The 142,627-nt window shown below is 42.5% G+C and overlaps 6 protein-coding genes, 1 long non-coding RNA gene and 1 pseudogene across 38 annotated transcripts; 5 read left to right on the top strand and 3 right to left on the bottom strand.

Moving 5' to 3' along the window:
* Positions 1-17,820: 17,820 nt before the first annotated feature.
* Positions 17,821-41,358, top strand: LOC118362609 (exocyst complex component 3-like protein 4). 4 transcript variants are annotated; one of them, XM_035743088.2, is made up of 17 exons: positions 17,859-17,980; positions 23,572-23,731; positions 28,897-29,237; positions 29,721-29,849; positions 30,319-30,528; positions 33,499-33,627; positions 33,830-34,042; positions 34,462-35,089; positions 35,211-35,328; positions 35,490-35,618; positions 35,760-35,860; positions 36,071-36,169; positions 37,519-37,642; positions 37,938-38,060; positions 39,047-39,199; positions 39,433-39,551; positions 40,440-41,358. In XM_035743088.2, the coding sequence occupies exons 3-17, from the start codon at positions 28,913-28,915 to the stop codon at positions 40,660-40,662; spliced, it is 2,823 nt and encodes a 940-aa protein (XP_035598981.1). In that variant the 5' UTR covers positions 17,859-17,980; positions 23,572-23,731; positions 28,897-28,912; the 3' UTR covers positions 40,663-41,358. The 4 variants fall into 4 exon arrangements, with proteins under 4 accessions (XP_035598980.1, XP_035598981.1, XP_052342293.1 ...); XM_035743087.2 differs by lacking the exon at positions 23,572-23,731 and having other exon boundaries at positions 17,821-17,980; XM_052486333.1 differs by lacking the exons at positions 29,721-29,849; positions 30,319-30,528.
* Positions 41,359-46,481: 5,123 nt separating this feature from the next.
* On the top strand, positions 46,482-57,266 carry tnfaip2b (tumor necrosis factor, alpha-induced protein 2b). 3 transcript variants are annotated; one of them, XM_035743085.2, is made up of 12 exons: positions 46,482-46,679; positions 51,663-51,878; positions 52,133-52,784; positions 52,883-52,994; positions 53,382-53,504; positions 53,633-53,727; positions 53,863-53,958; positions 54,054-54,180; positions 54,321-54,446; positions 54,580-54,735; positions 54,823-54,944; positions 55,187-57,266. In XM_035743085.2, the coding sequence occupies exons 1-12, from the start codon at positions 46,646-46,648 to the stop codon at positions 55,332-55,334; spliced, it is 2,007 nt and encodes a 668-aa protein (XP_035598978.1). In that variant the 5' UTR covers positions 46,482-46,645; the 3' UTR covers positions 55,335-57,266. The 3 variants fall into 3 exon arrangements, with proteins under 3 accessions (XP_035598978.1, XP_035598977.1, XP_035598979.1); XM_035743084.2 differs by lacking the exon at positions 46,482-46,679 and adding an exon at positions 47,426-47,759; XM_035743086.2 differs by lacking the exon at positions 46,482-46,679 and adding an exon at positions 50,850-51,160.
* A 182-nt stretch (positions 57,267-57,448) lies between these two features.
* Positions 57,449-69,525, bottom strand: si:dkey-196h17.9 (exocyst complex component 3-like protein). 2 transcript variants are annotated; one of them, XR_008086245.1, is made up of 13 exons: positions 68,985-69,525; positions 68,171-68,708; positions 67,945-68,059; positions 67,669-67,779; positions 67,467-67,567; positions 67,255-67,356; positions 67,034-67,160; positions 66,747-66,854; positions 65,990-66,142; positions 65,727-65,848; positions 65,303-65,585; positions 60,207-60,491; positions 57,449-58,449 (listed from the first exon to the last, which is right to left on the bottom strand). XR_008086245.1 is itself a non-coding variant. In XM_035743083.2 (11 exons), the coding sequence occupies exons 1-11, from the start codon at positions 69,076-69,078 to the stop codon at positions 65,432-65,434; spliced, it is 1,725 nt and encodes a 574-aa protein (XP_035598976.2). In that variant the 5' UTR covers positions 69,079-69,525; the 3' UTR covers positions 65,213-65,431. The 2 variants fall into 2 exon arrangements, 1 of the variants encoding a protein (XP_035598976.2); XM_035743083.2 differs by lacking the exons at positions 57,449-58,449; positions 60,207-60,491 and having other exon boundaries at positions 65,213-65,585.
* Positions 69,526-74,331: 4,806 nt separating this feature from the next.
* On the bottom strand, positions 74,332-79,364 carry LOC127913629 (uncharacterized). Its single transcript, XR_008086244.1, has 2 exons — positions 79,241-79,364; positions 74,332-75,136 (listed from the first exon to the last, which is right to left on the bottom strand). It is a non-coding gene; the product is annotated as an uncharacterized LOC127913629 (long non-coding RNA).
* On the top strand, positions 78,386-85,149 carry LOC118362604 (eukaryotic translation initiation factor 5-like). 5 transcript variants are annotated; one of them, XM_035743079.2, is made up of 12 exons: positions 78,386-78,670; positions 78,868-79,023; positions 80,105-80,381; positions 80,568-80,649; positions 80,800-80,972; positions 81,480-81,591; positions 81,698-81,819; positions 81,996-82,154; positions 83,912-84,073; positions 84,214-84,378; positions 84,523-84,663; positions 84,803-85,149. In XM_035743079.2, exons 3-12 carry the CDS (start codon positions 80,310-80,312, stop codon positions 84,899-84,901), a joined length of 1,287 nt encoding a protein of 428 aa, XP_035598972.1. In that variant the 5' UTR covers positions 78,386-78,670; positions 78,868-79,023; positions 80,105-80,309; the 3' UTR covers positions 84,902-85,149. The 5 variants fall into 5 exon arrangements, with proteins under 5 accessions (XP_035598972.1, XP_035598970.1, XP_035598974.1 ...); XM_035743077.2 differs by having other exon boundaries at positions 78,868-79,053; XM_035743081.2 differs by lacking the exon at positions 78,868-79,023.
* A 1,164-nt stretch (positions 85,150-86,313) lies between these two features.
* Positions 86,314-119,128, top strand: LOC118362598 (MAP/microtubule affinity-regulating kinase 3-like). 21 transcript variants are annotated; one of them, XR_004821245.2, is made up of 19 exons: positions 87,485-87,623; positions 89,024-89,206; positions 91,349-91,402; positions 94,544-94,592; positions 95,605-95,670; positions 96,347-96,417; positions 96,962-97,018; positions 97,690-97,926; positions 98,100-98,240; positions 98,918-99,017; positions 104,189-104,301; positions 104,406-104,553; positions 104,710-104,927; positions 105,032-105,156; positions 107,564-107,830; positions 108,612-108,638; positions 117,979-118,023; positions 118,145-118,248; positions 118,399-118,547. XR_004821245.2 is itself a non-coding variant. In XM_035743063.2 (19 exons), the coding sequence occupies exons 1-19, from the start codon at positions 87,516-87,518 to the stop codon at positions 118,473-118,475; spliced, it is 2,166 nt and encodes a 721-aa protein (XP_035598956.1). In that variant the 5' UTR covers positions 87,485-87,515; the 3' UTR covers positions 118,476-118,611. The 21 variants fall into 21 exon arrangements, 20 of the variants coding, with proteins under 20 accessions (XP_035598949.1, XP_035598947.1, XP_035598952.1 ...); XM_035743063.2 differs by lacking the exon at positions 118,145-118,248 and adding an exon at positions 116,269-116,348 and having other exon boundaries at positions 118,399-118,611; XM_035743056.2 differs by lacking the exons at positions 87,485-87,623; positions 118,145-118,248 and adding an exon at positions 86,314-87,089 and having other exon boundaries at positions 98,100-98,219; positions 118,399-119,128.
* A 68-nt stretch (positions 119,129-119,196) lies between these two features.
* Positions 119,197-130,208, bottom strand: ckba (creatine kinase, brain a). 2 transcript variants are annotated; one of them, XM_035743074.2, is made up of 8 exons: positions 130,183-130,208; positions 122,726-122,913; positions 122,432-122,586; positions 122,160-122,292; positions 120,450-120,621; positions 120,025-120,148; positions 119,670-119,859; positions 119,197-119,509 (listed from the first exon to the last, which is right to left on the bottom strand). In XM_035743074.2, exons 1-8 carry the CDS (start codon positions 130,191-130,193, stop codon positions 119,331-119,333), a joined length of 1,152 nt encoding a protein of 383 aa, XP_035598967.1. In that variant the 5' UTR covers positions 130,194-130,208; the 3' UTR covers positions 119,197-119,330. The 2 variants fall into 2 exon arrangements, with proteins under 2 accessions (XP_035598967.1, XP_035598968.1); XM_035743075.2 differs by lacking the exons at positions 122,726-122,913; positions 130,183-130,208 and adding exons at positions 124,180-124,381; positions 125,024-125,150.
* Positions 130,209-130,492: 284 nt separating this feature from the next.
* Positions 130,493-133,557, top strand: LOC118362177 (tRNA (adenine(58)-N(1))-methyltransferase catalytic subunit TRMT61A-like; annotated as a pseudogene).
* Positions 133,558-142,627: the final 9,070 nt, after the last annotated feature.

Below are 142,627 nucleotides of genomic sequence, written 5' to 3'. Positions count from 1 at the left end.
TATAGGTCTAGAAGGATGAGAGCAGAGGAGAGAGAGTTAGCTTTAGCAGTGCGGAGCGCCTCCGTGATGCAGAGAAGAGCAGTCTCAGTTGAATGACTAGTCTTGAAACCTGACTGATTTGGATCAAGAAGGTCATTCTGAGAGAGATAGCGGTAGAGCTGGCCAAGGACGGCACATTCAAGAGTTTTGGAGAGAAAAGAAAGAAGGGATACTGGTCTGTAGCTGTTGACATCGGAGGGATCGAGTGTAGGTTTTTTCAGAAGGGGTGCAACTCTCGCTCTCTTGAGGACGGAAGGGACGTAGCCAGCGGTCAGGGATGAGTTGATGAGCGAGGTGAGGTAAGGGAGAAGGTCTCCGGAAATGGTCTGGAGAAGAGAGGAGGGGATAGGGTCAAGCGGGCAGGTTGTTGGGCGGCCGGCCGTCACAAGACGCGAGATTTCATCTGGAGAGAGAGGGGAGAAAGAGGTCAGAGCACAGGGTAGGGCAGTGTGAGCAGAACCAGCGGTGTCGTTTGACTTAGCAAACGAGGATCGGATGTCGTCGACCTTCTTTTCAAAATGGTTGACGAAGTCATCTGCAGAGAGGGAGGAGGGGGGAGGGGGAGGAGGATTCAGGAGGGAGGAGAAGGTGGCAAAGAGCTTCCTAGGGTTAGAGGCAGATGCTTGGAATTTAGAGTGGTAGAAAGTGGCTTTAGCAGCAGAGACAGAGGAGGAAAATGTAGAGAGGAGGGAGTGAAAGGATGCCAGGTCCGCAGGGAGGCGAGTTTTCCTCCATTTCCGCTCGGCTGCCCGGAGCCCTGTTCTGTGAGCTCGCAATGAGTCGTCGAGCCACGGTGCGGGAGGGGAGGACCGAGCCGGCCTGGAGGATAAGGGACATAGAGAGTCAAAGGATGCAGAAAGGGAGGAGAGGAGGGTTGAGGAGGTAGAATCAGGAGATAGGTTGGAGAAGGTTTGAGCAGAGGGAAGAGATGATAGGATGGAAGAGGAGAGAGTAGCGGGGGAGAGAGAGCGAAGGTTGGGACGGCGCGATACCATCCGAGTAGGGGCAGTGTGGGAAGTGTTGGATGAGAGCGAGAGGGAAAAGGACACAAGGTAGTGGTCGGAGACTTGGAGGGGAGTTGCAATGGGGTTAGTGGAAGAACAGCATCTAGTAAAGATGAGGTCGAGCGTATTGCCTGCCTTGTGAGTAGGGGGGGAAGGTGAGAGGGTGAGGTCAAAAGAGGAGAGGAGTGGAAAGAAGGAGGCAGAGAGGAATGAGTCAAAGGTAAACGTGGGGAGGTTAAAGTCACCCAGAACTGTGAGAGGTGAGCCGTCCTCAGGAAAGGAGCTTATCAAGGCATCAAGCTCATTGATGAACTCTCCGAGGGAACCTGGTCCTTCTGTGGCTCAGTTGGTAGAGCATGGCGCTTGTAACGCCAGGGTAGTGGGGATTCCCGGGACCACCCATACGTAGAATGTATGCACACACGAAAGTCGCTTTGACTGTAAGTCGCTTTGGATGTCAGCTAAATGGCATATATTATTTATTATTATTAAATGATAAGGATGGCTTGAAAGGGCTGGTAACTGTGACAGCATGGAATTCAAAGGAGGCGATAGACAGATGGGTAAGGGAGAAAGAGAGAATGACCACTTGGGAGAGATGAGGATCCCGGTGCCACCACCCCGCTGACCAGAAGCTCTCGGGGTGTGCGAGAACACGTGGGCGGACGAAGAGAGAGCAGTAGGAGTAGCAGTGTTATCTGTGGTGATCCATGTTTCCGTCAGTCGAGGGACTGGAGGGAGGCATAGGCTGAGATGAACTCTGCCTCGTTGGCCGCAGATCGGCAGTTCCAGAGGCTACCGGAGACCTGGAACTCCACGTGGGTCGTGCGCGCTGGGACCACCAGATTAGGGTGGCCGCGGCCACGCGGTGTGGAGCGTTTGTATGGTCTGTGCAGAGAGGAGAGAACAGGGATAGACAGACACATAGTTGACAGGCTACAGAAGAGGCTACGCTAATGCAAGGAGATTGGAATGACAAGTGGACTACACGTCTCGAATGTTCAGAAAGTTAAGCTTACGTAGCAAGAATCTTATTGACTAAAATGATTAAAATGATACAGTACTGCTGAAGTAGGCTAGCTGGCAGTGGCTGCGTTGTTGACACTATCATAGGTCAGGGAGTTTTTTGGTAGCGTTTTCATTTTCTTTTCACTGGAAAATGTAAATGGTACCTGGCATGCCCTATTACAGGCACAGTCATCTCCTTTGTCCTGTAGTCCTTTCCACAGTTCTTGAAAATATGGACAGTCGCACCGGATATGGTAGGTTTTCAATCAACCCTAGGTTACCTCTGAACTGCCCTCTGGTGTTGTTAATCTCTACATCTGCGGTTGGGTTAGTTTTGGTGTCCCCATTGTTATGACTGTCCTGTGAGGATCCGAATGGGTCAGATCAGCTTGGCAATGGATGACAGTAACCAGACCCTCTCTCACCCACAGAGGGAGGAGGGAGCTGCTGGGGGGGTTGACAGTTCACACCCTGTTGTAAATCAAGGAGAGAGAACATCCCTCTTCAAATTTCACAGAGTAATGTGCTTTATCTACACTGAGGTTTCCTGCCGAAACTCTATCACGTTATAAAGCAAATACTGGAAAAATATTCCTAACAGAGAATGTGGGGAACGGTAAATAAATTAACATTTAGACCAGAAAAGCATGAAGCAGTAGCTACACGTTTGAAATGGTTGGAACTTTGAACCTCAATACGAGGTGAAAAAAATAAACTCACCTCCCAGACCAGAACATCGCCATGGCTGCAGCTGCGCGTGTTAAGTGGTTTGAACCCTGAATGCCAACACGTGGTGGAAAAGAGAAGCTCACCTCCCAGACAATCACTGATAAAGCTGAATAGTTGTCCTAAGAAAAGTATCTAGAAAAGCACATTTAAGTGGGACCACTCTACTACTCTTCTCAAATCACTGTAGTATGTTACCTTCATCACCCAATGGGAACCATCGACATGGCTGGCTAGCATATCTTCAAAGGAGCATCCTCCAGAGTGAACAACAGTAGAAGAGACGGGTCCAAACCCATTTCGGACAATCAGAGCCTTACAAGCGTGCTGCTGAAAGGCCCATCACCCTTCCTAAGGAGGGCTGGTTCCGACAGAGATAAACGGCAAACATAGGCAGTCACACTTAAATGTATTCATGATTTTTTACTCCAAAGTGGCGGCGGTTTGTGTGCAAATTATATGATTACTGTGAGAATTGTTTCTAACATGTATCAACGATAAGTGTCTCTTTTTCTCTCTCTCTCCCTCCCCCATGTCCTTTTGTAAAAAGCAACCATATTGTGTCAGTCCGCTAGGGACATTTTCCTAATGTATTAAGTGGGTATGTTATCCTGTGCTATCATTTATTTAGCTAGTGAATAAATAATTAAACCAATTTTTGTAGTACTGAATCATAAGTAAGACTGGGGTTTTTGCAGATGCAAGAGGTTACGACTGTTCAGAATGATGGTATGAGACGAGGTTATGATTAATATGTTGACTGTTTTATGATGGTGATAGGTAAAGACCATTAGAGTATAATTCGGGAGATGGTAACTCTTTAAACAACTGTTTCCATGATGCCCCAAATTCCTACTGAGTTAATTGTTATGTGATTAATTTCATCGGGTAACAATTAAACACAGTTAGTTTGTTCGATAAGTCATCAGATTAAGGAAGTAAAGTCACGGCACCATGTACACAGGTGATGTCCATGGTTGGAGCGGCAGTCCTCTGCTGGTGGGTTAGTTGTCACGCCCTGGCCATAGAGAGGCTTTTATTCTTTATTTTGGTTAGGCCAGGGTGTGACTAGGGTGGGCATTCTAGTTTGTTTATTTCTATGTTTTCTATTTCTTTGTTTTTGGCCGAATGTGGTTCTCAATCAGAGGCAGCTGTCTATCGTTGTCTCTGATTGGGAATCATACTTAGGCAGCCTTTTTCCCACCTGTGTTTTGTGGGTAGTTGTTTTCTGTATAGTTTATTTGCCTTACAGAACTGTTCGTTTTTCACTTTGTTATTTTGTTTGAGTGTTTTGATAAATAAAAATCATGAACACTTACCACGCTGCGCTTTGGTCCAATCCTCATTCCGACGAGAGACGTGACATTAGTACTGAAGGCGTGATGTGGAAGATCATGCTCCCGGAGTCTAGAAGAGCATCTACTTATTTCCCTTGGACCTGCACCCGATTGAGGTGCGGTGGATGGCGGTGGGCTTGGACATGGGCAGAAACATGGCAGTGGTGTAGATTGGAAATATCGACCTGCATGGGTTCCTCCTTCTTGGGACAGTTCCATGCGATGTGTCCTATTTCTCCACAGTGGTAGCACTCCTGGGTGTCAGTATCAACCTCTCTATTCATTGCCTTTGGTTCAGGTTGGAAAACATGATCCTGGCGCCCACGTTCCCCATCCGCCCTTTGAATTATTTATTTCCAAACCCGGGGTCTCTCCAGTTGGGATGGCTGTCTTCCTCCTTCTTTGAGGCCTCCCTTTTCCTGGTTGGTTCTGTCCAGATGGCTAGGTTTGAGCAGTTTTTCTGTTGCTTGACATCTCTCAACGAGCTCCACCAATCTGTCCTCTGTGGTGGGACTGCCCTGGCTGACAACCTTCTTTAGCTTGTAAGGTAAGCCCCGGATGTAGTGGTCATTCACTATTCTTTCCATGATGGCCCCAGTATTGAGGGTCTCGGGCTCTAGCTATATTTTTGCCAGGTGGAGCAGGTCAAACATCTGTGATCTGTGTGCCTTCTCGGGTGGATACGTCCAAGTATGGAACCAATGTGCCCTCAAAGAGACAGTTCTCCCAACCGTGCTAATATTTCCTTCTTCGGTGCGTGAAGAAGTGTGGCCATGCCTCTCGTTCTGCCAATACACTCAAATGTCTTTAGAAAAGCCTCAACATCATCATTCAGCAGCATTTTCTGCAGATACCGAGTGGCCACGATGGGTAGACCCGTGGTCTGTTGAGCAATTTTCACTGCAGTGATTTCCGCAGTTAACTTTTGCATGTTCATATTCATCTGCAGTTGACACTTCCTTTGTTCCCCAATAACAAGCGATTGGTTTCCGGTTGCTGCCGATTTGCTTCTTGTTGCGTGTTATTGGAAGTGACTAATTGCTTCAACAGATCTTCCATGATTGTCTGTCCTTAAAACCGTTTTTATACACATATATATATATATATATATATATATATATATATATATATATATATATATATATATATATGGATGGATAAGTAACAAGTAAAGAGCAGCAGTAAATTATATATATAAATCAAACAAATGTAATTTGTCACATACACATGGTTAGCAGATGTTAATGCGAGTGTAGCGAAATGCGTGTGCTTCTAGTTCTGACAATGCAGTAATAACCAACGAGTAATCTAACCTAACAATTTCACAATAACTACCTTATACACACAAATGTAAAGGGATGAAGAATATGTACATAAAGATATATGAATGTGTGATGGTACAGAACGGCATAGGCAAGATGCAGTATATGGTATCGAGTACAGTATATACATATGAGATTAGTAATGTAGGGTATGTAAACATTATATTAAGTGGAATTGTTTAAAGTGGCTAGTGATACATTTTTTACATCAATTTTTGATTTATTAAAGTGGCTGGAGTTGAGTCAGTATGTTGGCAGCAGTCACTCAGTGGTGGCTGTTTAACAGTCTGATGGCTGTTAATAGAAGCTGTTTTTCAGTCTCTCTGTCCCTGCTTTGATGCACCTGTACTGACCTCGCCTTCTGGATGATAGCGGGGTGAACAGGCAGTGGCTCGGGTGGTTGTTGTCCTTGATGATCTTTATGGCGTTCCTGTGACATTGGTTGGTGTAGGTGATGCGTTGTGCAGACCTCACTACCCTCTGGAGTACCTTACGGTTGTGGACGGAGCAGTTGCCGTACCAGGCGGTGATACAGCCCAACATGATGCTCTCGATTGTGCATCTGTAGCCTTGCGAGGGTTAACACGTTTAAATGTTTTACTCGAGTCGGCTGGAGTGAAGGAGAGTCCGCAGGTTTTGGTAGCGGACCATGTCAGTGGCACTGTATTGTCCTCAAAGTGAGCAAAGAAGTTGTTTAGTATGTCTGGGAGCAAGACATCCTGGTCCACGATGGGGCTGGTTTTCTTTTTGTAATCCGTGATTGACTGTAGACCCTGCCACATACCTCTTGTGTCTGAGCCGTTGAATTGCGACTCTACTTTGTCTCTATACTGATGCTTAGCTTGTTTGATTGCCTTGTGGAGGGAATAGCAACACTGTTTGTATTCGGTCATGTTTCCGGTCTCCTTGCCCTGGTTAAAGCAGTGGTTCGCAATTTCAGTTTCCCGCGAATGCTGCCATCAATCCACATACCCCCCGCCCTTCTTCTTACCAGAAAGATGCTTGTTTCTGTCGGCGCGATGCGTGAAGAAACCAACTCTGATAGCGTGTCTCGAGTGAGCCATGTTTCTGTGAAGCAAAGAACGTTACAGTCTCTGATGTCTCTCTGGAATGCTACCCTTGCTCGGATTTCATCAACCTTGTTGTCAAGAGACTGGACATTGGCAAGTAGTATGCTTGTGAGCGATGTGCCCTTCTCCGTAGCCTGACCAGAAGACCGCTTCGTCTGCTCCTTTTACGGCGCCGTTGTTTTGGTTCGCCGGCTGGGATCCGATCCATTGTCCTGGGTGGTGGGCAAAACAGAGGATCCGCTTCGGGAAAGTCGTATTCCTGGTCGTAATAATGGTGAGTTGACGTTGCTCTTATATCCAGTAGTCCCTCCCGACTGTATGTAATAAAACCTAAGATTACCTGGGGTACCAATGTAAGAAATAACACGTAAAGAAAGAAAATACTGCATAGTTTCCTAGGAACACGACGTGAGGCGGCCATCTCTGTCGGCGCCAGAAGTGGATATACACACAGTTGAAGTCGGAAGTTTAAATACACCTAGGTTGGAGTCATTAAAATTGTTTTTTCAACCACTCCACAAATTTCTTGTTAACAAACTATAGTTTTGGTAAGTCGATCAGGACATCTACTTTGTGCATGACACAAGTCATTTTTCCAATATTTTATTTTTTACAGACAGATTGTTTCACTTCTAATTCATTGCATCACAATTCCAGTGGGTCAGAAGTTTACATACACTAAGTTGACTGTGCCTTTAAACAGCTTGTAAAATTCCAGAAAATGATGTCATGACTTTAGAAGCTTCTGATTGACTCAAATCATGTCAATTAGCCTATTGGAGGTGTACCTGTGGATATATTTCAAGGCCAACCTTCAAACTCAGTGCCTCTTTGCTTGACATAATGGGAAAATCAAAATAAATCAGCCAAGACCTCAGTAAAATAATTGTAGACCTCCACAAGTCTGGTTCATCCCTGGGAGCCATTTCCAAATGCTTGAAGGCACCACGTTCATCTGTACAAACAATAGTACGCAAGTATTATTATTAAGTATAAACACCATGGGACCATGCAGCCGCCATACCGCTCAGGAAGGAGACGCATTCTGTCTCCTAGAGATGAACATACTTTGGTGCGAAAAGTGCAAATCAATCCCAGAACAGCAGCAAAGGGCCTTGTGAAGATGCTGGAGAAAACAGGTACAAAAGTATCTATATCCACAGTAAAACGAGTCTTATATCGACACAACCTGAAAGGCCGCTCAGCAAGGAAGAAGCCACTGCTCCAAAACCGCCATAAAAAAGCCAGACTACGGTTTGCCACTGCACATGGGGACAAGGATCATACTTTTTGGAGAAATGTCCTCTGGTCTGATGAAACAAAAATAGAACTGTTGGCCATAATGACCATTGTTATGTCTGGAGGAAAAAAGGGGAGGCTTGCAAGCCGAAGAACACCATCCCAACCATGAAGCCCGGTGGTGGCAGCATCATGTTGTGGGAGTGCTTTTCTGCAGGAGGGACTGGTGCACTTCACAAAATAGATGGCATCATGAGGTAGGAAAATTATGTGGATACATTGAAGCAACATCTCAAGACATCAGCCAGGAAGTTAAAGCTTGGTCACAAATGGGTCTTCCAAATGGACAATGACCTCACGCACACTTCCAAAGTTGTGGCAAAATGGCTTAAGGGCAACAAAGTCAAGGTATTGGAGTGGCCATCACAAAGCCCTGACCTCAATCCTAAAGAAAATTTGTGGACAGAACTGAAACAGCATGTGCGATCAAGGAGGCTTACAAACCTGACTCAGTTACACCAGCTCTGTCAGGAGGAATGGGACACAATTCACCCAACTTATTGTGGGAAGCTTGTGGAAGGCTTCCCAAAACATTTGACCCAAGTTAAACAATTTGAAGGCAGTGCGACCAAATACTAATTGAGTGTATGTAAACTTCTGACCCACTGGGAATGTGATGAAAGAGGACTGGCCAACCCTCTTAAGCCTGGTTCCTCTCTAGGTTTCTTCCTAGGTTCTGGCCGTTCTAGGGAGTTTTTCCTAGCCACAGTGCTTCTCCACCTGCATTGCTTGCTGTTTGGGATTTTAGGCTGGGTTTCTGTACAATACTTTGAGATTTCAGCTGATGTAAGATGGGCTTTATAAATACATTTGATTTGATGAATGAAATAAAAGCTGAAATAAATAATTCTCTCTACTATTATTCTGACATTTCACATTCTTAAAATAAAGTGGTGATCCTAACTGACCTAAAACAGGGATTTTTTCTAGGATAAATGTCAGGAATTGTGACAAATGAGTTGAAATGTATTTGGCTAAGGTGGATGTAAACTTCCGACTTCAACTTCAACATATACAGGGGGTACCGGTACAGAGTCAATGTCCAGAGGCACCGGTTAGTTGAGGTAGTATGTACACGTTAGTAGAGTTCATTAAAGTGGCTATGAACTGCTGCCGTCTAGAAGTTTCCTCTGAGCTGTCCGTGGTCCTACCTCTGATTTGGGATGAGTTGGACCGCAGAGTGAAGGAAAAACAACCAACATGTGCTCACCATATGTGGGAACCCCTTAAAGACTGTTGGAAAAGCATTCCTCATGAAGCTGGTTCCATATGTGTTATTTCCTATTTTTGATGTCTTCACTATTATTAAACAATTTAGAAAATAGTACAAATAAAGAAAGGCCCTGGAATGACTAGGTGTGACCAAACTTCTGACTGGGACTGTATACTTTAATCTTTTTTTTATTGGACTGGGCATAAGGTAAGCGAACTATAATAAAACGCAGTTAATATAAATATGCATGTGGGCATCATAGTTGAACTCAGTCTTCATATTTTGTGTATTCTTAATATTTGCCTTGAAATACCTTCATTAATGATGGCGATGACTTATCTCCACGTATCCTGCCACTTATACTGTGTTTTCAAAATACCCCTCCATATACCCATCAAGAGGCATTAAAAGTTATGTAAAACTTTGTAGAATTGCAGGAAATGTGGCTATTTTCCTCCCAAAATATCTAAACCACAATTTCGCTCTTGTTTGAACATAAACACCAGACCTAATTATTCTCTTTGTTCACAATAATAGTATATTGCGCCCTCAAGTAAAAAGTTATTTTACATACAGCTACTGTACATATAACACGTATTTTATATATTTAAGCACATTTCTCATGTCATGGCAACAGTCTTCTGACACGGCTGCAGCATCACCATGGCAAGCACATTTCCATATAATTTCAAAAGCAACACTTGACCCAGTTGTACAAAACCTGCATGTTGATTCTCTCTCTGCATGTTGATACAATCACCATCATCATCAGTGTTCCCTTGTTCATGGTGATTATCATTACAAATATATTTATACTCTTCTGTGTTTGTGTTTTTTCCCTCCTCATTGATTTGTATTTTGTTGGACAAAGAGTGACCCACGCCAGATGGTGCCCACTCTGTGTTCCCACTTTCATCTTTCTCTCCCGCTGGCTTCAAACAGGTCCTTTAAAGCGGGGCATAATGGGTCAAGTTAGATACCCTAACATATCCCTTCACACACCAACCACTCAGTATCCTCAGCCTTCACACATCACTTTCAGCCTCATCTCACCGAGCAGGAACTTGATGGGGATGTTGTCTCCCCATCATCAGGGCAGCAGGCCAGAGAACTCTCATGGCAGGGTCGTTATGTCCCATAGGGCGGCTCACAATTGGCCCAGCGTCGTCTGGGTTTGGCTGGGGTAGGCCGTCATTGTAAATAAGAATTTGTTCTTAACTGACTTGCCTAGTTAAATAAAAGGTAAAAAATAATAATGTTGTCAGGGAGATAGAACAGCAGCCTCACTAGAGAATTGTAAACGAACATGCAGTTTCTGAATGCTTTATAGAATATCAATCAGTGTAGCATAACCACTTCATTATGTACAGGGCTCTTCACTGAATGGCTCAAAGCTACTTCTCTCCTCCTGTTGGTGATGCGGTGTTCATATTTACCACAGCCGAGGGTCACGCCTTTAGCCTTCCCAGCAAACATTAAATGTCACTTTAATCAATTGTAGATAAGAGGCACTACACATGGCAGAGCCGAGGAGAGCTAGGGATTCTGTGACAAGCATAAAATGGCACTTAAACAGTACATAGTGTGTCTTTGTCACGATCATGATTGGTTGATTTTATGTCAGTAAAGAAAAAATACATAGTGAGCTCCAAAAGTTTTGGGACAATGGCATTTCTTTGTTTGTTTTGGCTCTGTACTCCAGCACTGATGATATAATGACTGTGGGGTTAAAGTGCAGACTATTGTTATGGTTTTCTTCCGGTGAAGGAGAGCAGGACCAAAATGCAGTGTGGTTATTTGTATACATCTTTAATAAAGATGAAAATACAACACACCAAACAAACTGTGAAAACCTAACCAGCTTATCTGGTGAAAAACAAACACAGAGACAGGACCAATCACCCACAAAACACTCAATGAATATGGCTGCCTAAATATGGTTCCCAATCAGAGACAACGATAAACACCTGCCTCTGATTGAGAACCACTTCAGGCAACCATAGACTTTTCTAGATAACCCCACTATACCACAATCCCAATACCTACAAAAAAAAACAAGACAAAACACACCACATAATTAACCCATGTCACACCCTGGCCTGACCAAAATAATAAAGAAAACACAAAATACTAAGACCAGGGCGTGACAACTATCATCTTTAATGTGAGGGTATGTTCATCTATTTCTGGTGAATCGTTTAGAAATTACCGCACTGTGTATGTAATCCACCCATTTTAGGAGACCAAATTCACTTATGTGCATTAAAGTAGTAAAAAGTTTAGTATTTAGTTCCATATTCATAGCATGCAATGATTACATCAAGCTTGTGACTCTACACATTTGTTGGATGCATGTTTTGTTTGTTTTGGAGTCACTTTTATTGGTGTGGATGCTACATGTACCATGATTATGGATAGTCCTGAATCGTGAATAACAATGAGTGAGAAAGTTAAAAACGCACAAATATCATACCCTTCTCCAGGGTATGATATTTATGCTTCTAACTTTTTAAAATTTTCGTCAAGACCAGTATGTAGGGGATCTATACTGAACAAAAATATAAACGCAACATGTAAAGTGTTGGTCCCATGTTTCATGAGCTGAAATAAAAGATCCCAGAAATGTTCCATATGCACAAAAATCTTATTTCTTTCAAATGTTGTGCACAAATTTGATTACATCCCTGTTAGTGAGCATTTCTCCTTTTCCAAGATAATCCATCCACCTGACAGGTGTGGCATATCAAGAAGCAAATTAAACAGCATGGGCTCCCGAGTGACGCAGCGGTCTAAGACACTGCATCTCAGTGTTAGAGGCGTCACTTCAGATTCTGGTTTGATCCCAGGCTGTATCACAACTGGCCATGATTGGCCGGTGTCGTTAGGGGAGGGGTTGTCCGGGCTATGCCATCATTGTAAAATAAGAATTTGTTCTTAACTGACTTGCCTAGTTAAAAAAATTATCATTATACAGGTGCACCTTGTACTGGGGAGAATAAAATGCTACACTAAAATGTGTAGTTTTGTCATGCCACAGATGTCTCAAGTTTTGAGGGAGTGTGCAATTGGCATGCTGATGGCAGGAATGTCCACCAGAGCTCTACCATAAGCCGCCTCCAACATCCTTTTAGAGAATTTGACAGTACGTCCAACTGGCCTCACAACCACAGACCACATGTAACCACAACAGCTCAGGACCTCCACATCCAGCTTCTTCACCTGCGGGATCATCTGAGACCAGCCACCCAGACAGCTGATTAAACTGAGGAGTATTTCTGTCTGTAATAAAGACCTTTTGTGCGGAAAAACTCATTCTGATTGGCTGGGCCTAGCTCCCCAGTGGGTGGGCCTATGCCCTCCCAGGCCTACTACTTTTATCAGTACACTCGTAACAACATAAGAATTAAGAAATATATATTCAATCAAGTAAACCTCACATAGAAAATAAGTCATTACATTTTTTTGTTGACCAAATTCGTCAGTTTCATTGACCTCCATACAAAAACTTCTCACATAAGTGAGTGAACAAATGGGGAAAGAACACCACCTGCTGGAGAAGGCAGGTTCGAGCTCAGTTATCCCTCTCGCTTCGAGTCTTCCTCTGATTTTGGTCTATCAGGTGCAGCCAACACATCTGAACTCACTTAACAAGATAGAGGATTGAGAGAGTCTTGTTGACGCTGAGAACAGGACTATATGTTTTTAAATAACAGTCTTAGAACATTCTTTGAATGTTACTAATGTTTTGTGGTTTTATGGAAAGTTTTCTTAATCTTCTTTTGAACATGACTTCAAATAAAACCATGAGGAAATGTAATGCTGAAGTACTGAAATTCACATTGAAGAATGTCGTTTCTTAATGTTCTCTGAACTATTTGAGAGCATTCCCACTGTCAAACCAGTTAGAGAAAGGTCCTAGAACATGAAACCCGAAAACACAAATAACTTCCTCTGTTAGTAAATCCATTTGCTGCTCCTCCTCTCTGTCACTCGCTTTGCTAATGGCGGTTCTAAGTCTGCGAGTATCCATAGCAACGGTCCTGGTTGGGCTGCTCTGCTCAATGAAGAGATGAGAGAGCAGTTAGCTACTTTTCGTAGCTCTAAACTCGGACAAAACTCAAGGAACTTTATTATTTTCTGTGAAATCTCTCCTGTCTTCTATTTGACAAGGTTGAAGCACTTCGGATTGACACTATGTTATAGTCTTAGTCAGATATGACTGTACTGCGCAGCAGAGCACGCGCAAATTGCTTGGCTTCAAATGTTACTGGTAGTGATCAATTTAGTGATGCCCGTGCCCTGCTGGTACCCTAGTTATTGATTAAAAACCAGGCCCTACCGGCCCTAACCCAATGTATAATGTCGGGGCCGACGGGCTCAGGTCTTGTAGCAGAGCTTCCAGATTGACTGACCTTCATTTCTTAAAGTAATGATGGACTGTCATTTGTCTTTGCTTATTTCAGCTGTTCTTGACAAAACATGGACTTGGTCTTTTAACAAATAGGGCTACCTTCTGTATATCACCCCTACCTTGACACAACACAACTGATTGGCTCAAACGCATTAAGAAGGAAATAAATTCCCCAAATTAACTTTTAACAAGGCACACCTGTTGATTGAAATGCATGAAGTTGGTTGAGAAAATGCCAAGAGTGTGCATAGCTATCATCAAGGCAAAGGGTGACTACTTTGAAGAATATAAAATATATTTTGATTTGTTTACACTTTTCCATATATGTTATTTCATAGTTTTGATGTCTTCACTATTTTTCTACAATGTAGAAAATAGTAAAACATTTAGAAAAACTCTTGAATGAGTAGGTGTGTCCAAACGTTTGACTGGCACTGTACATCCAACATGGTTAATTCTGTCAACCATCAAACCACTAGTGTTGGTGAGTATGTGTTGGTGTTATCATACTGGAGAGGGAATGCAAAACAACGACGCTGGACAGAGTGGATTTCAGTTGTAACAAAAGGCAGTTTATTTAGTCAAAAGATATCTTGTCCTGCATTTTTACGTGCTCGGAAGGAGTCAGCTGAAAAGGGTCCCTAAACAGAGTGTGCAGTGGATTTTGTACATAGAATGACGTAGGTTGATTCTTGTAGTTCTGTCTTCTGACTGGTTGGTGAAGGTTGGAGGAGGGTCCTGACCGAGCCTGTGCAGGAGCCTCATTGGTGCCCCGTGAAGGCGTCCGATCCTGTCTCCTGCCCAGTTGAGGGGGTGGAGTGTGTGTGTGTGCTTATGCAAGAAGGTATTTGTGTGTCAGGGGATCGTGAGACAAGGGGAACTGAGAGGGGCAGTTTATGGCTGGGTGTGTGTGTTGTGCGAGCTTTAATTATAGGGTTGTAGACAGGCTCTAAAGCGGCCTGAGAATACTAAAGTCATGGTTATGAAAAAGCTACTGTTTCAATCAGCTAGGCTATGGGTGATTAATATATTAGGGATATACTACATATGTTAGCTAAGTAGATAGCTGGTACTAGCTGTCTAGTAGATATTTTTGGTTATACAACATATAATGCTAGCAGGCCAGGCTAGCTATGATAGCATGATGGAAGGGAAATGATACTGCAGCTAGCTAAATATATCAAGCTAATGTCTAATGTGATGTAGCAACAGAGGAAGATGTGCATAGCTCACGTTAGCTAGTTACCTTGTGTCCTGACTTGACTTCCACATTCATCTGAAGACTGTTATTTATCTAATTAACTGTTTCATTTTTACACAATTAAATTAATAATGTAACAATTAACTCATTAGGATCTCGGGGGACCACGAGAGCAGTTCTTTAAAGAGTTACCATCTCCCGAATTAAAATCCAAAAGGTCTTTATCCGACATCTATAAAACAGTCAACTTATTAATCATAACTTCGTATCATATCATCATTCTGAACAGTCGTAACCTCCTTGCATCTGCAAAAACCTGAGCCTTACTTATGATTTAGTAGTACACATGGTTTAATTATTTATTTACTAGCTAATTAAATGGGAACATAGGATAAACATACACACTTTGCACCGGTTATTGATTGGAGATTTAATGTGCTGAAAACAGATCCCTAGCGGAATGACAACAACATGGCTGCTTGTTAAAGAAGAGATGGCGAGGGAGAGAGAGGGGGACAGACACTTAACATTGGTACATTCAGAAACTACTCTAACCTACAGTAACCATATAATTTGCCCACGAACTGCCACCCGCTTTGAGTAAGAAATCATGAATGTATTTATGTGAAATGCCTGGATTTGCCAGGAATCTCTTTTGGTGAATAGGGCAGCCTTGGAAAGGTGGTTGGGCCCTTTCGCAGCACGCTTGTAAGGCTCTGATTGACTTGCTCTCTGACCTCACTTCGGGATGGTGACTGCTCACTGTGCAAAGTTAGGGAAAGCATTTCTCTTATAGCTTCTCAAATCACATCCCTCTCTTAACAAAAACACTTTCCTCATTTTTCATATTACATCCACAACGCAGAGTATGGAAACTTAATATATGTAGTGGGTATACTTTCCAAGTTACAGTATTTCCTTTATAAAAACATTTAATGTCATCATAAGATAAAACAAAATGACAGTGTTCTATAGATCACCTCTGACCATTCCCCACGTTCTATGTTAGAAATATTGTTCCAGTATTTGCTTATGAACATGTTTCAGTGGGAAAAAGTTTGTTGAAACAAAGAAAAATCCTTTGGTGACTCTTGAGAGTGCAGGCCTGAATCTTCTCCCTTGATTTACAACAGGGTGTGAGTCGTTAACCCCGACTAGTTCTTTCCTTCCAACTCTAAGGTGAGAGGGGGTCCGATTGAAGTTATTCATTGCTCACCTGATCTGACCTATTTGGATTCTCGTGGACAGTTATGACACTTGCTAACAGATAACTGTAGCCCATTGGCATTTATGGTCAATACAGGGCAGGCACTTGGATACTAGCTTGCTACCTAATCATAGGATGTAGCCAGCTTGCTTTCAATGTTTAAACTAACTGGCTCAGTTCAACTCAGATAATAGATTTAACTAAATAGGATTTGCATGTTAGGTAAATAGCATTTGGCGACTTCTTCTTTGGTTAGGTTTAACGGCGGTTGGCATCCAATATGTTGCATTACCTACCAACAAAACCTATACTCATTAAAACCCATCACCTTTTTCTACTACTTTAACTCTATCTGATCCTATCCCAGGCCAACGACCTGAGAGGGTGAGACACTACCACTCAACACATGCTGTAATTCTTAAAATCTCGTATCCCCAAGTACTTCTCTGCAGCTGCCACCACATCTATTTTCTGTGAATTATGTTCCATTTCTGCAGTACAGTTGATAACCATTGCTATGAACGCTAAGAAGCCAACCTTACTGAAGCATATATCATTCATTGGCCTATCCCTCTGTGCTGGCCCCCTTTCAGGATCCTTCACCCTTGACCCATCCTCTACTTTCTTCACTGCCCCAGCATACGACTCCTTCGGCTCTACACAACTCCAGTGGAAGCTGCTGAGGGGTGGACGGCACATAATAATGTCTGGAATGGAGTGGTATCGACCACATTTGATGTGTCTGACTCTGGGCACCTCAACCTGCCTCTCTCGCAATGGACACTTCTGATCCCCAGGAACATGTGCACCCTTACAGATGAAGCACAACGTTATCCACAAACTACACAATCCTCTATCCCACGCCCTCCTGCACACCTCTCAGAATCTCCCTCCTACACACTGCTGCGACATAACCATAAACATTGCACCTGAAAAAGTGCAGTAGATTTTCCACAAACACTCAAACAGGATATATGATATGTCCTAACATGACATTGGCAGGTAAAAACTCATACTCAAAATGACTGACAGTGACTCTGTTTTGCCACGCTCACCACCGGGTCTGCGTCACAAAACGCCAGGTGTCACAAAAAAACGGAATCTTCAACTTCAATTGCTAACCCATAGATCATTCAATGAAATGGTGCCCTGTTCCTGAGAGCAAAGCAAGAAACAGATCCTGACCCAAGTTGCTTTGCACGGAGTGCCTGCTCCCTCTGATCTGAACAAACATCTCAAGTCCACTTAGGGTTACATTCACAAACCATCTTCTCCACCCAACCTGAACCCATCCATGGATCAGCCAAAAGGCTGATGGTTCCATCCACTTCAAAAAGATTCTCACTCCCACTGGACCAAAGTTATCTTTACCATAACCATGTCCATCATTGCAAGGCTCGGGCTCCAAGCTCCTCACAACATTGTGTTACCCCTTCCATTTCACCTCCAGAACTCGAACTGGCGTGCTGCTCACTCAGTTGGAACTTGACACCAATCTTCCGACATACCTTGTTATTGCTAGCTTCAACAGATTCAAACCCATCCTCTGCCTTTTCAACCTCCTCACTTTCACCTCATTAAAATTATCAACATTTCCAAGGCAAAATCTACTTTTAGCCTCTTCGAGAGACGAGAAGTACAGGGAGTAAATATTTAATAGATAACCAACATGAAACAAAACAAGGATAGCATCTGGACAGGGGGAACAAAACAACACTGCAGACACGGGGAAGAAACTCAGGAAGTGACAAATATAGGGGAGGCAATCAATAAAGTAATAGAGTCCAGGTGAGTACCATGAAGCGCTGATGCGGGTAATGATGGTGACATGTGTGCGTAATGATGGGCTGCCTGACACCCTCGAGCACCAGAGAGGGGAAGCGGGAGCAGGTGTGACAAAGCCTTGTACTCCCTCCATTTCAAACACACTACTCTATAATCTCATTCATTTGGGGGCTTCACTGCCCAAGTAGTGAAGGGAGCACAGGAATGTCACCCCAGCTTGTCCTCCCAAGACACAGTGCACACCGGATCAACTGTGGAGTCGTGGACGACTAGACTGGGAGAGAAAGACACTGCAAGATTAGTACAGAGGATTTTAGTCAACAATCTGAGCAGCGCTGTTAATTCGAGCATAGAAAAGGTAAACAATTCAATCACATCTAACAATGTTTCTGTGTATATGAATATTCTAAAGGAAACAGTGATTGGTACATGTTTTGCAAGCACTGTACATGCGCCTGGACTGGCTCCCTTTCCACTGTCCCTCCTTTTGGACTTCAGTTACCATACCAGTTAAGGGCTGAGTCCAGCCGTGTCCTGGATTGGCTGATTCCCTGGCATACAAATGACTGCAGAGCTCCACACACACACACAACAGTAGCACAGTATCTCTCAAAGTAAAGCAGAAATGCCTTTCAAATTCTCCACACTGCCCACTCACACCTGTATGCAATTAGGTCTAATTGGTCTTCGGTGTCTTCTATAGGTCCACTACTGTGTGGGAACAGTAGGTGTCAGCCAGGCAAAGACTCATCCTGGACTGGGCTTGGACACCACATTATACAAGTTTATTTTGTATTTTCAAGGGCAAAAATAAATGAAGGATCACTTTTCTAATAGAAATATAGCTATGGCTCTGGCAGCAAATAGCAAAACGGTACGATCAATAGCATGTCAGGGAACTGCTATCTTATACGGGACACCATACTTAACGGTTTCCCAAAGTCGGTCCTGCCATACAGGAAGGGATAATGTTTGCAAATTGTTATATTAGCAGAACACTGTTTCTACAGTATTATATGAAGTATGGTTTATTCTACATGGAACTGTTCCACTTGAAAGTTATCTACATAAGTTCAGCAATTCCACTCTTCTCATATTACTCTGCAGGCTACTGACCGATGACAAATTGTTATAAATTGGTCAGTAGCCTACAGAGTGGTATAAGAAGAGTACCATCTTCCAACTACCTGTAGTTATTGAACTCATGGGTCATGCATTCCACCCTTCCTGCCACCTGACTCCACCTCTCCATAATCTGTAATACGTTACATAGATGGAAGGGACTTCATCACCCACTGGAGACTTGAAGAAAGAACCTCACCCAGAGAGCTGTGCATGTCTGTGTGTGGTTAGATAGACAATTAGAATGCTGTTCTGGTCAGGCAGCTGAAGTTGTACTCTACACACTTATTTTTATTATTTATTTTTATTTTTATTTGCTAGGTAAGTGTAGGCATACTGTCTTTATAAGCACATCAATATGACATTTACAGCATAAAATATTGTAACGTGAGCACACTCAATGTTTACTATATAAATGTATCTACAGTCAAGATGGGCGATGTTTGTGCAATGTCCACATGTAGCTTACTGTTGTAGGGATATTAGATCTAACAATGGACAGACGAGACGAGACAAAACTAGCCAGTTATAGAATATTGTGTTATAGGACAGCTGAGCTGACTCAAGACCGGGCATTCAACTCGCAGGTAAGATGTATTTACATGACATGACGAAACGTTGGAACTAAAGTGAAAGCTACTTTCATAGCAAGGTGTTATGAAACACATCTTGCTATCTTACCATAACTGATTTGACAGAGAAATATTAGGTAGATAAGATAGCTTAGCTTGGGGATAGCTGCAGCTGGCTAACTTTGCTATGGAGAGAATTTGAAGTTTTGAATTTGAGGACTTCTCCCCTCCTGACTGACTTGCCATCTCAAGATGGTCAGCTACTTCAGTTCTATGTGTAAGCTAAAGCCTACACTGACCTTGTGTTTAGCCAAGCTGTCAGCTAGCTAACGTAATGGGAACCAGGTGTGTACAATCAAGACAAAACAAATGGAAAAGAAAACGTAGATCGGTGGCAGCTAGAAAGCCGGTGACGACGACCGCCAAACGCCGCCCGAACAAGGAGAGGCACCAACTTCGGCGGTAGTCGTGACAATGGCACAGAGATTGGAGGAATTAAACAGACACATTTGTTGCAGAATTATTATCTACTGCCTGGGTTTTTAATGAGCAGATAGCTACGAAATGTCCCATAGCTCCACGATATAGACAGCTCTGGGTGTGAGTCGTGTAAGTGTAAATGGTGCGTGTTGGTGGCAGGAAAGTCAGGCGCAGGAGAACGATTCCCTCTCCCTTCTACGTTCTCGAAGCCGCCCATCGATCTGGATGATTAAGTCTATGAGAAATCAATGTCCATGGGCAGCGAGCTCATCTTTGATCACGTCCAATAATCCGTGAAGGAACATGTCGAACAATGCTTCCGGGTTCCAGGCACTCTCAGCTCACAACGTGCAAAAATCCACAGCGTAGTCTGCCACATTTCGGGAGTCTTGACGTAGCTGGAGCAGGTTACGAGCAGCCTCTCTCCCAGACAGAGAATCAAACACCTTCTGAACTTCCTCCACAAACTCCTCCAGACTGAGGCAGACGGCAGACTGTTGCTCCCACACCGCCGTAGCCCGTAGCGGTTCGAGGGGAACGAAGAAGGCTGCAGCTTGAAAATGAGGGAGCACTGGAGAGAAGGTCCCCGGCAGGTTCCGAAATCGGGAATCTCCAGCGTAGCGGTCCGGAGGAGATAAGCTGGGTTCTTGGGATACTGGGGTGGGCTGGGAGATTACGGGTGTGACCTGCTGCCCAGTGGGGAATCCGTGGAATTGCTCCAGCAATGTATCGAACACCTGGTCGTGGCTTTCTGCCAGAGCATGGAGTCCCTCCATAAGACATTGCAGTAACTCTTGTGTTTTCCAATGGTAGCTCCCTGCAGAAAGACAGAATTGTGGAGCTGGTCTGAGTCTGCTGGGTCAGTCATGTCCATTTTGTACTATCAGAACTCAGGATAAGACTCAGATGCAGACAGCTAGAATCACAGATGTTTGTTGACCCAAACAGGGGGCAGGCAAAAGACCGGTCAAAGGCAGGCAGAGGTCCGTAATCCAGGGCAGAGTCAGTAAGGTACAGAACAGCAAGCAGGCTTGGGGTCAGGACAGGCAGAGGTTAGTAAACGCATCAGAGTCAAGCAGGTACAGAATGGCAGACAGGCTCGGGGTCAGGGCAGACAGAATGGTCAGAACCGGGGGAAACTAGGAAACAGAACTTGAGAAAGCAGTGAGATGGGAAAACACGCTGGTAAGACCTGATAAGACAAGCACAAAGACAGGTGAAACAGATCAGGGTGTGACAATTGTTAGACATCGGGGATCCTATGGGGAGGAGTGAGGAATTTGGGGCCGAGGTCAGGTCAGATGAAGTGAGGAAGAACAGATATCACTAGAGTTCTGTCTAGCAACAGAGATGTATTGGCTGTTCAGAGATGCAAGGAGGATGTGCAGCATAAGAGAAAGGGTTAAATACCAGTACTTGTGTGAATATGTTCCTTGTCTGTTCAGCTGCCTGAGCCTTTACGTGAATAAACTTGGTTTGAGCTTTTATAGTTGCCCATCAGCTTTTACCCTGTTATTTAGCACACTCTGTTCTGGGAAGTTTTCTTGACCTCATTCCAGGTTCCTGCCTTCTTCATTGCTTCCTCATTTGTCCTTCTCCATGGCTTCTTTGGCAATGTAGACAGAATGACAGATTGAAAAGCGTTTTACTTATCCTGACAGGTGAATCACACATTTTTCTTTTACAATAAATTACTTCACCAAGTGGTGATCAAAATGAAGTGTAGAACTTTAACTCAGGGAACCTAAAATTGTAACAGGCGATTCAGGTTTCAGTGTCAACAGATGAAAGCATTAATGTCATACAACACTGTAAAGACCTCTGACAGAGAGCACTGACTAAACTATTTATAGCTCTTACACTATGTATACAAAAGTATGTGGACAACCCTTCAAATAGCTGGATTCGGCTATTTCAGCCACACACGTTGCTGACATGTATAAAAACTGTAAATGCTGTTATTGTGGAGTTGAAATGTCTAGGAGCCACAACGGCTCAGCTGCAAAGTGGTAGGCCACACAAGCTCACAGAATGGGACCACCAAGTGCTGACGCATGTAGCGCATAGAAATCGTCTGTCGTCGGTAGCAACACTTACTACTGAGTTCCAAACTGCCTCTGAAAGCAACGTCAGCACAAGAACTGTTCCTTCGGGAGATTCATGAAATAGGTTTCCATGGCCAAGCAGCTGCATACAAGCCTAAGAAAACCATGTGCAATGCCAAGCATCGGCCGGAGTGGTGTAAAGCTCGCCGCCATTGGACTCCGTAGGAATGGAAATGCGTTCTTCGGCGAGACTGAAGAGTAAAGGGCGTTTTCCAGCAGTAGGTTCGACGCCGAACGCCTGAGCTGGACAGGAGGAGGGGGAGCCAAAGCGAAGGCTGGTGTGACACCCATCCTTTCCAACTAAGGTTTCACCAACCTCCTGTGACCTCCAAACCTCTATTCTACCACTGTCTGCAGGAAGTCAACTTCTCTCATCCTCTCTCCCTGCCTCCTCATGAAAATCTCCCACCAGGCTTTTGAATAACTGCTGTGGTACACAGAGGCACTCCTCTGGTAGAGGAGATGGAGTAGTATGTGGAAGATAAGATGTCAGAGGAAGTGTTGTCAGAGCTCTGCATCAGCCATCAAAGCTGCATTGGCATGACACAGCAAGTATAGCCAAATCATCATACTAACTAATCATATGATACCTTGTGGTCATGCCCAAACCCCAAGCCCTTGACCTGTAGTCCAGTAACACATTGGCTCCAAAATGTAATCCAAGGGACATCTGGTCTGTGGGCACACAACTCTCTCACGCATGTAGGTCTATACACAGACACAAACATGAACATAACAATGCTCACATATGCACACACATTCACATACACACACAGCTGAGTGATGACATTGTTTGTCCACGGACACACAGTTATTAATTCCACATCTTGGCCGGAAATATAATGTGTGTGAGTGACTATTATATAAAGCCTATAATAATTTACGATATGAAACTGTTGATATGGAGACTGTTGTCTTCCAAACCATAGAATAGGTTATACACCACCCTATCGGAGAAAATACTATGGCTACACAATACTTTGGCTACAAAAATAGGTGCTATCTAGAACCTATAAGGATTTTTCAGCTGTCCCCATAGAACCCTTTTTGGTTCTAGGTAGAACTAGTTTGGGTTCCATGTAGAAGCCTTTCCACGGAGGCTTCTACATGAAACCCAAAAGGGTTCTACCTGGAACAATTAAGGGTTCTACCTGGAACCAGAAAGGGTTATCCTATGGGGACAGACAAACAACCCTTTTTTTATGTTTATGTGTGTGTTTGTCTTCATGCATTTTGTAATTTTGTGTATTGTATATTTTAAGTGCTTGATGTGTTTATGCAGGGCTCATCTGTAAAAGACACCATAGTCTCAGTATGACTTCACCATCAAAATATGTTAGCAGGTGTTATGGCAGGTGCAATCAATGCAGTAAAAGCCAACCAAGCACAAAATAACCAACCATTCAAAAATAATCCAAAAGTTGTTTTTCTGAGCAGTTGTTTGCTATTTACAGATAGACCTGTAGCGTATCTAGTCTACTGTAGAACTCCACTTTGTGATATCTCAAAACTAAGCCTGTATGAAAGTTCAGTCTGGTTTAAAAGCATCGTCGTTCGATATCGTGTGTAATTGTTTTGCCACGGATTTAGGCCTAGCTTCAACAAATATTAATGGTAATGTAATGATTAACTTTCTAACAATATTTAATCTTTGCTTCTGTCATGCGCAGGTTATCTCGAGCCCGCATTTTTGCTGCGATATTGTTGGTTATACAAGACTTCTGTAGCTACCTGTCACTACTGGTCGAGGTGAACATGAAAGTGAAAGCAGTGAAATCCCCAGATTGTTAGGCCTAGTCACCGCTCCAGACGGTAAAAGGTGTTGCTCAGGTGAGTGAGGCTATATTATTTTGACATTTGAAAGGGTTTATGATTATGAGAAAAATGTATCTGTATGTCTGTAATGCTTACCCCTATAGAAAATAAGAGCAGAGGATTTTGCTGAGGCAGATTGTTTTTACAGACTAGGTTTCATGCAAATTGGGGCATTTGTCATACAATTCAACTCTTTAGCCTCTGCATGCTAAGTATTGCTTCGAAAATGTTGACGAATGTACTATAAGGCTATGCAGAGACATACTTCAATAGATACCAAGCGTCTCTTTCCATTTTTACAGGCACGTTTTAACATGTCACTGCAGCTATCAACAAATAAGCTGTCTCCCTCATGGAAACTTAAGTGGGGAGGATGTTTATTCATCAACAGTGTTGGGGAGTAGTGAACTACTGTACATTTCAACTAGTAATGTAATTACATTTTGCAATAGCTTGGCGGTAGTTGTACTAACTTCAAATCTTGGCAGCGTTTTCAGTAGTATCTTGCTAGTGTACATTTTTGCCATGTAGTGATAACTACTGGAACTACACTACTTTTATTTGCAAAAATAATAATAAAATATGGGTGAAGTAGGCAAGAATGTCCTTTCTTTTTCATCATCAAACTTGCCTAATTCTCACTTGAAACACCTTTTTGTGTGTGCCTAATTCTCACTTTGGTTTTTAATAGGCTTAATTACACATTCTGTTAACATCTGACTCAAGAGTGAACTGTTCTTGCAATTCGTAGTCTATGACATTTCATATTTAGATATGGTCATTTTTCACGAAGTAGTTTGGATGTAGTTAACTACTTTTTCTAAGTAACTTAATTTAAGTAAGCTGTATTTTTCTTAAGGGTAACTTTGGACACTCTTACTGACAGTTGTGGCTGTTTCGCTTGATGTATTGTTGCCCTTTGTGCTCTTGTCTGTACCCAATAATGTTTGTACCATGTTTTGCGCTGCTGCCATGTTGTGTTGCTACCATGCTATGTTTTCATGGCAGATGATTACAAGGGCTGCTTTATATAATTAACATTTCATTATGATTTATTTTTCCATATTTTCTCCTTGTTTCTGTGATCAAAAAAAAAAGCTTGTGGATGGATCCTCCCGAGTGGCGCAGCGGTCTAAGACACTGTATCGCAGTGCACGCTGCGTTGCTGCAGATGCTGGTTCGATACCCGTCTGTGTCGCAGCTGGCCACGACCGGGAAACCAATGAGGCGTCACACAGTTGGCCCAGAGTCGTCCGGTTTAGGGGGGGTTTGGCTGGCCCGGATGTCCTTGTCCCTTCGTGCTATTGCGACTTCTGTGGTGGGCCAAGCGCATGCACGCTGACATGTCGCCAGGTTTACTGTGTTTCCTTCGACACATTGGTGCGGCTGGCTTCCGGGTTAAGCTTGCATTGTGTCAAGAAGCAGTGCTGCTTGGCGGGGTTGTGTTTTGGAGGACGCACGGCTCTCGACCTTCGCCTCTCCTGAGGCCGTACGGGATTTTCAGCGATAGGACAAGACTGGATATGACGAAAATGGGTAAAATTACTAAATTGGGTAATTTTGTATACATTTATTTAAATTTGCATTGGGCCGCTCCTGGGGGGATTCTGGTAAGATGCCGGCAAAATCAACTGAATTCCGGTAGAGTAGACGGAAACGGCCCGATGTACAGTCATTCATTTTGATTCCGGGCCAATTCTGACACCCGATTCCGGGCCGATTCAATCAGTTCTGGGCCCCGGGAAGAGGGCCGCTTCTGGGCCAGTTCGTCATTGCTAGCTGGGAAGAATTTGTTCATAACTGACTTTCCTAGTTAAATAAAGGTTAAATAAAATAAGAAAGCTTTAGTGTAGCTTAACATCTTCCAGTGTGAAGTAATTGGTAGCTTGGTAAACTATATTTTCAGAGTAGCTTCCCCAACACTGCAAATTAATTAGGGGGTACCTTGGTTAAATGACCACACTCGTACCTTAAAAAGTGAACGTAGAAAAGCTGAACATAAATGGAAGGCCTGCGAACTTCAAGTATTCTATGAGATAATGAAGGATCTGATGAGAAATGACAATGTTGCTGTTAAAGATGCAAGAGCGAAAGTTGTTTTCGAGCAATTGGTGGCTTATTTGAGTATGAACAATTTCAGTCAGGTTTCCGCTCACTTCACAATACGGAAACTGCTTTATTGAAAGTCAGTAATGTTAGGTTCTAATTATTAGAGTAAGAACAAGACGGACACTGAAAGCTTAAACCAAGTTTTTTTCTTCCCAAAGGATTGAACAGCTGACTCGACAAAACATGTTTACAATAGTGGTGATATATGTACCCCACTTTGGGTGGAGTCTCCTCCTTCTCGCTAAACATTGCATCTTTATTGCTAGGCAGGAAACTAAGTGATACGGGTAATAAACTTTTCCTTCTCCCTTAACGTGACCTGACCTGACCTCGACCCCCATCGTCACTAATTCATGACTCTCTCCCCTTATCAATGCCTGCCACATATGATCGTTTCCCCTACACTCAGTACATTCCAAGCTTAATTGCACCCACCGTAGACTTTCCCCCTACAGATAACCATTCACGTCTGGTGTAGACCCTCTAAACCTAAGCGCTCAACATTTCAATAGGGTACCTGATAATTAACCCTATCCCAAGTTTAGGAGTTAGAACCCAGAATCCATCAGTAATAACCTTCTGTTGGCTGCCGGTGAATGCTCTATCCTAGTTCTTTTGGATCTCAGTGCCGCCTTTGATACTATCAATCATAACATTCTTGTCTACCGGCTGGAGAGGTGGGTGGGAATCTACGGTATTGCTCTCGATTGGTTCAGTCATATTTCTGTAACTTACATTTCTCAGTGAGCATGGGTGGGTGAGTATCGTCCCCAGCAACTATTCACTATGTTGTCCCTCAGGGGTCAATTCTAAGCCCCATCCTTTTTTCCCTGTACATGTGTCCCCTTGACGACATCATTCGCGATCACAAAATTCAGTTTCACTGCTATGTGGATGACACACAGCTTTATATACCAATCAGATCCAGTGATCAAGCTAGTGTAGCTACCCTTCACAAGTGTCTTGTTGATATCATATGTTGGATGTCTGACAACTTCTTCCAGCTCAATGACAAGAAATCAGGTTGTTTTATTTGTCCCTCACCTTGCTAGAACCCAGACTGAGAATAACCTTGGTCCTTTGTCCACCAATGTAAAGCCTAGGGCCAGAAACCTTTGTCTTCTTTGACCCTAATCTAAATCTCGAGTTGCATGTAAAGAAGATTGTCCAGTCCTGCATTTATCATCTTAGAAATATAGACAAAGTATTTTATTTCAGTCACTGATCAGGACAAAGTTAATCATGATTTTATTTCCTCACTCCTAGCTTACGTTAACTCTTTATATACATTTATTAGTCAGAAATAACTCCGTACAAATATATTTCAAAATGCTGCAGCTTGGCTTTAACAGGCACCAGAAAATGTACCATGTCACACCTATTTTAGCTTCTTTACACTGGCTGTCACGTTCATCGTATAGAGGAGACCAAGGCGCAGCGTGATATGAATACATCTTCTTTTAATAAACAAAGAACACTTAACAAACTATACAAAACAACAAAACTAATGTGAAGCTAATACAACGAGTGCTGACATGCAACTACACATAGACAATAACACACAGATAAACCAAGGAATATGGCTATGTAAATATGGTTCCCAATCGCACATAAGCAGCTGCCTCTGATTGAGAACCAATCCAGGCAACCATAGACATATAAACACCTAGACTAGGGAAAAAACCCTAGACATACAAAAAACCCTAGAAAACACAAAAACCCACATACCACCCTCGTCACACCCTGACCTAACCAAAATAATAAAGAAAACAACGATAACTAAGGTCAGGGCATTACAGTACCCCCACAAAGGTGCGGACTCCCGGGCCGCAAACCTAAACCTATATGGGAGGGTCTGGGTGGGCATCTAACCTTGGTGGCGGCTTAGGTTCTGGACGTCGCCCCCCTTCTTTACACTGAGGGCTGTGGCCCGTCGTGGGAGACCCTGGTCTGTGGCCCGTCGCGGGAGACCCCGGTCTGTGGCCCGTCGCGGGAGACCCCGGTCTGTGGCCCGTCGCGGGAGACCCCGGTCTGTGGCCCGTCGCGGGAGACCCCGGTCTGTGGCCCGTCGCGGGAGGTTTCCGGACTGTGGCCCGTCGCGGGAGGTTTCCGGACTGTGGCCCGTCGCGGGAGGTTTCCGGACTGTGGCCCGTCGCGGGAGGTTTCCGGACTGTGGCCCGTCGCGGGAGGTTTCCGGACTGTGGCCCGTCGCGGGAGGTTTCCGGACTGTGGCCCGTCGCGGGAGGTTTCCGTTCTGTGGCCCGTCGCTGGAGGTTTCCGTTCTGTGGCCCGTCGCTGGAGGTTTCCGTTCTGTGGCCCGTCGCTGGAGGTTTCCGTTCTGTGGCCCGTCGCTGGAGGTTTCCGTTCTGTGGCCCGTCGCTGGAGGTTTCCGTTCTGTGGCCCGTCGCTGGAGGTTTCCGTTCTGTGGCCCGTCGCCGGACGCTCTGGACTGGGGACTGTCGCCGGACGCTCTGGACTGGGTACTGTCGCCGGACGCTCTGGACTGGGTACTGTCGCCGGACGCTCTGGACTGGGTACTAGAGCTGTGCATCGGGGAGGGGGTACTGTCACATACACTCCCTCTCCGGCATTCGAGGTCGTCAGGCTGCTCATTATTACGCACACCTGTCACCTCCATTACGCACATCAGCGCTTCATCAGACTCACCTGGACTCACTCACCTGCCTGATGACCTTCCCTATATATGTCACTCCCTTTGGTTCTTTCCCGAGGCGTTATTGTTTCTGTTCCTGTTCCTCTGTTTGTGGTCCATGTATGTACACTGCTCAGGTTTCTTGTTTTGTTCCATGTTCATTTATTAATTAAATTATTCACTCCCTGTCATTGCTTCCCGACTCCCAGTGTACACGTTATACTGTCCCTGTCCCTCTTACCTTCAAGAGAAAATAGCATGTTGTCTGTAAACAGAAGCTGTTCCTGCTGACTGCTGAGACAGTCACCAAAAGCTACAGGCACTTTTAACAACACATTCCACAGACACGGCCTTACCTGACTCAAGAGATTTATTTTTTAGAGACATTTTTCTTCTTTCCCCTACATTTTTATTTTAGTAACCAGGGACATTCAATGGCAAGCGGTGATCAGATGGCAGAGATTGGGGAACCTGGGGACATGGAGGAGGTCAATGAAGCTCAGGGTCTAGAGGACGGCCCCTCCCTCAAATCCACCATGGAGAGGAATGGGAAGACCCAACCCGACGGCCCGGTGAAGGAGAAGAAACTGGGGATGATAAAGCAATTCAGGGAGAGCATGAAGCGGGTTGGAGAGAGGAGTCCTCTGGCCTCAAACAGCAAAGGGTCAAAGGACAGACCCTATTCAGACCAGGGGGGGGACAGTATTGACCCTGAAGTGACATCTCTGACCCATCAGCTGCCGCCCACTCACTCACCAAGTAAGTTTTACTCGGGTTTATCCCTCTGTCAAATTAAGTGAGTTATGAAATATCCTCTTTCGTCAAGAAATGGCTTCTCAAGGTCATGGGAAGAGGAAGTATCAGGAGACATAGGATGACAGTATAAATTACAGGAAGGACTCTCCTATGCACTGTATTGGGTATTTCTTTTCAGCCTGACATAGGCCAGTCTGAGCAGGGGTTTTTCCTCATTACATTCCTATCTTAATCAGAAAACAGCTCCCAACCAAGCAGGATATACACTAACATATCTAACCTTCGTAAAATAACAAATCTGACAGAAGCTGCTTAACCAGTTGCCAACGTAGTATCTTTTTCTGTTTGTGCGTGTGTGTGACTGTACGACTTTCCGTTTGTTCGCACACACACAAACAGTCAGCACACCCACTATTACACTGAAAAAGTAGTTACATTTCTACCGGTATTCATTGTCAAAGAGATCAGCAACTCTCTCTCTCTCAGGTTTGAGTGCTGGGTCTCCTGTGGCCTCTCCCCTGAAGAGTCCAGGTGAGTTTTTTCAAAGGAAGGAGGGAGAAGAGAGTGCAGAAGATTCACCACCATCGCAGAAAAAACACTCCAGAACACACTCAGGTACACTGCTGTTAACCCAACCGACCAGAACTTGTTCTTGTCAATGGTTGTTTTTAAAGGCTGTTTGCACTAGGTATAGATGCTGTTCAAAGACAAGCACAAATACATATCTTTCACTGAGAGAATTCTAGAGAGCTTTGTTGGGATACCCTTCTGTAATACAGGCGTTCCTAAACCTTTACTGCACTTGACCCCAAATTGACACCAGAAAATACAGAGGACCCCATTTGGGAAAATTATATTCCCCTAGTTAACGCTGTATGTTCATATTTACAACATGTTAGGTCCCGCAGGCTGTTCCAACACATAATAATGACATGAAAGTGCGTTCCAATAGTGTAAGAGGTCCTTAGTTGACACTAAAAGGTTGTATTCGTATATCTATTTGAAGATAAATGTTATTATTTTGTTTGATAAGATTAAGTTTGGGAACCACTGTCAATCTGTTTTCTATATTGGCCATCTATAGACCCATCAACCATTGGGGACTCTCTTCTGAAGAAGGGGGCTTCCATTCGACGGAGTTTGCGACTTGCGGGGAATAAGAAGGACAAGACCCTCAAACAGGAGCCGCTCCAGTCTGTCACTGAGATCACAGTGGAGGAGAAGAGGGAGAAGAAGAAAGAAGAGATCAATGAGTCATACATACTCCCAGAGATACCCCTCATACCACCCTCAGGTAAGGCTCTGTCTGTCTCTCTCTCTTTCAATATCAAAGTCAAAGAGATCACCCAGCTAGAACATTTGGTTACTTGGAAGTTGTGGGAATGTAGGATTTTCCATTGATTCTTCAAAAAAAGCGATACGTTTCCTAACCGGTAAAACATTTTTTTTTTATGTTCTGAGAACGGAAGTGATAATTTTGACTGTTCTTGGAATGTACATTTTTAGGGTGCAGGAAGGTTATTAGAACATTTTACAATGGTTCCCTGAATGTTTTCTTGGGAGGTTTTTATTAACGTTCCGAGAACAGAAATTATAGGTTATTTGAAGGGAATTAAAACGACTATGTAACTTTTTGGGCGACCCAACCAAATTCACATAGAAACGTGAGTTATAGATTTCTCATTGAACGCAAGTCTAAGAAGCGGTAGATCTGTTCTATGTGCACTATTTCTATGCTTCCCTTAAATTTCATTTTTGTCTTTTCCTTTTGGTTTTGTACACCAACTGAAAATTTAAATGCAAGATTTTCTAGGGATTTAGATGGTATAATGTATAATTCTCTACACTATACTTGCTTGTTTTGTCACATTAACTGAAAGTAGGCAAACTATTATACAGTGGGGCAAAAAAGTATTTAGTCAGCCCCCAATTGTGCCATTTCTCCCACTTAAAAAGATGAGAGGCCTGTAATTTTCATCATAGGTACACTTCAACTATGACAGACAAAATGAGAAGAAAAAAAATCCAGAAAATCACATTGTAGGATTTTAATTAATTAATTTGCAAATTATGGTGGAAAATAAGTATTTGGTCAATAACAAAAGTTTCTCAATACTTTGTTATATACCCTTTGTTGGCAATGACAGAGGTCAAACGTTTTCTGTAAGTCTTCACAAGGTTTTCACACACTGTTGCTGGTATTTTGGCCCATTCCTCCATGCATATCTCCTCTAGAGCAGTGATGTTTTGGGGCTGTTGCTGGGCTACACGGACTTTCAACTCCCTCCAAAGATTTTCTATGGGGGTTGAGATCTGGAGACTGGCTAGGCCACTCCAGGACCTTGAAATGCTTCTTAGGAAGCCACTCCTTCGTTGCCCGGGCGGTGTGTTTGGGATCATTGCCATGATGAAAGACCCAGCCACGTTTAATCTTCAATGCCCTTGCTGATGGAAGGTTTTCACTCGAAATCTCATGATACATGGCCCCATTCATTCTTTCCTTTACACGGATCAGTCATCCTGGTCCCTTTGCAGAAAAACAGCCCCAAAGCACAATGTTTCCACCCCCATGCTTCACAGTAGGTATGGTGTTCTTTGGATGCAACTCAGCATTCTTTGTCCTCCAAACACAACTAGTTGAGTTTTTACCAAAAAGTTATATTTTGGTTTCATCTGACCTATGACATTCTCCCAATCTTCTTCTGGATCATCCAAATGCTCTCTAACAAACTTCAGACGGGCCTGGACATGTGTCCCCCTGCTTAAGCCAGTACGTCTGGCACTGCAGGATTTGAGTCAATGGCGGCATAGTGTGTTACTGATGGTAGGCTTTGTTACTTTGGTCCCAGCTCTCTGCAGGTCATTCACTAGGTCCCCCCGTGTGGTTCTGAGATTTTTGCTCTCCGTTCTTGTGATAATTTTGACCCCACAGGGTGAGATCTTGCGTGGAGCCCCAGATCGAGGGAGATTATCAGTGGTCTTGTATGTCTTCCATTTCCTAATAATTGCTCCCACAGTTGATTTCTTCAAACCAAGCTGCTTACCTATTGCAGATTCAGTCTTCCCAGCCTGGTGCAGGTCTACAATTTTGTTTCTGGTGGCTCTTTGGTCTTGGCCATAGTGGAGTTTGGAGTGTGACTGTTTGAGGTTGTGGACAGGTGTCTTTTATACTGATAACAAGTTCAAACAGCTGCCATTAATACAGGTAACGAGTGGAGGACAGAGGAGCCTCTTAAAGAATAAGTTACAGGTCTGTGAGAGCCAGAAATCCTGCTTGTTTGTAGGTGACCACATACTTCTTTTCCACCATAATTTGCAAATAAATTCATTAAAAATCCTACAATGATTTTCTGGATTTTTTTTTCCTTCTCATTTTGTCTGTCATAGTTGAAGTGTACCTATGATGAAAATTACAGGCCTCTCTCATCTTTTTAAGTGGGAGAACTTGCACAATTGGTGGCTGACTAAATACTTTTTTGCCCCACTGTAATTTTTGCCAGAAAATGGCAGTGAAATCTGCATAGTGCACCTTTAAAAATTGTTCTGAGAACATGTTTCAGTAATACTGTTAATAGTACTGCTAGTTTAGTTTGGGTTAACTGTTTTGAACTCCAAGCACAGATGGGACACACAGAAATTCATTTGCTTCGGCATTAATCATGCAAAAACATTTGTTATTTATTGTGGCATGGCGTCAGTGAGATTCTAACCTCTGATCTTCTGTCTTCTATCCAAGGAATTAGTCCACTGCGCCACCAGGATGGAGCTAGCGTGTCATTTTTTAAACTCATATAAAACTGTTCATTTTACTCTATTCAAACAGACCCCATTTCAAAGGAAACAAGCACTCATTAAGATCAGGTGTGGCCAATTAGTGGAACACTTAAACACACTTAACAAGAGAGGATAGAGAGAGTTTTGTTGAAGCTGAGAGTGGAATGTATATGTTTTTAAGTAGCGTTCTTTCCATTAGTGTTTTCTTGTGGTTTTATGGAAAGTTTTGTTAATGTTCTGAGAACATGATTTTAAGTAGAACCATGTAGGAACCTGTAGGAAACGTTATGCTGAAATTCCCACCTAAGAAACATATGGTTTTCAGAACGTTATGTGCTACCTGGCTATCCTGCACCCTTCCCAGATCATTGTGGGTAGGTTGTATGTAAAATAACCATAGGACAACCATGCTCTCACCAAACTCTAAGAAACATATGATTCTCCTGGCATTAGATGCTAGCTGGGCAGCAACTCTCTCTCTCTCACTCAGGTTTGAGTGCTGGGTCTCCTGTGGGCTCTCCCCTGAAGAGTCCGGTTGGGTTCTTCCAAATAAAGGAGGGAGGAGAGATTGCAGAAGATTCACCATCATCCCAGAAAAAACACTCCAGAACACACTCAGGTACACCACTGTTTACCCAACCAACCATAACTTGTTTTTGTCAATGGATGTTTTTAGAGGCTGTTTGCAGTAGGCATAAATGCTGTTCAAAGATGAGCACAAATACATATTTTTGACTGACAGAATTCTAGAGAGCTCCGTTGTGATATCCTGAGGCTTTTTAAGGTCTTCATAATCTGATCTCTGTATTGGCCATCTATAGACCCATCAACCATTGGGGATTCTCTTCTGAAGAAGGGGGCTTCCATTCGACGGAGTTTTCGACTTGCGGGGAATAAAAAGGACAGGACCGTCAAACAGGAGCAGCTCCAGTCTGTCACTGAGATCACAGTGGAGGAGAAGAGAGCGGGGGAGGAGAGCGTAGAGATCAAAGAGTCATACATACTCCCAGAGATACCCCTCACACCCCTCTCAGGTGAGGCTCACCCCCCCCCCTCTCACTCCCCCTCTTTCTCACTCACACTCTCTTTCTCTCTGTTTGATTTGTCTCGTCCATCTTTCTTTGTTTTAGCAACAGAGATCACGAGAGATCTTATCTGTGATGTAAATCACTACGCTTGTGTGTGCAGTATGTGTGTATTAGGTAAAACAGCCTGAACTTTCCGGAGACACCTGAAACCCCACCTCTTTAAGGAATACCTAGGATAGGATAAGTAATCCTTCTCACCCCCCTTTAAGATTTAGATGCACTATTGTAAAGTGACTGTAAGTCGCTCTGGATAAGAGCGTCTGCTAAATGACTTAAATGTAAATGTAAATGAACTTCCACAGACGGATAACAAAGTCGTCTCTCTATGCACTAAGGCCTTCACTCTGTCTGCTCTTGATTTCCAGTGATGCAGATCAACGAGCTGATTAAGACTGAGGTGCTGGAGGAGGCCCACCTGAACCTCCTCTCCCTACGCCAGGAGTTCCAGCGGGAGAGGGATGAGTGCACGGAGGAGGCCTCCCCCATGGAGCTGGCAAAGAAGGAGAAGGACCTGAGCATCCTTTACAGAGCCATGCAGGAAAAGGTGAAGGAGATAGTGCGCAACTCCAACAGCCTTCCCTCCCTCAACAAGGAGCTCCTGATGCATGTGGCCCGCGTCATCCAGGAGGAGGAGAAGAGGGAGGCAGAGCCTGGGGGCGTGGTTGGGCCAGGGGACTGGCGGGGTGCCTGGAGGGAGGCTGTGAGCGAGGGGGTCGAGGCAACGTTGAAGAGAGTTCCTCTGGACAGGCCCGAGCAGAATGCCTCCTGGCTGGCTATCCACCTGGGTCTGCTGGGCAAGGCCATCTTAAAAGACTTGGAGAAGGTGAAGAGAGAGCTGCAGGGCTCTTACCCACCCAGCTTCAACGTGTTCAGCACCTACATGAGATGTTACCATGGTGCTGTCAGCCAGCACCTGAACACGCTTCAGCAGCAGGTGACAGATCTGAAGGACTACTACGCCCTGCTGGACTGGATCATCAATCGCTATGAGAGGTGAGGAAGACTAAAAGTCATTGTCTTGACTAAGAATTACAGTGTATATACACAAAATGTTTTCTAAGACTCAAAATGGTGAGTATTATTGTATCTGAGAGACACCATCCCTGTTGAACAGTGAGAATATAATGAGCAGTCCTTCATTGAGACCAGAGATGGAGGCTGAGAAAACAGGCCTCTCACTGGAGGAGGGCTTCCTGGACCAGCTCAAGGGGAAGTACTGCATGCGGGCTAAGGTAAGGGATCGAACACTCCTAAGAGACAGATGGAAAGATGTTTAGGAGGAATTTAGATTGAAAGCAGGTGCACTAGAAGAGTTTACAAAACTTTTTGTTATTTTTTTGCTCATCAGTCCTTTAGCCTTTTATTATTCTTTTGCTTTCCATGTCTTTTCCAGGAGGACATGCGAGCTTCGCTGGATAAAATATTAGAGCTTGAAAATGAGGACATTTGGATAAAGAAACAGGCACCAGAGACCGATGATGAACACTTCTTGAACTCTGACATACACATGGATATTTGGACGGTATTGTTTTGTCATGATTTCACATGTTGCAATACTGTCATATCTCCATTAGAGGGCAACATTGCCTACTTAGTTACATTTTGATTGTAGTGACAGGCTACAACTTTGTAAGAGTTGAAACTGATGTTGCTTTCTTTGTAGAATGTTAAGAGCAATGCTGTTAACTCCAAGAGGATTGATGTGAACCTGGAAATGAGAGTAGTCTGTTCCTGCCTAGAAGAGTTACAGCAGTTTCCCAAACGGTATGCTCTGCAACAGACCTGCAACAGCATTTCGCTACACTCGCAATAACATCTGCTAATCATGTGTATGTGACCAATAAAATTTGATTTGAGTCTGCTTTTTCTATCTCTATCCTAACCATTATTCACTGGAAAAACAAAACCGGGCCTTCTCATTTGCTTGTTAATAACCCCATGTCTTATATATGTTTTATCTCACCATCTCCATAGATTTGAGACTAAATTAAGGTACTGCTGTAACAGTGTGGAAAACCCTTCACTTTGGGCTGACTATCAGATAACCTACATCAACAGCTTTACAGCTCTTATGTAAGTCTGACTCCTCTTCACTACATCTGGTAAACAACACTACCCCTGAATGTGGAAGAGACATTTCAGTTGAATACATTCAGTTGGACAAATGACTAGGTTTCCGCCACCCACAATGTAGACTAGAATGTCCTAGACAACAGTTGCTAGGCAGTCAGTTCAGCTTGCCAGACACTTTGGGGTACATTCACCAAAGGAAGGTGTGAATAAACGAAACATTTGACTGCTGCCTAAAAGGTTGACCTAAGAACAGAATTCTTGGATCAGAAGAACAGTGTCAGTATTAAACTAATTGTTACGATCTCAGTGATTTGATGCACATTTTTTTGTTTGCAACCATATTTTAGTGGTATGTCATGCATTTAGGTACAAGTTTAACTTCACTATGTCTGATTATTTGAAGTTGCCACTTATGCAACAGAAGTGTGATGGAAAACTGGGACGATTTGAACAACTATAAGAGAGCAGTTATTTCATGTGCATTTTCTGTGGAACCAAAATATGGTAATTTAGCCTGCCTGCAAGATGCTGTTCAAGATAAACATAAAAAATACACAAGTCATGTTGAATTATGGATAAATATGTACAGTCTTACAATCTTATCTTACAAACCAACTCAAACATACTCAAACACACTAACATGCAGGCTCAGTGGCACACTATATCATATTATTGTACAAGTGAAAGTGTATTGAAGAGCAAAGCTGTTTCCAGGTATTTCTGAAGTATATCACTGCCAGTCTAAAGAGAGCAACACCACGTGGTTTCGGGGAAACGAAGCTGCAAAAAATAACTGCCTAGGGGTTTAAGCTGTAGAAAGAGAAAGACCTCTCTCCATGCTCAAAGAGCTGGTAATGCCACTGAATCAATCCACAGCATGCCTATGTCAGTCAAAAAAGAGGAACATAGTATTAGAAATGGGCAGAAAAAGTCAGAATTCTCTCCTGCAGATTTAGTTATTCATGTTCAAGGAGACAGGACACTCAGATGGCCAGATATAACTTTATACTGTTTAGCCATATTTTCTACTATTGGCATAATGTTTGTTTGGATAATCTCATCACGCAGCTCTATCAAGACAGCATAGCCCTTCTTCCCCAGATTACCAAATCCATCTGTCACAAATGTTTCCAAACAGACTCTGAAACCCCCCCCCCCAGTTTCACAAGAAACATCACATAGTTACACAAACAAAACATAATTCTGACAACCCCTGTTGAAACCCTCATGCCATTCCCCCTCCACCCCTCCCCCCTTCCCCGACGTAGTGTTCTGATGAATTGAACATAGGTGTGTATGAATGACAACCTGACCTGACCTCTTTCATTTCCCTCTTTCTCTTCCTCTAGGGAGCATATGGAGGGCTACAGGGAGAGCTGCCCAACACAGGTGGACCATCTCAGCAGAGAGGTGGATGGCCTGGTCCATAGACTGGTCCAGAGCCTGGAGGACCAGTTTAAAAATGATGTCAGGGTAGGTTAGGGAGGGAATTTTGATTGACCTTTGACCTTGTCCTCATTCTACAAATGCCCTGATAGCCTGAGTTGATCAGAGTGTGTTGAGGTGATTGATCTGTCTTTGCTACTTGTCTCGGGTGACCTGGAAGTTACTTAGTTTGGTAGCCTACTGATTTCCTCCTTGCACATGTTTTTGTAAAGGCTTTTAAACTAAGCTCTCAATTGCTCCTGCTGTCAATGTTATAGATGGGTGATCAAACAAACAAAAAAATGAGTGAGGGAATGGGTGGGTTAATATGCGTTTCTTCCAGCCCTACCTCAGGAGAATGATGACGAGGAAGTGGCTCTCCACAGATGAGGACTTCCAACAGCTGTATAGAAGGACAGAGAAGCTGACCCATCGCTGTTCACAAATGAGACCTCCATATGTACAGGTAAGGAATCGGGAAGTGCTGTTCATATTGTTTTAAATGAAGCATATAACACTCAATTAAGCAAATACTCAGAATTTTACTTGGTGATATGGTGCTGCTAGTGATAAACAACATTTAGAGACAGAATACAGACACCGGAGTTTAAACAAAGTTTACATACATTATATAATACAACTAGGTAGAGTGAGCATAGAGCTATAAAATAATTAGCAGTTTTTTCAGCTGCCGTAAGTAGTACATCCGCTGGTGTTCCTTCTTGGTGACCATTGTGATGTCCTTCCACTTGCGGGAGTTCAGGAATTCAGTGATCCAATGACAGATGGAGCTGGACACATTCAGCTGGGAGAGTTTGTCTTGTAGCAGTTCTGAGATGATGGTATTGAATGCAGAACTGATGATGGTATTGAAGTCCACAAACAGTATCCTTGCATATGTCTTTGGGTTCTCCAGATGTTTGAGGATGTAGTGTAGGCCCATGTTGACAGCATCATCCACAGACCAGTTAGCTCTGTAGGCAAACTGCAGTGCGTCGAGGAAAGCATCATTGATGTTTGTGAGATGGAACCGTACCAGACACTCGTTGGTTTTCATGATGACCAAGGTGAGTGCTACAGGTCTGTAGTCATTCAGACAGGAACAGTGCATTGCTCTAGTGACTGTTTGAATATGTCCGTGAAAACGGGAGAGCTGGTCAGCGCAGTGCTTAAGTATGGCTGGAGAGACCCTGCTATTCTCTTTCCTAAAGAGTCTGTTGCTGGAAGGTGACCATGCATAGAATGGAAAATGGATTAAAGTAGCTTCTTGAGTTGATGTGGAAATGTCGGTGAACTGTCGGTGAAAGCAGTAAAAGGGAGAGGAGGATGGATGTCACTTGGGTTGATTAGGATGATGTCAGTCATGTGAAAGAGAATGTAAACCGTGAAAACAGCAGACTTTCATTTCTCTTTTTAATTATTTTCTCTTGCCCCTGTGTTCCTCTGCATCAGACCTTTTTGAGCTGCTTGCACTACTACGTGGTGAAAGAGTATGTCTCCCAGCTGATGAAAAACAACTACTCCTGTAAGAACAGGAAGCATGACAAAGCCGCCACCAAGATGAGGGCGCAGTGGGATAAACTCAAGGATCTTTTTGAGGAAATGGTAGCTAACACTTCTTCAATTTACATTCACACACATTCCACTTTTCATGTTCATTCAACATTGTTTAAAATGTAGAATACTACAGTACATAGATTTGTTTCATCGTTATGTCTTTTGTGTTTTGAGGAATGTTACTTTGTATATTCAGAAAGGACCCTCAGTGCTGTCATAAACAAATTACGTGTTATAACCATTCAAGACTACAAGACACGCATTCTTTCCTCTTCTATAAGACAACCCATGACTGGCTCCACCCAGTAGGAGACCACCTGAGTAACATCATTGGGGAAACAAACAAGAGGGACATAAAGAAGCACCTGAAACTTTTAGTTGCTGACTACCCAGACATCAGGTAATACCATGCATCTTCCTGTGGTCATCTTGTATCTGTTGATTTTGGTAATCAACAGAGTATACCGGTGTAATATGCACAGTATAAATGACAGAAAAAGAGCAAGTTAAAAAAAACATAATGAATTCTACTCTGACTCTGTTATGACTCTTGTCATGGCCCTGTTGCTGTGAAGAGAGAACAGCAGTGGAAGATAAAGTAGGCCAGTGGTTAGCAGTGTTCATCAGACAGGGGAAGCATGTTGACAGTAGCAGATTGAGATGGAGCAGAAAGCATTGTTGATTCCTGAGAGCAGTAAATGCATGATGTACATAGGAGGGGCAAGACCCGCCTGAGCCTGGTGAGTGATACTTACCCTCAGATTACACAGACCCACAAAGATTTAGAAAACAGATCAAATTTTGAACAACTCCCATATCCATTGGGTGAAATTCCACAATGTGCCATAACAGCAGCAAGATTTGTGACAAGTTGCAACAAGAAAAGGGCAACCAGTGAAGCATTGTAAATACAACCCATATATGTTTATTTTCCCTATTTGTAACACTGTCCATAATGACATTTGGAAAGTCTTTATTGCTTTGAAACATTTGTGAGTGTAATGTTTACTGTTCATTTTTTGTTTATTTCACTTTTGTTTATTATCTATTTCACTTGATTTGGCAATGTTTCCCCATGTGAAAAAAGCCCATTGAATTGACTACAAAGCAGGGTTGACAGTGGGGGGGTGTTCCCCGATGAGGCATGACCCCTTGTATGTTGTGCTGTACTATCCCAGAACATTGTCCTGTTCTGGGTTTTTGTTAACCTCTCTGACATGTCATTTGTTGTTTTGAACTTTAGTAAACTACATATCAAGATTCACTTAATTTTTTGTCTTTTTGTCAGTAAGAAGCACCTGTCGGCTGTGCTGTACTTCAGGGGCTTGATGCGGGGCAGGGAGAGACAGGTGATCCTGCAGCGTCTCACTGAGCTGAAGAGGGAACTGGGAACCGCAGGGAACATTGGAGATAATAGAAGAGCCCTCTTCAGTGATATGCAGGTCACTGTCACCAATACAGACTGTCTGGCTGACATTCCGTTATTCTGCTTCCTCCTCCCAGACAGCTAATAAACGGACCTAGATACAGGAGCCTACGACAGAGATGATAACCTAACCAAACTGTCTGAGAAAAATAACATACTGTATCACAAGTAGGAGCACCTCACACAAATCAAACTGAGAATAATGATTAATGTAATCAAAGGGATGCTTTAAGACACCTCGTTTGTTTCCTATCATGCATGTATTGTTACTACAGCCCACTGTCGCAAAAAGAAGCTTAGGACACAAATAATAATGGGGCTGATTTGCTAAATGAAAGAACAGCTTTAATGTAGCAGATTGTGGGCTTCCCTCAATGTAATTGTCTGCACTTCCAATCCCCCACATCTTTATTTGTAAATATGTCTATTAAAATATATATATATATTTTCCTTGATTATTTTCCCCTAACCCTACCATCCCTCCCCTAATTGGCATAAACTAATGGACAACAACACTTAGGCTTCTACTTCCAGCTTATACATGCTATATACATTTTATGGACACAGTATATTTTACAATAGTTGTCTTTTTGTTTTTAGTCCCATCCTTCAGCTCCACTCAACCCTTCCCATCGATCTCTGAACACTATCCAGTTTTGCCATATATTGAACACCATTTCATTTACCATATTTTTGAACTGTGCTGTGATGTTTCACAAAACTTCTGAACCTTTCTATTCTCATAGATTCTACATATTGTAAATAAATAAATACTCATTTGTCTAAGAGTATTATTATAGTATTGATCGATTGACTATGACTTTTTGAATCACCCAGCAGTGCTATTTGCAGAGGGGGACATAACTTGGTCGGAGATCTCGGGGCCCTCCCATTTTGGGGGACATCTAAAGCACATTTCCTGCATTTCTACACAATCTAATATGACCCATGGCACTTCTAGCCATCTCTCTTTAGAACAACAAAAAGTAAGCAAAAATGCCCACAGTCATCAAGCTAGATGAGAGATTATTAAATATGCTTAAGTGATTGATAAGACTGAACTAGATCCATGATAATTCAATAATCAATGTTGTGTTGCACCTTTTAACCAATAGCCTAACAAATAAACAACGTTTAAAACGTTTGATTTTCTTTAAGACATCCTCTATATAAAATTTCAGGCAGACCACCCAGCCGACCCAAGCTGCCCACATGCCCGACCCCCACCAGTCTATTCAATAACTCAACTCTCCCCAACACAACATTCTTCCGACCTTTTTTTTGTCTCAAGGAAAAGCTTTGGAAAACAAAAGTTGAATGAAAACACACATACACCTACACATAACAGTATATCCTCCATATAATTCATATCATAGGCCTAATAGTTCTGTAGAGCTCTTTTTACTTGCACACAATATAGCTGGGTCACCCTGTCCTGCCCCAAGGGATCCAATCAAATTGTCGGAAGTTTACATACACCTCAGCCAAATACATTTAAACTCAGGTTTTCACAATAACTGACATTTAATCCTAGCAAAAATGTCCTGTCTTAGGTCAGTTAGGATCACCACTTTATTTTAAGAATGTGAAATGTTAGAATAATAGTAGAGTGATTTTATTTATTTCATCACATTCCCAGTGGGTTAGAAGTTTACATACACTTATTAGTATTTGGTAGCATTGCCTTTAAATTGTTTAACTGGGGTCAAACATTTTGGGTAGCCTTCCACATGCTTCCCACAATACGTTTGGTGAATTTTGGCCCATTCCTCCTGTAATTGAGTCAGGTTTGTAGGCCTCCTTGCTCGCACATGCTTTTTCAGGCTTTGTGGTGGCCACTCCAATACCTTGACTTTGTTGTCCTTAAGCAATTTTTCCACAACTTTGGAAGTATGCTCGGGGTCATTGTCCATTTGGAAGACCCATTTGCGACCAAGCATTAACTTTCTGACTGATGTCTTGAGATGTTGCTTCAATATATACACATAATTTCCCTTCCTCACGATGCCATCTATTCTGTGAAGTGCACCAGTCCCTCCTGCAGAAAAGCACCCCCACAACATGATGCTGCCACCCCAATGCTTCACGGTTGGAATGGTGTTCTTCGGCTTGCAAGCCTCCCACCTTTTTCCTCCAAACAGAATGATGGTCATTATGGCCAAACAGTTCTATTTTAGTTTCATCAGACCAGAGGAAATTTCTCCAAAAAGTACGATCTTTGTCCCCATGTGCAGTTGCAAACCATAGTTTGCCTTTTTTATGATGGTTTTGGAGCAGTGGCTTCTTCCTTGCTGAGCGGCCTTTCAAGTTATGTCGATATAGGACTCGTTTTCCTGTGGATATAGATACTTTTGTACCTGTTTCTTCCAGCATCTTCACAAGGTCATTTGCTGTTCTGGGATCGATTTCCACTTTTCGCACCAAAGTACGTTCATCTCTAGGAGACAGAACACATCTCCTTCCTGAGCGGTATGGTGTTTATACTTGCATACTATTGTTTGTACAGATGAAAGTGGTACCTTCAGGCGTTTGGAAATTGCTCCCAAGGATGAACTAGACTTGTGGAGGTCTTGGCTGATTTTTTTTTTCTGATTTTCTCATGATGTCAAGCAAAGAGGCACTGAGTTTGAAGGTTGGCCTTGAAATACATCCACAGGTACACCTCCAATAGGCTAATTGACATGATTTGAGTCAATCAGAAGCTTCTAAAGCCATGCCATCATTTTCTGGAATTTTCCAAGCTGTTTAAAGGCACAGTCAACTTAGTGTACGTAAACTTCTGACCCACTGGAATTGTGATACAGTGAAATAATCTGTAAACAATTGTTGGAAAAATTACTTGTGTCAGGCACAAAGTAGATGTCCTAACCGACCTGCCAAAACTATAGTTTTTTAACAATACATTTGTGGAGTGGTTGAAAAATAAGTCTGAGGACCCATGCCAAATCTTTTCAGTCTCCTGAGGGGGAATAGGTTTTGTCGTGGCCTCTTCACGAGAAAATACGTTTTGAACGGTCATCCAACTCGGAATTGCAAGTCGGGAACTCAGGCCTCTTTCTAGAGCTCCGACCTGAAGTTTACTGAGTTCCCAGTTGTCTCGGAAGCACCATAAATTCAGAGATTTTGCCCACGAATTTGCCCACGAAGGACAGCCGCGCCACCTTCCTGTTCAAGTGAGCACAGCACAACAAGGTGAGTCCAAAAATGTATTGTATGCTGCTGCATAAATTATGTAAAATGCCAGGAAGATATGTATACTGTAGCTAAGAAAGTAATACATAAGTGTATGTTGTGTAGTAAGCTGTTAGTAGCCCACGTGCCTCATCCTAATCATTTGGTCCCTTTTCCCTTCATAATTTAGCCTACTGTTCTGACTTGGTGATGCACATGTAGCCTATAGCCTGTTTTAGAGAAATGTAATCATTGAATATTGTAAGAGCTTTCATTGTCTGCTTTTATGCCCCCTTTATTTATCCTACAGTTCTGACTTGGTGCCCAGGGAGAATCGTGTATGAACGGTCTATGTAATGAATTCTGTTGCTGTACATTTCAAAAGTGCTGAACAATTAGTTATATTGACTCGGTCCATCCTAGCTCGCTCATTAATGTCTTAATCGAAATGACAGATTGCCTCTTATCCGCTCGTCATCCCCTTATGCCATAATGTAGTTTGTACATCTCAATTTTCAGTAGAAACCACATTTGTTTAAGCAAGTCAGCCATATCAGCTATGTTTTTTTAAGGCAGTAACTGAGGCTGAATGAACTGTTTCGCTGCCAGACAAGGCTCCGCTAATAGCCAGGTGTAGCAGTGGTAAGGTGTTGGGACTCTTCTGTTGGGACAGCTTTATGTAGGCCCTAACAGTCTGTGGGCACAGTTTGTCACAGTTATAGTGCAATTAATGTGTTGTGTAGTGGTTTTTCTGGTATGCATTTAAGAGAATGGGCAGAGAAGCACGGGACAGTTATCTTTCCAAGGAAATGTACTTTCTAAATAGGCCTATGATTAGGCTATAGTTTACTACATTGCCTAGAAAAGCCTGAATATTGATCAGCTATATTTCTCCACCTGAAATTCTTCCCACTCCTAAAAGGTAGGCAATAAAAATACAGTGCCTTGCGAAAGTAAATACTTTCGCAAGGCACTGTAGCTCAAGAATTAGTGCAAGTCTTTCCAACTCTGCTCTCTTCAAACTACATCTAGCACATTGGCTGATAAGGGCCATGTGAGAATCTCTGGTAATTTAACCTTTTTCTTAAATTATTTTTTGCGCATTTGAAATTGCCTATAGGGTGCAAAATTGCTGAGATCATGGCTGGCAAGTGAACTGCATCACATACGCCTAAAATAACATTGCAGGACAGAGGTTGGGTTTGGGACCAGTTCTTGCGGTAGCGGGTGGGAGTCGGACAGAAAGCCAGCTGGTGCAGGCCAGAGCTGGAGGAAGAAATTGGTCTGGTGCAAACCTCTACCTTGCACCATGATAGTAAAGCCTGTAACGTTAGAGCTGTTTATTTCTGTTAGTGTGAAAATAAGGGCATTAGCTAGGGAAACAGACAGATCAATAACGTTACATTGACATACTGACTAATACAACCCACATTGCACTGAAAAAACATCAGAATATCAATCTTCAATCATTTGGCCGATGGTTTCATTGTTTGAGTCAGGTCTAGTTAGATTGAGGCAAAAATATTAGCTAATGTAAGCCAACTTTTGGCCAGCTATCTCTCTATCAATTGGCAAAAGCTTGCCAAGTTAATTTACTTCTGAAACATGACAAAACAAAGGCTACAAAACATGTCCATACAAACAACTGCTGTTTAATGTAGTAATAATAGCCACCTCATATCACTATCTGACAGATAACTAAAGGCTCGAGCTGACCTGGCTGTGGTAGCTACTCACTAGCGTAGCTTATTCATTCACCTCAGTCAAGAGGGGATGAAACATTAGCTAACGTCACATGTCAGTTACAATACTAGCTCAGCACTGTGAATAAACACAAGTTTCATTTTTTCCTGTTAAGTTAAACAGCAGTTACCTTGCCAGCTACATCAGTCAACTAAAAAGTAGCCAGTTTCTGTTCCTTTCACAACTCAGGGAAAGAGCGTAACACGTAATCATCACGTAACTATGCTCAACTCTCCCATGTTGGTCCAGCCAACCTTCCAGAAGCTTTGCCTTCACACAGCCTGTCAGCCCGCTCTGTGGTGTCCGAGTGGTCCTAAATCCAGTCGGATAAACACTCCAAACAGCTTACCCGACCACTTGGAGGTGTCCATATGGTCCTGAAGCACACCGTTACCTCTTTCATGATAAAACTGGGGGTAAAAATGCAATTTCAGAATGTGGGGGGGACATGCTCCCCCCGTCCCCAGTGAAAGTTGCACCCCTGATGTTCAGTGTTGAAAAACTTTACCATTGACGAAAGTGAAAGTACAGCTATTTCCGGGCTACTTAGATGCATTTCGTTGCAGATATCATCTAGCCTATCGTTTTTTTTTAGGGGGGACAGTCCTGTTTTTGTGTAGTGAGGTTTTGAAATATAACATTTTGAGAATTAAACCACAAAACAAATGCAGTCTTATCCATTTATTAGTTAAGTGAAAACTTTAGTTTCCTTCCTTTGTACTCATGTGTGTCAGCTTATTAATTATATTGTAGCTATAATGACAAGCAAATGTGTCATGAAGGTAATCATTATGTTGTACATAAAGTTTTATTTGAAGTCAATACATATTTGCCTGTTTATCATGCGAGATACATGCAGGTCAACCCAGCACATGGTAGGATTGGGAAATATGTTTGAGACTGTTGAGACATGCTCTATGAAAACAAATCCCAAAGCATCAGATCACAGAAGCCAGATACACCTACAGGAAAACCCATATCGTCATATGAGGAAGGAAGCAATGTTGCTAAAGAACAGCTCAACCGTCTTATAAAAGACAGCTCAGTATCCTCCCGAGGTGTCTATTTCTAAGCAACATTCAGTTCAACTGGACCACATGCAGGGGAGGTAGAACACTTGACCCATCATTAATATCAGCGCACACTGTGGAAGAATGAAGTTATTTCGAGGGTTGAGGGATGAAGCAGGTAAGGAATGATCATTTCTCAAGTCTAGAACTCAATGACATTGCATAGCGGAAAAATACATCTAACAATTAAGCTTTCACTTCTTTAGTAGTTATTATTGACATAGCTATGCAATAGTCTATCTGTTTAAAACAGGTGATAAATTACATAGCCTCAAAGTGTTTTATGGCCGATTTAATCAAATCCGCTTTAGCCAACATCCACATAGCTGATGTTTAACTGTGTTGGAGGTGAAACTGCGTTAAGGCAGTCAAATCCACAAGCTCTCCCCGCATTATCCCTAAAATCGAAATTGCCATTGGCTGCACGGAATTGGATTAAGAGAAATCCCATGCAGCCTTGTTTACAAGTACGAAAACTGAAATGTGAGATGTCATCTCACCTCGATTAGGCTGATATAAATCCTCATTATTTTGTTTAATAATTTTTAATTTGAGCATAATTACTGTATTTCTATATAACCTACACTTTCTCATTCTGGACTTCTACAAAAGTGGGATAGGTGTCACATTCTGACCTTTATTTCCTTTGTTTTGTCCTTATTTAGTATGGTCAGGGCGTGAGTTGGGGTGGGCAGTCTAAGTTTGTTTTTCTATGATTTGGGGATTTCTATGTTTCGGCCTAGTATGGTTCTCAATCAGAGGCAGGTGTCATTAGTTGTCTCTGATTGAGAATCATACTTAGGTAGCCTGGGTTTCACTGTTTGTTTATGGGTGATTTGTCTATGTTAGTTGCTTGTGTCAGCACAGTTCTCATTATAGCTTCACGGTCGTTATTCGTTTATTGTTTTGTATAGTTTGTATTCAGTGCTTTCTTTAATTCAAAAATCATCATGAACACATACCACGCTGCATTTTGGTCCGCTCCTTACGACGATCGTGACAATAGGTGTGACTTTGTGAGATATTTTTTAGGTGGTTTGACACTTTATTCAGGCAGTAATGAAATAAGGAGACAGGCAAAAGCTAGAAACAGTGGGAAGGTTGGAAGCAGGCAATGATCCCTGTTCTCAGGTGGAAGGTTGCATGCACCACGTGCCTGGGAATGTTACCACTACACCAAGGCTCTACACAGGAAATGGTAATAATGGTTGATGGCAGTGGCTAACCAAATCATAGTTTGCAAATTGCAAACATTTTGTATATTGTAATTTGGGTGAACTCTTTAAAATAGGGCTGGAAGAAAATCCTGCTTGCTCTCCAGTAGGGTTGGGAACCGCTGATCTATGTTTCCCAAGAGTTGAGTGTTTGAAAATGTTCTTGTTATAATAATACATTTCTCAAAATCACCAAACCTTCAGGACGAATGCAATGAATATCAATATTCAGGTGGTTTAGGCCTACTAGTTGAAGATCCTTGCCATCCTTTTACTCTACATAGACAAAATATGTGTTTATGAGTTGAGTGTTCCATGCCTAGCATGTGCACAATACTAAAATGTCAGAAATTATATTTGATTCCTGGAGAAATGCTTATTTGTATGACTTATTCAAAACTGTCCATGAATGGCTGCAAAAATACATAGCCTCATATTATTCATTTTCAAAGACAAGTAGAAATATGAGATTTTAAACATTACACTGGCACACTGATTACACTGGCATAATTGGGAAGAAGTGGAATAACAAAGTAAGTGTGGGAATAACAGTAGGGTTCTTTCTGACAAGCACAATAATTACCCTATATTTTAGCCAATTGTTAAGAATGACAATTGTTCCATGGACCAGACTAATTAAAGTAAATAGATAAAATATCCTGAAAACAAGTTGTCATCTAAAACAGGCTATAGGCTACATGTGCACCACCAAGTCAGAAAAATAGGCTAAATAGGCACATTTTGTCATCAAAAGTTGTCATCAAATTCTGGTATTCACTGGATTTATGGTGTTTTCAAGACAGCTGGGAAAAAAAGTTGAATCGTGGTAACGTCACATATCAATGCAAAAATAACATGCAAAACAGGTGGGGCTCAAAACCCCAACCTGCCCTGAATGACGGGCTGCCACAGCGTCTTTTTACAGTTTTATAAACTCAGCAGAGAACGTACTCTGGCAAAACTCAGCAGAGAACGTACTCTGGCTACGTTTCAAACTCATAAAAGACACACCCTCGTCTACTTACCCTCGTCTACTTACCCTCGCCTTATGCCCTTGGGGGAATCCCCGCGGCCATATTTGTCGTCGTTTCAAATGATTGGCCAAGCAAGGTTAAGTTTGCAACGTAAATTCCTCAGCCCTCGTTTTTAATTGTTAATCCACTAAGAAGAGTCAGACAATTTAAAACCTCAACGTCAATATGGTGGAGTCAACAACCAGCGTAAATCAAAACGAATATAAATCAGTTAGAAATTGTGCTACTAATGCACGTAAAGGTCATTGTTTTTGTTTGGTTAGTTTTTGAAAAATGTAGAAAACATTAAACATTTTCCTTCTTCAGAAGTTCCAGCTAGGCAGGCTAATGTTAGCTAACTTAATAATTTGTTAGCTATCATACTGTAGGCGTATAATTATTAATATATAACTTTAGTTAATATAAGTAGACATGCAATCATAATTGACAGATTTTTGTTGTGTTTTTTTCATATTTCTTTTGTCATTTGTATATTTTTAAAATTATTATTCTTGTTTTTTATTGCAAAAAAACCCCAGTATACATACAATAAGTATACAAACAGACAATTTTAACATATGCTAGGGGCTACAAACAATTACAGATTATAGAAAGACTTTAAAAGATATACACATTGTTTTAATAGCTTTCTTATTAGAAGAATGTAGAATGGTCTTAATGTACTGCTCGAATTCCTTATAGACAACACAGAATTATGTTTTTTTTATTCGTGAATTTACATTTGTGAATATGACATTTTATACCATCCGCACAATTAGATTCATGAGGTAAAAATGTTTCTTTATCCTTATTATAGTTAAGGAAACTGAGCAGCACATTCTCCCATAAAACAACAAGACATCAAGAATATTAACAATTATAAATACTATGAATATATTTCCATAATTTCTTTACATGTAGACAATGCCAAAATGAATGCAAAACTGTTTCTGGGTGCTTAACACAAAAAGTACAGTTAATGTTAATGTATTTTTTGTTTCTTCAGGTAATGATTTGCAGGGTAATATTTATGGATCATTCTGAAAGAGACCTCTTTGACCTTGTTATTAACAAGCAGGTATTTGTGTGGTAATAACTAGACTTTTTTTCCAACAGATATTATTGACAAATGTATTCCAGTAAGTTGTGACATAAGGAATGGACAAAATATCCCTTTGAAATAAAGCACGTATAGATCTGTTGTTCTGAGGGAGCAAGGAGAAACACAGTTGTCCTATTGGAGAGTCAACTGGGTTAAGCAAGGGTAGGTCAAGAAGGTGATGTCTGGTTACATCTTTAAACAACAGAGTTCCAAATAGAATAGCATCAAAGACTATGGCAAACTCTCTAGGTGTAACGGGGATATTGTAACGAGATAACAAATTCCTCATAATTGAGTAACAATCCTTCTGCATTGAAAAGTTGACTCACCAGCAGGATATGGTTATTGAACCAGTTCTTAAAAAATAAAGACTTGTTTCTATACCAAATATCCTTATTGTTCAAAATGAAATAACTATGTGGGGAAAAGTATGTTTATATATTTACGACCACTCTAAGGATACTTGCCTATGAAAAGCAGAACATTTTGTAGGAATCTTATGAATGTTATAGTTACAAAGTTACATACAATTGAAGCCACCTAAATGGGAGAAGATTTAATGAGGGATGAAATTCCAAATTGAATTTGGATTCTTTAAGAAATGTTTAGCCCAATTTATCTTAAAAGTAATATTCAGATTATTCAACAAATTGAGATTTTTTTTGTGGAATCCCTCTGGCTGTTCTGCTTTTTGTGTTTCACATGTTACTGTTTAATACAAATAAAAGTGTAAACTCGTCAGACGTCAGGATCAGAAGTGTTCACTTAATTTGACGCTTGAGGGGAAGAGGGTGTGTTTTAAGTTTTTGGAATGCCGCCTTTCTCTCCATTCAGCGCCACTCTAATCTTGAGGGGCGTTTCTTTAAAACATGCAACCAATTATCTTGATCCCTTAGATATTTAGACCAATCATATTCTTCAATGTGTGGCGGTTGACAGTGGGTGGCAGGGCAGGACCATTATAGATGTTCCGCTCGTGATGTTAAATTGCAGGCGCATATATGCTCCGATTTCAGAACGAGTTGGAGCACAGTTGAAAAGTTAAGGCGCTGACTATATAATCGACTAATTACAAAAATAAATTCAGTACTTTTCAATGTGTAAGACGTGTGCGGTGCGAGCGTGAGAAGAGGGTCAATGCGTGTATTTCACGACCAAAGCGTGAGAGTTGGCAACTCTGGTTCTACGCTATACAAGTAAAGTGGTTAGTCCTGTCGGGAGAGTAGAGCTATTCCTTTCGGTTCACACTTATTTTTCTATCAGGCTTAAGGTATGTCTATACTGAATGCTTTCTTTTACACATACTGAACGTTTGCTTATGATCTCAAATTCTAATTAACAAAATATACATAGCAATGATATCTGCAGAATATATATCTTATCTTTTACCCACTTTTTTAGGGTAACGTTAGATAAAGATATTGCCAGATAAAAAGGCCTTACATTTTTAAATATTGTAGCGAATTTGGGGGTTAGCCACGACCAGGACCCAATCCTGTTCAGCGACTGTCAAACTAACACCTTAATCAAATCAAATAGTATTGGTCACATACACATTTTTAGCAGTAGCGAAATGCTTAACCGTTATACTAAACGGTCCAAACTGATGAGTTCGCTATGTGTTGTGTTAATGTCGCTGCCATATTTAACAGCGCCGCAGATTGAATACCATCAGTTTATTGCACATTGTGTCTGTAAAACACCCCCATCGGCATGCCACCTCTGATGATAATGCAGTAAGTGTCCATCTGTCTCTGACTGTCTCTCTATAGTGATGAGGACCCTAAGGACTAGAAACACAGTCTTGGGAACAGGATCCACTGAGCCAAACTCTTCAGTGGAACACAGTGGAAAGATAACATCAGCTGGAAGAAAGTTTAAACCTTTAACATTGCCCCGGATCCTAAGACGGAATTCCAAGAGTAACACCGACATCACGGCTCCAGATGTCCCCAACACATCCAGTGTTATTACTGCCCCTCTCGAGGGTGAGTAAACACTGCAATGAGTTCTACCTTTTATCTGTCATTGCATCGTATTTTCAAATGATTCCTTTCTTGTCAAAGGTTATCAAAATCCCTGTGGAATTTACATTTCCCTTATGACTGATTCATTTGTTTATATAACATCTGTAGATGGTTAGTATCACCGATATCATACAGTACATTCATATGCAAATGTTTTATGGCATATAGTTTAGACACTGTATACACTACACAGTCTTTGTTGTCTTTCCCCTCAGAGTTGTTGACGTTTGAGCAGAACCTTGAGAGAAATTGCCTGTCTGCTGCTGGCCAACAGCTGATTGAGAGAGAGGAGCGTCTATATGGACAGATCTCAGAAGAGGTGGTTCAGTCGACCACCGAGTGGGAGAAGGAGGAAGAGCAGTTCACCAGAGATCACAAAGCCCTCCTCAGCCAAATAGACCTGGTTGTAAAGAGTTCTCTCAGTCCAGATGAAGACAGTCTTGAGGCTCTGAAGTCTGCAGTGAAAGCTATCCTACAGGAGGAGGAGCAGGATAGGCGATGGCTGAAGCAGGTGGGTAAACAGCCTGCCTGGAGGCCCAGTGAGTGTAGACGTCACCACAACACTGTCCTCCAGAGCCTGGTGGAGGAGCGTATGGACAATGCCGAATTGCCTCCTGAAGAGAGCAACAAGCTACGCTCCTCCCTGCAGAGGGATATCTGTGGGAAGGGCAGGCGGCTGCAGGAGGACCTGCTGAGGGTGGTGAAGGATGTGAAGGACTGCTACCCAGAGGACATGGATATCTGCAACTTCTATGGAAAGATGTATCACCAAGCCTTCAGCGCAGGGATGAGGAATATTGAAGAGTATGGGCTGGGCATGGATGACTGCTCTTACCTCCTGTATTGGGTGAATGTTGCCTACCCAGAGTGAGTGATGTCTTGTTTGTGTTTGGTTATTAAAAGACTATATAATGAGGTTAGGAAATGTGACTGACTAGCATAGTAACTCCTGGTTTTTCTCTTAGAATTCTACAAAATCCGGAACTGACCAAGGTGATTAACCCTGAAATGTTAGGAAAGCTGTTGACTGAGGAGTTGACAACACCATTGGAGAATCAATGTCTTACTCACAAAGAGGTAAATATGATTTCAATTCAAATGTGTCCTGCAAACTGGACCACAGCTTTCTGACCCATGTGTTTATGTTTTTGTACAGCAAAAGATTTAGGGGCTCTATTCAGTCTGTATCGCTGAAGCATTACAGATTGTGCGATAGAAATGTGAAGGTAATATCTGATTGAGCCGACATACGCAGCGTTTATCGTGAATAAAGTCTTCACTAAACGCGAGAACATTGCCTTTAAATTTCAATCACGCTGAAACGCTGAACTTCCGCAATATGGTTTAAATAGAGCCCTTTTTTATGTTCTATTTTAGGTTATAGATAGCACTGTTTTTTCTAAGAGTGCAGAGATAAATGTTTCCCTTGTTAGATGCATCGTTTTGTTGATGCCTTGTTTTCAGACAGAGGTGCAGACATTGATCAACAAAGTGCTGATGGTGGAGGAGCAAGCCTGGATGGAGGGGTCTGTGCCTGAGCTCAGAGACGACTGTTACTTTAGCCCCTTGGCCATCGACGTAATTCAGGTAGACTTTGGGACATGTTTGGCATCCTCATGCCTTTATTGCTCTAACTATTCAGTTAGTCACAAATGAGGTTGTTGATTTTAACAGGGATTAATTTAATACATTTTTTTATTTCACTGTCCCTTTAGTTTGTTAATGCTGCAGTGAAATCGATAGAGACAGTTTTGGGAGCCATGTCCAAAGTCCAGATAATTGTGTGCCTATTGAAGGACTTCTTGAATAGGTACTACAGTATACACTTTTTTTTGCAGGAAATAATTGCATGACCTGAAGTTACAATGCATTGTATTGTATTCTACTCCAAATACTATCAAATTATGATTATCTATTACTAATATACCAAATTACACACTTGCAGCTATAAGAAATTCCAGGAGAAAGTTCTCAAGGGAAGCAACAATGGAAACAGCAGAACTGTGATTATGGCCAATCTTGCCTGTGTTGAACAATTTAGGTATGTTTTACTTTTCTTTTCAGTTTTTTATATCCAAATTGATTGGACCACGATGACATCTAGTCATCTAATTTGATGTCTATGATTCCACACAGGGACTATATTGTAAACAAAGCCGATATCTTCCCGGTGGATGTAAAGGAATGCTGTCTGTCCATAGTAGCTGAAATGAAAAACATTGGCTACACATTTTTAACAAGCTCTATACACAAGGATCTCAAGGTATAGCTGACTTACACAATTCATCTCTTTGATTTTGAGTCTGAGTGAAGTAATATAAAGTGTAATGTACCAACTAGCCTGTCCTTGCTCTTAATTCAGTACTGATCTATTGTCTATCTGCCCTCGCCACACACACACAGTCTCAGTACAGAGATCTGGGGACGCCTGTCTGGTTGGAGAAGAAGAAACAGGTGTTTGAGATGCTGTTTGAAGGAATTCACAAACACACCCAGGATCTTAAGGGCTTGACTGACTCCTGTCATCAGGTAAATTTATTAACAGATTGATTGAGAGATGGAATGGCCAATTTCCTGGTTGAGTGGTAGGTTGGTTAATTGATAGATTGAGAAATCAAATGGTTGGTTGGTTGATTGATTAATCGGTCGAATGGTTATACAGGAGCTGCTGAGCCAGCTGCACTTGGAGGTGACAGTGGAGTATGTGAGGAGGCTACTGAAGAGGAAGATTAAGCTGAGAGACAAAGAGATGCAGGATCAGGCAGCCAGGTCGGTGTGTGAGGATGGCCAGAGACTACACAAACTGTTCACTGAAGCGGTGAGAATACACTTACACACACACACACACACACACACACACACACACACACACACAGGAGATCATATTGTGTTTGTGTTGTCACAGGGTTCCAAGGAGGAGTGGCTAAGTGACATCCTTCCCAAGATTGCTGAAGTGCTGAAACTCCAAGACATTTCCTCCATACAGCTGGAGATAGTGACTCTGAGTCAAGCTTACCCTGATCTCAGGTTAAACTTTCATACTTGTTATTCACAGAACTGTTGTTAGACAATACTGTAGCTATGGGATTTTGTATGTCCTTTGCATATTCTAATACAGTGATTGCTTATATTGATACAGCTGAAACAGTTCCTTTTATAATGCTAAATTCAGTTACAGTGCCTTGCACAAAGCCAATAACACACGGCAGATGATGCTGTGTTTGCGTTGAACACCCAGTGAGCTCAACCTTTTCCACTTTGACCCACAGTGAATTCCAGGTGTCCGCCCTGCTTAGCCTCAAATCCAACCTTTCTGCCTCTGCCGTGAGGAGGGTAAAGAAGACCCTCCTGGACAACCAGGACACCACCAGCTCCCAGGATGTCCCATCTTTTTTCTCCAAGGTACAGGTCAAATGAGTGTTGAATACTCTTAATGGGTCACGTCTGCAATGCTCTTGTAAGGAAAGTACCCTAAAGAGGGAACTAGCGTGGTTCCGGTTCTGACTGAAATGTTCGCTTATAAATTGTTCTGTGGACACCATAGATTGAAATAGCATGCATTCAGCGATAGCCCTAGATTTCACGGACTCTGGACTATATATCTTCCACCTGTATACCTCAGGCTGTGAAATCTGACATCACTTGAAGCTGGGATGTCCTGCCTACCATTTCATTGACTCTTCCAACTCTCCATCAACTCCTGGCTGAATGCTACGTCACTGCCGTTGACAAAGCACATGCCTGCAATCCTTAGATCCTAGCGTAGCAGGAGAGAATGGTTTCATCAAAGTCATCAACAATAATTCAGAGATTTTAAATAAATCTTTTTTCTGTTTGCCATAGACATAGACAGACAAGATTAATATGAGAAGAATGGCCAGTTCATAATGAGTAGAGAATATGCAAATTTTCTCTAACATGAAACGTGTATTTTACAGTTATAAGGAAGTTGACATTTTATAGTTAGTCGTTTTAGAATTTGATTGTACTATATTTAGAAAGCATATCCGTCATTTCAAGCCTCATTCATACATTGGTGTAGAATAGCAAATGCATCATAAAATATTTAATATGGGTATCATATTTGTACTGTGTACTTTGAGCGTGTGTCCTCGAAAGTGACTACACCTCAGCAATATATTTTTTTAAATACCAGAAAGGTGGGATTTTAATCTTTCTTGGAGTATTCTGCATTACAAATGATTGTTTATTGCCATCTCATTATAAATAATTACTTGTGGGTACATAGATTATAATTTAGATGACATTTTCCTTTGAACCACATTAACAGTCTTGTCGTTTACAGGATAGGCATGCCAATTCTTCCAGGTTAATGTCCCTATATCCCCTGGAAGACTGTCAGTTTTGATAATATAGGTTGTGATAAGGATTTAAGGGAAACACCATTCTTTGATATCCCCTGGGATACCATTGAGGAAGCATGTTGTGTATGGGACTGTCCAATGAAAAATATCAAATAAATACCATCCTAGGTCTCTAATGGGGCCATCCAAAACGCATTCAAATTGACTTGCTGATTACTGTATGTGTTGTGAATTACTGTACATTTTGGAATTTCCAATATCCGAGTACTACTCTCACAACCCAAAAAGACTGTTAGGGGATTTCCCTTCTCAGCGGAAGCACAATCACTGATAGCCTTACTGCCGTTGTCTCCATCTACAGGGCACTATTGGTTCTAAGTCTTTCCATTAGGCATTTCTGATGAGGATTAAAACACTTGACCTGAAAATGAAAAACTTTGGGCAGTTTTAATTCCAATTTCTCTTAAGAGTAAATAATAACTTGCCATATAGTACCTTTTTAAAAAGTTGACAAAGACATGTAAACAGAGCTCCAAATATTGTGCAGTAGAGTGAGAACTTGATGGTCATGTTGTTTCGAATGGGGGTTGTTATTGTCCTCTACATGAGACTTCCCAGTTCCCACACTCAGCAGCAAAAAAAGGCAGCCATACCAGGCTGCAGACCTGGTTTGGGACAGGAAATGGAGTACACTTCCTGGCTTGCCTCCAGAACTTCCCAGGTCTGTCTCTGTGACAGTCCTCCCTTCCAATGTAGCAGGGTAGGCAGGTGCTCCATAGTACTACAACAGAGGTAAACATGTATCATTACATAATATTGGAGATATCAAGCCTGTACTCAAGCTATTCCCTATGGAGTAAATTAGTCAGTGCTGTGGCTCATACAAACTTTGGACACCCTGTGGCATACTCATCTGTGTGAAGTGGGGCTGTTTAACTTTGTACTTTTGCTTCTTAACGATTTTTATGTTGTATTTTGCATGTTGAATTATTTATGTAATAAAAAGAGCAATTCATTACATGTATGTGAGGCACCTCAGTGTAGTTGATATTTCTCAATTTCTCCTTTCATGGATTCAACAATTATGTGGTTATTTAGTATTTTCTGCCTTACTCAAGGATTTCCCTTCAATTGGTTAGTCAATGATTCCAAGTCATTGTTACCAGTCTGTCAATTAAAATGGAAAGTATACACTAAGCACCTGTCTAGCCGACCATTATTTATTTTGTGTATCAGTTCCAGGTAAACACTCACTTTACCAGTAAGTTACACTACCGGTCCAAAGTTTTAGAACACCTACTCATTCAAGGGTTTTTCTTTATTTTTGCTATTTTCCACATTGTAGAATAATAGGCCAGTTCATCTGATGCAGCACTCCATCACTCTCCTTGGTAAAATAGCCCTTATACAGCCTGGAGGTGTGTTGGGTCATTGTCCTGTTGAAAAACAAATTCTAGTCCCACTAAGCCCAAACCAGATGGGATGGCGTATCACTGCAGCATGCTGTGGTAGCCATGCTGGTTAAGTGTGCCTTGAATTCTAAATACATCACAGACCGTGTCACCAGCAAAGCACCATAACACCTCCTCCTCCATGCTTTACGGTTGGAAATACACATGCGAAGATCATCAGTTTACCCACACCGCATCTCATAAGGACACGGCAGTTGGAACCAAAAACCTCAAATTTGGACTCCAGACCAAAGGACACATTTCCACCGGTCCAAGCAAGTCTCTTATTATTGTTATCCTTTAGTAGTGGTTTCATTGCAGCAATTCAACCATGAAGGCCTGATTCACACAGTCTCCTCTGAACAAAATCAAATCAAATTTATTTATATAGCCCTTCGTACATCAGCTGATATCTCAAAGTGCTGTACAGAAACCCAGCCTAAAACCCCAAACAGCAAGCATTGCAGGTGTAGAAGCACGGTGGCTAGGAAAAACTCCCTAGAAAGGCCAAAACCTAGGAAGAAACCTAGAGAGGAACCAGGCTATGTGGGGTGGCCAGTCCTCTTCTGGCTGTGCCGGGTGGAGATTATAACAGAACATGGCCAAGATGTTAAAATGTTCATAAATGACCAGCATGGTCGAATAATAACAAGGCAGAACAGTTGAAACTGGAGCAGCAGCATGGCCAGGTGGACTGGGGACAGCAAGGAGTCATCATGTCAGGTAGTCCTGGGGCACGGTCCTAGGGCTCAGGTCCTCCGAGAGAGAGAAAGAAAGAAAGAGAGAATTAGAGAGAGCATATGTGGGGTGGCCCGTCCTCTTCTGGCTGTGCCGGGTGGAGATTATAACAGAACATGGCCAAGATGTTAAAATGTTCATAAATGTCCAGCATGGTCGAATAATAGTAAGGCAGAACAGTTGAAACTGGAGCAGCAGCATGGCCAGGTGGACTGGGGACAGCAAGGAGTCATCATGTCAGGTAGTCCTGGGGCACGGTCCTAGGGCTCAGGTCAGTTGAAACTGGAGCAGCAGCATGGCCAGGTGGACTGGGGACAGCAAGGAGTCATCATGTCAGGTAGTCCTGGGGCACGGTCCTAGGGCTCAGGTCCTCCGAGAGAGAGAAAGAAAGAAGGAGAGAATTAGAGAACGCACACTTAGATTCACACAGGACACCGAATTAGGACAGGAGGGGAACTCCAGATATAACAAACTGACCCTAGCTCCCCGACACAAACTACTGCAGCATAAATACTGGAGGCTGAGACAGGAGGGGACAGGAGACACTGTGGCCCCATCCGACAGTTGATGTTGAGATGTGTCTGTTACTTGAACTCTGTAAAGCATTTATTTGTCCTGCAATTTCTAAGGCTGATAATTCTAACGAACTTATCCTCTGCAGCATCCATCCTTCCATTCCTCTGGCGGTCTTCATGAGAGCCAGTTTCATCATAGCGCTTGATTGTTTTTGCGACTGCACTTGAAGAAACTTCCAATGTTCTTGAAATTTTCCGTATTGACTGACCTTCATGTCTTAAAGTAATGATGGACTGTCATTTCTCTTTGCTTATTTGAGCTGTTCTTGCCATCATATGGAATTTATATTTTACCAAATAGGGCTATCTTCTGTATACCACCCTTACCCTGTCACAACACAACTGATTGTATCAAATGCGTTAAGGAAAGAAATTCCACAAATTAACTTTTAAGATGGCACACCTGTTAATTGAAATGCATTCCAGGTGACTATCTCATGAAGCTGGTTGGGAGAATGCCAAGAGTGTGCAAAGCTGTCATCAAGGAAAAGGACAGCTATTTGAAGAATATCAAATAAATTATTTGTTCTTTTTGTTTACTCCATGTTTCCATATGTGTTATTTTATAGTTTTGACATCTTCACCATGATTCTACAATGTAGAAACTGGTAAAAATAAAGAAAAACCTTTGAATGACTCGACGTTCTAAAACTTTTGACCGGTAGTGTACCTATGACTTTGGAAGGAGGAAGGAAACCACATTAACAGCCTTGTTGTTAACAGGATAGATGTTTCAAGTGAATCATGCTGCCAATTCTTCCAGGTTAATGTCTTTATCTCCACTGGAAGACTGTCAGTGATTTGAAAGTAGTTTGTGATAAGGATATAAAGGGAAACACCATACTGTCCATTGAAAAAGATAAGCTAAATACCATCCTACCTCTCCAATGGAGCCATCCAAAATGCTTTCAAATTGACTTACTGATTACTGTATGTGTACATTTTGGAATTTCCAATATTCGAGTACTACTCTCACAAGCCCAGAAGACTGTCAGGGGATTTCCTTTCTCAGGGGAAGCACAATTACCGATAGCCTTACTGCCTTTGTCTCCATCTACAGGGCATGACTCACTACACATGAAGTCTTTCCATTAGGCATTTTTGATGAGGATTAAAACCACTTGACCTGAAAATGAAAAACTTTGGGCAGTTTTAATTCCAATTTCTCTTAAGAGTAAATAATAACTTGCCATATAGTACCTTTTTAAAAAGTTGACAAAGACATGTAAACAGAGCTCCAAATATTGTGCAGTAGAGTGAGAACTTGATGGTCATGTTGTTTCGAATGGGGGTTGTTATTGTCCTCTACATGAGACTTCCCAGTTCCCACACTCGGCAGCAAAAAAAGCAGCCATACCAGGCTGCAGACCTGGTTTGGGACAGGAAATGGAGTACACTTCCTGGCTTGCCTCCAGAACTTCCCAGGTCTGTCTCTGTGACAGTCCTCCCTTCCAATGTAGCAGGGTAGGCAGGTGCTCCATAGTACTACAACAGAGGTAAACATGTATCATTACATAATATTGGAGATATCAAGCCTGTACTCAAGCTATTCCCTATGGAGTAAATTAGTCAGTGCTGTGGCTCATACAAACTTTGGACACCCTGTGGCATACTCATCTGTGTGAAGTGGGGCTGTTTAACTTTGTACTTTTGCTTCTTAACGATTTTTATGTTGTATTTTGCATGTTGAATTATTTATGTAATAAGAGCAATTCATTACATGTATGTGAGGCACCTCAGTGTAGTTGACATTTCTCAATTTCTCCTTTCATGGATTCAACAATTATGTGGTTATTTAGTATTTTCTGCCTTACTCAAGGATTTCCCTTCAATTGGTTAGTCAATGATTCCAAGTCATTGTTACCAGTCTGTCAATTAAAATGGAAAGTATACACTCTAAGCACCTGTCTAGCCGACCATTATTTATTTTGTGTATCAGTTCCAGGTAAACACTCACTTTACCAGTAAGTTACACTACCGGTCCAAAGTTTTAGAACACCTACTCATTCAAGGGTTTTTCTTTATTTTTGCTATTTTCCACATTGTAGAATAATAGGCCAGTTCATCTGATGCAGCACTCCATCACTCTCCTTCTTGGTAAAATAGCCCTTATACAGCCTGGAGGTGTGTTGGGTCATTGTCCTGTTGAAAAACAAATTCTAGTCCCACTAAGCCCAAACCAGATGGGATGGCGTATCACTGCAGCATGCTGTGGTAGCCATGCTGGTTAAGTGTGCCTTGAATTCTAAATACATCACAGACCGTGTCACCAGCAAAGCACCAACACACCATAACACCTCCTCCTCCATGCTTTACGGTTGGAAATACACATGCGAAGATCATCCGTTTACCCACACCGCATCTCATAAGGACACGGCAGTTGGAACCAAAAACCTCAAATTTGGACTCCAGACCAAAGGACACATTTCCACCGGTCCAAGCAAGTCTCTTATTATTGGTATCCTTTAGTAGTGGTTTCATTGCAGCAATTCAACCATGAAGGCCTGATTCACACAGTCTCCTCTGAACAGTTGATGTTGAGATGTGTCTGTTACTTGAACTCTGTAAAGCATTTATTTGTCCTGCAATTTCTAAGGCTGATAATTCTAATGAATTTATCCTCTGCAGCATCCATCCTTCCATTCCTCTGGCGGTCTTCATGAGAGCCAGTTTCATCATAGCGCTTGATTGTTTTTGCGACTGCACTTGAAGAAACTTCCAATGTTCTTGAAATTTTCCGTATTGACTGACCTTCATGTCTTAAAGTAATGATGGACTGTCATTTCTCTTTGCTTATTTGAGCTGTTCTTGCCATAATATGGACTTGATATTTTACCAAATAGGGCTATCTTCTGTATACCACCCTTACCCTGTCACAACTGATTGTCTCAAATGCGTTAAGGAAAGAAATTCCACAAATTAACTTTTAAGAAGGCACACCTGTTAATTGAAATGCATTCCAGGTGACTACCTCATGAAGCTGGTTGGGAGAATGCCAAGAGTGTGCAAAGCTGTCATCAAGGAAAAGGATAGCTATTTGAAGAATATCAAATAAATTATTTGTTCTTTTTGTTTACTCCATGTTTCCATATGTGTTATTTTATAGTTTTGACATCTTCACCATGATTCTACAATGTAGAAACTGGTAAAAATAAAGAAAACCTTTGAATGACTCGACGTTCTAAAACTTTTGACCGGTAGTGTACCTATGACTTTGGAAGGAGGAAGGAAACCACATTAACAGCCTTGTTGTTAACAGGATAGATGTTTCAAGTGAATCATGCTGCCAATTCTTCCAGGTTAATGTCTTTATCTCCACTGGAAGACTGTCAGTGATTTGATAATAGTTTGTGATAATGATATAAAGGGAAACACCATACTGTCCATTGAAAAAGATAAGCTAAATACCATCCTACCTCTCCAATGGAGCCATCCAAAATGCTTTCAAATTGACTTACTGATTACTGTATGTGTACATTTTGGAATTTCCAATATTCGAGTACTACTCTCACAAGCCCAGAAGACTGTCAGGGGATTTCCTTTCTCAGGGGAAGCACAATTACCGATAGCCTTACTGCCTTTGTCTCCATCTACAGGGCATGACTCACTACACATGAAGTCTTTCCATTAGGCATTTTTGATGAGGATTAAAACCACTTGACCTGAAAATGAAAAACTTTGGGCAGTTTTAATTCCAATTTCTCTTAAGAGTAAATAATAACTTGCCATATAGTACCTTTTTAAAAAGTTGACAAAGACATGTAAACAGAGCTCCAAATATTGTGCAGTAGAGTGAGAACTTGATGGTCATGTTGTTTCGAATGGGGGTTGTTATTGTCCTCTACATGAGACTTCCCAGTTCCCACACTCGGCAGCAAAAAAAGCAGCCATACCAGGCTGCAGACCTGGTTTGGGACAGGAAATGGAGTACACTTCCTGGCTTGCCTCCAGAACTTCCCAGGTCTGTCTCTGTGACAGTCCTCCCTTCCAATGTAGCAGGGTAGGCAGGTGCTCCATAGTACTACAACAGAGGTAAACATGTATCATTACATAATATTGGAGATATCAAGCCTGTACTCAAGCTATTCCCTATGGAGTAAATTAGTCAGTGCTGTGGCTCATACAAACTTTGGACACCCTGTGGCATACTCATCTGTGTGAAGTGGGGCTGTTTAACTTTGTACTTTTGCTTCTTAACGATTTTTATGTTGTATTTTGCATGTTGAATTATTTATGTAATAAGAGCAATTCATTACATGTATGTGAGGCACCTCAGTGTAGTTGACATTTCTCAATTTCTCCTTTCATGGATTCAACAATTATGTGGTTATTTAGTATTTTCTGCCTTACTCAAGGATTTCCCTTCAATTGGTTAGTCAATGATTCCAAGTCATTGTTACCAGTCTGTCAATTAAAATGGAAAGTATACACTCTAAGCACCTGTCTAGCCGACCATTATTTATTTTGTGTATCAGTTCCAGGTAAACACTCACTTTACCAGTAAGTTACACTACCGGTCCAAAGTTTTAGAACACCTACTCATTCAAGGGTTTTTCTTTATTTTTGCTATTTTCCACATTGTAGAATAATAGGCCAGTTCATCTGATGCAGCACTCCATCACTCTCCTTCTTGGTAAAATAGCCCTTATACAGCCTGGAGGTGTGTTGGGTCATTGTCCTGTTGAAAAACAAATTCTAGTCCCACTAAGCCCAAACCAGATGGGATGGCGTATCACTGCAGCATGCTGTGGTAGCCATGCTGGTTAAGTGTGCCTTGAATTCTAAATACATCACAGACCGTGTCACCAGCAAAGCACCAACACACCATAACACCTCCTCCTCCATGCTTTACGGTTGGAAATACACATGCGAAGATCATCCGTTTACCCACACCGCATCTCATAAGGACACGGCAGTTGGAACCAAAAACCTCAAATTTGGACTCCAGACCAAAGGACACATTTCCACCGGTCCAAGCAAGTCTCTTATTATTGGTATCCTTTAGTAGTGGTTTCATTGCAGCAATTCAACCATGAAGGCCTGATTCACACAGTCTCCTCTGAACAGTTGATGTTGAGATGTGTCTGTTACTTGAACTCTGTAAAGCATTTATTTGTCCTGCAATTTCTAAGGCTGATAATTCTAATGAATTTATCCTCTGCAGCATCCATCCTTCCATTCCTCTGGCGGTCTTCATGAGAGCCAGTTTCATCATAGCGCTTGATTGTTTTTGCGACTGCACTTGAAGAAACTTCCAATGTTCTTGAAATTTTCCGTATTGACTGACCTTCATGTCTTAAAGTAATGATGGACTGTCATTTCTCTTTGCTTATTTGAGCTGTTCTTGCCATAATATGGACTTGATATTTTACCAAATAGGGCTATCTTCTGTATACCACCCTTACCCTGTCACAACTGATTGTCTCAAATGCGTTAAGGAAAGAAATTCCACAAATTAACTTTTAAGAAGGCACACCTGTTAATTGAAATGCATTCCAGGTGACTACCTCATGAAGCTGGTTGGGAGAATGCCAAGAGTGTGCAAAGCTGTCATCAAGGAAAAGGATAGCTATTTGAAGAATATCAAATAAATTATTTGTTCTTTTTGTTTACTCCATGTTTCCATATGTGTTATTTTATAGTTTTGACATCTTCACCATGATTCTACAATGTAGAAACTGGTAAAAATAAAGAAAAACCTTTGAATGACTCGACGTTCTAAAACTTTTGACCGGTAGTGTACCTATGACTTTGGAAGGAGGAAGGAAACCACATTAACAGCCTTGTTGTTAACAGGATAGATGTTTCAAGTGAATCATGCTGCCAATTCTTCCAGGTTAATGTCTTTATCTCCACTGGAAGACTGTCAGTGATTTGATAATAGTTTGTGATAATGATATAAAGGGAAACACCATACTGTCCATTGAAAAAGATAAGCTAAATACCATCCTACCTCTCCAATGGAGCCATCCAAAATGCTTTCAAATTGACTTACTGATTACTGTATGTGTACATTTTGGAATTTCCAATATTCGAGTACTACTCTCACAAGCCCAGAAGACTGTCAGGGGATTTCCTTTCTCAGGGGAAGCACAATTACCGATAGCCTTACTGCCTTTGTCTCCATCTACAGGGCATGACTCACTACACATGAAGTCTTTCCACAAGGCATTTTTGATAAGGATTAAAATCACTTGACCTCAAAATGAAAAACATTAGGCAGTTTTAATTCCAATTTCAGATATGTATTTTTTCTTCTTCTTTAAGACATTAAATAATAACTTGCCATAGAATACCTTTAAAATAGTTGACAAAGACATGTAAACATAGTTCCAAATATTGTGTTGTCGGTTGAGAACTTGAGGGTCATGTTGTCAGAGTGGGGTCGTTAATGTCCTTTGCCTAAAACGTCCCAGTTCACACACTCAGCAGCAAAGAAGGCAGTCAAACCAGGGTGCAGACCTGGTTTGGGAGAGGTCAATGGAGTACACTTCATGGCTTGCCTCCAGAACCTCCCGGGTCAGTCTCCATGACAGGCCTCCCTTCCAGCGCAGCAGGGCTGGAAGGTGCTCAGCAGCACTACAACAGAGATAAACATTTATCAATACATAATATTGGAGATATCAAGCCTGTTCTCAAGCTAATCCATATGTAATAAAATTACATTCAGTGCTGTGGACCATGCAGACTTTTGAAACTCTGTGGTATACTCTGTTTTACCTTGTATTGGTGTTGTCCCTCAGTATCTCACTGACTATTATCTTGAGACTTTCAATGTCGCTGCACTCCAGCACTTCCCTCACTTTAATCAGTATGATGTTCCACTGTTTAACATCAGGATTCTGATAAAAAATAACTAATGTCAGTAGAAGAATGTTGACCTTTTAAAGTAATTACACATTCTGAGAAGAACCAGCTGCATCTTATCGGGTAGAAAGGAGGCATTTATAGTAATTGGTGTACAACAGGACTAGCTTTTTCACCAGGACTGAGAAGATGGAGTGAAGGAGCTCGGCATCATGCATCACTCTTTTGTTCACATAATCCCATCTCTTCACCAGCTTCCCATGGTTACTCTGCACCAGGTGTTGGAGGTACAGAAGGGTGATGCACTGATAGGCTTTGTTAATCACAGTCTGCAGAGAGAAAGGACAGAGATGTATAAAATTATATACTGGAAAGAACAAGAGAGAAGTGTTGAGTATTTCACATTACAGTTTCGTTATAAGAATGTAATAGGTGGGGCCTCCCGGGTGGCGCAGTGGTCTGTGCCACCAGAGACTCTGGGTTCTAGTCCAGGCTCTGTCGCAGCTGGCCGCGACCGGGAGGCCCATGGGGCGGCGCACAATTGGCCCAGCATTGTCCGGGTTAGGGAGGGTTTGGCAAGCAGGGATATCCTTGTCTCATCGCGCACCAGCAACTCCTGTGGCAGGCCGGGCGCAGTGCACGCTGACCAGGTCGCCAGGTGTACGGTGTTTCCTCCGACACATTGGTGCGGCTGGATTCCGGGTTGGATGGGCATTGTGTCAAGAAGCAGTGCGGCTTGGTTGGGTTGTGTTTCGGAGGACGCATGGCTCTCGACCTTCGCCTCTCCCGAGTCCGTACGGGTGTTGCAGCGATGAGACAATACTGTAACTACTACAAATTGGATACCACCAACGTGGGGAGAAAAAGGGGGTACAAAAAAGAAGATGAATGTAATAGGAATGCTCTCACACCAGATGTGAACAGTGAACACACCTTTTGCGTATCCTTGTCTTTGGGAAGGTCTTGGAAAATAAATGTAATCTCTTTCATTAGATTTTCCATTTGTTCATCCTCTCTTTTGAAATACTTCTTCAAGGACATCTGGGGATCACAAAACTTTCTAACACAGTTTCCCTTAATTGTTTCAATATAATTTCATAGAAATGAAGATGACAAAATGAATGTGTTTCTAGGATGAAGTTCATATTGGAAGTGGGAACTTGTGGATTTTGAACAGATAGGCTTGTCTTGCTATAGTATTTCTATTGGGGGGGATTAACCTGTGCAAGTTGAATTGGTTTTTCCAGGAGAAGCTTCCAAGAAAGAGCTTCCAACCCCTTAAGTGTTGATATGGTTTTAACACAGTCTAAGCTTGTGTCATCTTTGGCAATCCTTGAAATATACAACCTGCATCAGATACATAATCATAATGATAATCATGAGTCAACAACAAATCATGAGATTTGATTTCATAGCATAAATATAAACGTATAAAACTTACTTGAGTTCAATGCAGGTGTTGAACGTCTTAAAGAAGTGCATTGTGCCTGACGTTCCCATTCCTGCTAGTTTCTGAAGGTGCTTCTTTTCAACATTGACATACCTGCACAATAAGCACATTCATTCAACATTTTGCCTGGTCTCAGTGTATTACCAGACAAACAGCAAGACAATGAAACAGTAGAGTGGTTACTAGGAAAAGGTGACAACTACCTTTCCACAAAGTCCTGTAGTTCTTGCCAACAGACTATTTGGACCTTGCGCATCAGAGTTTGGCTCATCATCTTTGCTTTCTGGAGAACAGCATTGATGCTCTATGTGGAGGAGGAAGAGTCACTGGGAGAGAAAGGGCTTCGCATAGATTTACAGTGATGCACTTTATTATCTCTTTACACATCACTGCTGGTTGAAGTACCTGGATGACATCCAGATGCAGTTTGATAAAGGCCTCCTCTCCAGAGACACACACCTCTCTACCCGACTCCTCGTTCTGAAGGATCCTCCTCAGTGATGTGGAGATGTCCTCCTACAATGGGTCAGACAGAGAGACTGAAATACGTCAAATCTTCACAGGAACTTCATGGGTTATTATCAAATAAAATAGGTTTAAAAATCAATACATGATAGAAATCTAGCCCTCAAGAAGTATGCTTGTTTTGAGATGACATCACATCACCTATAGGTGATTCACCTGCACAGTGGCCAAGAGTTTCTTCTCAGCTTGTGGGATCCAGTCTGTCAGAAGGAGAAGGTCAACTGCATGTAGAGCCTCATCCCAGATGTTGGGGTGTCCTAGCAGCTCCTCACTAGAAAAACAACCCAGAAAAGGTATGCCATTACTGCTTTAGTATCAGAATCAGTACTACACCATCATAGTGAGAGTGAATGAGAGAGAGAGTGCAAGTGGGACAGAGTACCTCAAGTATGTGTGTAGTACCCAGTCAAGAACTGTGAAGGCCTCTTTTTTTGTGTTGACATGCTGAAGGATCTGCTGTAGACAGTCAAACATACGCTGATGATAGCAAGCAATCAAATGCTTCCGCAACTGAGCCTCTTTGAGCAGGGGTGCCAACCTCAGAAGCTCCCCTTGCACAGTTATTTGCACTTTTATCAGGTAGCCCTCCAGCTGATTCACAGTGTTCCCTGCTGGCAGTTTGGGAAAGTGTTTGTCCACAGATGCTTCAATAAGATGAAAGTACCTCTGGAGCAAGACTTCTGGGTGTGTATCGTCCTTCTTTTGAGCCTCATGGCACATAATCTCTTCTGGTGGCCCCTCCAAATTAGCTTCAAGTCTCTCTTGAGGGCCAACATGGCTGACCCTCAAAGCTTCTGCAAGTACACTGAGTAATGACTGTCCCTTCTCCTGACCCCCCTGATTGCCCAACTCCTGATGATTGTTAAAGCCATTCTCCAAGTAGGGATTCCCATACCCCACATTCCCGGTTTGTTCCTCTTCTGTGAATATACCAATAATGCAATGCATTTGAATGAGTACAGTGCTAAAAACAATATGCAAAATACCATTATAAAACCATTCATGTATTCTTAGTTAATTAATTATAAATTGAATACTGTTTGTTTTGGTCATGCTATTATTACATTAAAATAACAAATTTATCCCAACAAATGTAGACATATCTTCTTGCTTATGGAACAAACATGACGAATGACTAAAACTCAAGACAAACAATAGATAGACCATAATAATAATAATAATAATCTGGACCTCACCATCTGTAGGCAGTGTACTGTTCTTAATCAGAGGACTCCCGTCCTCTATCCCCAATGGCCTACTCTTTCTGCTCATGAAGTTGAATTTCTTCATGGTTTTCTTCTGGGTTGATTGCCTGACACACTGATTGCCACAAAAGGGACCACTGCTGAACTCAACTGGTCCTTAGACAGAATCCAAGTAGGTGGATATGATGATGGAATATCTTGAGAGGATGTAGCAAGTACATGTACAGTAGTCCAAATGAGGAATACTGTAAGTCACAGTTTGTCAACCAACCACCAATATCCATACAATTGTCCGTTTACCAAACTATATAGAGTGGTGCTGGAGCAGGGAATTTCCCGTTTTCTGATTGGAGACACCACAGTCAGTGTTGCTTTCAGTATCTGTGGCCGCATTGTATTGTCCTGCACACCTATATACCATTTACATGTTGAACAATACACTCATTGTGTCACGAGTCCGACCGAGGGTGTTTCCCCTTCCCGGGCGGGTGGAGCTCGGCGGTCGTCGTCACCGGCCTATTAGCTGCCACTGATTGTTTTTCCTCCCCCTCCTTGTATGTTTAGTGGTAGCACCTGTTCATGTGAATTAGTTTGTCTTTATTAGACAGCCTGTTTGTTGTGCGGGATTATTTCATTGTAAACTTCGACTCTGTTGTAAAGGTACGTGGTTGTGCCTGGTCGTGATTTTTCCATTGTATTTTTTGATTCCCTGTGTTTGGGAACGTAACTTTTGTGAGCACCCTGTGGTGCGTTGGTGCAATTTGTAAGTCGCTCTGGATAAGAGCGTCTGCTAAATGACTTAAATGTAAATGTATTAAAAGACGCACAGCATTGAACTCTGTCTCCTGCATTTGACACTCCACACCCGGAGCATTACACATTGTGAATACTTTTTTTATGAGAATCCTGTTAATATACCAACTGATCTGTTAAATGGACTAACTGATGACAGGAAACAATACATTTTAAGGTAAACATGCTGGAGGTTATAGTCTGAACAAATTTGCATTATGCAGCACTTGCCTATCTGGGTGATGGTATGAATCAACTGTTTTGAATTCCCCAAAACTTTCCCAGGTCGGGAACATTTTCAAAGTGTGGGGGAATGTTTGGTATATTCCTTAATAACAACTGATCTACCTGGTTGTTTTATTCAACGTTTACATAATCAAATTCCCCAACCATGCCTCCTGGAAGGGGCTCTGGATAAACGTGATTGCTAATCCACTCATAACAGGCCCATAACAAGCTGTTGGTCTGGTTTCATAGGAAAAAAAATATGAAAAAGTACTGTAGGCCTATTTGTGTCTGCCACAGTAGACATAATTATGGTTGACTGAGAAATATAATTTATTGAAGTATGAAACCAAAGGCTGTTTGTTTTATAACAGGTAACCAGAGATGTGGGTGGGGCAGTGGGTATGGTAGTGCTTGTGTATCAGAATAAAGGGAATTTTCCCAGGTGAATGCTAAACTTCCCCTTATTGTTGACATGACAATCATGATTATTCAAAGATGAGATAATGACGCAATCATTTTATCAGTACCAAAGAGGAAGAGGCAAAGCCATAGACCACCTTTGTCAGTACTAATCACACGGGGACATGCTGTTGTGGGCACTGAGCTATACATCTACAGTGTCTTCAGAAAGTAATCACACCTCTTGACTTTTTCCACATTTTGTTGTGTACAGCTTGAATTTAAAATGGATTCAATTGAGATTTGTGTAACTGGCCTACACACAATACTCCATAATGTCAAAGAGGATTAATAATAAATAATAATACAAAAAAAGTCTAAGTATTCAACCCCTTTGTTATGGCAAGCATAAATAAGTAAAATAATGTGCTCATTAAGTCACAATAAGTTTCATGGACTACACTGGGCAATAATAGTGTTTTACATATTCGCCTCCCTACCACTGAGGAAGTACAGTTCCCACTCAGCCCAGTCAAAACTGTTCGCTGCTCTGGCTCCCCAATGGTGGAACACACTCCCTCACGACGCCAGGACAGCGGAGTCAATCACCACCTTCCGGAGACACCTGAAACCCCACCTCTTTAAGGAATACCTAGGATAGGATAAAGTAATCCTTCTCACCCCCCCTTAAAAGATTTAGATGCACTATTGTAAAGTGGCTGTTCCACTGGATGTCATAAGGTGAATGCACCAATTTGTAAGTCGCTCTGGATAAGAGCGTCTGCTAAATGACTTAAATGTAAATGTAAATGTACATGTTTTATGAATGACTACCTCATCTCTGTACCCCACACATACAATTATCTGTAAGGTACCTCAGTCAAGCAGTGAATTTCAAGCACAGATTCAACTAAAAAGACCAGGCAGATTTCTCAATGCCTCTCAACAAAGGGCACCTGTTGGTAGATGGGTAAAAAATAAAAAAGCAGACATTGAATATCCCTTTGAGCATGGTGAAGTTATTTTTTACACTTTGAATGGTGTATCAATACACCCAGTCACTTCAAAGATACAGGCGTCCTTCCTAACTCAGTTGCCGGAGAGGAAGGAAACCGCTCAGGGATTTCACAGAGGCCAATGATGACTAAAACAGTTTAAAAGAGTTTAATGAATGTGATAGGAGAAAACTGAGGATGGATCAACAACATTGTGGTTACTCCACAATACTAACCCAATTGACAGAGTGAAAAGAAGGAAACCTGTACAGAATAAATATACAGTTGAAGTCAACTGGGTTAGGTTGGAGTCATTAAAACTTGTTTTTCAACCTCTCCACAAATTTCAACCTCTCCACAAATTTCAAAAGAAATCAGCCAAGACCCCAGAAAAAAATTGTAGACCTCCACAAGTCTGGTTCATCCTTGGGAGCAATTTTCAAATGCCTGAAAGTACCACGTTCATCTGTACAAACAATAGTACGCAAGTATAAACACCTTTGGACCATGCAGCCTTCACCCCGCTAAGGAAGGAGACGCGTTCTGTCTCCTATAAATGAATGTACCTTGCTGTGAAAAGTGCAAATCAATCCCAGAACAACAGCAAAGGACCTTGTGAAGATGCTGCAGGAAACAGGTACAAAAGTATCTATATCCACAGTAAAACAGGTCCTATATCGACAACCTAAAAGGCCGCTCAGCAAGGAAGAAGCCACTGCTCCAAAACCGCCATAAAAAAAAGCCAGACTATGGTTTGCTACTGCACATGCTGACAAAGATCGTACTTTTGGAGAAATGTCCTCTGGTCTGATGAAACAAAAATATTACTGTTTGGCCATGATGACCATCGTTATGTTTGGAGTAATAAGTGGAATGTTTGCAAGCTGAAGGACATCCCAACCGTGAAGCATGGGGGTGGCAGCATCATGTTGCGGGGGTGCTTTGCTGCAGGAGGGACTGGTTCCTCCCCATCATGAGGGAGGAAAATTATGTGGATATATTGAAGCAACATCTCAAGACATCAGTCAGGAAGTTAAAACTTGGTCGCAAACGGGTCTTCCAAATGAACAATGACCCCAAGCACACTTCCAAAGTTGTTGCAAAATGGCTTAAGGACAACAAAGTCAAGGTATTGGAGTGGCCACCACAAAGCCCTGACCTCAATCCTTTAGAAAATTTGTGGGCAGAACAGAAAAAGCGTGTGCGAGCAAGGAGGCCTACAAACCTGACTCAGTTACACCAGCTCTGTCAGGAGGAATGGGCCAAAACTCCCCCAACTTATTGTGGGAAGCTTGTGGAAGGCTACCCAAAATGTTTGACCCAAGTTAAACAATTTAAAGGCAATGCTACCAAATACTAATTGAGTGTATGTAAACTTCTGACCCACTGGGAATATTATGAAAGAAACAAAAGCTGAAATAAATCATTCTCTCTAATTTTATTCTGACATTTCACATTCTTTAAATAAAGTGGTGATCCTAACTGACCTAAGACAGGGAATTTTTACTTGGATTAAATGTCAGGAATTGTGAAAAACTGAGTTTAAATGTATTTGGCGAAGGTGTATGTAAACTTCCGACTTCATCTGTATTCCAGAACATGCACATGTTTGCAATAAGGCACTAAAGGAAAACTGCAACAAATATGACAAAGAAATTAGCTTTATGTCCTGATTACAAAGCTTTGTTTGGGGCAATTCCAACAACAAATCACTGACTACCACTCTTCGTATTTTCAAGCATGGTGGTGGCTGCATCATGTTATGGGTATGCTTGTCATCGGCAAGGACTAGGGAGTTTCTTGGGTTAAAAATAAACATAATACCTGGTTCAGTCTGCTTTCCAACAGACACTGGGAGACAAATTCACCTTTCAGCAAGACAATAACCTAAAACACAAGTCCAAATATACACTGGAATTGCTTACCAAGATGACATTGAATGTTCCTGAGTGGCCTAGTTACAGTTTGAAAATCTATGGCAAGACCTGAACATTTTTGTCTAGCAATGATCAACAACCAGTTTGACAGACCTTGAAGAATGTTAAAACGAATAATGGGCAAATATTGCCCAATCCAGGTGTGGAAAACTCTTAGAGACTCACAGCTGTAATCGCTACCAAAGGTGATTCTAACATGTGTTGACTCAGGGGGTTGAATACTTATCTAATCAAGATATACTGGTGTTATTTTTCATGATGATTTGTTTTTACAAATGTTAGACTTTTTCTTCCACCTTTTGAGTATTTTTGTAGATCTTTGACAAGAAATTACAATTAAATCCATTTAAATCTCACTTTGTAACACAACAAAATGTGGAAAAATTCAGGGGGTTTGAATACCTTCTGAAGGCACTATATTTTGGCGTTGGGGGACTGCAGGGGAGTGATATGAGGGAGTGTCCTTAACCAAATACATTTGAATTGAAACTGCATAGAGAAAGTTGTTTTTGTTTGTGTAAACTAACTTCCAGTATTCTCAACATCAGTACTATTCCATTGAATAGTTTAACATGTGTGTTGTTTTTTTATTTGCTTGATATGGTCATTGTGTGTAAATAGAGAGAACTCTAGTGAAGGATTAGACAGGGAGGATTAATTACTTCCTCCCTGTCTCCGACGCACACTCCACTACATCAACCCCATCGATGAAGAAGGATTTCTCCAATGGATGAAAGGGGAGGGCGGGGATAACAAGTTGTGCAGACAGTTCACATTTTGGCTAAAGAGGAATTTATCCCGTCAGGCATAGGTCTAGCATTGAAAGAGAAGAATGAGGAGGCATTTGCAACATTTCCATGGAAACTTACTCCCACACCAGTGTGTCGCCAGTGTTTTACATTAATGTAAATTCAAGTGTAATTGTGTTTTCAATAGGAGTGTGAAACTAAAAACTTGGGGAGAGCAAAATCAACAACCACTGCATCATCAAAATTAAATAACATTTTATTTGTCACATACACATGTTTAGCAGATGTTATTGCAGATGTAGCAAAATACTTGTGTTTCTAGCTCCAACAGTGCAGTGATATCTAACAATTTCACAACAATACACACATTACACACAAATCTAAAGTAAAGGAATGGAATTAAGGAAATACAAATATTTGAATGAGCAATGTCAGAGCGGCATAGACTAAGATGGTTATTTTGTGCAAAGGTGTTCAAATTCACAGTGAGCCATTGTTATGTAGATGAGGGCTGAAAAGTACCAGTGGCCTGGCTTTGGCCCCAGGTGAAAGTGGATCCACCGGAGCCATGGCCCAGTGAGACACGGGTGCTGGCCCGCGTAGATGGAAACAGAAAAGTCTGCCTTTTGGGTAAAACACTGGGGTAAATCCTGTATGAAAATTAGCCATCTGGGAGAATCTCAATAGCATACTCCTCGAGTCTTCTCTTCTTGCCATCTTCTCAAATCCCATTGGATGAGAAAGTCAGAAGTCCATCCCCTCTGACCTTTTCCAATGGGTTTTGAGAAGGAGGCGAGGAGAAAGGACGCAAGAGCCTTTTGTCATTTGGGCAAAAGCTCGTCCTCCAGCCTCTATCTTCAGTGACCTAGAAACCAATAAGTTGTCGGTGGTTGAGAAGTCAATATGTTAGTAGTCGAACAGAAGATTGTCCTCCCCTCCTTGATAGCCATCTTTCATCGAGGATGGTCATGTGTATCCTACCGGAGTCCTTCGCGGAAGAGTTTTGATATCTGCCACGCCCCCTTTGAAGCAGTTGTTGTTTTCTGGAAGGAGAAATATGATATGTATCCTTTTATCTATAAAATGTCTTGCACCACTAGCTATTTAAAAAAAATCAATATACACATTTATTTGGGGATTTCAACCCTGTAAATGTAATTTCATACAAGTGGATTTTCGTCAATGTTCCTTCTACCTGCCGCCTATCCTCGATTAGGCCTACCTTTGACCTTTTTCAAAAGGAGAGAGAGGAAGGAGGAGAGAGGACGCAGGAGTTTACCAAATCGAATTGAGAAGGAGTATGGAGTTGAGATTCTCCCTCTGAATGGGACCAATGGCGTTGAGGTACAGGCAACTCAGAAAGATGGCGGAAACTGGAGACTGTGATTAACTTCAAACTTATGGTGGTAAAAGCAAGGAAGATTGGACAATGGTCCAAAAGAATAGAAAACGGACCAAAGTAGTGCATGGGAAACAAAACAGGTAGTTCTGCGAATGCCCTTTCTTATCTTGTAGGAGTGTGGTTTGTTGAGGAGGGGAGGATTGAGTTGCCAAACCTGAGGAATCAATTTGAACTATCCAAGCTGGTGGAAAGAGTGATGGGTGAATGCAGTGAGGATTACAATAAGTGGACTTTTTTTGATTTTGTGTACTTGATTTGAGAAGGTTACCGTGTCGTGCGTAGCTCTTCGGTGCAGTGCACCTCTCAAGGGGGTAATATCTGGCGTTCATAGGAAGTCAAGATGGAAGAAATAACAAATATCCCTGGAGTGATTGATGCACATTGGATGAATCAAGTAGATACGGGAGAGAAAGTGAAGAGTCTATCTGTAATTAGTTTTTTGAACCGGAGTCCCTACCTAGAGCGTTTGTCCTAAGATTGTTGCAGTGTAATCACTATAGTGCCTTTGGACATGTGGAAAGTGTCTGTAGATGAAAGAAGCAAAGGAGTGAAAGTTATAGAGATCACATTGAGTGTGGTTTGAGTTTTGATCACGTGAAATATTTCAATTGTGGTGGGAACCATGTTGCTTCATGTTTGGCGTGCCCGACGAGGGTGAAAGAAAATGAGGTGGCTAAAGTCAGGGCCAACCAGAACATATCATATGCAGCAGCTGCCAAGAGGGTTGAGCAGGCGAATGGTCCTGAAGGGCCAACGGTGGTGGATAGGCATTCACTGTAGGCAGCAGGGGTTGGCTCTCATCATCAGGACCCAGATATTCTATAGGTTAAGAAGGTGGACTTTCTCCTTATGGCTATGGTGATCAACAGCACTGCCAAAGTGGAGAAAAAGTCTTGAAAGATGGACATCATTGTGGATGCGGCCGAGACTTCTCGGCGATGGAGTTACATGAAAGGCTGTCATGAGCTGTACTACCCCGAGTGAGGAGATATGGAACTTTGAAGGATGGAAGAAGTGGGAGTCTGTTCTCTTTCAGTCGGTCACTCTGTATAACATACTATGGGGAGTCAACAACCAATCACATTCACCTGAAGAAAACTAAAAACATGCCCAAAGGGCAGAGCCCATCCCCGGAAGCCTCGCCTTCCTGGCTATAACACCATGACTAGCATTCATTTCCTCAATTCTTCAGCTCACACAATTTACAAGCGTCTTAGGTGTCTGTTAGTGGGGGGAGATTATTCGTCCACCTAGATGTTGCGAGTTTGGGGTCTAGTTATTGGTTTTTGCTAAAACCAAACTACTTTCTGCTCATGTAGCTAATACTTCCTTGCTTGGGTAGGATTTGTGTTTGCTCAAAGCCTAGCACTTCTGCTTTGCTTGTGTAGTTTGTGCTTCCTTGCTTGAGTAAGATGGCCAGTGGTAAGAGTAAGACTAGGGCATGATACTCACAAGTGCTGTCCTGTTTGCCTGGGGTTACTGGAGAAGGGCCTCTCTTTTTTAAATCAGTGTTAAGGGGGCTTCCTGGCTGCAGGAGACAGGGAGAGTGTGTGGCTACTCTGAAAGGGGGGTTTGGTCGACAGAACTAAGAGCACTGCATATCAATTACCTGGAGCTACTTGCTGTTTTCCTGGCTGTGAGGAGTTTTCTTACAATAACTACTAGTTGGCACTGCAGAGTGCGTCATCAGATGGCACGAGTGATGGGAGACGCCATTTTGATATTATTAGTTAAGACATACGCAAATGTGTGTGTATGATAGCATGTTATCATACAAGTATTTGATAAGATTCCGCTCCAGCCCTTACCATAAACCCGTCCTCCTCAATTAAGGTGCCACCGACATCCTGTGATACAGGCCTATATTTTCATAAGTGCAAGGTAACTGCAATAGACAGGTCGGAATGTCTTACTGAAATACGGGACAGATCAAACTTTTTGTTCTACATTAGTGGTGTTTGGTTGCGGGAGAACGGACAAAGGCCAAAATTGCGGAATGTTGCTGCGTTCACATGCTATTCGGAACGAAGAAACTCTGACATTTCCGACTTGCTAACTGGTTGCAGTTAAACACGTGTTGCGATTAATGATTCTGCAAGCTGGACATTTCCTAGTTTCCTAGTTCCGACTATATGTGAACGTGGCATGCCCAGTACAATAAAATCATAGAGATCCTATTAAATAATATATATAATAATAATAATATGACTAGTTCCTAATTATATGCATAAAACCATAAAGATCATATTAAAGATACACTATGCAAATAATATCAAATAATTTATTGTAAGAAAAAAACCACACAAGTTTTCTTGTTTCTTTAATTTACAGATATCCTGGGGTCACACTCCAGCATTATTAACAAACAAGGCATGTGTGTTTAGTGATCCACCAGATCAGAGGTAGTAGGGATGACCAGGGATTTTGCCTTTAACTGCTAAGCATTCAAAATGTACAAAGTAATTTTGTGTGTCAGGGAAATGTATGGAGTATAAAGTAGATCATTTTATTTAGGAATGTAGTGGAGTAAAAGTTGTCAAAAGTATAAATATTAAAGTACAGATGCACAGAAAAACGACTTAAGTGGTACTCTAAAGTATTTTTACACTACACCACTGGAAAGAGTGCAAATAGAAACAATACACAGTTTCACTTCTTAGACTTGCTTTCAATGAGAACCTATAACACACATTTATATGTGAATTTGGTTGGGTCACCCCCAAAAATGTAGCTTTAAATCCTTAATTATATGTGTAAAACCATGCACCATAATATGATGTATGGTGCTGCGTTCAAAATAACTGGGAACTCGGACTTCTCCGACTTCAGTGCGTTCAAGAACACCGGATACTCTGAAAAAACGAACGACGGGGAAAAATAGTTTTTAACTTGGTCATCCAATTCCGAAATCTAGCTGTCCTGAAAGCACCATAGGAATTCGGCCAAATTATGAAATCACTGATCTTTAGGTCGGAGAAGTCGAAGCTCTAGGATGATCCCTGAGTTTCCGACTTGGAATTCAGAGTTGCATGACAAACTATTTTTCGAAGTCGGAACGCGTTCCCAGTTGTCTGGAACGCGCGGTAAAATCTGATGTCGGAGATTCCCGAGTTCCATGTTCCCAGTTGTCGTGAACGCAGAAGAAGCAGAAGCATTGGAAAATAACCTTCGAGAGGTAAGCCATTTTACTGTCGACCATCTTACTGTTGTCTAGCTAGCAATTGTTGTGTTACCAACATGTTATATTTAGCCAAAGCTAGTTAGGCAACTTTACAAAACAACAGCTAAAGTTAGCGTGAGAGTATCAACGTGCTAGCTATCCGCATTATCTAGTTAGCAAGTTTATACTGACTGACTTTCGCGTTTCCTTAGGTATCCCCACTCTGAGGGCGTCCAGAATATTTTCACAATAGGGGCAAGAATCTGCTGGATCGTGTCACCTCCGACGTTCACGACACTTATTTTGCCACCACAAGCCTAGCAACACATCACAGCTATTGGTTCACTGCGCCTCTTGGACGACCAGCGGTGTGTTTATGTCTTTGTTTTACGAAATCGGTGAGTGCATTATGACTATATAACGATTAAGGTGCTGTCGTAAATGTATTTATATTTTAAAATGACATTTTCTGCGTCTTAACCTCAAAATGGCGTCTCCCATCACTCGTGCCATCTGATGACGCACTCTTCAGTGCCAACTAGTAGTTTTGGCGCGTTCAAAATAACTGGGAACCCGGACACTTACGAGGTCAAATCATGACGTCGGAGCTCTAGAAAGAGGCCGGAGGTGGAATTCAAATATCTTTCCCAGTCGGAGCGCGCTTTTTCTTCTCCAGATTTCCCAGTTGTTTTGATCGCGGCATGAATGACGCTTTCAAGATAACTGGGAACTCGGAAACGAGGTCGAATCATGACGTCAATGCTCTTCAGTCGGAACTCTAGATAGATGCCCGAGATTCCGAGTTGGATGACCCTTAATGACAAATACCAGTCGGAACTCGGTTTTTCTGAGTTGCCAGTTGTTCTGGACGTCCTGAAGTCGGAGATTTCCGAGTTCCCAGTTATTCTGAATTCTGCGTACGCTAGCTTCATCAGTCAGGTTTTCTGGTTGCTAATCTACCCATCTTCGTTTGTAAGGGGTTTGTATATCGAGGTGAAATTATGTGTCGTTAAATGTATTAGCTAGTTAACGGTAAAGCAAAATCAATTGGCTGGCTAGCGTAGCTAGTTAACAAACCCATTGACATGTGATTAACTGCTCTAGTCATGAAGATGGCTAGCTCCGTAGGTTAGAGTAATTTTTGATGCCGAATTTGATGTCTTCAACTCGTGTCTTGACCACCTCCATGGCAATGCCTGGTCGGAATTGGAGGATAATGAGCTAAATGTCAGACTGCCTTTTCGTATTGTCTAATTGTCAACGGTGATATTTTTAGTCACACTATGGACACATTGGGTAGCTAACAATATACCTATACAGATTGTTTTAAAAGGTCAAGTCATAGAATTATATAGGCTACTTGGGTATTCAATAAAAGCCATTGCCATCATTGTTATCAGAATCTGTGGCACTAGAGCTGATGTCTGTGCCTTTCGCCCTTTCTTTCAGAGCTGTTGTGCAGCTGTTGGAACCTGTGTGGAAACCTAGTCTACAAGCAAGGAGCTTGCGGCCACTTTGGCAAAATATTTTTCATGTCAGAGACGGTGGACGCTTGCAGTCGTTTATGTCATCCTGTATTTTCCAGACAGAAGATCCCGAAACATCTCCATTCAATATATTTTTATCTTACTGATAGTGCTAGTAGCCAGGCAAAATGTCTGTTAATGTCAACCGCAGTGTGGCAGACCAGTTCTATCGCTACAAGATGCCCCGTCTGATTGCTAAGGTGACTATCTGGTATAGTATGATCCTGTAAGAGAAATGACTTTCATATATCAAGAATGTTGAATGACTATCTTAGGGTGTGGTTATTTTAGTTATTTTCCAGTGAGATGTGCAGGCCTCAAGGGTGATCATCTGCAAAATGATTCTTAAAATTTTGTTTTGTTTTTGTGGTCGGATTTGTGTCCAGGTTGAGGGCAAAGGAAATGGAATCAAGACCGTCATTGTCAACATGACTGATGTTGCAAAGGCACTGAGTAGGCCTCCAACATGTAAGTTGACCTCCCCACCACAAGTGTTTTCTGAAGTGCTAACATTGACTCGCACCATACATTGATACCTTTGTACGTGGCTAAATGTTAGTGTGCATTACCATCCATTAGCTTAGGGGATGTTGATTTAGACTCTTATCCTCCTTGCAGATCCGACCAAGTTTTTTGGTTGTGAGCTTGGTGCTCAGACCCAGTTTGATGCAAAGAATGACCGCTTCATCGTCAACGGATCCCATGAGGCAAACAAGTTGCAGGACATGCTAGATGTGTTTATCCGGAAATTTGTGCTGTGTCCTGAGTGTGATAACCCTGAAACTGATCTGGTAACTATTTGAGGAACATATTTGTGGTGTATGTTTGGGTAGTAGAGGGGAACAGGAATGAAGTGTGCCGAGCGCATTGATCTGTGGGACTTTGCAATTGTAATTTGACCATTATACCAACGTCACAGATGGTCAGTTTTCCCGGTAATGTTTTTTTAATTATGTTTATTTTTATTTATGTTTTTTTTTTTACTCCGCGTAATGTGTTATCAAGGTCCCTCCTGAGGCCTGTAGATATGACAGCCCTGGTCAGGTTTTTGTATATAGATATATTTGATGTCCTGCGTACCTTGTGCTACATCTGTAATTTTGGGTTCTGCTTGTTCATGCCGCAGCCATTTGGATCTAATTTTGTATGCTACATACCCTGCATTGAGTGATGAATTGTCTTTTTGTCTTGCAATACAGTTATGGTCTGTTGGGTAAATTATTACTTGTCTGTTATTGGTGGTATAGTCACTGTCATTAGGGTGAATATGCTAATTTGTTTCACCTTTTTCATTGCAGCATATCAATCCTAAGAAACAAACAATCGGTAACTCCTGTAAGGCCTGTGGGTACCGCGGCATGCTAGACACACGACACAAGCTCTGCACATTCATCCTCAAAAACCCACCAGGTAAGCACACAATAAGAATTTGCCCATAATTTGTTTCCTTACTAATCTAAAAGTCAAGTCAGATATGTGCCCTATTGAGTCAAAGCGCCGGTGGCTTTTTCATCAGAAAATGAACCTGGGTCTGTGGAGAAGAAGAAAGATAAGAAGAATCGTAAGAAGGACAAGGAGAATGGTTCTGGCAGCGTTGAGGCTGGGAACCATAACGACATAGATGCCCCTGATGCCGTGGTGAGTATCCTCATTAATGTACGCAAACCATGCCAGTTCTTAATGTTAGCGGTTGAATAGGGGGAACAACTCTCCACCTGCCTCCCAAGTTATTATTGGTCTGAGGGACTAGTTTGTCAGTATCTCAAGCCTGCCATCTAGCAGCATTTACCCAGTGATAATATGTTGTGTATCAGGACGGTGAAGATGATGAGGATTGGGCAGAGGAGACCACGGAGGAGGCACAGAGACGAAGGATGGAGGAGATCAGCTCCCATGCGAAGAACCTGACCCTCAGTGAGGACCTGGAGAAGACCCTGGAGGAGCGGGTCAACATATTCTATAACTTTGTCAAAGTAAGTTGTGCCTGAAACTAATTACAAGGATAATGAAAGTTTGTGACTGATTGTGAAATTCTCTTTGCTATGGTGTAGGTGACTTTGGTCCTAGAGTGCCATAAGCACTTCATGTTTTTGATTTAACTAGACCAGGTGTGTTGATTAGTTTAGTGACTGACTAAATGCAATTAGCTCGGTTGGTGTGGGGTGTAGTTGGGACAAGCTCCTGCAGTACCTGCGGTCAGGGTGTGAACCTTTAAACGAAGTTGGGATCCTTAACGTTAAGAAAAACAAAAACAATGTTTTTGTATTCCCCCCACTTAATTGAAATCGCAGTGCAGTTATTTTCTGTTATAGGCTATAAAGGCCTGGGAAAGTTGTGTAAAGCCAGAGGAAGGGGAACCTTTTAGGCTACTTTGGGGAATTTGCAAGACAAGACATTGCGAGATGCACATTACCAAAACAAATTAGCATGTTTCTGCTGCCTCTCACCCATGCTGGCCTGTCTGCTCTCTTTTTCACTAATGATGCAAATGTGTGATCAGTCTTCTGTCTGTTGCGTGTAGAATATTTTCGCCTATTCATGGTACAGGGCTCCAGAGTGGCGCAGGGGTCTAAGGCACTGCTTCTCAGGGCTAGAGGTGTCACTACAGACCCTGGTTCAATCATGGGCTGTATCACAACTGGCTGTGATTGGGAGTCCCATAGGGTGGTGCACAATTTGCCCAGCGTCATTAGGGTTTGGCTGGGGTAGGCTGTCATTGTAAATAAGAATGTGTAAATAAATAAAACAGATTCTGCCGGGATACAGTAGCCTCTTCGGGACAGTTTTGTGAGCACAGGGTAGCCTATTCTTCGTTTCTGCCTCATCTGAAATTACAGAAGGCTACCGGGAGCCTTTATTGATTTACCCTTTTCAGACATAATGGAATGTGACCCCTTGAACGCACTGCAGCTACGGCATGTTTGTCTGCTAGGGTAGGGTACACTACGGCTTTTTAAATGCAGACACTAAACTTCTGGAGATATGAATGGGCATTGTACTTGTCTGTAAAGGAATGAGGCTTCTGAAGCAGAACTAATGTCCATCACTAGGCAACCAGAACTGTCAATCAAATCCTGAGTTGCTGTGCGTAGCCTTCTGCCTTGCCTGCGGGCAGACTATGTCCTAAAAAAGTACTTTTAAAGTTAGTTAAATACTGTGACTAACCAAGACATTTAATAGAAATTAAACCTAAATGCCATAAAAAAAAACACAGCAGCACATCAGTCAGCGCCGTTTATTGTTGGGGAGAAAATACAGAACATTTTATGCCAGAGCAGAATTCTGTCACTTATTTATTTTCTTGGTCTGCGACGTTCACAATTGTCGCTATCGACATGTTACTGTAGCTGTGTTCTATGTCTGTAAAGGTTTGCGGTAGACTTCACATCACTTAATTGCCCGGTCCAAGCGGTCATACATGGGTAATAGAACCATTAATCTGCATTGTGGATTAGATTTTTTTTTTTTTTTTGCATTTTTAATGGAAAACAAAGAGGAATGGCAGTTTAAACATTAAGCTAAATTGTCAATTTGTTGTGGAACTCCAGGATCAGGGTCTCCTATAGGGTAACAATGAAAGAGTGAACGTTTTATGACCGGGACCAAGAAGTGTTGCCTTGTAGTCCTGTTCCACACTCAAATCTTTGTGTTGCTAGGCTTCTTGGGGTCTATGTTGAAGACCATGGTGTTAAAAAGCGTTCTTGTTTGTGGTTACTTTCCCCGTCTCCAGCAAAAAAGGGAGGACTGCGCCGTTGATGCAGCAGATAAGGAGATCTTGGTGGAGGCAGAGCGTCTGGATGTGATGGCCATGGGACCGCTGATTCTGAGCGAACTGCTGTTTGACGAAAACATCCGTGACCAGATCAAGAAATACAAACGCCATTTCCTTCGCGTGAGTCTTCAAATCCGTATTGTTACATTTGACCTCTGTCTTAACCTCATAACTCAGTGGTAATGCATTCAAGAGGGGACAGTTGTCCAAAACCATCTCAAATTGATCATGGGTTTTGTTACTGTTCCTTATGACTTCAGTTCTGTGTGAATAACAAGAAGGCCCAGAAGTACCTCCTGGGAGGCTTTGAGTGCTTGGTGAAGCTGCACCAAGCCCAGCTGCTGCCCCGTGTGCCTGTCGTGCTCAAAGACCTGTATGATGCTGATTTAGTGGAGGAAGATGTCATACTGTCCTGGGCAGAGAAGGTGTGTGGTGGAACATGTACATTGCTCGCACACACTTCAATACATTTGAATGTCCCACTTACGTAGCTTCTTGTAAAAATAAGTGATGTTTAATTTTCTGTTTGCTCGGTTCTCTAAGTCTCGTTGCTCATGACTCTCTGTCAGGTGTCCAAGAAGTATGTCTCTAAGGAACTTGCCAAAGAGATCCATGCTAGGGCATCTCCTTTCATCAGGTGGCTGAAGGAGGCGGAGGAAGAGAGTGAGGGCAGTGAGGTAGAGGAGGAAGAGGATGATGAAAATGTGGAGGTACTGGTTAGACTATCCCCTGATTTCACAGTTTTTCCAGTTTTATACTGTGAGTTGGGCTACTAGGATCTGTTTAGTCAAAATTGCAGCTAATGCAAGACTTACTGTAATGTAACAAGTCTTATTTTCTCATACTCAGGTTGTGTATGATTCTTCTGCTCGGGAACTGAAAGTGGAGACAGTAAAACCGAACAAGCCTGACGAGGAAGAGGACGACTTCGATATTGATGCAATTTAATTAAACAAGGATGCCATTTTTGAGAAGTTGTAGCTTTGAATCACATTTTTTCATCTTGTCAAATCACCAGCCCTCATTTCCTTTTCTCACACCCTCACTGTTTCCTGGCATGATTAACATGGCGCTATACACATTTCCTCTGTAATTTTGAGATGTATCCGATCTGAGATATGGGTCAGTTTTGGGGAATTACTTGACTGGCATGAATTTCTTCCCTTTTTTGTCATTAAATGTTTTACTGTCCACAACTATTTTGTTCCAATTGAATTATTAGATGGTATTCTTGATATTGTCAGCTCTGTGGTATGTGTAAACTGTGCATAACTTCTGGATGTCACTCAGTACTCAACACACTTGTGCTATTCCCCCTCTTGACAAGTCAGCAGTGCCATTGCAGCATATTTTTGAATTGATACAACTTTTTGGAATAATGAGCGCACAGAAAACACAACTATATGAAGCTCATCGGGGTGACTCCTTAACCCCCCCCCCCCTGATTTGTATTCAGTATATTGCATCAGTATCTATTATATAGGCCTACTTCACTTGGATGAGGCAAATATACACTGAACAAAAATATAAACGCAACATGTAAAGTGTTGGTCCCATTTTTCATGAGCTGAAATACTCCCAGAAAGCTTATTTCTCTGAATTTGTGCACATTTGCTACAGCTCTGTTAGTGAGCATTACTCCTTTTCCAAGATAATCCATCCACCTGACCTGTGGCATATCAGGAAGCTGATTAAACGGCAAGGTCATTACATGGGTGTGCCTTGTGCTGAGGACCATTAACAGGCCACACTAAAATGTGCAGTTTGTCTCTCAACACAATGCCACAGATGTTTCAGGTTTTGAGGGAGAGAGCATTTGGCATTCTGAATGCAGGAATGTCCACCAGAGCTGTTCCAGAGAATGTAATATTAATGTATCTAACAAACTTGCCTCCAATTTAGTTTTAGAGAATCTGGCAATACATCGAAACCTGCCTCAACCGCAGACAATGTGTATGGCGTTGTGTGGCGGAGCGGTTTTCTGACGTCAATGTTGTGAAAAGTGCCCCATTGTGGGGTTATGGTATGGGCAGGCAGGCGTAAACTGCGAACACAATTGCATTTTATCGATGGAAATCTGAATGCACAAAAATACCGTGACGAGATCCTGAGGCCCACTTTTTTAAAGGTATCTCACCAACAGCTGCATATCTGTATTCCCAGTCATGTTAAGTTCATTGATTGGGGCCTAATGAATTGACTGATTTCCTCATAGAACTGTAACTCGGTAAAATCAATGAAAATGTTGCATGTTGCGTTCTATTTTTATTCAGTATATTTACTTTATGGGAGGGACCTGCCATAACCCAGCTACGTTTGCAAGCACAACCACTGCCTCATGGTTTCTGTAGGTAAAGGCATGAACTTGTACACAAGAGAAAGACCTGTTATTTCCTATCTGTCATTAATGTGAATCACTGAGTGGTGACTGCGCTATCACCGGCTGTATTGCGCTCCAATGAGCGCCGAGGGACGCCTGTTTCCTCACTTCCTCTGCTGTTCTGACAGGATTTGGCCCGATCCAACCCGTGAGTAGCCATTTTGGTCCCACCTAAAACACTAGCCTCATTCTGAATCGGAGATGGAAGAAATTGAGCCGACAGCGAGTCAGAAAGATAAACGCTATTGAAACTCAGGAATACAGACGGACAGGACATCAAGGCACACAAGGATTGCGTTACAAAAAGGAGCGATTTTGGGACCGGTGACAACAACCATCTGCCGTCCTTTCTGTCCGAGTGCTATTCTAGCCTAGATTGGAGCCAGTCTCTGATAATTACTTAAATTTAAGAGGCCATGTATGGAATTTTTCAAATAAAAATATAGCTTATCAGCATTCATTCTCAATATAAATGACTATATACCGAGTGAGCGTTATAGGGAAATAGATGTCATCATCACACTTTTTCTGCGTCCTCGGGACACCTTGAGACACATTTGGATTGGATGGACCGATGTTGAGTCAGTATCCAGAACCCATGGTTTTGGTCCAGAAGCAAGAGTACAATCGCCACCCCTTGTATTGCCAAAGAAGGTGCAGAATTTAATCATCCGGGAAATAGAGGCAACATTAATCGAGAATAAAATGTCAACAAAAACTCCACTACCTACGGTCAATGAGAAAGAGGCGGAAAGCGTAAGTAAATGTATTATTAAGTAGTTAGAGGTGTATTGTGTCTGACAATACAAAATAACCACTCTCCCTGTCCCATTGTATCATACAATTTTACTTAGGCTACTGGCTACATTGTATCTGAGTGTTCGATACATTGTGTCACACGGGAGATGGGCATATGTTCGTTCCTCTACTGTGCATGTCCATGGCTGTAATCTCCTATGTTGCCTGATAACACGACATATGCTGTGTTTGGTCTGTGGACAATGATAGATCCTCATTTGTATCTCCATCCAAACCTTATCTGTTAGAAGAGTGTCGGTCAATAGAGGTGCCAATTGCTCGCCTACCAATGGGCTTACACAGTTCCCACCCCTTTCAGTTCAAAGGCAATCGTCTGTCAGTTTTCATTCTCGTTGAGAGTATCGGGCAAGCGCGAGGGGATCTATGAGTTACCCCCACAAAAACGAGAGAGTTATCTGGTTAAATGGCATTCAAATTGCCAGCACAAAAATGACAGGGTCTCCGTCGATGAAGAGACCCCCCATCACCATAGTAAGTAACGATTTATTAATAAGAGAAATCTCTGCAACTCTTTGAATGTCTGTTAGTGAATTTGATCATTTTATACTGTTGTATGAAGTTTCCTTCATTTGTATCTGGTTAATCTGGAATTAATATTATAGTGAAGGAACATACCCTGAGTATACAATATATGTATTACTTTTTCCATGACAGACTGTCCAGGTGAGAGCTATGATCCCTTATTGATGTTATTTGTTAAATCCACTTCAGTCAGTGTGTAGATGAAGGGGAGGAGACAGGTTAAATAATGATTTTTAAGCCTTGAGACAGCTTAGACATGGATTGTGTATGTGTGTCATTCAGAGTGTGAATGAGCAAGAAAAAATATTTAAGTGCCTTTTAACAGGGTATGGTAGTAGGTGCCAGGCGCACCACCTTGTGTCAAGAACTGCAACAATGCTGGGATTTTCATGGTCAACAATTTCTCACATGTATCAAGAATGGTCCACCACCCAAAGAACATCCTGCCAACTTTACACAACTTTGGGATGCATTGGAGTCAACATGGGCCAGCATCCCTGTCGAACGCTTTCGATACCTTGTAGAGTCCATGCCCCGAGGAATTGAGGCTGTTCTGAGGGCAAAAGGTGGGGTGCAACTCAATATTAGGAAGGTGTTCCAAATGTTTGGTATACTCAGTATATTGCCAGTTAATAATACTTTAAGTGTGATCTACTTGGAGAAGGTTTATGAGAGAGTTGAATTGTTCTCACATTCAGAGGTGTTGTGTTTAGGTTGTTGTTTAGGCTGGTAGTGGATCACAACAGAAATTAAAACATGTTGCAGCGATGGGACAAGACTGTAACTACCAATTGGATGTCACGAAATTGGGGAGAAAAAAGGGTTACATTTGAACATTTTTTATTATAGCATCCCTGCAAGTGATAACAGTGATAACAGTCAATACTGACCCATAGAAAAGTCTCTATCTGATTTTGGGTTGGGGTGTTGTGGGCTTTTAACCATGGTCAGAGGATCAATACGCTGGACATACACTGGATAGTCAAACTGCACTACAGTGAGTCACCTACACTAGGGTTGCAAAATTCCCTGGTTTTCCAGAAATCCTGGTAGGAGGATTCTGGATTTCCTGCTTATTCCCTCTTCATTCCGAGGGAATTTATTAAAAGTTCCCGAAATTTTGCAACCCCAACCTACACTAACCTTTCTTTACCCTCTTGGTTTACTTGATGATAATCTTTTTAATAAACATGTAATAAACAGGAGAGTTGTTTTGGATCCTGACAGGGGATGGAATGCCCCAGCATGAGCCACTGCTAGTGCAGAGATGTTCCACTCCTGTCTGTCCGTCAGTCTTTCTGTCTACAGCACACTGTTTCACTCATGTCTGTCCGTCTGTCTGTCCACAGCATACGGCTCACAGCAATGGGCGCCAGGAAGTCACCACGCGCTCTGTCCGCTCGGGAGTCCGCACCCGAAACTCTGGTGCCGACGAGCAGCCTCATGTGGGGAACTATCGGCTCCTGAAGACCATTGGGAAGGGCAACTTCGCCAAGGTCAAGCTGGCCCGCCATATCCTCACTGGCAGAGAGGTGAGAGGAGAGACCTGCAGCATGACAGGCTGCTGTAGGCCCTTTCTGGTTTACCTAGCAACACATACAGGTAGCCAAGTGGTTAGAGCGTTGGACTAGTAACCGAAAAGTTGCAAGATCGAATCCTTGTACTGACGAGGTAAAAAAACTGTCGTTCTGCCCCTGAACAAGGCAGTTAAACCCACTGTTCCTAGGCCGTCATTGAAAATAAGAATTTGTTCTCAACTGACTTGCCTGGTTAAATAATTTTGTAAAATAGACTCTTCTTTCCCCCCTCAATAGCGTTGTTCTTGTTGTGCAAATATGAATTGTATGTTTTTCATCAGTAGGTGACATAAAAAAAGAGAAGCAATGAACATTCACCAGCTAGTTTATTAGGTACACCCAGCTAGTACTGGGTCGTACCCCCCTTTCCTTTAGAACAGCCTGAATTCTTCATGGCATGGATTCTGCAAGGTGTCGGAAATGTTCCACAGGTATGTTGGTCCATGCTGACGCAATGGCATGACACAGTTGCTGCAGACTGGACGGCAGGACATTCATGCTGCGCACATCTATCTCATCCCGTTCTCTCTCATCCCATAGATGCTCTATTGGGTTTGGTCAGCAACAATGTTGAGATATGCTGTAGCGTTCAATCGTTGCTTGTTTATATCAAGGGACCTAATGTGTGCCAGGAAAACATTCCCCACGCCAGTACACCACTGTAACCACCGCATTACCTTTGACACCAGGCAGGATGGGGCCATGGACTCATGCAGCTTACGCCAAATCCTGACTCTGCCATCAGCATGATGCAACAGGAACTGGTATTTGTCGGACTAGGCAAATTTTCCCCACTCCTCAGTTGTCCAGTGTTGGTGATCGTGTGCCCATTGAAGCCACTTATTCTTGTTTTTATCTGGTATGAGTGGAACCTGGTGTGGTCATCTGCTGCAATAGCCCATCTGTGACAAGGATTGACAAGTTGTGCGTTCCGAGATGCCGTTCTGCATACCACTGTTGTACTGTGCTCTTATTTTCCTGTTTGTGGCCCACCTGTTAGCTTGCACGATGAGCTGCTTTCACCCACAGGACTTCCACTGGATGTTTTTTGCTTGTCGCACCCTAGACACTGTCATGCGTGAAAGGCCCGGGAGGCCGGCTATTTCTGAGATACTGGAACCTGTGCAATGTATTTGGTAACATTGCATTAAACAATTTAAACTTGGGTCAAACATTTCGAGTAGCCTTCCACAAGCTTCCCACAATAAATTGGCTGAATTTTGGCCCATTTCTCCTGACAGAGCTGGTGTAACTGAGTCAGGTTTGTAGGCCTCCTTGCTCGCACATGCTTTTTCTGTTTTGCCCACATATTTTCTATAGGATTGAGGTCAGGGCTTTGTGATGGCCACTCCAATACCTTGACTTTGTTGTCCTTAAGCCATTTTGTCACAACTTTGGAAGTACGCTTGGGGTCATTGTCCATTTGGAAGACCCATTTGCGACCAAGCTTTAACATCCTGACTGATGTCTTGAGATGTTGCTTCAATATATCCACTTAATTTTCCTACCTCATGATGCCATCTATTTTGTGAAGTGCACCAGTCCCTCCTGCAGCAAAGCACCCACACAATATGATGCTGTCACCCCCGTGCTTCACGGTTGGGATGGTGTTCCTCGGCTTGCAAGCATCCCCCTTTTTCCTCCAAATATAACGCTGGTCATTATGGCCAAACAGTTATATTTTTGTTTCATCAGACCAGAGGACATTTCTCCAAAAAGTACGATCTTTGTACCCATGTGCTGTTGTAAACCATATTCTGGCTTTTTTAATGGTGGTTTTGTAGCAGTGGCTTCTTCCTTGCTGAGCGGCCTTTCAGGTTATGTCGATATAGGATTTGTTTTACTGTGGATATAGATACTTTTGTACCTGTTTCCTCCAGCATCTTCACAAGGTCATTTGCTGTTGTTCTGGGATTGATTTGCACTTTTCGCACCAACGTACGTTCATGACCCACTGGCATTGTGATACAGTGAAATAATCTGTCTGTTAACAATTGTTGGAAAAATTACTTGTGACATGTACAAAGTAGATGTCCTAACCAACTGTTTATACTGGTATTTTGTCTTCTACACACCTTGTTTTTGCTCTCTCCTCAGGTGGCAATAAAGATCATCGACAAGACACAACTAAACCCAAACAGCCTTCAAAAGGTAAGGATCCTCCCCGTGTGGCTGCGATTCACAATACACGTATTGAGGTGGTGTGACAAAATGTATAATTTGTGAGTGTGGCTGTGCAACCCCTGATCTTTGTAGTTTGGGCCTGGTTGTGGTTGTTGCCAGTCAGAGGCCATTATTGATCTGACTGATGTGCTGTAGCAGGCAGGGTTTTGGTAGACAGAAAGCAGAGCATGTCCAGGGCATATCTTGTGTGGCCGTTGGTATTCTGCCTGCCCGACTCTGAGACTTAGGGTAAGCATCTCTCTCACTCAATGCTTAGCTGCAGTTTCCATCTGTTTTTTCACCATTGATTCTGTGCTTTGTATTTAAGGCCTGGCCCTTCGACATAGACTGTGCTAAACCAACAGAAACAATCAGAGCCACGAGGGGCTCTTCATGAGGTGGCTTGTTGGAAACACACAAAACATGACTCTTCTGTTGACAACCTCCTTGTAGGTCGTTATAAATAAGCCCTAGGAGTAGTCATGTTGATTTAACTCATTTATAGCAATGCAAAGCTACAGATGTCATGCTTAAATGTCCCCTTTGCCAGTTGAAATTCCCTTGTCTGACAATGCTATCAGAGACTTTGATTTGTGAACAATAGAAACTCTACCTCTCTCTGACGCGGTCCATGTTTTGATTTATTGTCCCAATAACCGAAGCCACCCGCATTTGTAGTCTCCTCTTCTCAGTGTACCTTGGCCCTTGACCTTTGTAGTTATGTAATTACAGGTGTTGGATGTGAAGTTTTTTTCATCCTAGTTTGGAAGAGAGGAGGCCCAGCTCACATCTGTCACAAGCTTATTGTGATTTTATTTCGCCTCCCTCTATCCATCCCTAGCCCCCCCCCCACACACTTCACTGGAGGTCACATGACCAGACCAGGCTGTTGTTGCATAGGTTAGAGGGCAACGGTTATGGAAGCCCTTGATTAAAGGTAAACAGTTTGGTCTCAAATGTTGGTGTGGCGTCTGCTCCTACTGCTCTCCTACTCTGTTCTTCTCAAGTCACCACAGAGCAGCACTAGTCTCAGTATAGGCTAATGAGAGCAGAAGCAGTGCTCACCAGTAAATGTGGAACTGCCTGTTAGAAAGTGACCCGTTGTGACAATTAGCATTGCGCAAGTAAAGATTAATGATCCATGTATTAGTGCTCTGGTATAGCTGCATTGATTGCAACAACATCTAGAAGTGTTGTGTCTCGTGATGTTTTGGCAGACTTCTTAATGCCTTGGCCTGATAGTTCCCATGTGGTCTGTGTCTATGCCTCTACGCACACTCTGGATGTTTCTTGATGTAGACTGAAGTCTAACGTGTGTGTGTGTGCGTCTGTGCATGCGTGCGTGTGTGAGAACTGACCAGTTCCGCTCCTTGTCACCCCATAAGCCTGTCATTAACTGCTGTAATATAGTGTTGTCTGACCCCCATAGTTTTTTCTTTTGAAACAATGATACGCCTGCCTTTCCATGACATGGAAAATGGCCTTTGATTTTTTTTCTCTCAATATTTATGCAGAACTATGACAATATTTTGGATGTAATAATGGGTAGAGAGATGTAATGGGAAAAGTGAGCTTAAATTTGAACCACTCCGGTCTTCATCCTCCTCTAGTGTGGCCTGTGTCTGTCTATCTTTCTGTCTGTGTTTGTTGATGGCTTAACAGTTATTTTTGTATGTTTTTAACAGGCAGATCAGCTTTAACATTGCAGATAGATTGTGGGTTCTATCTATGTAATTGTTTACAGAATTTCCTATCCCCCATATACAGTGCATTCGGAAAGTATTCAGACCCCATGACTTTATCCGCATTTTGTTACGTTACAGCCTTATTCTAAAATGCATTACATTAGTTTTTTTTCTTCATCAATCTACACAATATACCCCATACTGACAAAACAAAACAGGTTTTTAGAAATGTTCACAAATAAAAAACCAACAACAACTGAAATATAAATGTACATAAGTATTCAGACCCTTTACGCCTCCCTATCCCCAATCAGTTGGGACGGCCAGCTCAAGGAAGTCTTGGTGGTTCCAAACTTCTTCCATTTAAGAATAATGGAGGCCACTGTGTTCTTGGTTATCTTCAATGCTGCAGACATTTATTGGTACCCAGATCAATGATACCCTTGTTTTTAAGCCCTAGATTTCTAGCCCCTTGATATTAATGTTGGATCTCATTTTAATAGCTAACACTTCTATGGCCATAATAAATAGATATGCTGATAACGGACAACCTTGTTTTACTCCTCTTGCCCTTTTTTAATACTTTCTGAGAAGTAGCCATTATTTACTATTTTATCACATGGGGTTACTATACATAACTTTAACCCATTGTGCAACACTAAAATAGTCCAATTATATATAAGTTCTAGTCGTACTTTATCCAAGGGCTTTTCAAAATCAGCGATTAATGCCAGGCCTGGTTACCCAGATTTTTTTTCTAGTGTTCTATTGTGTCAAGTACTTGTCTTATATTATCTACAATGTATCACCCATGTAAAAAACCTGTTTCATTAGGATTGATATTATCTGACAATACCTTTTTAATTCTAAGAGCTGTACATTTTTCTAGGATTTGAAGTGAACTGAAGTGCAAGTGGCCTCCAGTTTTTTAGGTGGACTGGATCTTTATATTTGCCACCTGGGTCCTGTTTCAGTTACAGTGAAATTAGACCTTCTTGCTGAGTATCTGATAGTTTACCATGTGAGTGGTTCAATTTTTTAAATAACAGACCTTTAGGTGAACAGTGCAACTTTCAGACATGGTGATATACTGTATCTCCTCTAATGCATTGTTTATGTCTACTGCAGCACTATTATGTCTTGGATAATGCCAGCCTCACAGTAGTATGGCACAACATCAGGCATGTGTCCTGTTCCATTAAAGATGGATGACTTCTATTATTTTATGGATGGGATGGGAGCACAGATAGCTATAGTTAAAGGGAGATCAATCAAAAAACTGCACATGGCTCTGACACAACTCTGTAATGGTCTAGTGTGTGTGTGCACATCCTGCTCAAATTAAGTTGAAAATGGTCAAGTCGAAGGTTCCCTACTGTCTCTCTTCTCTGACACATCCAGTCCAACACTGAAATATGAATTCATTTATTTTCTCTCCTTCCAGCTCTTCAGAGAAGTAAGAATAATGAAGCTTTTAAACCACCCAAATATAGGTAAGTAGAACACACACACACACACAATTGCAGCTGGGGAAGTAGACAGGATTCTCTGCTAATTTAGTTTGATTTTGTAACCCACGCATGCCATGATTTCTCAAATCGGATTATAATGACATACACAATGATAACCATCTAAAAGAGAGAAAGAACCGCTTCTACATCCCACCTCTGCTATATATAGCCCTGGAGCTCAGCCACTCTTCATCCAGAGACTGTTAGATCAGCTCATGGAAAACACTGCAGGGAATACGACTTTACAGTATATACCCAATAAGCATGTGTGAGTGCCCTACAGTATATACCCAATAAGCATGTGTGAGTGCCCTACAGTATATACCCAATAAGCATGTGTGAGTGCCCTACAGTATATACCCAATAAGCATGTGTGAGTGCCCTACAGTATATACCCAATAAGCATGTGTGAGTGCCCTACAGTATATACCCAATAAGCATGTGTGAGTGCCCTACAGTATATACCCAATAAGCATGTGTGAGTGCCCTACAGTATATACCCAATAAGCATGTGTGAGTGCCCTACAGTATATACCCAATAAACATGTGTGAGTGCCCTACAGTATATACCCAATAAGCATGTGTGAGTGCCCTACAGTATATACCCAATAAGCATGTGTGAGTGCCCTACAGTATATACCCAATAAGCATGTGTGAGTGCCCTACAGTATATGCACACGTGAGATATGGTAAGCGTTAGTCTATGACTGGGTCCCACACTCAGGCACGCATGCACAAAAGGAAATTAGAAATGTCTTCAGTTTCCTCAGCCTCCTCAAGGCTTTCAGCAGTAGAAAATGTAAGTTATTGGATTCCTTGCTTTAAGTTACGACAGCTTGCTATTTATACTGAGAAGCAGAAACTCCCTAGAACCATCTTGAATGCCCTGTGCGCTATCAAGGACAAGCATTTTACAAAGTTGAGCCAGAAAGATGCAATGTATTAGTTGTTATTGCGTGTGGGCCAAAGACAAATAGTTCTCTTTCCCCCTCAGTCAAGTTGTTTGAGGTGATCGAGACCGAGAGGACGCTGTACCTGGTGATGGAGTATGCCAGTGGAGGTGAGCAGTATTACGCCTTGGCTTCTCAGCCCTCATAACTGCTGTCATGGTAAAGGGCTTGGTGAAGAGTCATACATATCATACATGCATACATACATGGGGGGGGGGTGTATTTATTTAAGATGTTTGAAGAGGTAGGATTTCAGATGGGCAGGGACTCTGCTGTGCTAGCCTCAGGGGGAAGCTGGTTCTTCCATTAGAGTGCCAGGACAGAGAAGAGCTTGGTCTAGGTGGGAGACACACACACACACACACGGACATGGACACACACACACACACACTTACTCCCTGCCTCCGGTCAACACTGAGTGTGTGTGGGAGGGTTTTGAGGATGCAGAACTAGAGGTTTTATGGGGAGAATTGTGTTGATGCTGCCCCCCCCACAAAGACACAGGTGCGTGGGCTGAGGAATGCCTCTGATGTTGTAGCCATACTCTGAAGCTTGTGCCTTCAGGACAGAACTACAGTATATTAATTAGAGTTCTGTTTCCCTCTGTAGGCATGAGGAACAGTTAGGCTCACATGCTCCACATACCGTTTTTCAAAGTAGTTATTGACTTTTAAAAAAACATTTACCTCATTAGATGTACTGTCTGAATGTTGACGTTTTTAAACTTTTTTCCCCTTTGAAATATGCAACCTTTAATTTCAGCTCCTAACTTCATTTCTCTTGCAGGAGAGGTCTTTGACTACCTTGTTGCACACGGAAGGATGAAAGAAAAAGAGGCCAGGGCTAAATTTAGACAGGTAAGTACAGGACTTTTCCCGCAGTGTGCTGGATTCACACCCTGCCTTCCTGGCCATACGTCACAAGTCAGTGTCCTGACCCACCCAGGGTATGAGGTGGGGTTATGAGAACTGTGGAGTTATGAGAACTCTGACAAAACACAGAGCTCCCCTCATCTCTTATCTCTCTGTCACTGACGGTGAAACACTGGGGGTGTGCTGCCTACACACAGTGCTCTGCAGTGGAAGGAAAGAGACACTCAGAAATGTCTAGGCTATAGCTTCCTACTTCCCTGGTCTCACTGCAGGTTCATCTTACTGCAGCGTTTCACTGGGGGCACTGATATACTGATACATCTAGAGCAGATGCTCACACAGGAAGAGGGGACACAGTTTTCTCCCAGCTAGAGATGTCATGACACCTTGTGTCTGAGATACAGCTAGAGACACAGAGTATCTTCTCACTCTACACCACATCTCCTCACCACATCCTTCACACGGGGGGAGGGGTGTGTGAAAACATTGTCAGGTGGAAGACTGTAACTGTCTGTCTATTTCTTTGTAGATCGTATCTGCTGTGCAGTACTGCCACCAGAAGCACATTGTCCATAGAGACCTGAAGGTAAGGAACCAGTGAGGGTGTGTATGTGGGGGAGAGTAGGATGAAGTCAGGTGGCCGGAGGCAGGCTTTTTACCTGCTCCCATGTTCTCCGCTACACAATATACTCACGTAAAGCAATCATTCCATTTAGCCAGCCTATGTTATGCTACCACATGTAGAATAAATATTGATGCTATTTTAATCACGGTTAGTGTGAGTGGGTCGACCTCGGTGGGAGTGACTCTGTTCAGAGTTCCCATCTCCTCTCCTCTGGCGGCAGCCGCGTGACCACACTCTGCTTCCTCTGTAGAGCTTCATGAATGATCCATGAGGACAGAGATGTGAGAGCAGAGAGCATCCACCTCCACCCTGTGTGTTTGTGTCACTGGGGAGAGGAGGAAACACAGTTAAACTTTAAACGCGACACTAACTTTGACTTGCAGAGCACTTTGTTTTTGTGGGGGGGGGGTGTTCTGTAAAGGACCCTCTTCAGGCATCAGTTGATCTTTTTGTGCCTCTGACATCTCTATATCTTAATGGAACTCTACTGTTATCATGAGTCTTTGAGTTATTCAAGTATTTGCTTTTACCTGTGACCCAGTTGGTCTGTTACCTAAATCTATTCTATTTCACTGCTATTTCTCACCTCATCCTTACGTCCATTTTCTCTCCCTTCCCTCCTGTGTCTCTAGGCAGAGAACCTGCTGTTGGATGCAGACATGAACATTAAGATAGCAGACTTTGGTTTCAGTAATGAGTTCACCATAGGGAACAAGCTGGACACGTTCTGTGGCTCCCCACCCTACGCCGCCCCGGAGCTGTTTCAGGGGAAGAAGTACGACGGGCCCGAGGTGGACGTCTGGAGCCTAGGGGTCATCCTTTACACACTGGTCAGCGGCTCGCTGCCCTTCGATGGGCAGAACCTCAAGGTCAGCAAAAATACTATCACAAAAATACTTCCTTCCTCAGATTCTTTGTCATTGGGAGATTCATAGTCAATGAAACATATGGGTAGAATTTTAGATGAACAAGAACTTACAATTTCAAAGATGCCCTCACTGCCTGTCTCATTCACTCTTTCTCCCTGTCTGTCTCTCTGTAGGAGCTCAGGGAGCGGGTTCTGAGGGGGAAATATCGTATCCCCTTCTACATGTCCACAGACTGCGAGAACCTCCTCAAGCGCTTCCTAGTGCTCAACCCGGCCAAGCGGGGGACTTTCGAGGTGAGGGACGACAGCGAAAATGTAAATATTCTACACTTCTTTATTCACGCCGCCATGGCACTCCAGAGCATTTCTTTCCACCCGCCACCTCTCCATCCATCCACCACTCCTCGGCCTGGCATCTGCTCGACACGCTCTTTTTGTGCTTCATATTCTCCCTTCTCTTTATCTCTCTCCGCTGTTGGCACAGTACATAATTCATGATCACTCTTATTTTTGTATCCTTTTTGGTTCTGAGAACAGCACAGACGTTGTCTTAGTTTCTGTGTTCACATTGTGCGTGCTAGAATCCACCCTCACCCCTCGTGTCACCAGATGTTCAGATGAGCTATAACCTTGCATTGAAAGATGTCATTTAGAATAGGTGTCGGCCTCGTGATTGTACATTTCCTATTGTCTTGTAAACCCATCGTACACGACTGTCCTATTGATTGGCGAGTTTGTTTGAAAATGACATTATACAGACTTTAAATGGCGATTCTGGTTTCAAACAGTGGAGCGTTGCATCGAATCGAAGTCTCTATCCAATCTTTTTCAAGGAAACCACAATTCACTTTATTTCAGTTCAATGATGTGAATTTAAGAGGGATCCTTATGCTACACACATCCATGTGTACGTATGACTGATCATGATGTTAAAACCCTGTACTAAGAGGACCCTGGCCTGTATTTACAAGGACTATTTATTTTTCTTTCAGCAAATCATGAAGGACCGCTGGATCAACGTGGGATCGGAGGAGGACGAGCTTAAGCCTTTTGTAGAACCAGAACAGGACATCACGGATCAGAAGAGAATAGGTACTAAACAGGAGAAAAACTGCTCTTGTTATTGCGCTTCAGAAACTCGAGTGTGTAGGCAGCAGCAACACTGCAACGGAATCACTCTCAGCATTTAAACACTTTGAAAAGAAAAAGAAGAAATGCAGCATAAAAGCAGCCTTGTTTCTGCGAGAGCCCCTGAGAGAGGGTGAGACACATGAGACAGAGAAAGCCTCCACATCCTGCCCTGGATAAAAGCACTACGACGGGAGAGGGAGGGGTAGAGAGGGCGTATGCTCTGAAAGATGTCCTCTGGAGTGTGGGGGTATTGCATAATAGCAGCTGGGATCTCCGTCAGAGCACATGTGTTAGAGGGAGATGCCAGTCACCTAGCGCACAGAGAGAAAGAGAGGGGGGAGATTGGATGGAGCACATGTTTCACTGAGGGCTCTGTAGTCTAGTGGTGAGAGATCACATGTTTCACTGAGGGCTCTGTAGTCTAGTGGTGAGAGATCACATGTTTCACTGAGGGCTCTGTAGTCTAGTGGTGAGAGATCACATGTTTCACTGAGGGCTCTGTAGTCTAGTGGTGAGAGATCACATGTTTCACTGAGGGCTCTGTAGTCTAGTGGTGAGAGATCACATGTTTCACTGAGGGCTCTGTAGTCTAGTGGTGAGAGATCACATGTTTCACTGAGGGCTCTGTAGTCTAGTGGAGAGAGATCACATGTTTCACTGAGGGCTCTGTAGTCTAGTGGTGAGAGATCACATGTTTCACTGAGGGCTCTGTAGTCTAGTGGTGAGAGATCACATGTTTCACTGAGGGCTCTGTAGTCTAGTGGTGAGAGATCACATGTTTCACTGAGGGCTCTGTAGTCTAGTGGAGAGAGATCACATGTTTCACTGAGGGCTCTGTAGTCTAGTGGAGAGAGATCACATGTTTCACTGAGGGCTCTGTAGTCTAGTGGAGAGAGATCACGTTTCACTGAGGGCTCTGTAGTCTAGTGGTGAGAGATCACATGTTTCACTGAGGGCTCTGTAGTCTAGTGGAGAGAGATCACATGTTTCACTGAGGGCTCTGTAGTCTAGTGGTGAGAGATCACATGATTCACAGAGGGCTTTGTAGTCTAGTGGTGAGAGATCACATGATTCACTGAGGGCTTTGTAGTCTAGTGGAGAGAGGTCACATGTTTCACTGAGGGCTCTGTAGTCTAGTGGTGAGAGATCACATGTTTCACTGAGGGCTTTGTAGTCTAGTGGTGAGAGATCACATGATTCACTGAGGGCTTTGTAGTCTAGTGGAGAGAGGTCACATGTTTCACTGAGGGCTCTGTAGTCTAGTGGTGAGAGATCACATGTTTCACTGAGGGCTTTGTAGTCTAGTGGAGAGAGGTCACATGTTTCACTGAGGGCTCTGTAGTCTAGTGGTGAGAGATCACATGTTTCACTGAGGGCTTTGTAGTCTAGTGGTGAGAGATCACATGATTCACTGAGGGCTTTGTAGTCTAGTGGAGAGAGGTCACATGTTTCACTGAGGGCTCTGTAGTCTAGTGGTGAGAGATCACATGTTTCACTGAGGGCTTTGTAGTCTAGTGGAGAGAGGTCACATGTTTCACTGAGGGCTCTGTAGTCTAGTGGAGAGAGGTCACATGTTTCACTGAGGGCTCTGTAGTCTAGTGGAGAGAGGTCACATGTTTCACTGAGGGCTCTGTAGTCTAGTGGTGAGAGATCACATGTTTCACTGAGGGCTCTGTAGTCTAGTGGAGAGAGATCACATGTTTCACTGAGGGCTCTGTAGTCTAGTGGAGAGAGATCACATGTTTCACTGAGGGCTCTGTAGTCTAGTGGAGAGAGATCACGTGTTTCACTGAGGGCTCTGTAGTCTAGTGGAGAGAGATCACATGTTTCACTGAGGGCTCTGTAGTCTAGTGGTGAGAGATCACATGTTTCACTGAGGGCTCTGTAGTCTAGTGGAGAGAGATCACATGTTTCACTGAGGGCTCTGTAGTCTAGTGGTGAGAGATCACATGTTTCACTGAGGGCTCTGTAGTCTAGTGGTGAGAGATCACATGTTTCACTGAGGGCTCTGTAGTCTAGTGGAGAGAGATCACATGTTTCACTGAGGGCTCTGTAGTCTAGTGGAGAGAGATCACATGTTTCACTGAGGGCTCTGTAGTCTAGTGGAGAGAGGTCACATGTTTCACTGAGGGCTCTGTAGTCTAGTGGTGAGAGATCACATGTTTCACTGAGGGCTCTGTAGTCTAGTGGAGAGAGATCACATGTTTCACTGAGGGCTCTGTAGTCTAGTGGTGAGAGATCACATGTTTCACTGAGGGCTCTGTAGTCTAGTGGAGAGAGGTCACGTGTTTCACTGAGGGCTTTGTAGTCTAGTGGAGAGAGGTCACATGTTTCACTGAGGGCTCTGTAGTCTAGTGGTGAGAGATCACATGTTTCACTGAGGGCTTTGTAGTCTAGTGGTGAGAGATCACATGATTCACTGAGGGCTTTGTAGTCTAGTGGAGAGAGGTCACATGTTTCACTGAGGGCTCTGTAGTCTAGTGGTGAGCGATCACATGTTTCACTGAGGGCTCTGTAGTCTAGTGGAGAGAGATCACATGTTTCACTGAGGGCTCTGTAGTCTAGTGGAGAGAGATCACATGATTCACTGAGGGCTCTGTAGTCTAGTGGTGAGAGATCACATGTTTCACTGAGGGCTCTGTAGTCTAGTGGTGAGAGATCACATGTTTCACTGAGGGATCTGTAGTCTAGTGGAGAGAGATCACATGTTTCACTGAGGGCTCTGTAGTCTAGTGGTGAGAGATCACATGATTCACTGAGGGCTCTGTAGTCTAGTGGAGAGAGATCACATGTTTCACTGAGGGCTCTATAGTCTAGTGGTGAGAGATCACATGTTTCACTCAGGGCTTTGTAGTCTAGTGGAGAGAGGTCACATGTTTCACTGAGGGCTCTGTAGTCTAGTGGTGAGAGATCACATGATTCACTGAGGGCTTTGTAGTCTAGTGGTGAGAGATCACATGATTCACTGAGGGCTTTGTAGTCTAGTGGTGAGAGGTCACATGTTTCACTGAGGGCTCTGTAGTCTGGTGGAGAGAGGTCACATGTTTCACTGAGGGCTCTGTAGTCTAGTGGTGAGAGATCACATGATTCACTGAGGGCTTTGTAGTCTAGTGGAGAGAGGTCACATGTTTCACTGAGGGCTCTGTAGTCTAGTGGTGAGAGATCACATATTTCACTGAGGGCTTTGTAGTCTAGTGGAGAGAGGTCACATGTTTCACTGAGGGCTTTGTAGTCTAGTGGTGAGAGATCACATGTTTCACTGAGGGCTTTGTAGTCTAGTGGAGAGAGGTCACATGTTTCACTGAGGGCTCTGTAGTCTAGTGGTGAGAGATCACATGTTTCACTGAGGGCTCTGTAGTCTAGTGGAGAGAGGTCACATGTTTCACTGAGGGCTCTGTAGTCTAGTGGTGAGAGATCACATGTTTCACTGAGGGCTCTGTAGTCTAGTGGAGAGAGGTCACATGTTTCACTGAGGGCTCTGTAGTCTAGTGGTGAGAGATCACATGTTTCACTGAGGGCTCTGTAGTCTAGTGGTGAGAGATCACATGTTTCACTGAGGGCTTTGTAGTCTAGTGGAGAGAGGTCACATGTTTCACTGAGGGCTCTGTAGTCTAGTGGAGAGAGGTCACATGTTTCACTGAGGGCTCTGTAGTCTAGTGGTGAGAGATCACATGTTTCACTGAGGGCTCTGTAGTCTAGTGGAGAGAGATCACATGTTTCACTGAGGGCTCTGTAGTCTAGTGGAGAGAGATCACATGTTTCACTGAGGGCTTTGTAGTCTAGTGGAGAGAGATCACATGTTTCACTGAGGGCTCTGTAGTCTAGAAAGAGAAAAGGATGGATAGAAAGAGATAAGGATGGATAGATAGAAAGATGGATAGCTAGAGAGAAGGATGGATAGATAGATAGATAGATAGATAGATAGATAGAGAGAAGGATTGATAAAAATAGAGAAGGATGCAGATAGAGAGGAGGGATAGATAGAGAGAAGGAGGGATAGATAGAGAGAAGGAGGGATAGATAGAGAGAAGGATGAATAGATAGAGAGAAGGATGAATAGATAGAGAGAATGATGCAGAGATGGAGAGAAGGATGGATAGATAGAGAGAAGGATGCAGAGATAGATAGAAGGAGGGATAGATAGAGAGAAGGAGGGATAGATAGAGAGAAGGATGGATAGATGGAGGGATAGATAGAGAGAAGGATGCAGAGATAGAGAGAAGGAGGGATAGATAGAGAGAAGGATGGATAGATAGATAGAAGGATGCAGAGATAGATAGAAGGATGCAGAGATAGATAGAAGGATGCAGAGATAGATAGAAGGATGCAGAGATAGATAGAAGGATGCAGAGATAGAGAGAATGAGGGATAGATAGATAGAAGGATGCAGAGATAGAGAGAAGCATGCAGAGATAGAGAGAAGCATGCAGAGATAGAGAGAAGCATGCAGAGATAGAGAGAAGCATGCAGAGATAGATAGAGGGAACTGATGTATTATTAAGGGAGCTGATGTATGATGGAACTACAGCTCCGGGATCTTCCTCACCTGGCATGCTCCTCTCAACGTGATGTGAGCAGCACAGCGGGGGTGGAAGTGATTGGTTGGGAGGCAGATGGAAAATGGGGAGTGAATGGTTGGAAGGCAGCGGGGGTGGCAGTGATTGGTTGGGAGGCCTGTGTGTTACCCACTCCTCCCCTCCCCCCAGCACTTTTCCTCCTCTGCTGATGGATGGGGGAGAGGGAGGAGGGGTGATAACACCTGAGCTGGAATGCAATGCTGACTCACTCATGATGAGGTTTCTGCTGCATTTAATAAGTGGTGGATTCTTGTCGTTATGGTGGAATAGGAAGATATAAATACACCATTTCTTTAAATGAGTCATAGGACAAAGTGTGCATAATTGCTTATGAATTTTGTATTAACTATGTAGAACACACTAAGGATGTGGGCTGTTTTTGGTTGCTGAAACTTGTGAATAAGATATTTTTGTTATTTCGTTTGTTAACATTTTGGGTTGCAGGATTGGGGTCAATTTCATTAAAGGAATAGTCCCTGAAAATGAGAAAGTTGTTGACAGTGGTTGTAGAGGTGAGGGCTGTGTATGTGAACCCATGTCTCTGTACTGTTCCAGATGTAATGGTGGGGATGGGCTTCTCTCCAGAGGAGATCCAGGAGTCTCTGGCCAAGATGAAGTATGATGAGATCACTGCCACCTACCTGCTGCTTGGGAGGAAGTCTTCTGAGGTCAGAGCAACACTATAGATAGTTGTTTATATCTCCGTTCTAGTGCACAGTCTATCCAGAGTCCAGTCTTTTTAACATGTGTTCTTGTGACCTTTGACCCCTAGCTGGAGCCCAGTGAGTCAACCTCCAGTAGCAACCTGTCCCTGGCCAAGCCCCGGCCCACGAGCGAGCTCAATGGCCAGTCTCCCTCCCACCTCAAAGTCCAGCGGAGCATCTCCTCCAACCAGAAACCGAGACGCTACAGTGACCAGGGTGAGACACTCACAAACATTTAGAGGCAATTCTCATCTTTGACTCATGCTTTTCAGCTCAAATGTGAGGCTAAAGATATTCAATTATATGTAGGCCAGTAATGTTTCTTTCTATATCCTTTGACTATTTCTTCCTCGTTTTCTCTCTCTTCTCCAGTGGGTCAGAATGTTCCCCAAGGGTCCGGATACCCCAAGAGGAGCCAGACCAGCACGGCCGAAAACAACATCAAAGAGGAGGGAGGGGTGCAGCTACGCAAACCCAACACCCCCGGCGGGCGCAGTGTCCCTCCCTCCAGTCCCCTGCTGGGGAACGCCAACAACCCCAACAAAGCTGATATTCCCAATGGCAAGAAGGGTGTTACCCCCGTCCCCAATGTGAGTGTCTGCTATTCCATTCAATTATCGATTCTAGAACATAGTATGACACTCGAAGTGGGGATGAATCCCTCATTCTGATTTGATGATGTGTGCTGAATCAGCGCTTCTGTACCACCCTGCAGAATAACACTGGCTCAGGCGGGATGACAAGGAGAAATACGTACGTGTGCAGCGACAAGAACGCTACGGACCGGCTCTCTGTCATTCCCAATGGGAAGGAGAAAAGGTAAGGAACAGGCCGGAATGTTGCTGTGTTCACTGGCTGCCTGCACTAAACCCCTAGTGGCCCCTTTCACAGGAACCCTCCACATGGCATCAGCATTCAACACAGCACCTTCACTGTCCATCCCCCCAAGGCCTCTGAGGAAATAACTATGTGTAGTAATACTGTTATTATTGAGAGGAGTTATTAAAGAAAAACACAACAAGGCCTTTAGGGGAGAAATACCATCAATTTCTTGCTCTTCTTTTACTTGCCTTTCTTGGCTCCCTTTTTCTTCTCTTCTATCCATCTGGATAACTCTTGGTCTGGTTGTGTCCCAGTATAACTGAGATGTCTGCCTGTGTGACGAGTAGTCCGTTCTCTGGCCTTGCCCCCGTGTTGGCTGGCTCGTCCACCTCGGTCCAGCTGAGGTACCAGGCCTCTGGCCCTCTCTCTGCCTGCCTCTCAGACTCAGACTGGGCCACGCTGCCCCACTCCCACTGCACTCTGGACTTCTACAGTCCTAAGTAAGACGGCAGGCAGGGAGTCCAACTGTCTGTTTGATCTCTCCCCTCCCACGTGTAGACCACCTATTTCACTGTCTCGGGCCCTCTCTAACCCACGCAACGGCCCCACATCTCCATCCATCCCTTTTATGGACTATCTCTAACCGTTGTGATGGCGACATCTCTCCCTCTCTGTAACCTCTTGTAGGAGACAGCCCCACCTTTTATTATACACACAACTCTGTTCCCTCATCTCTCCATCCTCTGTTTGGTCCTTGGAGCTTTGATCTGACCCTGGTCTTGCCCTGGTATGGCACTGGGTTCCCAAAAACATCTCCATTAACGTTGCACTTGAAAACGCTCGTAATGTAACGCCTGCCTATGACCACTTGTAGGACAGCTAAGTGCGTCAGATGTTTTTTCCCCCCCGCCCGTGTCACTTTATACACAAAAGATCTCCGCTGAACATAGAATCACATGGTTTATCTTTCTCGCTGGGACCACAGATGACTTAGAACAAAGCTGCCCATGTCTTTGCAATCGATACAAACAAGCGATATATGAAAAGATGCTTCAGTTGAAAACCGAGATGACTGCATCAAATTATAAATACAGTAGGTTAAAGGCCTATTTCAATCATATTGAAATACATTTAATGTTCAATGAATTGTGGTTTATTTAGCTACTGTCTAAAGACTACTGTCTTTAATTTGTCTCAATATACTCTATTTCATGGTGCGTAACCTAACATGTGTGCAATGATGTGCCAAATGATTGATTTAGTGCATTTTTCTCGGGTTAGCATTAGAATAAGCCGCCTGTCATGGATTCCCCCGGTACTGCTGCTCATTCTGTGCACCGGCTCTGGAGACTCCGTCACAATGGCCTTCAGCATCACTGAACTGTTTCATTACGCACACCTGGTTCCCATTCCGCCTGATTAGTAATCGTATATATGTGCCCTCTGTTCACCATTGTTTTATCGGTTATAGTTCCCATGTCCGTTGGTCTGTGAGTACCTGTGCTTTGCTATTTCGGCTTGCGTGTATTGTGCACTAGTTATTACGGGTGTTGTGCATTTGTTATTACGGGTCTCACCCCGTGTAGTGTATTGCGGGTCTCATCCCGTGTATTTATTTGAGATTTAACCTCGCTCTTTTGTTTGGGTTACATCCCTGTGTTTGTGTACGTGTTTGTTTTGGGCTTCGTCCCCGTGCCTTTTCATGGCATGTTGTATATTTTGGGTGGAGTATTAAACCTCCCTATTACGAATTCCTTGCGCCTGTCTCACATCATTTATACAATGTGACACCGCCTCAATATTTGTAGCCGTAGGTGGTTATATCTCTCTAGTAGCATATCCGTTGTCAGTATTGTGAAATAATGTTAAGGTAAGATTTGAATGGAGAAAGCTGATCCGAGAGCAGCGCTCCCTTTCGTTCCATCCTATCAGTATCAACACATGCTCCAACGATGCACTTCATTCTGCATGGTGTTTTGGGAAACGCACGTTACATCTTCGGCCGTTGTAGGAAAGATGCATCGTTAAAACACTCGTAAGCCTTAAATTCCATCGCTGCCAGGAAACCGGGCCTTGTCTGGCACTGGCAGCTCCACCACCCACCTCTACCTTGACTATCCAAAACTGTGTCGGTCACTCCATGTTCCCCCACTAACCAGTTTCCCCAAACTGTTCATGTTACCTCTCTCACTTTCAAAGTAGAACATTTTAGGGAACTACTAGTATTATTCTAAATTAACGTAATTAACACAGGTTAGATTTAATTTGAGAGTTTGGGGCTTGAAGGTAAGGTTCTGGTGATATGGTAATGGCCCAGCTGGTGATGCTATGTATAGAACTGGTATGTACTGCCAGGTGTAGTCTGTCTTCTCTGTATCATCTCTTCCCTCTGTCCTCCCTGTAGTGTGGCCGTGTCTCCTGGCCAGCGGAACCCTGTGGTGTCCACCCACAGCATCACCAGCGCCACCACGCCCGACAGACTACGTTTCCCACGAGGCACAGCGAGCCGCAGCACCTTCCACGGCGGCCAGCTGAGGGAGCACCGCACGGCCACCTACAATGGGCCCCCAGCCTCACCCACGCTGTCCGACGACGCCGCGCGCCTTACCCAGACTCGCAGCCGCGGCTCCAGCAACCTCTTCTCCAAACTCACCTCCAAACTCACCCGCAGGTAGGTGTCAGGGACAACGGCTCCATGTCACTCAATTCAGCCGAGTCCAAGCCCCTAAAATATACTCGGACTATATCGAGCTACTGTATATCAAATCAAAACAACAGGTGTGGACTAACAGTGAAATTCTTACTTATATGGTTTGTTTTTAATCCTTTTAATCCTTTGAACACTGTTCCTTTTAGCTTCCTGAATCACATTGTGTGGAACGTTCACAGTCCTACTAACAATAGATTGTTCCAAAAGCACTGATAACGTAGCCTGGGTGCCAGCCTAAGAAATACATATAATTACATTTATCTCAAGTGTAAACCAGCAGGGAAAACCCAATTTTGAGTTTTTGTCCAGACTGACTAACACATCTCAGGCGGGCAGCCAGGCTACTGACAACAATTTAGGGATGTCCCAAGACTAACCTGACATTAGGAATAGAAATCAACATCTGTCTTTTGAACCTTCTCCTTCTCACCATTGATGATTCTAACCACCCTGCAATCTTATAAAAAAAGGTTTCCAAAAGCGTTCTTCGGCTGTACCTATAGGAAAACCCTTTTTGGTTCCAAGTAGAATTCTATTGGGTTCCATATAGAATACTCTGTGTAAAAGGTTCTACATTGAACTCAAAGGGGTTCAACCTGGAACTAAAAAGGGTTCTTCAAAGGGTCCGGCTATGGGGACAGCCGAGTGTGATTTTGTTCACTAATTTCAGCCAATCAGTCGTATTCCTTCAGCTGTCCTTCCTCATGTTCATGTTTCTTTGTGTTTCCTGATTCTGTTGTAGAAACATGTCATTCAGGTTTACCAAAAGGTAGGACCCCTTATTCCCTTCAGTGTGTGCAATTAATCGACTAAAACTCTCTTTAACCAATAATTAGCTGGAACTGACAAACTAACACACCGCTTAGAACCTTTGTGATTGGTCTCAGGCTTCAAAGATGGGGTATATTCTAAGGGCAGTGTTGTCCTCTTGATTGGTCAGTAAAAAAATCCATCAACAGCAAACAGAAAGCTTGCCACTAATCAATCTACAATGCATGCTGTGGGGACGGGGCTGCTTATGTAGTTGCTATTGACTGGTTTGTTTTTCACAAAGCAATGATTGGTTAGTATTGAACTGTTGTTCCAGGTAAGTTTGTGTGTTTTATGTAGACTGATATGTGTTTGAAAGGTAGACAGATTCTGGTGCTCTGTCCAGTATTGGATTTTTTGTTGTACGTTTATGGGTTATGCTCGACGGTCCCTGTGATAACTTGGCTGGCTTGTAAGCAATGTGATCGACTTTTGTGATGTGCTGAGGTATGATATAGATCCCTCAAATTCAACTCTGGACCTTGAAGCCAGTCCCACTGCTTTTTTAAATTCTTCCCCTCTGGTCACGTACTGATTTTAGATCGGGGACACCAGGTGGGTGCAATTTAATTATCAGGTAGAACAGAATCTGCAGGCTCCGGATCTTCAACCAAGAGTTGAATACCCTGATATAGATTATTCTGATAATAATGATTGTTTATAAGACTTTGGGAACTTAAGTTTGTGGAATATTGGTTTGTGGAGTCATATGTACACTGTTAGGGAACCAAGAGGCTTCCGAAATAAATTATTGGGTAGCTTTTTGTGAACAAGTTGTACTGATAGCAAGATCAGATGCAATTCACAAATTCAAAGGGAATTATGTCTTGAGACATCAATTTCTGAACATTTACAAGCGGATGGTCTGGCAGCTCAGGAGCAGTTTAAATAAAAAAGCAAAGACAAAGCTCTCCTACTATACCTCCTCTTCAGAGAAAACCTTCTGGTCCTCAGTCTGATTCAAGACGTGTTTACACTGCTCCTTAGCCCAGGGCTAAGGGAGATTTTAAGTCCGGGGCCAAGCGAGTGTTCATACTTGCACATTCTAAAGTGGACTAGCATCAACCTTAGCCCAGGGCTAGCGGGCCCTGCTCCGGAGCAGGTTAGAAATGACTTTTCGGGGCTAGCCCCAGAAACACGGTGCCAAAATAGCCCGTGTGAAACAGGGTCATTGCATTTTGGTACACCAGAAGCACTTTAATTTCCATTGGAACGCTGCATTTGCCTTGCAGCATTGCATTGCGTTGTGTTGGATTTACCAAAAAACAGCTTGACGGAAATGGTAGCAGAAGGTGAATGTTGAACTTTTGCTGCACACGTATCCAGATGATGCTGCATACCATTTTATGCAATGACGCTATTGCTATGATTGAGACATTAAGCTCAGGGCCCTGGGTCTGAACCCCACCCTGTGCAACTGGTTCCTGGACTTCCTGACAGGCCTCCCCCAGGTGGTGAAGGTAGAAAACAACACTTCCACTACGCTGAACCTCAACACAGGGGCCCCACAAGGTTGCGTGCTCAACCCCCTCCTGTACTCCCTGTTCACCCATGACTGCGTGGCCATGCACACCTCCACTTCGATCATCAAGTTTGCAGACGACACAACAGTAGTAGGCCTGATTACCAACAATGACAAGTCAGCCTACAGGGAGGAGGTGAGGGCCCTGGCAGAGTGGTGCCAGAAATTATGTCAACAAAATGAAGGAGCTTCAGGAGACAGCAGAGGGAGCATGCCCACATCCACATCGATGGGGCCGCAAGTTCGTCGACGTACACATCACTAACAGTCTGAAATGGTCCACCCACACAGACAGTGTGGTGAAGAGTGCCTCTTCAACCTCAGGCGGCTGAAGAAATTTGGTTTGGCCCCTAAAACCCTCACAAACGTTTACACATGCACCATTGAGAGCATTCTGTCGGGCTGTATTACCGCTTGGTGAGGCAACTACACCACCCGCAACCGCAGGGCTCTCCAGAGGGTGGTGCGGTCTGCCCAACGCATCACTGGGGGCACACTGTTTGTCCTCCAGGACACCTACAGCACCCACTGTCACAGGAAGGCCAAAATAATCATCAAGGCCATCAACCCCCCGAGCTGGCCTGTTCACCCCGTTATCATCCAGAAGGTGAGGTAAGTACAGGTGCGTTAAAGCTGGGACAGAGAGACTGAAAAACGGCTTCTATCTCAAGTCCATCAGACTGTCCACCCAGTACCTTGCGCTGAACTTAGTCACTGTCACTAGCCGGCTACCACCCGGTTACTCAACCTTGCACCTTAGTAGCTGCTGCCCTATGTACATAGACATGGAATCACTGGTCACTTTAATAATGGAACACTGGTCACTTTAATAATGTTTACATAATGTGTTATCATTTCATACATACAGTGCCTTGCAAAAGTATTCACCCCCTTGGTGTTTTTCCTATTTTGTTGCATTACAATCTGTAATTTAAATAGATTTTTATTTGGATTTTATGTAATGGACATACACAAAATAGTCCAAATTGGTGAAGTGAATATTAAAAAATTATTTGTTGAAATAAAAAATAAATAAAGTGGTGCGTGCATATGTATTCACCCCCTTTGCTATGAAGCCCCTAAATAAGATCTGGTGCAACCAATTACCTTCAGAAGTCACATAATTAGTTAAATAAAGTCCACCTGTGTGCAATCGAAGTGTCACATGATCTGTCACATGATCTCAGTGTATATATACACCTGTTCTGAAAGGCCCCAGAGTCTGCAACACCAATAAGAAAGGGGCGCCACCAAACAAGTGGCACCATGAAGGCCAAGGAGCTCTCCAAACAGGTCAGGGACAAAGTTGTGGAGAAGTTCAGATCAGAGTTGGGTTATAAAACAAATCTCCGAAACTTTGAACATCCCACTGAGCACCATTTTAAAATCCATTATTTAAAAAAAGAAAGAATATGGCACCACAACAAACCTGCCGGGAGGGCCGCCCACCAAAATTCACGGACCAGGCAAGGATGGCATTAATCAGAGAGGCAACAAAGAGACCAAAGATAACCCTGAAGGAGCTGAAAAGCTCCACAGCGGAGATTGGAGTATCTGTCCATAGGACCACTTTAAGCCGTACACTCCACAGAGCTGGGCTTTACTGAAGAGTGGTCAGAAAAAAGACATTGCTTAAAGAAAAAAAAGCAACACCTGACAGGGGCGGCCTGTCAGGTGTTTGTTAAAAGGCATGTGGTAGACTCCCAAAACATATGGAAGAAGGTACCTTGATCAGATGAGACTAAAATGGAGCTTTTTGGCCATCAAGGAAAACGCTATGTCTGGCGCAAACTCAACACCTCTCATCACCCTGAGAATACCATCCCGACAGTGAAGCATGGTGGTGGCAGCGTCCTGCTGTGGGGGTGTTTTTCATTGTCAGGGACTGGGAAACTGGTCAAAATTGAAAGAATGATGGATGCCGCTAAATACAGGGACATTCTTGAGGGAAACCTGTTTCAGTCTTCCAGAGATTTGAGACTGGGACGGAGATTGACCTTCCAGAAGGACAATGACCCTAAGCATACTGCTAAAGCAACACTCGAGTGGTTTAAGGGGAAACATTTAAAGGCCTAGTCAATCCAATTGAGAGTCTGTGGTATGACTTAAAGATTGCTGTTCACCAGTGAAACCCATCGAACTTGAAGGAGCTGGAGCAGTTTTACCTTGAAGAATGGGCAAAAATCCCAGTGGCTAGATGTGCAAAGCTTATAGAGACATACCCCAAGGGGCTTGCAGCAAAAGGTGCCTCTACAAAATTGACTTCGGGAGGGGGGAGGGGGGGGATAGTTATGCACGCTCAAGTTTTCAGTTTGTTTTGTCTTATTTCTTGTTTGTTTCACAATTTTAAAAATATTTTAGATCTTCAAAGTGGTAGGCATGTTGTGTAAATGAAATGATACAAACCCCACAAAAATACATTTTAATTCCAGGTTGTATGGCAACAAAATAGGAAAAATGCCAAGGGGGTGAATACTTTCGCAAGCCGCTGTTTATACTGTATTCTGGTCAACTGCATCATATTCAACCTTTGCCGAATACAGTATATACCATTCTATCCTACATATTCTACAGATATACTAAATATTCTATCCACATACCATCCATAATGTCAATGCATTCCATAATATACTGTATATATGCAGTACCAGTCAAAGGTTTGGACACATCTACTCGTTCCAGGGTTTTTAATTTGTTTTACTATTTTCTACATTGTAGACTAATAGTGAAGACAAACTATGAAACAACACATATGGAATTATGTTATAACTAAAGAAGTGTAAAACAAATCTAAATATATTGTTTATTTGATGTAGAAAATAGTATAAATGAAAAACCCATGAATGATTAGGTGCGTCCAAATTTTCGACTGTTTTCATAGCTTTTCTATTGACATTTAATTAGATTAATGATATTGTTGCATTATTTTTGCCTGGATCAGAAAAATGTGTCTCGTCTATGCACAGCATTCTCTGTACCGGGCAAGATCACATTTCAACAGTACAGAATAGAATTGAGAATACTATTTCTAGGGAGTTTTTCCTAGCCACCGTGCTTCTACACCTGCATTGCTTGCTGTTTGGGGTTTTAGGCTGGGTTTCTGTACAGCACTTTGAGATATCAGCTGATGTACGAAGGGCTATATAAATACATTTGATTTGATTTATTTAGAATACTAGAATGAACCTTCTTATGATGGTCCAAAGGTCAGCCATGTTAGTCAAGGGAGTTGGTCAACCATGGTTTGCCAGGGTTGTGATAAGATATTGTGTAAAACAATGAATGTGAAGAATTGATCTGCGCTGTATGTGTGTTAGCTACCTAGGCAGACAGTTTTAGAATAATTATTCCATACATTTTTCTAATTAACTGCCAATATGCAAACATTCAGACAATGCATTCCATCAGCAGCCATACACTGGCGCAAACAGTTGATAGGACTTGGACAAGTTGTAAATGCAACAAGTACTGATATTTTGTCATATAATAGCGCTCACGGTTTTCCAAGAAAATAGAATCTGAGACATTTATGGTCTGTCTATATATGTTTTAGAGGCTGTTTATACAGAAAATGTCTCAGATTATAATTATATGACAATATTTTCAATTGACTATAATTATTCCATGACATTAAATTCTGATACATCACATGCCTTTTATTTTCCTGCGTAAGTAAATGAGTGGTTTTGGATTTCTCCCTGACCAAGATGGCTGACATTTTGGTGCCATTATGGAACTTTGAGGGTTTATGATATAGCCCCTCTAGTAATTTAATAGGATCTGTATGAGGGAAACATTGTTTTTGAGGTCAGACAGCCAGACATCAAGGTTAAGGTTACCACAAGCTCCACTCTGTTGATCTACCTACGTGCATTTTTAAAAATTTCACCTTTATTTAACCAGGTAGGCAAGTTGAGAACAAGTTCTCATTTACAATGTGGGATTTTGGAATAGCGGACACCTTTTGGTAACACAATATCCTCGCCGGTCCTCGCCGGTCCCACTCGTATTCACAAGGGGGCGATGACAATGTATAATCTTTTTCATTTTTTTATTTAGTGAAAACAAGGAAGAGTCTCCTTCCCTTGCTGGTAGTAGCAAGCTGGCAGCTAAAAACATAGCAAGCGAGCTAGTTTTTCTTAGCTTCCCTTATAATCAGATTTATAGTTAAAATATCCGGCAAATATTCTTATACTTGACCATGTGATCTAGAACATTATCCCAGTTTGATATGCTGCTTGAATATATTCAATCCCATATCAACTAAAATAGAATGTCATGTTTTGGTTGTGGAGAAAACGCATATATCTCACAGCTGTTTTTACCAGTGTTGGAAAAAGTACCCAATTGTAATACTTGAGTATTCAGTAAAAGTAAAATACCTTAATAGAAAATGACTCAAGTGAAAGTCACCCAGTAAAATACTACTTGAGTAAAAGTCTAAAAGTATTTGGTTTTAAATACACCATACTATCAAAAGTAAATGTAATTGCTAAAATATACTTAAGTATCAAACATAAAAGTCTAAATCATTTCCAATTCCTTATATTAAGCAAACCAGACAGCACCATTTAAAAAATATATATATTTTTAAATTTACGGATAGCCAGGGGCACACTCCAGCACTCAGACATAATTTACAAACAAAGCATGTGTGAATTGGACACATTTCCTGTCCTGCTAAGCATTCAAAATGTAAGTACTTTTGGGTGTCCGGGAAAATATATGGAGTAAAAAGTACATTGTTGTCTTTAGGAATGAATGTAGTGAAGTAAAAGTAGTCAAAATCTAAATAGTAAAGTACAGATACCCCAAAACACTACTTAAGTAGTACTTTAAAGTATTTTTACTTAAGTACTTTACACCCCTCGTTTTTAACAGTAGCCTGGAGTCCCTAGTTATTACATCTAAACAAAATACATTTTGGGTGGGATTCTAAAAAGGCTCCAATGTTTAAATTTTTTTTTTTTTTTTTACAGTCACTGAGATTATTATTTTCTTAATGTAAAATAGGCTACTTTGATGCATAGCCTATAGCAAGGGTACTCAACTCTTACCATACAAAGTGCGGAGCTTGCTGGTTTTCTGCTCTACCTGATAATTAATTGCACACACCTGGTGTAACAGGTCTAAATCAGTCCCTGGTTAGAGGGGAACAATGAAAAAATGCAGTGGAACTGGCTTCGAGGTCGAGTTGAGTTTGAGGGACCTTTAGGCTATAGTTCAAGGAACCAAGCAAGCTTCATTGCCTACACAACCAGTGCTTGATTTGTGCAGGAGCTCACTGGAGCTGAGGACTGGCACCTAAAACGTTCTACTGCTTGAGCTCCTGTTCCTCTTATAAAATATTAGGTTGAAAGTATTGTGGAGCTCCTGCACCTTAATATAAACAGTACTGGTACCTGGCACTTATTTCATTCCAAGTCAAGCACTTCACACAACACTGCACCCACGGTTTTGGAAGGAATGATATGGCGTGTTACAATTTCCATGTAGCACTGCCCCTTTTGTGATGTAAAACAACATTTCAACACTGCGTTACGCTCCGTCGGCTACATTTGCATATTCTGTGTAGACCCCTTTAGCCAGTGTGAATCCTTAGCCCAGGGCTGAAGCTTAGCCCAATATCCCTAGGTGAACAAATGCTTGTGTGAACACAGGTTAAGATAGCCCAGGGCCAGCCTTAGCCTGGGGCTAAGAACAATGCAGTGTGAAAAGGCCTTTAGTGGCACACTGAGATCAAGTGGCGACCAGGAGTTCTACATCTCAGGAAGTTCCGTCACATTTGCAACCCTCCCATCTTTCTTCCTTCACCATGTCCTTGTCACTCATTTCATTTCTCTGTCGAGTGATTCTTATTTCTGCACAGAGTAACAGCATCTTAGAAACGATTGGTTGAAGTATAAGGAAGGAAGTCTTAGCAGGGAGTCTCTTGTCTCAGTAGTAGGCAATGCGCTTTGCCCTCCCTTCACACTTCTCCTCACTTTTGTATTGCTGTGTGCCAATGTCTCCCTGACCTTTCTGTGCCCTTTAACCTTGGACCTTTCACTGCTCTTCCTCCCCTCAGGGTCAGTATTGACCCGGCCAAACGGCAGACGGCCAAATCAGGGCCTGCCATCCCTTCTTCCCAGGGAGCAAAGACTCTTAGTAAGTCTTCTGTCCACTCATCTCTCCTCTTCTCTTTTCCCCTTCCTCTTCCTCGTCATCCTGGCATTATCGGCCTGTGATCATGTCATTTTTTCTTACTCTCTTTTCATGTATCCGTAAAAAATACACGCTTTTCAAGAGCGGAAGATATCGAAAGTTATAGGAAGTCGCAGATGGAGACCTAAAGTAAGGGATCATTTCAACCCTTATGTCCCCACAAGAGTTAGGCTCAACTTTGTATGTCAGAGTTCTGTGTGGAGAGAACAAACTCATATACAACATGGTTACATGGTCACATTCCCTTCTCTCTAGAATGTGTATGTGACACTCCCAGCCCCAGATACAGTCTCAGTACTTCTCTTGTCCCTCATCCCACTGGCTAGAGGCTTCTATCTTGCCCACTAACTAAACCCTCCAGGAATCAAACTTTCTCTACCCTCCTGTAGACTCATTTCAGAGCTAGTCTGCATGTCTGCAGCACAAAACTCATTAGGGTCTGTGGACATGGTATGCAGTCCGACAATGGCCCTGTAACTGCTTGCCTAATTGTCTTTCAAGCCAACCCCCTCTCCTCTAAATATAACCAGTGTCACATAGAGGGAAGAAACATGGGACATGTTAGAGGATGTCTAGAGGACCTCTGTCCTGCTGTCTGTCAACCTCGAGAATAGACTGCATGAGAGCTCCCACAACAGCCCCAGTCTGCATGCACTGACCCTAATACACAATGTGTGTATTAGACGTGTGGGTGTGTGGACTGTAGTTCCACTGTATGGTTTTGTTTTTGTCTTGTTTGGGTGAATCTCGTCATGTCAAGAAACGTATCCAAGCTGTCATACCGTCACTCAACACATTTCCATTCCTGTATCCCCTTGTTCTATGTGGTCTGTTGAAGCACTTGTTGTTAGTTTGATCACCGGCGAGACTGATCAGTGTGACCAGTTCAAAGTCTCTTTTCCCATTGATTCTGCACAGGGTTCATGTCAACACTTCCATATCGAGGTTATAGATATTTGGTGGTGGCTTTCTTGTTTCTAAATACTTCTACACCAATGTGGATGCTGACATGATTACGGATAATCCTAAATTAATTGTGAATAATAATGAATCCACATGAATGTCGAAGTGTTTTAAAACATATTCTTATTTACAATAAAAGTGACTCCAAAATGACACACAATACATTATTTACAATTCATTTCTATTGGGTACAAAATCATCTGAAACACAACCAAAACAAACACCAAATGCATCGAGTCAAGCTTTTGCGTGTTGTGAATTTGGGAACAATGAACTATTTACTACTTTAATATAAATAAGTGAATTTGTTCCAATACTTTTAGTCCCCGATAATGGGGTGGGGAGGACTATGTACAAAACGTGCTGTAATTACTAAACGGTTCACCCGATATGGATGAAAATACCTTCAAATTAGTCATTGTGTCATTTCAAATCCAAAGTGCTGGAGTACAGAGCCAAAACAACAAATGTGTCAATGTCCCAATACTTTTGGAGCTCACTGTATGTTATATATCTCTCATCCTTGAAATGACAAAATACTCTCTTTGGAAGTCCACATGTGTTTTTTCTCTTTTTCCTAATCTTGCTCTGCTTCCTCTACAACTGTCAGAGTCTCAACCGAGTTTGAGAGAAACGGGAGATTTGAGGGCTCAAGGTGAGGTGTATGTTGTTGCTTTCGCAACCTGATATTTCTGTGACAGGCTTGATATCATTTCACTCCCAGCTCTGTTCTCCATTCTGTCAGTCAACCAGTAGTCCCATCTGTCTATCCATAGGTCCTTCTCCCCATGGAAGTGGTCTCTGTGATGAAGGGTGTGGTTATTGTGGTTTCCTCGAGTGGTGTGCTCCTCCTAGTGTGCTGCATGACCATCTGTTTACTGTATGCTTTGCTAATTTGATCAACACCTTGTATTAGTTTGTCTATTCATGATACCGAGCCATAAACAGATGACTAAACCTGACAATGACTAAACCTAGGGGAAAATGCAGAGCTTTAGATAATTAAACTTCTTTTTCTCCCTCTTATCAGTCGCAATGTACCTGGGGATCAGAAAGGGGAAAGTAAAGACGGTAAACCCCGCTCCCTCAGATTCACTTGGAGTATGAGGACCACCAGCTCCATGGAGCCTTGCGACATCATGGAAGAGATACGCAAGGTGCTCAACGCCAACAACTGCGATTATGAACAGCAAGAGTGTTTCCTGCTGCTCTGTGTCCATGGTGATGGACATGCTGAGAACCTTGTCCAATGGGAGATGGAGGTGTGCAAGCTTCCCCGCCTCTCCCTCAATGGCGTGAGATTCAAGAGGATATCAGGCTCATCCATCACTTTTAAAAACATTGCATCCAAAGTCGCCAACGAGTTAAAGCTATGAACGAAAGGGCAAAACTGTCTGGAAAGTATTTAAGCTGTACAATGATTTTTTTTTCTCCACAAAAATACAGTATGTATTGAATGATAAAATGCCAAAAGCATTCCGCTATACAATAATCACTGAATTACTAATAGCTACAGTATATATTCTGGTCATGTTAGACCATAACAAATTGAATATAGTTGGTCATGCTGTGAAAATGGACAAAGCTTTGTCTTTATTTATTTCATTAAAGTTACCATTGTTTTGTGTAAATAATATATCTTTCAAGACAGCTACACATTGTTATACTCAGTTTGATTTATATATTGTTTGATTTTAGGTGGAATTTATGTAAATGTTCATTAGGTAAGAACACCAGTGTCAATAAAATTGTCAACTTGACTCAGTATATTTTAGTTCCAAATGAGGATGTGCAACATCACAATTGGGGAAAGAAATAGAATCAAACATGGAAGAAACCATTTTTATTTTCAGATGTCCCCTTTCAATGAGAGTGTCTTGTATTAGAGTGTAAGTGCTGTTTATAACAGAGTGCATTCCAGGATGTCACATTCAGATGACAAGGGGGAGGCAATCAAGAGTGTCACTTCTGGGCAGGCATGAGGTCATCAATAGACTGTCCCTTCTCCAGCTTCTTCTCCATCTCAACCAGCAGCTTGACGCCGTCCACAACCATTTGCACCAGCTCCACCTCAGAGAAGCCCAGGCGGTCTGCGTTGGAGATGTCGAAGGTGCCACCCACAGCTGCGGTGTCCACCCCACCTGGAATGGAGACGTCAGAAGATGGACTTAACAGCTACAATACTCCTTCGAGAAATTACAGCTTTAACGCTAGAACTACCACCTTAATGTGCTTGTAAGTTAACCTGCGCAACAGCAAACAAAAGTAGATATCTGGTTCTGTGATGGATAGATGTTTTACCGGTTCCACGTTTCTGGAGCCGTAGCCTCTTGAGCACTTCCTCAAATTTGGCATGCTTGCTCATGTTGGGGATCTTGACGTGGACTCCAGCACGTAGCCCTGTGCCCAGGTTGGATGGGCAGGTGAGAACGTAGCCCAAGTGCTCATTCCACATGAATGAAGTGCCCTTATCTTTAAACAGGGTTTCAATCTGAGGAAGAGACAGTGTCAAATTTTAACAAGGAAAGTAATAAACACCATCGATTGATCATTGGCAGCATGTTTTTACACAGAGCATTTTTAACATGGCAACAGCAAATGATCCTTCTTTAAATTCTCAAAACCTTGAAGGTATTCCTCAGATATTCACTCTCACCTTTGTGAGGCCAGTGCAGAAACGGTTGAACACCTCCTTCATGTTGCCACCCTTCTGCATGGAGATGACACGCAGGTGGTCCTCCTCATTGACCCAGACCAGAAAGGTCTTGGTATCATTGTGCCTTGACCGATTAGAATAAATAGATGTTATATGGTCCTCTTACAAGGTCATGGACAATGGCTTATGCCACCACCAACATATAAACTATTATGAACATTTACCCTCTGACTTAGCAGAGATTAAGGTACATCTAGTTAAGAGGACATTTGAGAATTTACCATTCCCTTCCAGCAGTCATTTACTTGAATAAAGTAAGGTTGGAGAAGTGAGAAAGCAAGAGACTGGTGAGTTAGAACAAAACCAGATTGTAATACCTCTGAGGAAACCTAGAAGTGTGAGACTGAAAAACCCTGTCCTCTCACCAGATACCCCTGCCATCAGGCCAGTCCCGGGCCATGCCAGAGGCCAGCAGCAGAGGAGACACAGGCTTGTCAAACAGAAAGTGGTCATCAATTAGCTGCTGCTGCTCAGCATCAGTCATGTTCTTCAGGGCATAGTACTTCCCCTTCAGGTCACCGGACAGGGAGTCCAGAGCTGCAGAGGAACAAAATCAGATATGTCAGATACATTGGCTCTGTAGGAGGTTACTGGATGAGTGAATGTGCAGTCTTCATTACATGGCTTTCAATCTGGTTGTGTTACAACCAGAAATTACCTCAAGGAAGAAAGGATCAATTCAATGTATATAAATATGTCCAGACAGTGATCTGCAGTCTATAGCAGAGGTAGTCAACGTTTCCTTGTCCAGGGACCCAGATCATGTTAAAATGTGTTTCTTTCACCCCACGCCTTGTCATCCGGTGAATAATAATGGGAAGGACAAGTATAAATCAACATTTTAAAATGTAAAGGTTTGGTAGATTAGTGTTATTATTTTGACATCCCCACATTATAATTGGAAGTAGTGTCAACTAACATTAGCTAGAAAGGTAACTCCAACTAGGGCTGTGACAACTGACATTTGGGTAACGGTTGTCATGCAAATGACCATAGATAGTAATAATTGTAATTTTTGTAATTTTTGTTCCAAGTGTTTTGAGCTTGTATGCATCATTTAGACATGCATAAATGCAGAAGACACATTTCAGTTGTACAACTGATTCGGTATCCCCCTTTCAAATACAACATAAGTTTACCCAAATCATACAACGCAGCTTTGGTGACACTCCTTTCTCAAAAACCAATGTCTGACAAATTAGAACGTTTGGAAATTAATTAGGTCAACTAGATATCCACACTTGTATATAAAGTTGGAATCCCCCCTTCTCCTAAAATGTATATATTAAGAGTATACCACAATTGTGCCAGCTCTACGCCAAACACGGTCGCTATTAGCAACTGTTTAAACAAAGGTTTACCATGTGCAAAATGATTAACAATTCAAGAACGCTTACCAGCAGCACTTGCCATGAAAAAAAAAGCACCTGTGATTACCAGTCAAAGCCTATGTCAGATACTCCATTGAATGCAATTTGCACTATTAGGAGTTGAGAAATAAAGTTAATCATTAGAGAGATGATTTACCTCTTCCATTGTAGGTATGTAATTCAAAATGGGTCTAGTCTTGTTGCTAGTAAAATTCATAAAAACATTGAATAGTTTCCCACTTTTTATACATTTTTATATTTTTTCACTCACAGATCCCCTGCACTACCTCTGTGGAAAAATAGATAAGTGTACAAATATGTTTTTTAAATAAATACTCCAGGTCTATGATTACCCTTGGTCTGAAGTCATCTTTTGTCAGCAACAGACATATCAATTCACATAGTTCACCACTAGAGGGCACAGTAATGTTGCAAGAGGGAACTGGCATCATTCTAGGCTGGCATCCACTCAGAGCCCCAGACCCTACTGCAGTACTGGATTGCAAATCTCTGCACCGCTCCACCCCACAGTTCAAACAATTCTAGTTCCATCTGTCTACAATTCTACCATGCATTAAACACACCATCCCAACCCCTCAAGACATTGTTTCTACACTTCCCATCTTCGCAATTTATTGGGTAAAAACATTTTGAAAATATGTTCAGTCCATCTTGATAGACTTTTGGGTGGGTTGAGGTAAGTACCTTCGACTGACATTTTCTCAACACCCCTTCGCTCTCCACGGCTGCAGTGTGGGGGCAGGCAGAACCCACGGATGCTCCTGCCTGTTCGGACACGGGAGCTGATGACATAGTTGGGGTCCAGGTCATCTCCACCCTGTAAAAAAAAAAAGGAAAACAAAGTTATCCTAGAGTTACCTGTAACCTGACAACACTGGTCTAGTTTCCTGCAGGGTACACAGTTGAACATTTGCCTTATACCACAGTCAACCAGGTACCCATTTTGAGGGCAGTACCTTCAGGTTGTCTGGGTTGAGGTCAGTCTTGTGCTTGTCTGTAGGCTTGTATCCTCCATGTCTGTCCTCAATGATGGGATCCAGCAGCTCCTTGAAGACCTCGTACGTCTCCTCATCTCCAGCCACACATCCCACAGTCATGATGAAGGGATGGCCTGGGGTAAAAAACAAACAGGGGAGTCAATTAGGAGACAAATTGTAGAGCATGACAAACATTAACAACCTCAATAAATAATAGATAGCATTTCATCAGACTCCAAAGGCGGAGTCAGACTCAGGATGGGTTCGTTTTACCAGGATTATCAATCCCCGTCTGAATGACACCATCTATGGTGAAGCCGTTGGGGGTGGCACGGTCTCGGAGTTTGGTGTACATGTCCTGGGTTAAGACCTTGGCCATGTGGTTGTTGTGCTGGCTTAGGTCAGGGAACTCCTCCTCAGGTGACAGCCTCTTGATGGTCAGTTTAGCCATTTTATCATTGCTGAACAATAACACACACATTCTACAGGGTAAGCCACCTGCTATGCTTAAATGCATTTGGACTATCTACTCAGCGCCTAGTTCCCCTCAAAAAGGGTTGGACTATACCATTTTAGTTTATATGGAGTCACCAGATTGTCACTTATTGCAGTGACAATCAATCATAGTGCCTGTATTACATTATGGTATGCTAGACCAACAAGCATTATTCTCAGCAGAATTTGAAAGGCAAACGAATCATTGAACCATTGTGCTTTGAGCATTTGGTATGGACGCAGGCCAATGGAAAAGACGCATCCTTCTTCCTATTGATTACAGACTCGTATAGAGTTACACAATCCATCAACAAGGTCACTGTGCAGAACAAAAGTGTATGAGCGCCTCCCTAGAGTGTGATACTGGATCAAAGATGGAAACTCGAGTGAGTCAGACTCGAGTCACAAAGAAAAAGACTTGCGACTTGACTTAGACTCATGATCAATTGACTTGAGACTTGACCTCTAGATGAGACTCGTGAACAATGAAAGTCAGTACTGGGATACGTTTGTTTTGCACTCTGTCAGAGCATGGAACAGGCGGCATTGGAACAGAAAGTAGTTTGATACAGAGGGCTGAAAAGTGTTCTAGAACATCAGTGTTCTGCAAAAAAATATGCAGACAAGGCCGTATCAATTTCAATGGGAGAATAGTAGTTACTCATATTCGCACTTTGTCCTTTTGATTGAGCGGACATTGTGTATGCGATTGCTATGTAGTTAAACGACAGGAACAAGCAAACGTTAATCTTAAGTAAAGCTTGTTAAAACAAGCAAGTGAACTAGCGTGTATGTTAAATCGTGTCATTTAAATATGCTGTAAATTATATAATTATGACAGTGTTTGGCAACTAACTTTAAATGTATTTAATTGTCCCCAAAAATAATGTAGGGAATTATTTACAAGGTTTATAGACCTATGCCGTTCTGTACCATCACTCATTCATATCTTTATGTACATATTCTTTATCCCTTTACACGTGTGTGTGTGTATAAGGTAGTAGTTTTGGAATTGTTAGGTTAGATAACTCGTTGGTTATTACTGCATTGTCGGAACTAGTGACAAATATATTTGATTTGATAACCCACAGCATGCAGAAAGTCCCTGTTGGCAATGGCTTGACCTTTACCTCAAAGACTTGTGAACATCTCTGTACTGGACGCCCTCACTAAACGCACTTTGAAGAGGCAGAACACATGGCTTGATGGTTGAACGCTGCATGAGTCTTTACCTGGGTTATCAATCCCGGTTTGAATGACATCATCCAATGTAAATCCACTGGGCGTTTGTTTGCTCCTTAGACGCTCGTAGATGGCAGGGGTCAAGATCTTGGCCATATGATTGTTGTGCTGGCTGAGATCTGGGTACTCCTCACTAGAAGCATACTTCAGCTTTAGCACGTTGTGGGTGTTTCCGAAAGGCATGGCTGATCCCTGGACGCAACACGGAGTGGGGGAAAAACGGGTGAATGTGAGCTTAAATAGTACAACATAACTGTCAAATAGTTGGTTTTTATTATGCGACTGCATGGATCAATATGCGCATTGTGTAGTAAGCGAATGCACCGAAAGACAGTCACGATTATATAGGCTAGAGGAAAATATCGACAGAAAGTTGCTAAAATAAAACAGATCCCCTTACTCTAGAGGCGGAGTGATGGAATGCAAGTCAAATGCTAAAGATTGCGCAGCAGTGTCATTCCAAGCCAAGTAACTATTTCACAGAGCTCTAGTCTAGAGTGGTATTTTGCTTGTTAAATGCAAGTCGTTCAGAACAATAAAGTAGGGTAGGCTATGCGAGATAATAACAGGTGCGGCACACTAGACTAGAGCAAGAACATCAACATAATGAGGTCTCCTGCTCGATCACGGCTACAGATATTACTTTTTTGCGTGGTCTATTATCGATATTTCCCCGAAATATGTAAAATATATGAATGATATCCTTTTAAATCTAGCCTCTGCTAAAAACGTTTAAAAAAGTATTTGCTAATGAGTCACTAATGTGCTGATTTGGGGTTAAAACGACTGATGCAATTCTGATCATCCATGAGTGAGTAGAAATAGGGGTCCTACCTGCTGCGGAGGCTGGTCACTACTACTAGGGGAAGACACAAAGATCCCTATTTTTCCGACCGTGACGCGCAATCACCAACGTTATTTGGTTCTCAAGTAGAGGAAAATGGTCTTGGAGATGGTTCTTTATAGTCGGCGAACTCGGCTCCCATTGGTCAGTGTTTGTATTCCATTCATTCTATTGGTCGAACACTATAGGCTATACTCCGAGTTGATATTAATGTAAAAAATAAGGAATCCCCCTCGACTGCGCCCACAAAACAAACGTTCTTTCCAATTGACCCCCAATTTAAAACAGGCAACTTAGTAGTATATTTATAGTTATACATAAATAACAAAACATTCCGAAATGCTGCTGTGTTATTCAATCTACGGGTTATTCTGTGTGGAAGACTGGGAAATGTTGGGATCAGGTGTCCAAGTAGGCTACACATAGCTAGCTATGCATGTTGAAACGTTTAATCACAGGTAAGACATTTAACTTGTTTAGTTTAGTCCGTTTGTAACTCCCCACTACTTGTAGCTTTATAATCAAGTTGGTAACTAGCTAGCACTCTCACTCACATGGCTGCTAGCATTGTCAAGAAAAGGGCATGAGAGAAGCCCTACAGTATTACGTTTTTCTAAGTAGTGAGTATTCTAGGGAGCAAGCAATGTTGAAAAGTCATATTTAGACATGTACTTTTCTTGAATGTAGTTTGTAATTGGTTAAAACAAGCAAACAAAAAGAAAACTGCATTTGAAAGTTTTTGCTGTGAGCCAATTTAGTTATCTGGGTAACCACAGATTGTTTTACCCACAGGTGGGTGGGGCCAGGAAGCTCCATCTAATACCTACTGGTACTAATACCGGATTGCAGTTTTTAGATGTTCCCTTACCTTCGCCTTCACACTTTTCTCTTGAAACCTTTTATATGCAACTACATGTAATCGAAAATGTAATCTACTTAATCCCAAAAAGTAATATGCATACTCCAAGAAAGGTTGACATTTTTTTTTATACATTGCTGAGGTGTAGTCACTTTTGAGGACACAAACTCAGGTACACAGTACAAATATGATAAAAATATGAAATATTTTATATGATGTATTTCCTATTCAACAAAACTTAATGAATAAGACTTTAAATGAATTATATTTGTCTAAATATAGTATAATCAATTTCTAAAATGACTAACTATAAGATTTAACCTTCCTTATAACTGTTAAAATACATTAGTCTATTTACTGTTAGAGAAAATGTGCATATCTTCTGAAGGTCTCTCTTGATCAAAACGTCTGCCCCCATCGCTGTGAACATCTCATTACGATGTAAGGATTCCAGACATATGCATTGTTAGTGGCTGTGACCTAGGGTTCAGCCAGGAGTTGATGGACAGTCGGAAGAGTGAATTAAATTGTAGGAGGGACATCCCAGCTTCAAGTGGTGTCAGATTTCACATCTTGCTTCATACAGGCAGAAGAGACATGTGTCCATGAGAATCAGGGCTACTGCTCAATCTATGGTGTCCACATAATGATTTATAAGCAAAAAATGTCAGTTGGAACCGGTACCAGGACCACGCAGGTCCCCAAAACAGGGTACTTTACATCTAAGAGGTTTAAAGGCCCAGTGCAGTCAAAATTGTGATTTTCCTCTGTTTAAATATATATTTCCATACTATGAGGTTGGGATAATGTGAAAGTGTGAAAATGATGATAATGCCCTTTTAGTGTAAGAGCTGTTTGAAACGACCACCTGAAATTTCAGCCTGTTTTTGGTGAGATGACATCACCAGGCGGTAAATGAGTTAAGGGACCAATAAGAAAGAGAGTTCCAAACCTCTCTGCCAGTAACCTAGCCCCTCCCCACTCAGACCACTCCCAGACAGTCCTAGTGAAATTCTTGCTTGAGAAATTGCTCTTTGCTAAGAAGACATTTTTTCTTCTTCTTTTTGACCATTGTTATCCAGAAATGATTTAATTTTGAGATAAAACATGTCTGCATTGGACCTTTTACGGTTATACATATGATATAACAATGTAAAAATGTGATTTTTAAAAATAGAGGGCTTTATCTTCATATCTATGGCATGAGGGCGTCTGTGACAGCATGGGCAGTGCCATTGAGGTTACAACCCATATGAATCCCCACCCAGTTGACTACTTTAAAATTAATAAGCATGGTGGAAGCTCTCAATGGCACTGCTCAAGGCCAGGTTAATGCAGGGACTTACCGGGACTGAAGGGCCCAAGAGGCAGCTAAAATAAAATAAAGGAAATGTGTACAGTAATATGTATGTATATACAGAAATATGTGTGTATATATATATGTATATATATTATATGTAATATATATGTGTAAATATGTGTATATATATATGTATATATGTGTATGTATGTATATATATATATATGTGTGTGTATATATTATATATAGTATATATTATATGTAATATATATATATATATATTATATGTACTATAAATATATATATATATATAATATATACATTATATTATATGTGTGTATATATTTGCATATATATATATATATATATATATATATATATGTGTATATATATTATATATACAGTATGTATTATATGTATTATATATATATGTGTGTATATATATTATATATATACAGTATATATTATATGTAATATATATATATATATATATCTTTTTACAGCAACTGCCAACCACAGGAAGATTCAGGAGCCCGCTCACAATGAGTTTAGACAGCCTGCTGCTGCAGCTCTGCTAATCTTCAGATGGGGGCCTGCCATGATTGGGCAACTGGCCCTGCCTTGATTGGGTAACTGATTATTGAAGAAAAAAACGTTTTTACTGCATAATAATATACAGTGCATTCGGAAAGTATTCAGACCCCTTGACTTTTCCCATATTTTGTTACGTTACAGACTTAATCTAAAATAGATTTTACATGTTTAAATCCTCAGCAATCTACACACAATACCCCATAATGACACAGCAAAAACAAGCTTTAGAATTTTTTTGAAATGTATTGAAACAAAAAAACAGATACCTTATTTACATAAGTATTCAGACCCTTTGTTATGAGACTTGAAATTGAGCTGAGGTGCATCCTGTTTCCATTGATCATCCTTGAGATGTTTCTACAACTTGATTGGAGTCCACCTGTGGTAAATTGAATTGATTCAACATGATTTGGAAAGGCACACACCGGTCTTTATAAGGTCCCACAGTTGACAGTGCATGTCAGAGCAAAAACCAAGCCATGAGGTCAAAGGAATTGTCTGTAGAGCGCCAAGACAGGATTGTCACAGATCTGGGGAAGGGTACCAAAACATTTCTGCAGCATTGAAGGTCCCCAAGAACACAGTGGCCTCCAACATTCTTAAATGGAAGAAGTTTCGAACCACCAAGACACTTTCTTGTGCTAGCTGCCTGGCCAAACTGAACAGTCAGGGGAGAAAGGCCTTGGTCAGGGAGGTGATCAAGAACCTGATGGTCACTCTGACCATCGAGAACCTTCCAGAAGGACAACCATCTCTGCAGCACTCTACCAATCAGGCTTTTATGGTAGAGTGGCAGACGGAAGCCACTCCACAGTAAAAGGCACATGACAGCCTGCTTGGAGTTTGCCAAGTGTCACATCTGGAGGAAACCTGGCACCATCCCTACGGTGAAGCATGATGGTGGCAGCATCATGCTGTGGGGATGTTTTTCAGAGGCAGGGACTGGGAGACTAGTCAGGATTGAGGAAATGATTAACAGAGAAGTACAGAGAGATCCTTGATGAAAACCTGCACCAGAGCGCTCAGGACCTTCCAACAGGAGAATGACCGGGACGTCGGGAAGTCTCTGAATGTCCTTGAGTGGCCCAGCCAGAGTCCGGACTTGAACCCCATCGAACATCTCTGGAGAGACCTGAAAATAGCTGTGCAGTGACGCTCCCCATCCAACCAGACAGAGCTTGAGGATCTGCAGTGAAGAATGGGAGAAAATCCCAAAATACGGGTGTGCCAAGCTTGTAGCGTCATACCCATGAAGACTCAATGCTGTAATCGCTGCCAAAGGTGCTTCAACAAAGTACTGAGTAAAGGGTCTGAATACTTATGTAAATGTAATATATCTGTTTAATGCTTTCTTAATCTGGCCCTGGCGCTGCCCCTGCTAAAACTGCACCCCCCCCTCGTGGCCTCAACGATTCTGTTTTTATCCCATGTAAAATTATATGAACTGACTGGCTTTGGGACACCACATCGAGAGTCAGTGTGTTGGTTGGATTCCCTGAGTGGTGTCAGTCCACTCAATACACAGATGTTGTCCCAAAAGCTATGAACAGACCTTCTTTGGCGCATGTAAATAGACCTAACTAACTATTATTTGCTCAAACTGTTTGCAATTCCTAGGGATTCATTAACAAATATAGGGCTGCCATGTGAAAAAGGCTGAAAGTCAATTATGATTCACTAAATTGCTTGTTCTGCCTTTTTACGAAATCCTAAACGCCATCAACTTGAGCCTGCACAGCTCAGCTGTTGAAGAGCATTTAAAAAGCACCGCGTGTGCGTCTTTTCGCAGATTTATATACCACCTGAATTGCCTCATTCATTGCACGATTCAGGGGATTTACTGCGAATGAACCGAAGTCTCGTCTGGTCAGTCTCAGTGGTATCTAACAAATCCACATGTGCGATCTGCAAGAGCATGTGAACAGCAAGTAAGTTAGCTAACAAGGCTGCATCATGAACCTTTCGACATATAAATCACTTCGAATAGGATCTTTACTTCGCTTTTATACAGTAACGTTACTCGAGTTAGTTCCAAGTAGCTACGTTTATGGCGGGTCAAAGTTTGCTAACACGTTCGTTGCCGTGATTGTTCATTGCCTGACTTTAGCTAATGTTATCTAGCTAGCTAACTAATGAACGGCGTCTTGATTGCTCCCCCCATAACATTGAGAAGTTTTGCACAGTGAAGTTGCCGAATAGTGTACTTGGGAAAAGCAATATTACGTTTGTTGTCGAACCAAGCTAATAGTGTACTTGGGAAAAGCAATATTACATTTGTTGTCGAACCAAGCTAACGATGAAAGGTTGCTAAATTGCATTTAACTAGATGTGTTAATTTACTAACATGTCTTAGCTAGGTATGTCATTTTAAAATGAACAAACTGTTTTTCACTTACATTTTCTCCATGGTTGTGGCTGTTCTTAGGTGGAGGCAGTCAAATAACTGAAGTAAAGTTTCTCCACTGTTCTAATTCGAAAATAAACAACGGTCGTTTAGATTTAAATGATACTTGTTTTTAAAACAAAATATACAACTCGCACGTGCAACTGTTCTGAGTATGAAAATAAACACTCATTTTGGAGGGATTTTGATGTCCAGACCACCTAACTACAGGAGACAGAACTGATGTTTAGCTTAACACAGCTATGTCGCCCAATACATTGTACAAGCTTGTATTTTTATGCATTTGTGAATTTATGTTCGTCATGGGGGAAATGTTCACTAGTTTCCACTCTTTTTGATAGTCTTTGTGGTGATAACATCTGGCACTCTTTACCTTGGTTCCTCCCTGTGATAGAAGACATTAGTTTTGTGGAGTATTCAGAGTTTATCCAGGAGGGTGATGTTGCCATTATCTTCCTGGGTTATGACTTATGATGCCAGTCAAGGTGCAGCAGGGTTCCCAAACACAGACCCGCTATGGAGTCATTTGCCACTCCAAGGACCTAGGCCAGCGCTTTGGCACAATGGTCTCCTGATCTATGTAATGCACCCCACCCCTGAGCTGTGGACCCTCAACCTGCCCCTTACACAATAGACATTGCCAACATTATCATGATGCTGGAGCTCAAGCCTGGCTCTGTCGTTTGTGAAACCGGTGAGAGGGACAAAACCTGCTGATTTCCATTTACATTACATTTACATTTAAGTCATTTAGCAGACGCTCTTATCCAGAGCGACTTACAAATTGGTGCATTCACCTTATGACATCCAGTGGAACAGCCACTTTACAATAGTGCATCTAAATCTTTTAGGGGGGGGGTGAGAAGGATTACTTTATCCTATCCTAGGTATTCCTTAAAGAATTTCCAACTTTGTGTAAGCTACTTTATCTGAGGACATGAATAATTTGAAACTTTCCCAATGTCACTGTTTCACAGGATAACTGCTTAGCATATGACATACAGTATGGATTGCATGTTTCATGTCCCTGTAGGAGAGGGTCACAGAGAGAAGACCTGGAGGAGGAATGTGTCATAGACTAGTGGGAAACCACGCACTCAACAACAAAAGGCTAAATGTGACACCAATGATTCTTGTAACAGAGGGGCCAGTTAGTGAAAGCTCTCACTCGAGCTAAGTGGCGGGGACAACATCACACTTGGCTTTTGATGACGCATGTCAAGTTGTCATGATTATCTACCTTTGAAGAAAGCCGTTGATGTCTGTTTTCACTGGGATACACCGTGTGGAGTTTTACATCCCATTTCTTAGACTTCGAGTGCCCACAGGTATCACATTCTACTTCAGCTTTCTCTCTTGACAAGTTCAGTAAAGCGGTCAGTCATGTGAATGACCTGAACTAGACGTGAGATGGAACACCACAGTAGTACCATCTAGAAATCTCCCCCAGTAAGGAGTGTCCACCGGTTGAATTAATTTCAGAAGAAAAATTATTGTGTGTGGGTGGTTAATGGATGGCTGCTGCAGCCTTGGCCGTGTGTACGTGCTTGGCTAGGAGTGTCTGGAGGCAGACTGCTGCTCTTGCTGCAGTGCTTCATCATGCTTTACTGCTGTTCTGTTCCTTCCCATCGGGCAGGTTATTGATGGAACATCGGTAAACGTGTGTGCCGACTCAAAACGGCGTATCTATGAACAAACTGTTTGCTCATCCCCCACTCGCCCTCCCTGGCATAATGGGGAGCCGCAACATGTCCTGCAGTGTTGCAATGAGCTTATCTGCCGATAAGCACTTCTTAATATCAGGGTTGACTTATTTTGTCTTGAGTGACTTTGGGACTGAGCAATGTAAACAGGCAGTGATGGGTGATTATCAGTTGCCTGTTCTGTGTGCACCATGTGTTGTAGGGAGAATTCAGTCACTAGAGGAGTCACCTTGCGGTTCAGCAGGCTAGCACAAGCACAAGGTCTCCTGTTATGTTCTGCTGCCACTCATGTTTAATTTCTTCCCTCTTTGCTGCCCGCTGACCAGGCTCCATCCTGCTGCCAGGATTACATGCTGACTAGACTGGGAGCGCTGTCGAAAAGCATTAAACATTCATGGCAATTTAGCTAGCTAACTCATTTGTCCTGGGATATAAAAAGAAAGTAACTCTTGAATGATTAGGTGTCCTAAAACTTTTGACCGGTAGTGTGTGTGTGATTATTTGATACTTTTTTTTTTTTACACTGGAATATGTAAGTAATGTGTCCTCAGTGCACTCCATGCTTAGGCCTTCGTGTACCCTGAGGGAATGTTTCTGCTTGATATTACTATGGAAGGTGACTGGATGTTTTGCATACTTGCAATTTGAAGCTATCCCCATAGTGCTTAAGGATTGTCATAGTAGAACATCACACACACTGGAGCAGAGTTGTGAATGAAATTGGGGAGTAAACTACAAAGCCTGGGAAATGGCTTACCATGCAGTAACACTACCCACACATAGCATCAGATTACATGCAGTAAGTAGTTACCAGGCACTTGTCTGTGCCCCTGGCTCTGACGTCAGTCATCCGGTCGGTCAAACGACGTGGCGTTTAGCAAGTCAATGTGCCGCTGTGGGGTAAACATTGCACCCATTGTTGCCATGAGAACAAAAGCAGCAGTGATGCAATGGGAGGAGAAAGGGTCACTGTAGCCCATCACCATGTCCCCCTGCACTAACCACGTGTCACAAGATCGCTTCAGACGCAATCAGACAACAGCAAGTATTGTTGTGGTCATATAGTATGATGTACAGTCCAATATTTGATTACTATTTTGATGTTTGCACAACTACACAAACTCTGTACTGTACATCAGACATGTTTATGGAATATGACATGAAAATGGTATTGATCTGTTTTTGACATTTGTCGTTGTGAAAATGCCAGCCATCTATGACACTGCCACTCATCGCATACCCTTTCTTAACCCATTCCCTGTTTGTTTTGTTGTAGGTATGGGCAGCAGGTCTCTGTCCCACGCCATCCTGCGCCCACAGGCCACCTTCACACTGGAGTTCCACCAGCAGCATGCTGAGAAGGTGGCGGAGGAGTTCAGGGAGCACCGCGTAGGCTACAGTCCGTAACCAGGACATCTGCAAGGAGGGTGATATCCCCTCTCCCTGGGAGGCCGTCCAACATGCCAAGATTGCCATGAGGAGGCAGGGTAAGACACGAGGTTGTGTGTGGAGAAAGCCAACAACTTGGTCCCAATAACATGACTTTGGCCTGTCCACTCTGAAATCCCAGCAAGCCTTTGTTCCCTGGCGGTGCAGTGCACTCTTCCATATTGTATTTTGATCTGGGTCAGCAGAGTGCTTATTAAATGGGTCCTTGGCTCGCATGTGTTCCTCCCTGTTTGTTTCTTCCATGTCACACGGATGCAGAATAAAGTGACCTGATTAAAGTACATGCAGTGTTCTCCGTGCAGACCACGGCCCATGGTGTAGTGGGGGCAAGTTTGTGGCTTAGTTGGGTGGTCAGGTTCTGCGAGCGCGTGTGTTCGTGGGCTAAAGGTGGGACATGGATAGAATACATCAGGGCTATTATTCACATAACCCTAGCTTAGTACAGTTACTTACTTTGGATCACTGGTTTATGAACTGCTTTGTAAAAGATTGAGTTTTTATAATCCTGAGGCCCATGAACTGATCATCTTATTAAACGGAAGCCTCCATAAGAAATGGAATGTGGCACATGGACTAGCAACAATGCAAAGACTCCAGCACCCTTTCCTACATTTTCTCCTGCAGTAGTTGTTTCACTCCTCCCTTTTATGGTTTCACTTCTGCATATTCCTCTTTAGCCATCCGACTCCCCCTTACACACACAGCCAGATATCTGGATATAGAATTAGTCCCATGACCATACGGGGTTATGTGCTGTAGGGAGAGGTTGCATGAGTCTCCTTTAGGCAAGGCACAATTTATTTCCCTCTGTTCCAGTCTTAGAGACTCGAGTCTGGCCGGTAGCCTGACGGGTAGGAGCATTGGGCCTGTAACCAAAAGGTTGCTGGATCGAATCCCTGAGCTGACAAGGTAAAAATATGTTGTTCTGCCTTTTCCCCGGGTGCCGTTGATGTCGATTTAAGGCAGCCCCCCGCACCTCTTTCATTCAAAAGGGTTGGGTTAAATGTGGAAGACACATTTCAGTTGAATGCATTCACTTGTATAACTGACTAGGTATCCCCCTTTCCCCATCTCGCTCTCATTCACTCTAGAGGACTAAACACTATGGAGCTGTGTCTCTGTGCTTCAGCCGAGGGTGTCCAGCAGTTGACCAGTCAATTATACTGCCCCTGTGAGCTTCACATGCTCCTGCACAGAGCTTGTATAACCACTAATAATAATAAAAGTGTTTTTTCCTTTCCCCTGCTTTAAATTTGGTCATGCGACGATCTGAGAACCAGGGTAAGGGGCAGAATGTGAAGAATTTCTTTTTTTTTCTCTCACTGTAATTCTTTAAAAAAAATTGGCCAGTGGCCTGCCCCTTTTTATTTAGAGAAGCTGTGCTCCGAAGACCCTGTATCCTGGCACAGACCCCCCCCCCTCTTCCAGGAGACATGGGGCCAATGGGGGATGTCTTTAGAGCTGTCTAGCAGGAGAAAGGCGGCTCTTATTTGTCAATGGAACGTGCGCTATCTAAGAGATCCCACATTTCCAAGATTAGACAGTTTTTTTTTTTTGTGAGTGCTTGTCTAATATATTACTTTTCTTCTACTTTGGGGTGTGTGTTTGGCACTTAATAGTAAATGTCTGCTTGTGTTGCTTGTTTTATTTGTAAGGCAAAAAAGCCACCTCACTGTTCCTACACTGTTAAATCTAAAATCAAGTCTTCTCACAGTGAGACCTAGGCTTCTGTAATAGGCGTGTGATTTAGGCTGCATGCTTTACTCAGTCTCTCCAGGTTAATGAAGATATCTTGGCAAGCTGCTCTCATACCCTGCTGTGGGGCTTGTATTTAGAGGGAAATCCTTTGCCGTTTGCACACATTCTTGGATGTTAGTTAATGATGTGTGTAGGCTTTCTCTGAATGCATTATCTCAGTGGAAACGCATGCATAGTCTTGTGCGTTTGATTCTACTCATGTATTCGTACACACGTTCTGCCTGGGCTCTTTCAGTTCTGTGAAGTTCAACACTGGTCCTGTCACTGCTTCCTTGTCACCATAGAAACACACACACACACATTCTTCTCCCTGGAGCCTGAGTGTTGCACGTCCAGGTTTTGGCCAGAGGAGGAGGTGATCCTGGGTTAAGTGGATCTGCTGTGATCCTGGTAAACTAAACTCATGAGCAGTGGTGGAAAAAGTACCCAACTGTCATACTTGAGTAAAAGTAAAGATACCTTAACAGAAAATGACTCGAGTAAGTCACCCAGTAAAATTCTATTTGAATAAAAGTATTTGGTTGAAAATATACTTAAGTATCAAAAGTAAATAGAGTTGCTAAAATGTACTTAAGTATAAATAATTTTAAATTCCTTATTAAGCAAACCATATGGTACCATTTTCTTGTTTTTTACATTTACTGAAAGATAGGTTCACACTGAGACATCATTTACAAATAAAGCATGTCGGTTTAGTGAGTCTGCCAGATCAGAGGCAGGAGGGATGACCAGGTTTGTGAATTTGACTTTTTTCCCCCTGTCCTGCTAAGCATTCAAATTGTAACAAGTACTTTTGGGTGGCAAGGAAAATGTAGAGTAAAAAGTACAACATTTTGTTAAGGAAAGTAGTTAAGTTAAAACTATGTTTTACTTAAGTACTTTACACCACTGCTCATGAGTGGCAGACCTGTCCCTCTCTCTCCGACTGCGCTTGTTCTGCTCCAACCCCTTTCACTCCATCTGTCCCTACACAACCCTCTTAACCTGATTTAGACCTGGCCACACAACACACACAATGTCCCTACTTGAAGATGAGACAATTGGCCCAAACGTGTTTGTTACTGACCTCTCTCTGCCTCTGTCAGTATGCACGGCTGCCTGGCCCGTGATATATTTTGACTAGTTGTCAAATACCTTGAACAGTAGCTTTCACACACTCCCTGGATCAGTGTTGTTGACAGCCTGATCACCACTAGCTCCACCTCTTCTGCTTCTCTCAATCAAGGATGGTTGCTGTTAATGTGAGTGTAGCGAAATGCTTGTGTTTCTAGTTCTGTCCGTGCAGTAATATCTAACAATTTCACAACTACTTTATACACACAAGTGTAAAGGAATGAATATGTACATATGAATATATGGATGAGCGATGGCCGAATGGCATAGGCAAGATGCAGTAGACTGTATATACAGTTGTGGCCAAAAGTTTTGAGAATGACACAAATATTAATTTTCAGTCTGCTGCCTCAGTTTATATGATGGCAATTTGCATATACTCCAGAATGTTATGAAGAGTGATCAGATGAATTGCAATTAAGTCCCTCTTTGCCATTCAAATCAACTGAATCTACAAAAAAAAAACATTTCCACTGCATTTCAGGCCTGCCACAAAAGGACCAGCTGACATATCAGTGATTCTCTCGTTAACACAGGTGTGAGTGTTGACGAGGAGAAGGCAGGAGATCACTCTGTCATGCTGATTGAGTTCAAATAACAGACTGGAAGCTTCAAAAAGAGGGTTGTGCTTGGAATCATTATTCCTCTGTCAACCATGGTTACCTGCAAGGAAACACATGCCGTCATAATTGCTTTGCACAAAAGGAGCTTCACAGGCAAGGATATTGCTGCCAGTGAGATGGCACCTAAATCAACCATTTAGGCTCATCAAGAACTTCAAGGAGAGCGGTTCAATTGTTGTGAAGATGGCTTCAGGGCACCCAAGAAAGTCCAGCAAGCGCCAGGACCGTCTCCTAAAGTTGCTTCAGATGCGGGATTGGGGCACCACCAGTACAGAGCTTGCTCAGGAATGACAGCAGGCAGGTGTGAGTGCATCTGCACGCACATGAGGCAAAGACTTTTGGAGGATGGCCTGGTGTCAAGAAGGGCAGCAAAGAAGCCACTTCTCTCCAGGAAAAACATCCGGGACATACTGATATTCTGCAAAAGGTACAGGGATTGGACTGCTGAGGACTGGGGTAAAGTCATTTTCTCTGAATCCCCTTTCCGATTGTTTGGGGCATCTGGAAAAAAGCTTTTCCAGAGAAGACGTTGTAAGCGCTACCATCAGTCCTGTGTCATGCCAACGGTAAAGCATCCTGAGACCATTCATGTGTGGTGTTGCTTCTCAGCCAAGGGAGTGTGCTCACTCACAATTTTGCATAAGAACACAGCCATGAATAAAGAATGGTACCAACACATCCTCCGAGAGCAACTTCTCCCAACCATCCAGGAACAGTTTGGTGACGAACAATGCCTTTTCCAGCATGATGGAGCACCTTGCCATAAGGCAAACGTGATAACTAAGTGGCTCGGGGAACAAAACATCGATATTTTGGGTCCATGGCCAGGAAACTCTCCAGACCTTAATCCCATTGGGAACTTGTGGTCAATCCTCAAGAAGCGGGTGGACAAACAAAAACCCACAAATTCTGACAAACTCCCAAGCATTGATTTTGCAAGAATGGGTTGCCATCAGTCAAGATGTGGCCCAGAAGTTAATTGACAGCATGCCAGGTCAGATTGCAGAGGTCTTGAAAAAGAAGGGTCAACACTGCAAATATTGATTCTTTGCATCAACTTCATGTAATTGTCAAAAGCCTTTGACACTTATGAAATGCTTGTAATTATACTTCAGTATTCCATAGTAACATCTGACAAAAATATCTAAAGACACTGAAGCAGCAAACTTTGTGAAAATTGATATTTGTGTCATTCTCAAAACTTTTGGCCACGACTGTACATATGAGATGAGTAATGAGATGAGTAATGTAGGGTATGTAAACATTATATAAAGTAGCATTGTTTAAAATGACTAATGATACATTTATTACACCCATTTTTTTTTATTATAAAAGTGGCTAGAGATTTGAGTCGGTGAGTTGCTGCTGCCAACATAATGTTAGTGATTGCTGTTTAACAGTGATGGCCTTGAGATAATAGCTGTTTTTCAGTCTCTCGGTCCCAGCGTTGATGCACCTGTACTAGAGGTTGACCGTTCATGATTTTTTTTCAACGCCTATGCAGATTATTTGAGGACCAAAAAAAGCCGATGCCGATTAATGAATTTGTAATAATGACAATTACAACAATAATGAATGAGCAACGACAGTCCTGTTTCGCGAATGCGCACCACATCGATTATATGCAACGCAGGATACGCTAGATAAACTAGTAATATCATCAACCATGTGTAGTTAACTAGTGATTATGATTGATTGATTTTGTTTTTTATAAAATAAGTTTAATGCTAGCTAGCAACTTACCTTGGCTTCTTACTGCATTCGCGTAACAGGCAGGCTCCTCGTGGAGTGCAATGCAAGGCAGGTGGTTAGAGCGTTGGACTTGTTAACCATAAGGTTGCAAGATTGACAAGGTAAAAATCTGTCGTTCTGCCCCTGAACAAGGCAGTTAACCCACCGTTCCTAGGCAATTGAAAATAAGAATGTGTGAATGTGTTCTTGGCTGATGTTTTGGTCACTTTTGAATGCTGGCGGTGCTTTCACTCTAGTGGTAGCATGAGACGGAGTCTACAACCCACACAAGTGGCTCAGGTAGTGCAGCTCATCCAGGATGGCACATCAATGCGAGCTGTGGAAAAAAAAGGCTAGCTGTGTCTGTCAGCGTATCCAGAGCATGGAGGCGCTACCAGGAGACAGGCCAGTACATCAGGAGATGTGGAGGAGGCCGTAGGAGGGCAACAACCCAGCAGCAGGACCGCTACCTCCGCCTTTGTGCAAGGAGGAGCAGGAGGAGCACTGCTAGAGCCAGGTTTTGGTAGCGGGCCGCGTCAGTGCCACTGTGTTGTCCTCAAAGCAAGCAAAGAAGTTTAGTCTGTCTGGGAGCAAGACATCCTGGTCCGCGACGGGGCTGGTTTTCCTTTTATAGTCCGTGATTGACTGTAGACACTGCCGCATACCTCTCGTGTCTGAGCCGTTGAATTGCAACTCTACTTTGTCTCTATGCTGATGCTTAGGTTGTTTGATTGCCTTGCGGAGGGAATAGCTACACTGTTTGTATTCGGTCATGTTTCCGGTCACCTTGCCCTGATTAAAAGCAGTGGTTCTCGCTTTCAGTTTTGCATGAATGCTGCTGTCAATCCACGGTTTCTGGTTTGGGAATGTTTTAATAGACGCTGTTGGTACGACATCGCCGATGCACTTGCTAATAAATCCGTTCACCGACTCAGCGTATTCATCAATGTTGTTGTTCGCCGCAATGCGGAACATATCCCAGTCCACATGATCGAAGCAATCTTGAAGCGTGGAATCCGATTGGTCGGACCAGCGTTGAACAGAACTGAGCGCGGGAGATTCCTGTTTTAGTTTCTGTCTATAGGCTGGAAGCAACCAAATGTAGTCGTGGTCAGCTTTTCTGAAAGGAGGGCAGGTGAGGGCCTTATATGCGTTGCGGAAGTTAGAATAACAATGGTCTAGGGTTTTGCCAGCCCTGGTTGTGCAATCGATATGCTGATAAAATTTAGGGATCCTTGTTTTCAGATTAGCTTGTTAAAATCCCCAGCTACAATAAATGCAGCCTCAGGATATGTGGTTCACAGAGTCAAATGAAGTTCGTTCAGGGCCTTCGATGTGTCTATTTGGGGGCGATATATGCGGCTGTAATATATTTTTAAGATTTTCTAAAAACCTGTTTTTGATTTGTCCTTATGGGGTATTATGTGTAGATTTGATGAGGTATTACATTGTTTTGTTTTTCATTTTAGAATAAGGCTGTAACGTAACAAAATATGGGAAAGTCAAGGGGTCTGAATACTTTCCGAATGCTCCCTATATGACGATTATTTGATCGTCCGACTGCATTCTGTCCCCTATCAACACTTTTTTTTTTACTTGGAAGTTTTATGTTCTTTAAATAAAGCCCCCTACCATGTTTAGAATAAATCCCCCAACCATGTTTAGAAAGTGTATTTGTGTATATATGGGGTGGGGAGTTAATGACGCAATCCTGCCATTTGTGTGGGTTATCAACAGCCCTATGTGGTCAGGTTGTGTCGAAGCTGACCCTGTTGTTATGAGATATAACGGTCTCACCTGTAGCCCGGGTGTCATCAGCCTGTCCCCAGCTAGAAAGGGTCTAATCTAGAGGATGGAGGCTGGGAATAGCAACTCTGAGCCCCTGGAAGTTCCACTCCTAATCAGCTTGTCATCTGCCCTCCTGAGCTGAGATATGGCACAGGCACAAATCACAGAGCACTGACAGACAGGCTTGTGAAAGCAGTCATTAGGATGGAACCTAGAACGGACCTCTGATGGAAGAGCGGGTGCGTCCAGCATCCACTAATGGTTAAAAAGAGGGTTGACCCACTGTGAAGACCAGGGATGAGCGTTTGTGGGGTCCAAGCACAGAAAATTGTGTTTTGGCCACTGTTCTTTTCTTTGATGTTGAGCTATCGTTGGAATGTGTATGTGATGGGATCTATGATTTCTATTTATGCTCTGATCTTCAAGGACATCCCACATGTGTTTCTGAGTCCATCCAGCTGTTTGGACAAAGACGACAAATGGTCCTACCACTTTGAACTGATGACTGTTGACTTGTAAACAGATCCCATCTCTCTCTTGCGCCACATCTCTGTATCTCTTGTTTCTCCTCTGTCCCCCCTCCGCACTGGGAGTTTAAACCCCATAATCTGGTGCGGCTTGGTGCTTTAAAAAACTAAATACAATTATGTAGCATTGATGAGATTACAGAGGAAAAGCTGTGTCTTCTTGTCGGTATTGTGGCTATTAACCCTCTTACAGAACCTGCTCTGGGTTAGGACAACCATCCCATATCAGCGACACTAAGTGCTCCTACCTCTGTCACAGGGTTTGCTTCTTCAACTCAAGCAATGTCAGTAGAGACCAGTCATGTTTCTATGTTTCACACACAGCTAGCTATCGCCTGTAAACTGAGCTACAAATTATACTGAGCAAAAATATGAACGCAACATGTTAAGTGTTGGCCCCAGCTTTCATGAGCTGAAATAAAATATCCCAGAAATGTTCCATATTCAGGTGTGGCATATCAAGAAGCTGATTAAACAGCAGGATCATTACACAGGTGCACCTTGTGCTGGGGACAAAAGGCAACTCTAAAATGTGCTGTTTTGTCACACAACACAATGCCACAGCTGTCTCAAGTTTTGAGGGAGCGTGCAATTGGTATGCTGACTGCAGGAATGTCCAACAGAGCTGTTGCATGAGAATTGAATGTTCATTTCTCTACCATAAGCGGCCTCCAACGTCATTTTAGAGAATTTGGCAGTACATCCAACCGGCCTCACGACCGCAGGACCTCCACATCCGGCTTCTTCACCTGCGGGATCGTTAAAGGAGGGATGGGGGGGTGCTGAGGAGTATTTCTGTCTTTAAAAACTAATTTTGATTGTCTGCGCCTGGCTCCCATGTGGGTGGGGCCCTTCCTAGTCATGTGAAATCCATAGATTAGTGCCTAACGAATTTATTTAAATTGACCGATTTCCTTCTATGAACTGTAACTCAGTAAAATCTTTGAAATTGTTGCATGTTATATTTATATTTTTGTTCAGCATAGTTCTATGGTCAGAATACTGAGTCTGATAAACATATCTGAAAAGTAGTTAAGCAAATTAAGACAGTGGACACCTCCATGAAAAGCTGAATGTTTTGCATTACAATTCTGCACACAATAACAACATAATTATTGAGTTCTGAGCCCTTTGGTGCGGGAGAGATAGGGGGTTGCTTTGGGTTCTATTTTTGTAGGTGCTGTCAGAGGGGAAATGGAGCATGATTGTGGAACAGCCTTTTCCCATAGATAATGGTCCACAGACATCAGGGTCATTGGTCATAGAGACGTTCCAAACAAAATAAAAAAGTAGGAACTGCTTGGTGACTGTCTCATCTCACAAGGCAATTAGTAAGTGCCCTACTATTACTACTACTTACTTACAGTGGGTGCCTGTCAAATCCATAGATCATGAGCAACATTATTTCTAAATGTGAAATATGATTTAAATTGTAAATCTCCCTCCCACACAATCACATGTTTTGAACTGCATGCTTTACGTTGAACCACACTACCAATCAGAGGTGATTAGTGTGTGGTCTGTCAGGTTGAGGTCAATACTCCTGGTCACTGGATTAGACAAGCCTGATTATTCTACAGTGCTGCATTATTCTTTCTGCTGATTGGTTCTCCCAACAGGCAAACATTTGTCCTCTGTACATCCATATTTTGTATGCGAGGTCATTTTGGTTTTGGAAAGAGATTGATTTCCAAATTGATTGGTTTTGTGATGAAACGCCAATGTCTGTTTACCCCTGCCCATAG

Source organism: Oncorhynchus keta, chromosome 29 (assembly GCF_023373465.1).
Source record: "Oncorhynchus keta strain PuntledgeMale-10-30-2019 chromosome 29, Oket_V2, whole genome shotgun sequence".
Lineage (NCBI taxonomy): Eukaryota > Metazoa > Chordata > Actinopteri > Salmoniformes > Salmonidae > Oncorhynchus > Oncorhynchus keta.
The sequence above is the reverse complement of the archived record's forward strand: the minus strand, read 5'-3'. Positions and strand labels throughout refer to the sequence as shown.

Coding starts and splice junctions, on each gene's coding strand:
- LOC118362609 (XM_035743087.2), top strand. CDS start 28,913: ATGGCAAGCGGTGATCAGATGGCAGAGATTGGGGAACCTGGGGACATG. Junction 34,043..34,461: donor ACCCCTCACACCCCTCTCAG/GTGAGGCTCACC, acceptor CTTGATTTCCAG/TGATGCAGATCAACGAGCTG. Junction 36,170..37,518: donor AACAGCTTTACAGCTCTTAT/GTAAGTCTGACT, acceptor CTCTTCCTCTAG/GGAGCATATGGAGGGCTACA.
- LOC118362604 (XM_035743081.2), top strand. CDS start 80,310: ATGTCTGTTAATGTCAACCGCAGTGTGGCAGACCAGTTCTATCGCTAC. Junction 80,382..80,567: donor TGCCCCGTCTGATTGCTAAG/GTGACTATCTGG, acceptor ATTTGTGTCCAG/GTTGAGGGCAAAGGAAATGG. Junction 81,820..81,995: donor TAGATGCCCCTGATGCCGTG/GTGAGTATCCTC, acceptor GTTGTGTATCAG/GACGGTGAAGATGATGAGGA.
- si:dkey-196h17.9 (XM_035743083.2), bottom strand. CDS start 69,078: ATGAAGAAATTCAACTTCATGAGCAGAAAGAGTAGGCCATTGGGGATA. Junction 67,357..67,466: donor CTACAGGACTTTGTGGAAAG/GTAGTTGTCACC, acceptor CTTATTGTGCAG/GTATGTCAATGTTGAAAAGA. Junction 66,855..67,033: donor AACCAATTCAACTTGCACAG/GTTAATCCCCCC, acceptor TGTGATCCCCAG/ATGTCCTTGAAGAAGTATTT.
- ckba (XM_035743074.2), bottom strand. Junction 120,622..122,159: donor TGAGAAAATGTCAGTCGAAG/GTACTTACCTCA, acceptor GTTCCTCTGCAG/CTCTGGACTCCCTGTCCGGT. Junction 119,860..120,024: donor TCTGCACTGGCCTCACAAAG/GTGAGAGTGAAT, acceptor TCTCTTCCTCAG/ATTGAAACCCTGTTTAAAGA.
- LOC118362598 (XM_035743049.2), top strand. CDS start 87,516: ATGAGTTACCCCCACAAAAACGAGAGAGTTATCTGGTTAAATGGCATT. Junction 97,019..97,689: donor TTGTCCATAGAGACCTGAAG/GTAAGGAACCAG, acceptor CTGTGTCTCTAG/GCAGAGAACCTGCTGTTGGA. Junction 108,639..117,978: donor TCATTCAGGTTTACCAAAAG/GTAGGACCCCTT, acceptor TACAACTGTCAG/AGTCTCAACCGAGTTTGAGA.
- tnfaip2b (XM_035743084.2), top strand. CDS start 47,705: ATGCACCACGTGCCTGGGAATGTTACCACTACACCAAGGCTCTACACA. Junction 53,728..53,862: donor TTGAAGGACTTCTTGAATAG/GTACTACAGTAT, acceptor ACACACTTGCAG/CTATAAGAAATTCCAGGAGA. Junction 54,736..54,822: donor ACAAACTGTTCACTGAAGCG/GTGAGAATACAC, acceptor GTGTTGTCACAG/GGTTCCAAGGAGGAGTGGCT.